Source organism: Sminthopsis crassicaudata, chromosome 1, assembly GCF_048593235.1.
Source record: "Sminthopsis crassicaudata isolate SCR6 chromosome 1, ASM4859323v1, whole genome shotgun sequence".
Taxonomy (NCBI): Eukaryota; Metazoa; Chordata; class Mammalia; order Dasyuromorphia; family Dasyuridae; genus Sminthopsis; species Sminthopsis crassicaudata.
This window is the reverse complement of record NC_133617.1, coordinates 661,688,984-661,791,755: the sequence shown is the minus strand read 5'-3', so window position 1 is coordinate 661,791,755 and position 102,772 is coordinate 661,688,984. Positions and strand designations below refer to the sequence as shown.

Below are 102,772 nucleotides of genomic sequence, written 5' to 3'. Positions count from 1 at the left end.
GCTTTATTCTTAGATGAAGGCTCACAAAGCAGCAGTTCTGGCACAGTGGTGGAAAGACCAGAAGTGAGCCTGAAAAAACAGAGAAAGGGAATATTTTAGAAAGCAGCCAAGTTCTTGAAGGGTGGAGCCTGCTGCATTAGCAGAGTCCTCTAGAGAATTCCTTGTCCCCAGAGAAAGTGGTAGAGTCCTTCAGTCCCAGAGACTGAAACTAAATAAATCCTTGCTTGGGAGATTTTTTGGTTCCAGGAGTGGAGGAATAATCTTTTTGTTTGTTTTTAAATCAATAAAAGAAACTAGGGTCTAGAAGCTGTCCTAAGCAGCTAGAATGTGCATGATCTTTTGTTTTTTAAAAGTGTTTAGATGACCACATGCTGATGGCATACCTCATCTGAATGAAATTCTGCATCATACATCATAATCATAGTAAAGTTATTTAAAAAAAAAAACAAACCTCTAGAAGATGCTTCTCACTGAAATCTAACAAGTTTGCTAAGTAGACTGAGACAAGATTATAAGTGAGAAATGAAAAACAACATTTTAGCATCTGTCAACTCAAGGAACTGGTTTGAATGCTCACACAAATTTTTAATTTTTTAAAAAAAGGCAATATAATGTATTCTTATATGGTCCTCAGAATCAAAAATAATGAACGGGAAATAAGAGGAAAAGAATGAGACCAAAAGCCAAGGCAGAATACGACCAGAAGTAATGAAGATACAGTATACACTAAATATCAAATATAGAATTTCATAAGGCCAGCCAGATAATGGTCTATATTTTTTAGTTACATTGTTAAAGTATTTTTAGAATTATCAAGTAAATCACCAAATAAAGCCCCTAAAATTGATATTATAAGGTACAACCTTATTAAGTTCTCCATTATAATCTGCATAATTTTTAAATTGCTTTCTTAAATTTATTTATTTTCCAAACTTAATATGAGGAAGATGTTAAAAACTGGTATAATAATTCTGTAGAATAGGCATTCAAATTTTGGGAGGGATGAAGAGGAAGATTTTTAGAACCCTTCACCAGAACCTTCCCTTTCACCCTGCTTGATGATATCTGGTTATGTGATGTGCTTTGTAGATGGGGTTGATCAAGGATAAAGCCAGTCAAAAAAAAAACTGGTGGTGAAAACTCCTAGGAAAAAAGTCTTACTTGAATTCTCTGGATTTGGATTTCTGGAAGAAATTTTCCCAGAATTCCTGATCCTAGTTTTCTTGCTTTTTTATTAATTGTTTTTGTTTCTGGTTATACATGTGCATTCATTTTTTAAATACCCATTTATGAATCATGTTGGGAGAGAAAAATCAGAACAAAAGGGAAAAACCATGAGAGGAAAAAAAAACAGAAGAAAAAGAAAAAAAAAGTGAATATAGCATGTATTGATTTACATTCAATCTCCAACTGATCCTGCTTCTAAAGAGAAGAGGTTTAACTAGCAAAGAGACCTTGGTGTTGGAGAAATAAAATGGAACTGAATCACAATGTGAGAGAGCAAATCCAGACATCATCCTCCAGTGAGTTATCCAGGTCCAGTGGGAATCTCAAGTGCAAAATTCCCTGAAACTTAGGAATTCTGAAGGACTATAGAGGTCCCTTTTCAGGAAGTCTCAATCATAAGGTGGTGGTATGAGTTTAAAAGGACTAGAAAAGTTCCTAGAGAAAAACTGGATGATTCATGGGCTGCAGAAAACCCTTTGTTTGTTTTATATTTATATTATGTCTGAAGATAGAATAAAGATTACTTTTTATCCAAGATACACTGTATGAGCTGAGGGCCTCTTCTAGCCATCTCTGTATAGACTTAGATACAGGCTATGAATTCTTGGGAGAAACCCTGGACTGGACAGAACAAGTCTAATTCTGAGGGTCCCAGACAAAGCTAGAAGCATGGGACCTGACAACCAGATGCCAAGCTCCAGGGACTCCCTTCTTTCCTCCAGAAGGACATTAGTTGGTTAACTAGTCCCCAAGTTGGCAATCACCAGGGGCTTGGTGCTGACATGCTCTGATGTGGAGACCTGCCTTCTCCTGAGGGCAGACTGCATCCCAGTACAAGGCACAGTAGGGCCATAGGCTGGACAGGGTTTGTAGGGGATTCCTGCCATACTTGTCCCTTCCAGGAAAGGGCTAACCCTCATCTTGCCTTAGCCTTCATAGCTCCTCTCTTCTACGATCTTCTCTTTCTTTTGTTCTTTCTAGAATCCTCAGTCTTTACATAGCACTACCCTTTGGTTAAGACTTCCCTGGAAAGGAGAGGTACCTTAGGGAGATGGCTGCTTAGCCCTATGCTAACTGCCACCCTAAGTTTTAAATTTTTTAAATTTTGAACTTTGAGATTCCCATTGGAATTCCCTTTCACATGAGATGGACTCCTGCTCTGAAGACATCTGTCTCTTGGTATCTTCTTCAAGGCTGGCTATTCTTTTTCTTATTTTCTCAGGACTAAAAAGAGGGATAGACATATTCCTTGATCTTCTCTCTACCATAGTTACTCAGCATCCACCTCACCTTTAAAATTCACCCTCTCCTTCCAGAGATCCTTGTCATTGTCACCTATGGATCTCCAGCTCCTTTTTCCTTCCTCTTCAATAAATTCAAGACCTGGCTTATGGGCAGCAAGAGGATGGAGAGCCAGGCCTGAAGTCAGGAAGGACCCGAGTTGAAATCTGGCTTCAGACGTGGTAAGTCACTTAACCCTCTTTGCCTCAGCTGGGAGGGAAATGGCAAAAGGTTATTTCAAAGAGCCAGACATGACTGAAACAATTGAACAACAAAAATCTGGCTCACAGTCTTCTCAATCCCCATGGCCTTTCACGGTTGAACTCTTAGGACTTTCAGTTCCATCTAAATTTTTTAGATCCCTGGCTCTGGTCTACCACAACAAAGCCCTCCCTCTCAATGGTTTCACTACCTCTGCTGCTTCAGGTGGTGAAACTCTTTCTTGCAGCTATTTCTTTTTCCACCTGGGGTTGTAATACTTATTTAAATTTTCTCTCATTTCTTCTTTTTTTATCCTGAACAAAGGCCAGATATCATGAGCATTTTCATATACACCACCGAACAAGAGGTTGTTCGTGAAATTGTAGATCTCTGGCTAGACTTTGCTTTTCTTTTAAAATATAGAACAAATTCAACATGTAACTTTGAAGGTGCCCTGCTTGTCTGACCTTCCTTCTTCCCATTTGGGAGGGCGGAAGGTATCAACAAGAAATCACAATGTCACAAGAGACTTATTTGGAAATCAGGTTTATTACAAGAGTTATGAACATGCATGTAGAATCCAAAGAAATTTACATTTTTATAATAGCAAGACAAGGAAAGAGGGGATGCTGGAAGGGGTGGTACATGGGAAAGGGAACACTCCCCATTGGGAGGAGCAAATGATGGCAAAAACCTCCTTCTCTTCCCTTGGGAACCACTAGACTATGAAGATAGGAGGGTCTGTTTATCTGCAAAGATCTCAGCTGCACAAGTATTATCCCAGCCTGGCACAGACTGGCTGGTGCCTTTCTGTCTCCCAAGGACACACAGGGAGGGAGTCCAACTTGGGGTGCAAATGGGACCCTTGGCTGCTAGGTGGGCTTGACAGAGGGAATCTAAATTACTACCCACAGTCTGGAAGCCAAGTTACTCCCTGAGACAAGCAGGAAGATATCCTGATAAGATTATTTCGTAAAGAAAGCTCCCAGTAGAGCTCTACCAGCTCTCCATTTCTTACTGGGCAGCACTCCCTCATTCCCCTGAGCTTGGTACCTTCCTAATGTTGGGGTGCAGAAGCTGAAACCCAAAATATGGGGGTTCTGGATCAGTATCTCAAAGTATTTCAAAGAATTTATAGGGCTAGAACATCTCCCAATCAAAAGGCTAAAAGTTTATTATTACATAATTAACTGGCAGGCTGCTTTCCAAAATTGAGTTAGTGAAGAAGTGGGGGACAAATGGTGCCTTACAAAGAGCACTGATCTTGGAAGTTAGAGTTGAGGCGGCCAGGTTAAGGATTTCACGACGGTTACTCCTTAGCACCCGGATGTCACTGATAGCTAATTTTATGGTTTAGAGGTAGAGCTGGGGAGTGGTTCGATTAGGCAATTCACTCCAGTCATTGGAGCATAAGACGAGATAAGCTAAAGACAGAGAGACTGTATTTTTAAGACAGTCAATTTAGAAGGTATTCCTAAAGCCTTTTCAATTTACATCATTCCTTACAATTACATCATTCCCTCCTCCAAACTGTATTCACATCACTTTTCTTGCTCTTTTATGTGTTATCTTAACCTACTGGAATATGAGCTTCTGGGAAGCAAGCACTGTCACACTTTTTGTATTTCCATTGCCTGGCACATAGAAAGCTCTTCATAAGTGCTTTTTTAGGGACTGACAAGTTAGCAGATATTTGTTTAGTATGTTGCATGTTCAAGAAATTATACTCAGTACTAGAAAAAGATATGAAAATAGATAAAATGTGGATACCATCCTAAAAAGGGTTATTATAGTCTAACCTGGGTATGCCACGGATAATTGTAATATAAGTACAGAGAGAAGTCCAGGCAAAGTGCTATGAAAAACCGAGCAGAAGAAATGTATCATTTTCTGTTAAAAGGAATGGTTGTTGGGAAAGGCTTTATGAAGGAAGAAACACTTGAGTTGGACCTTAAAGGAAAGGAAGAACTTTAGCAGGAAGAGATAGAGAAATAAAATAAGGAATTTATTGAATGGCTTGAAGAAAGGGCACAGAGGGCAGGATGATGGGCAAATGAAGAGTAGAGTATGTGGAGAATAGTGTGGAAAAAAACTGGAAAAGAAGTTGAAGCCTGATTGTAGAGGGTCTTTGGTAAGGGGATTAGGAGTCTATATTCTTTCTCCTTGATCTCTTTACACATTTCTTTTTTATGTTTGTGGAAACCAAGTTCTGCTCACATAACCTTGCATTGCTGGCCCCATCTCTTGGGTCAGTTATTCTTTCTTTTATGTCCCCCAGCACACTAAATCAGGGGAAATTGGGATCCTCTTTGTTCCTGCTGCTTTGTCCAGACTTTCTTCTTACAACTTTACCACCATCACTGAAAAACCTCCTCTAACCTTTAAAGAGCTTCTTCATCAGTCTATGTCAACAGGTTCAGGCCCTTGTTTTTACTCAGCTTCTCAGTAACCACAGGTATGGCCATGCCCTAAATCTCACCATCCCGGATAACTATGCTACTTTCTTGATTTTGAACTCATTAAGCCATTTAGATGTTGACTTCCTTAACAAGAGGGCTGATTTTCATTTCCTCTTGTATAACTCTAGTGCCTGCTGTATGTTGTTGCATATGTTTATTAATAATAAAAATGACGATGGCTAACAAATATATATAGCATCAGATATGTTCCACGCACTGTGTTAATCATTTTACAAATATGATCTCATTTGGTCTTTATAACAACATTGGGGAGTAGCCATTATTGTCTTCATTTTACAGACAGAGGCAAACAGATTAAATGACCTACTCAAAGTCACTCGGTTTGTAAATGTCTGAGGCCAGAGTTGATTTGGATAAAAACTTGTTAGTTTAAATTAAACCTTTCATCATATTCTTCTTTCCCTCCATTTCTCCTCTTATTACATTCCTCATAAATCTATTTTTTTAAGGGCTCAGACCTGTAATTTTATTACTTGTAAGGAATCCTTGAAGAGCAAATTCCCTTTGCCAATGCAGATGGGTATCTACTCTGCAATTTGTAGTGTTGAGAAATGCATGGAGCTATGTATGAGAATTAGTTAAATCACTAGTCCAGGGCCCACAAAGAACATATTTGTTAAAGATGGTGTTTGAACCGGGGCCTTTCTGACTTCAAGGGGGTGCTCTCTATTATGTCAGGCTGCCTCTCCTAAGCACATCCTGTAGCCTCACCACAATTATTAGTCCTTCCATCCCTCCCTATCCCCCTAAGTTATCATCACTGCTCAGGGCTCACTTCCCTTTCCTTGAAACCTTGATCCTATAGTTAACCAATTAAATTATTCACTGTTGTTTTTACCACTTGATCCTTAACCCTTCCTACCACTCAGTCTTTTGGGCTAATGAATGATCCTGGAAGAAAACAGACCACTATGTCCAAAGGATCTTTATAACTCACCATTATCTAAGCATACTGGGAGGATTTCTTCTTCCTTTAGTTACTCTATCATACTACTTCACAGGCTGTTTCAAATCTCTTCTACCTTCAAGCACTGTAATATCTCCTCTGCTCCCCCTCTCAGCTTTACAGAGAAAAGTTTATTTCCTGTGAGCTCCCCTGCCTATTTAAGTAGATCATTTTAAGCCCTGTCACACTTTTACCCATCCTTTATATTTGTCTCAGAAAAAGGAAGTCTCTTCTTACCAAAGTCAGTTCTTTAACTTCTGTTCTATATCCCTTTCTCCCTGTCTCTTTCAGGAGTTTGACGGGTTGATCATTACTTTTCTTGGTCTCATCTTTTTAAATCTTCCTGCATCTAATGGCACTTTCCCTTCTGCCTGCAAACATGCTCGGATTTCCCTAACTTAGTAAAACTCTCACTTGACCCTGACATCTCCCTTGTTATCTTCTGTTACCTCTCCTCCATTTCACCACCAAACTCCTACAAAGAATTTCTAATACTCCCTTCTTTTCTCCCATTTACTTCTCTTTCCCTTGCAATTCCTTTTCTAGGTCCAATACACAATTGAAAATGCTCTAAGATAATCAACAATCTGTTCATTGCAGAATCTGATGGAATCCTTGATTTCTGAAATTTTTTATACAGCTCGTTACCTCTTCCTCTTGGCCATTTCCCCCTTCATTCTGGGCACGATATTGCTCTTTACTGGTTTTCTTTCTCCATATCTCACCAATATTTATTCTCTTTTCCTGGAGCATCACCATCTTCTGTCACTTTATTGTTTCCGCAAGTCTTAATCCTGCACTCTTTTCTATTTATATGTTCCATAGGGGGAAGGATCATATTAGTGTCCATAACTCCCAAATTTATGCATTTCTCCACTGAACTCTAATCATATATCAGTCCCTGCTGGATTCCTACTCTCAACATAAACATTTCAAACTCAAATGTCCAAGATGAAACTCTATCTTCCCCTGTAAATGTGCCCCGCCTCTTAAGTTTGATATTTTTGGTGAGGACATCTGGTTCCTCTGTCAGAACCTCTCATTTTTACTCCTCCCTCTTCCTCACTCCCCAAACCTACTCTATTACCATTTTTCCCCTTTTAAAAATTTTTGTGAATTTTGAATTTTAAATACAAAAAGGAAAAAAAAGTCCCTGTACAAAGTACAACACAAAAAGAGGTTTCAGTATGAAACCATGAATCTACATTTCGCTGTAAACTTTAGAAAACCCCACCTATAAGAGTTCTGAAATGATCCAACCAGTCTGGAAGACAACGTGGAACTATGCCCAAAAGGCTATAAAACTATGCATTCCCTTTGATCCAGCAGTCTCACTACTGGATCTGTATCCCAAAGAGATAATAAAAAAGGGAAAAGGACCCATATGTACAAAAATGTTTATAGCAGCAAGAAATTGGAAATTGAGTAGATGCCCATCAGTTGGGGAATAACAAATTATGGTATATGAAGGTAATGGAATATTATTAAAAGAATTGATTCAGAAAAGCCTGGAAAAACCTACATGAGCTGATGCTGAGTGAAGTGAACAGAACCAGGAAAGCATTATACATAATAACAACAAGACTATGTGATGATCAACTCTAATGGATTTGGCTTTTCTCAACAATGTGGTGATTTAAGGCAATTCCAACAGATTTGAGATGGAAAATGCTAATCCAGAGAGAGCACTATGGAGCCTAAATGTGGATAGAAGCAAAATATTTTCAATTTTTTGTTTGGTTTTTTCTATCTCATATTTTTTCTCCCCTTTTTGGTGATTTTTCTTGCACAACATGACAAATATGAAATTATGTTTAAAAGGATTGCACATATTTAATCTATATCAAATTGCTTGCTGTCTTGGAGAGGGGGGAGGTAAGGGAGGAAGCAGAAAAATTTAGAACACAAAGTTTTACAAAAATAAATGCTGAAAGCTATCTGTACATGTATTTGGAAAAATAAAATATTATTAAATAAAAAATCCACCTATATAATAAATACTACACATTGTTTCTAAAGCTACTCTTGCTTTCCCATGTTTCCTTTTGTTCTCTGCTGTGTACTTTTATTTTTTTCCCCTCCTTTCCTCATCTTGAACTTGAGAAGACCATTAGTCACAGGGGTGTGTGTGTGTGTGTGTGTGTGTGTGTGTGTGTGTATGTGTGTAAAACTATACTATATACACTTCTGTTTATCAATTCTTTCTCTGGAGTTAGCATCTTCTTTCACACTCCCTTTGATTTGAGTTAAGTATTTATAAAACTCAAAATGACTTGGTTGTTCATAGTTATTCTTACAATAATATTGCTGTTATAGTATACAACATTCTCTTGAGTCTGCTCATTTCATGTTCTATTACCAGCCTGTGCATTCTACCTTTACATGTCAAGTTAGATTTTTTGTTCTTTTCTCTATAGTTTGTATTTATTATGCATGCTGATTTCCTTGTTTGTCTACTTTGCTTCTTTGAAATCACACCAATATTCATACATTCATATATCAATTTGTTTAGCCATTCCTTAATTGATGGAAATCTACTTTGTTTCCAGTTTTTTACTACCCCAGAAAGTGCTACTGTAAATATTTTTGGCATTAATTGAATCTTTCTTTCTGCCTTTGACTTTGGAGTGAATGCCTAGCAATGGGATGAAAAGGTATGAACATTTAATGTTTAGCAAAATTCCCATTTTTTTTCCCAGAAGAGTTGTACCAATTTTTTTTCCATTTATGAAGTTATGAAGTTTATGAAATTCTTTTTTTTTTTTTTCTAAAGGGGCAGTAGGTGGAGTCAGGAAAATGAATTCAAATTCAGCCTCAGACTTTTTAGCTGTATAACCCTAGGCAAGTTACTTAATCTCTCTCTTTCCTCAAGTATAAAATAGGAATAATAATAGCATCTATTTCCCAGAATTATAATAAAGATTTAATGAGATATTTGCAAGGTGATTAACATAGTGGCTAGCCATAGTAGGCACTTAATAGTTTATCATAAAATTAATAATTATTAACAAATATTTGCTTGCTTTTTTCTCACTTCTTTTCCTTTTTGATCTATTTTTCTTCTGCAGTATGATAAATGTGGAAAAGTATAGAAGAATTGTATATGTTTAACCTATATTGGATTACTTGTCTAGAGGAGGGGGTGAGGGAAGGGAGGGAAAATTTTTAGAAAACAAGGCTTTGCAAGGGTGAATGTTTAAAACTATCCTCGGATATATTTTGAAAATAAAAAGCTATTTTTAAAAAAGTCATCAACAAACATAAATACTTCAATAAACAAAAAAAATATGTTCAAAAACAAAAAAAAGCAAGATGGGATGTGAAATTGAATTTATGTAATGTACAATTATTACAAATATTAATTTAAGGCACTCAAAAGTGGCAATTTTGTTGCTTCCTTAATAAATTTTCTTCCTTTTAAAAAGCATGACACAACTCTTTCCGAGTTTTCCTTCTCCATGTCTCACCAACATCCTGTCTCTTTTGCTGCATCATCATCCATTTTCGTTGCCTTTATTGTTTTGATTTAATACAGTAGGAATAAAATTATCATGAATTTTTTTTTTCGTGCATTTTCTGTATTGGTGCCTTTGAGGGAAAAAATTCAAACTTTTTTTTTTTTTTTTTTGGTGGGGGTGCATTTCTATCCAACTACCCGATCACCCATTTCTCCCCTGTAAACATTAACTTCTTCCTTTCCCCAAACAAGGCAGTTCAAGCAAAATAAATCAACACGGTGGTTGGCCTGGAAGGAAAAAATAAATAAAAATGTCTTGTCGGGCACCCCTAGACCATCGCCCCCCTCTCCCTCGAAGCCGGAGGAGTTTTGTTCGATTCTCAGAGCCGAGATTAGTCACTGCTCCGGCGAGAGATTGAAAGCCTTCCCAAACTGGTTTTCCTTTCCGTTACTACGCTCCCTGAGTTCTCTCGGGGCAGGGCAGCTCGACATAAGGAGCTTCCAGCCTTCCCGAGGGAAACTCCGCGACATTCCCGGGCCAGAATTTGCCCCGGCCCGGAGCGGCCGCGCAGTTTCCGGGCCTCGGCTGGGGCAGAACTGATGCTGTCCACGTTTCCGTGCGCTCGGGCTGGACCAGTTTTCGGGGCGCTCCGAAATGTGTTCTGGGCAGATTTAGGGCGCACGGTTCCAATTCGGAGTAGAACGGACGGGTGGGGCTTTCCCCGGGTCCTGCCCCCGGCTCCGGAGGGTGAGAAGCGGAGTCGGCACTAACCCGGAGGGTGCGCGGAGGGCCGGGGGCGCCGACTCTCCAGGTCCGAGCGTGTGACTCCGAGACCCCCGGGTAGCCGCGGGGCGGGGCGGGAGGGGGAGGGGGTTCCGGGAACAGGACGGGGCGGGGCCGGGATCGGGGCAAGAAAGGAGGAGGGTCTGCGCGCCCGCCCCGCTTGCCCCCGCAATTCCCCGGGAGATGCAGTAGGCTGCGGCCGGCGCGGCTCGGGCTCCCGCTCCCTCCTGACCCTGCTCCCACGAAGGGGACGGAGCGCCCCGTAAGTTCGTCGGTCTGTTCATCCGTCCACCGGTGCGTCTCCTAGGGCTTACCATGGCGGCTGCATCCTCCTCTGGGCGCTTTTTCCTTGTCTTGCTGCTACTGCCTTCACCGCTGGGCGGTGAGTGCCCCGGGGAGAAGCCCCAGATGCCCCCGCTGGGGGGAGGGAGGGAAAACGGTCCGGGGGCGTCCAAGTCCATCCCCACCTCCCCCTAGCTGGTCAGAAGGACTGGGGGGCTCCAGACTTGTCGCCCACTGAGAAGTGGGGTAGCGGGGGGAGGGGAAGAACAAGTCCAAACTAAACCCAGTTCGCCTCCAACCCTGCCCTCACTCCTACCCACTCTCCCATCTGAGCATGTGAGGACCCCAAGCCTCTGCTGAGCCCCTATGAGCTTCAGGACTCCAATCCACCGTCTAGTTCCACCCTAATAGTCTAATCCCAGGATCGGGGAGAAAATTTCTAATCCTTCCCCACCCTGTGCCTTCCTGGGCCAGACCTTTGCTCCCCAGGGGGTCTCAGTTTGGCCCTCTGCCTGTCAATCCTTCGCCCCTAAACATTCAAGAGGAAGGAATGAGTGAAAATTAACTGAAGTGATAGAATATTGAGCTATCTGGACCTTAAGTTACTTTATCTGTAAAATGGGGATAATTCTGCCTTGGCTCCCCCAACCAAGCGGGTCAGGAAAGTCAAATGAGAGAATGGCTTTGAAAGGTTGATGTTATCCTATGGCAGTGGGAGTAAACCTGGGTTATAGGAAGCCCAAGGTAGAATGTGTATGGACAGGGGCAGTGGCTGGAGCACCAGGCCTAGAGAAAGAGAGAGACCCATCTTCTTAAATTCGAATCTGGCCTCTGATACTCAGCAGCTGGGTGATCCTGGGCAAGTCACTTAAACTTGTTTGCCTCAATTTACTCATCTGTAAAATGAGCTGGGAAAGTAAATGTGAAAATACTCTAGCCTCTTTCCAAGAAACGCCCAAGTGAGGCATAAAGAAATAAATGCTTGAAAAGCACATGCTGGGTAGGGCCCAGACCTGCTCACTGTCTTGTATCAGAGTGGATTTTATTAATATTGTAACTGGGGGAAGTCAGCCCAGAAAAAGGAAAAAAAAAAAAACTAACCCAAATTCATACAGGGATTTGCTAAGTCAAGGATTTAGAGAACTATTTTCTGTCTGCTGCTTTCATTCTTCTGAGTACTATTGTCTTCCAAGCTAAAGCAACAACACAGCCTGTTCTCCAGGTAACACATGGTGGAGTATTGCAGAATCCTTTCTCCAGGACTCTTGCCATATTTCCCTCTGGCTAAACCTTAGACAGGTAGGGACCCCGGGAGGGATTCTAGGGTTTGTTTTAGTTTAGTTAGGGAGGTTTACTGGTCTGCTAGGGAAGGGAGTCTGGGGTTGGGGACAATGTTTCTCTTTGTCTTTCCCTCATCAATTTATGTAGGATTCAAAAAGTTTCCTGGCCTGTTGGTGGAATAACTTAGACTTGGTGGCCTTCATTAGTCTAACCTAGTGAGGTAGAATGTATGAACTCACCGTTGTATCTAGTATGGCAAATAGGGGCTCAAACTAGTTTTTTTATTTATTTTTTTTTTTTTTTACTCTGAATGTGATCTCCCAGCTCACAGAAAGACCAGTTATCCATGCAGCTTCTTATCTTCTTGTTCTCATGGACCAGGAAGGAGGGGGAGGGGGTGGCAAACACGGAAATATTCTTAAGGAAGTAAACACATTTTTTTTCTGAAAATACGGGTAGAACAGGGATGAATTGTGTATATATGTGTGTGCTCCATACATAGTTCAGAAGGGAGAAATTAGTGAATATCTATATATGTGTGACTATGTTTCTAGTGCAGAGGGAAATTGCATGTGTATCATAGTATCATACATAACCTAGAGGGAAGCTTTGTACCTGTTACACAATATGAAGCAGTTGTGTAATTATGTGGTGAATAGTTTCCAGGGAAATTGGTGTGTGTGTGTGTGTGTGTGTGTGTGTGTGTGTGTGTGTGTGAGAGAGAGAGAGAGAGAGAGAGAGAGAGAGAGAGAGAGAGAGAGAGAGAGAGAGAGAGAGAGAGAGAGAGGAGAGGAGAGAGAGAGAGAGAGGGGGGGGGAGAGGGGAGGGGGAGGGGAGGGGGAAAGGGAGAGGGAGAGGAGAGAGAGAGAGAGAGAGAGAGAGAGAGAGAGAGAGAGAGAGAGAGAGAGAGAGAGAGAGAGAGGAAGAGGGAGAGAGAGGAGAGAGAGAGAGCGAGAGAGAGAGAGAGAGAGAGAGAGAAAGAGAGAGAGAGAGAAAGAGAGAGGAGAGAGAGAGAGAGAGAGAGAGAGAGAGAGAGAGAGAGAGAGAGAGAGAGAGAGAGAGAGAGAGAGGAAGAGGGAGAGAGAGGAGAGAGAGAGAGAGAGAGAGGAAGAGGAAGAGGGAGAGGAAGAGGGAGAGGGAGAGGGAGAGAGAGAGAGAGAGAGGAGAGAGAGAGAGAGAGAGAGAGAGAGAGAGAGAGAGAGAGAGAGAGAGAGAGAGAGAGAGGAGAGAGAGAGGAGAGGGAGAGGGAGAGGGAGAGGGAGAGGGAGAGAGAGGAGAGAGAGAGAGAGAGAGACAGAGAGAGAGAGAGAGAGAGACAGAGAGAGAGAGACAGAGAGAGAGAGAGAGAGGGGAGAGAGGGAGAGAGGGAGAGGAGAGAGAGAGAGAGAGAGAGAGAGAGAGAGAGAGAGAGAGAGAGAGAGAGAGAGAGAGAGAGAGAGAGAGAGAGAGAACTCTGAGAGAGAAATAGAGAGGAAAGAGAGAAAAAAGAGAGAGAAAGACAGATGTGAAACAGAGTGGAGAGAGGAAAGAGAGACAGAAATGGAAGAAGAATGGAGGAGGAAAGAAAGAGGGGAGTATATGAGGGATGAGATAGAAACAGTGAAGTGATAAGGGGGGAAAAAGACAGGAGGAAGAGAAAAAGTACAGAAGGGAATTGTGTATATGTATTCAATATACAGCAAAGAGAGTTATTGTGCATATGTGTGATATACAAAGAAGGAATTGCATGTATGAGATATAAAATATACTCAGGAGATTGGTTTTGAGCCTCATGGGAAAGTAAAAAAGAAGTTTCAGAGTGAGATTGATTCTCTGTTGAGCTCTGTAAACATACAGTCCAATTTCTATTAAGCTGAATGTAGGCATTTGCTATCTGATTTGAACCTAGGAGTACAGATGCTCTAGAACTGGAGCTGTGGAGGGACCCCTCCCACCTCACTCCAGACTGAGGCTGAATCCTGACCCCACTCTTAACCTAATCCCTGATCTTACTGGCCACTGACTCATCTCTTACTAAAAGTATAGCCCAAACTCGACGAGTCTGAACAAAACAGAGCCTTAACCTCAGCCTTGAAGTTGAACTCTGCTCATGGGCAGTTATTTCACTATTTCATATTGTTGATCATGAGGGGAAGGGAGTGAGAGAATGTCATTAACTCAGTGTAGTTGCTTTCTTTTTCTGGCTGCAGGATTCAGAGCTTGTGTGCCTTTCTGAAAAAAAAAAAAAAAATCAAAGACTTGCCTTAGTTCATGAAGGAAGAGTTGGGAGACAGGATGGGGACTGTTTAAGAACCTGGAGAACCAGTTAATGAGGCTTTTTGAAGTTAGTTCTGTTTTGATTTTGTGGTTGGAGTTTAATAAATGTTTGCTGAATTAAATGTTTAATGATTACCATTGTTCTAGTGATACTCTGATTTTGGAGGGGGCAGTTTTGAGGGGATGGTCTTTGTGTACTTTTGGAGGATAGTGTTTTGTGTTTGAGACTGGTTAAATAAACTTGAATCATATTAGGCAATTTCATAAGGACTGAAAGAAAGTTAAATGATTGCTTCATAAGAGAGGAGGAAAGTCAGGGCTTCCTGATTGGTTGAGAGTGAACCTGGGATAGAAGGATGGACCAATGAATTCAATTGGAAGTGCTCTATGATCTTAGATCAAGGGGATGGGCTAAGAAGATTCTGTTCTTAAGATTTCATTGTGTTTGGGGGGCTGGGAGGAAGCGGGGAGGTTTTTTTCTTAAGACATATTTTTGAAAGATTCCCCCATTACTGGTGGGGCTGATCCATTGATAAAGCAAAAGGCCTTGGAATTGGGGGGCTGGAAGAGAAGTACTTGCTGAATACTTAGTACCCCAGTTTCCTCTGGGCTGCAGAAGTTTCATCCCTGATATCTCAGAAAGGATATCCTTAGACAAGGGGAGATAGTCAACCCTCTTCTCCTTACCTCCCCCCAAGGATTCCCTATAGAAATCTTTATCATCATCATTATAGAGGAAAAGAGTGTATTCTCTTCTTCAGGCATCAAAGTATAAACTTTATTCTTTATTTCATCCTTTGCTGTTTTGTTTCACAGTAAACCTCTAAAAAAAAAAGTAGCTTCCGTTTCATGCAAATATCAGTTGTCCCCAACTCCCTTTGCCAATGTCTACCCTGATCAGTATTTGTTCCTTTAAAAAAATAATATCTTAGGGGAGCTAGGTGGTGCAGTGGATAGAGTACTAGCCCTGAAGTCAGGAGGACCCGAGTTCAAATGTGACTCAGACACTTAACACTCCTAGCTGTATGACCCTGGGCAAGTCACAATTGCCTCAGTAATAATAATAATATCTTATCCTTTTTAAAAAAGGATTTATGTTGCCAAACATTGTTATAAAAAATGTTTTAATTCCTTCCTAAAGTTATCAAACTCCGTTGTATTTACAATTTGATATATATATTTTTTTACTAATTTGCTTTAAACAGGGAAAAAATGTTAAGCCTCTTTACTAGAGCATATGCTTCAGGTAGTGAGCTCCCTATTTCTTTTTTTCCCAATTTTATTTTTATTTTTCAGTTTCAAATCCTCTTTCTCCCCCTTTTCTGTCCTTCTCCCTTCCCCACCCATTGTGGAGGCAAGAAAGTCGAAGTCCATTACAAATATTTATAGTTATGCAAAATAAATGTCCATATTAACCCTTGTTTAAAAAAAAAAAGGAAGAAGGGAAAAAACTTTTGTTTACATCTCTATTCTGAATCCATCACTTCTTTATCTGAAAGTGGATAGCGTGTTCCATTGTGAATCTTTTGGGGTTATAGTCAGTCTTCGTGTTTATCCATGTTGGAAATTTTTTTCTGAGTTAATTGTTCTTTATAATATTATTGTTATTGTTTAAATTGTTCTTTTGGTTCTGCTCACTTCACTAAGTCTTTCTAGGTTTTTCTGAAAACACCTTCTCCATCATTTCTCATAGCACAATAACATGTATACCATCATATCCATATACCATAACTTTAGCCATTTTCTAATTGGTGGCCACTACTTTAGTTTCCAAATCTTTGCTACCATATATACCAAATAGCTGCCCCAGATATTTTTGTATATTGAATCATTTTTCATTTTTGTCTGACTCATTGCAACCCCATTTGGAGTTTTCTTGGCAGAAATATTGGAGTGGTTTGCCATTTCCTTCTCTGTCTCATTTTGCAAATGAGGAACTGAGGTCAACATTGTTAAGTGACATGCCCAGGATCATATAGCTAGTATATCCGAGGTTGGATTTTGAATTCACAAAAGAAGTCTTCCCAACTCCAGGCTGAGTACTCAATCCGCTACAACACCTAGCTGCCTTATTTTCATACATGTGACATCATTCTGGAAGAAGCTAAATTATTCCATGTTAAAGATGCTTTTGAGGAAATTTCAGCATAAAGTGGGAGTTCTTGAGTCCTCTTTTTTTTTTAATTTTTAAAATTTTATTTTTTCCAAATACATATAAAGTTTTCAGCACTCATTTTTTGTAAAACTTTGTGTTCCAAATTTTTCTTCCTCCCTCTCTTCTCTTCCCCCTCCCCAAGACAGCAAGCAATCTGATATAGGTTAAATACATGCAATTCTTTTAAACATATTTTTATATTTGTCATGTTATGTAAGAAAAATCATACCAAAAGGATAAAAATGAGAAAGAAAAAAAACCCAAGCAAACAACAAAAAAGGTGAAAATTCTATGCTCTGGATGCAGATGGCATTTTCCATCCTTGAGTCCTTTTTGATGTCTTTGGTGTTACATTTTTAGCAGAATAGGGTTAATTATTTTTGTACTCATAGTTTTATTTTATGAACTTGAGCATCTTTAATGGTGAATGAAAATAACTCAATTTTTGTAGACTTTGAGGTTTGAAAAGTACTTTACATATGCTATCTCATTTAATAACAATTAATTTACAATGTGCTCATAGTAGCTCTGTGAACTAGGTTGGGCAGTTACTATTATCCTCCTTTCACGAATGAGGAAATAGGCTTGGAGAGATTAAACAACTTGCTTGTGGTCACTTAGCTAGTAAAAAATGGAGATTGTATTCCAATCTCCAGATTTTAGATTTAGCATTTACATTTATTAATCACTTACTTTATGTTAGGCTTTATGCTAAATATTGGAAGTACAAAGAAAGGCCCAAGATAGTACCTGCCTTCAAAGAACTTCAAAGAATCTAATGAGAAAAGGTAAAACACAAAAGGAAGCCCTAAAGGATATGGGGGAGGGACTATTTCATGGGGGTGGAGTGGGGCATGATAAAGTCCTGAGTTCAACCAGATGAGAAATGAAAAAATGAATGACTTGGGTGTCCTCCTTAAATTGAGGTTCTGGGAGAACCAAGGCTTCTACCTTCCAAAAAGAGGAAGAGTGGGGTTTCAGGTGCAGGGGGTACGGACTAGTTCTAGGACTGATATGATCTTGCAGAATAAAGAGCTTTGGGGTATATTGAGGTCTAGTGGAGCACAGCCGGATGGGAAATGAAACATTTACCTCATCATCATGATTAGCTTCCTCTTGGCATGTTCCAGCTTTATAGAAAGTTTTTCTTAAAATATAACACCAGTGGACTAACCAGAGCAGGACTATTTCTATCTTCATCTTGGAAACTCTGGGTTTTTAATGATACTTTCTTTTTCCTGTTATGTTACATTGTTGGCTCCTGTTATCCATTAGTAACACTTGACCCCAAAATCTTTTTCACATGATCTGTGGTCTCCTCTATCTAGTAATTGGGTTGTTTTTTTTTTTTAATCTCAAGTGTGAAACTTTGCATTTATTACTGTTACATTTCACCCCACATTCATTCCATCATGCTAAATAGGACATTTTTGGATGTTAGTTCTGCCATGTAAAATGTTTAGCAGTTCCTCCTAATTTCATTATGTCCAACACAGAAACTTATGCTTTCCACTGCAACTCCTCCAAATCCATTCCTCCTCTTCTAAACTTCCCTGTTTCTTTTGAAGTAATCACCATTCTTTTAGTCTCCCAGGTTAGTAACCTTTCCTTTGTTTGACATATCTATTCAGTTACCAAATCTTTACTTTTCTGTTTCTACAATTTTCATATCCTACCTTTGCGTTCTACTCACACAGAACTTTGTTCAGGCTTATCATTCATCACTTCTCTTGTAGATTGTTGCAACAGCTGCTTCCCTTACTCATCTCTCCCCGCTAATACCAAGTGATTGTCCTTAAAGACAGATCTGACCATATTATTCCCCTCCTCCAAAAACTCCAGTGACTCACTACTGCTTCTAAAATTACCATCTCCTCTAATTTTTAAAACATTTAAGTATTTCACAATCATTACTTATGTATAGTCTTTGGCTGAATCTTTTCCCCCCTTATACTCCACTCACTATTGGTCTCTATTCACTAGTCCTTAAGAGAAAAAAGTTTTTCACTCTTGTCTTTAATTTTTTTTTTATTTAGAACTTGAGAAACAAAACAAGCATTTCCATAACATAGTAGAATGGGGGGGAGTGACAAAGCTGCAAATCTATTATGTACAAATTGCTATTCTTTTTAAATATATAATACAGTTTTCATGTGACTTTTTTCCTCCTTTCACCCCACTCTAGAAATGGCTATAAGAAACAAGAGCATATTTGTGTGTGTATAAAACTATTCTATACATCTATTTATCATTTTTTTTCTCTGGATGCAGCTAGAATTATCCTTCGACAAAGCATAAGCCCTGAAGTCAGAAAAACCTGAGTTCAAATCCAGCCTCACAAAAAACTCAAATCAAACAGCATAGTCCTTCATAGGTCCTTTATAGTTATTCACTCAAAGTTGTTCTTAAAACAGTAGTGTTATTGTATACAATATTCTCCTGGTTCTGCTCATTTTGCTCTTCATTTTTTCCTGCAAAGCTATCATGTTTTCTAAAGATCATTGAGCTTGTTTTTTTGTAGCACAATAGTATTCCATCACAATCGCACATAATTACTTGTTCAGCCATTCCTAAATTGACAGACATCACATAATTTTCAAAGTTTTTTTTTTTTTTTTTGCCACCACAAAGAAAACTACTATCAATATTTTAGAACATATAGATTCTTTTCTTTTTTCTCTTATTATCTTAGGAAACAGATCTAGTAGAGATATTATTGAGTCAGAGTATAGACAGTTTATTAAGTCTTTGGGCATAATTCCAGATTGCTTTCCAAAACGAATGGATCAGATCACAATTTCGTCATTATTGAATTAGTGTCCCAATTTTTCCACATCCTCTCCAATATATTTGTTATTTTCTCCAATATATTTGTTATTTTCCTTTTTGATCATTTTAGCCCATATAAAATATCTCAAGGTTGTTTTAATTTGCATTTTTTAACCAATAACTATTTATAGAATTTTTTTCATAGGACTGTAAATTGTTTTTATTTCTTTATTGGAAAACTACCTGTTCATATCCTTTGACTATTTAGCAATTGGGAAATGACATTTTTATAGGTTTGATAAAGTTATTTATATGTTTTATATATGAGCTCTCTATCTGAGAATCTGTCCATAGACCTGCTCCTTCCTTTCAATTTTCTGCTTTCCTTCTCATCTGGGCTACTACATTCATTGTACCAAATCTTTTTATTGAATATAAGTGAAAGTAGTCCTTTTGCACCTAATCCTGCTGTCTCTTGTTTATTCATAAATTGTTCACCTATCCTTAAGTCTAACAGGTAATATATACAGTGTTCTTCAAATTTCCTTGTAACATTTCTCTTTATATCTAGGTCATGTATCCATTTTGATCTTATCTGGTGTTAAGATTTTGGTCTGTACTTAATTTCTACCTCTGTTTTCAGATTTTAACTATTGTCTTCTGAGTGATGATGCTAAGTAATGGAGTTTGGACTTGTGAGAAGTGGAACCTCTTCTTGAGTAGGGAAACAATATGATCAGAACTAGGGAAATTATTTTAGCAGTTTTGAATAATGTGGATTGGAGGAGGGAAGAATGGTGCTGATGGGGACTGATGTGGAATGTGTGGGTGGAGAACTTTCAAGGAGGGAGCCATTGGAATAGTTCCCAAGCCTGCACTTTGTGAAAGACCCCATCCAAGCCTGATAAAACTGAGAAAGAAACTAAGGGAAGTTGGACATTGCCTGACTCAGGGTCTGATCTCACCTCATTTGACCTGACTTGAGAATTTCTCTTATTTCTAGCCAAAGGTGAATCGTGTGGCTTCTTCAAATCCTGTCCACACTTCTGTTGTGGGAACTGCATCTTCAAGTATTGCTGCTCTGATGTGCGGAAGAAGTTTGATGACAGCGACATTTTGTGCTCTGACAGGTATAGAGTCTGGGGAGTAAGGGAGGGAGCCCCCTGCCTCAGCTCTACAGATAGGGGCTTTTCAGACAGGAACAAGGACCTGTCTGACTCCATACATTTTTGCTGTTCTTGTATTGATGATCCAGATTTACTTTAATTGTGAGGAGTTTTCCAAAGACATAAAACTCTTGAATGTTCAAAGTGCTAAAATCAAAAAGGGCTTTTTAGCAGATTAAGTTGTTCTACATCATAAGCTCCTAGGGATAAGACCACCTATTTTACAGATCACAAATACAGAATTTCAGAGTTGGGAGTTAGAGGTCATGCAATTCAAACTGTCACTTAGAATTTCTTCTACCCTACCTTCAAGGAACAATCACCCAGCTTCACTTGAAGACCTCCAAAAACAGTTAACTAACATGTCTAGAAAAAGAACTTTCTATTCTTGAATAATGTTGATTGTATAGAAATATTTCCTTATACAAAATTTTGAATTGTGTTGTGAATTTTGTCTTTTTACAACTTCTAACTGTTCCTCTGTCTTACCTATTGGGATTAGGCAGAAGTCTATTCCTATTTCTATGTGACCATCCTTCAAATGTCTTTGATATAATTTCCTTCATTCTTCTCTTTTCTAGGCTAATCCTAGATATAAGAGAAACCCAAGGACCTTCATCTCCTTGGTTTTACCTATTGGGATTAGGCAGAAGTCTATTCCTATTTCTATGTGACCATCCTTCAAATGTCTTTGATATAATTTCCTTCATTCTTCTCTTTTCTAGGCTAATCCTAGATATAAGAGAAACCCAAGGACCTTCATCTCCTTGGTTTTACCTATTGGGATTAGGCAGAAGTCTATTCCTATTTCTATGTGACCATCCTTCAAATGTCTTTGATATAATTTCCTTCATTCTTCTCTTTTCTAGGCTAATCCCAGATATAAGAGAAACCCAAGGACCTTCATCTCCTTGGTTTCCTACAGTTTACCAACATCCTTCCTAACATGTGTTATCCAAAACTGAGCACAGTGCTGCAATTTGAGCAGGGCAGAATGGCACCATTTTTCTATGGTCCTGGATACAGTGCCATTCTTAATCTAGCCTAACATGGTATTAGTCTTTCCTGGCTTCCGTATTACACTGTGGACTTTCATTCAATTCATAGTCCATGAAAATCCTCTTGTTTTTCACATGAACTGTCTCCCAGACAAACTGTTTTTTATTTAACCCAGATTTTACGTTTATTCCTATTACACTGCATCTTATTAGATTTAATAAATGGGAATTGTGATGTACAAGTACAATTCCAGCTTCTAGGAAGTCTGAGAATGTCATACCTCTTGAGCTCAGGAATCCTAAGCTGCAGTGGGCCATGCTGATATTGAATTCATTCTAGATTGGCATTAGTATGATGAACCTCTGTGAGAAAAGGGACACCAGATTGCTTAAGAGTGAATTGGCTCAGGTTGGAAATAGAGAAAATCAAAACTTTGTCTTCATTTACTTCTAAAATGTTAACAGCACAGAACGGATATCTGGTGTTCTACATAGAAGGTTACCTTTCAAAACAGACATAGAACTATAAGTGATGACTCTTTGGAGCTAGCTATTCACTCATTCATAATTTTATCTTATTAATGCTATTGTAAAGTCCACAAAGCCCTAACTTTTCTGCAAGAATAGCATTAGAGAATTTGTTAAATTATTTTAACAATTAAGGTAAATTATATAGAATTCCTTTGATTTGCCCATTTAGTTGCCATATCGAAGAAGAAAATAAATTATTTGACTTATTATACAATTATACCTGACTCTTCATGACCATATTTGAAGTTTTCTTGGCAAAAAATATAGGAATGGCTTGCCATTTCCTTCTCCAGCTCATTTTATAGATAAGGAAACTGAGGGAAACCGGTTTAAGTGACTTGCCCAAAGTCATTCAGCTGTTTAAGTATCTGAAGCAAGATTTAAATCCCAAAAGATGAGTCTTTTTGACTTCAGGCCTGTTGCTCTATCTACTGGGCCATCTAGTTGCCTTTGTTTGACATGATCTCTCAGCTTAATTAAGGCATGCTGCCTCTTTGGGATCAATACTTCCTTCTTTTGGACATTAGCTAACTATTATTTTTTCATCATAAATTCCAGTACTTTGCTAAGAATCAAAGTTAAGATCATCAGCTTAGATTCTGCTGATTCCATTCTCTTCTTTTTTTCTTTCTTGTTTTTCTTTTAAATTAGAGGATTTGCCATAGAGCAATGAAAGCAATTTTCCCTTCTTATTCTCTAATATTATATAATTCTCTATAATTATAATTCTGAAGCTCATTTACACTAGTTCACATTGAATGTTCTGGGCAATTAAGTGTCACTATTTTATTGCTTATTTTGTATATTAAATCCCTTTTGAGAAAGAAGTCTCATGAGTGTAACCAAATTTAACCATCTTCTTACTGAACCATGCTGTCTCCCAATGCGGAGCTAGCCCCTGACATAAGACAGAGGGTCATTAATTACAAAACTGTGATGCTCAAGTGAAGATAATATGTGTAAAATGTAAAGCACCATACAGATACACGCCAGCTATTGTTAGCATTGTTCTTTTTATTATCATATTATATATCAGATCTTTTTTGAGACATTTATCCCTTTCTCTGAGTCCCTAAAGAGCAGAAGTTCCCCACCTGATTAGAGTATTTGTAGCCATCCCCATAGGGAAAGAGAACCTTGCTAAGAGGGCATGGCAGATATTTGGTAAAGAACAATATTATTCTATTGAAATAGTTTGGAAACTTCTAATTGATTTCCAACAAAGCAATGATATTTTTGGTAGACAGAAATTAGTCATTTTATTTTTTTTATGTATGTATGTATGATAATCAAAATTTGTTTCACATTGCATAAAAGGGATGAGAAAATATGCTAAGAAAACCAAAGGGTAAGTTGGGAACCCCTGATGTAGAGCATGTTTCAATCACAGAATAATAAGAATTAGTCCTGTAGTGCACAGTACAGTTCTGTAGTACATATAAGACACTTTCTGCTCAGTGTTCTTTGAGGTAGGAAGATACATTTTATCTCCTTTACAAATTGAAAATTTACAGATTCATCCAAGGTTACACAGTTACTAAGTGGCAGAGTAGGGATAGAATCCAGGTCTTGTGACTCTTGATAGATTATCTTCTTATTTTGTGTGCTTCTCAGAAGTCAGGGAACTATTTACATTAATTGCTCACTGACTTTTGCACATGTGATATTTAAAAGGTTTGAAAAAGAATCTAAAACATAAAGTCACAAAAAGAAGAAAGGGTTGGGAGAGAGAAGATCAAAAGAAAATTCCCATTTTCAAAGCCATCTTAAGGCAGCAACCATATGTAGCCATTAGTTTAAAAAATTTAATTTGGCTCATGAATTGGTTCTAGTAGTAGAAATAGATGTGGAAAAATAGACTACTCTTTTCAGGAAACATTAAGAACAAAAATGTAAACCTCAAAAGATAACATTTGTAATGTTAATTAATTTCAGTGTCTTGATTAGCGAGAAAATAGATTATATTTTAAATGCTCATCAAGAAGATTTTGATAGAGGGAAGTTACTCTTAAGTATGCTATATGACTACTTTTGGGGGGGGGAATACAAGTGGTAATATCAAATACAATTTAATTCAAATAGAAAAATATCAAAATAGAAAGGATATTATCTAGGGGTAAAGGAATTGATAATGACTACCCATTCTTAATACATCTATGTTAAATAACTGGGTAGATCAGTTAATAAAAGCTAACATTGATATGAAAAGACTTCAATCCATTATCAGGATATGAGAAATCTATTTAAAAGATGAATAACAGGGGTAGCTAGGTGGCGCAGTGGATAGAGCACCAGCCTTGAATTCAGGAGGACCTGGGTTCAAATCTAGTCTCAGACACTTAACCCTTCCTAGCTGTGTGACCCTGGGCAAGTCACTTAACTCCAGCCTCAGAAAAAAATAAAATAAAATAAAAGATGAATAACAAATAAGCAAGGAAACATTTATTCAGTGCCTACTATATGTCAACCACTGTCTGTTCCTCTCCTGGCATATTCTACCAGAAGAAATGTATGCATAGCAGTATATAAAATTATGTACAAAGCAAGGGAAAATAGGAAACTTTTATAAAGATATTACAGGTCCTAAATTGGAGATAAGATAAATGGCTGGGATGGATGAAAACAGTGGACAACTCATAAAAATAGATCAGTGATCTCAAAAAAGTCCTTGGTAAATTCAAAAAGCATAAATTTTATATACTATTTTACAGAATGAATTTCAGTAAAATTAAAAATTAATGTCAGTAGCATAAGCAAAAAAATGTATCTACATAGAAACTAAATTATTATCTGTCATTAGTTGGACTAAAAATACTATTTTAAATCCTGAACATTTAGAGGTAATAACAATGATAGTAATGTATATAGAGAGAGCTTTGGGATATATTCAAAGCAACTTTATAACACTGGATTTTTGTGACAAAAGAGAAAAGAAAACAGCGACTTGTTTATGTCTCATGATATTCAGATTGCCTGTTAATAATCTAGAGACTGGGGAAAGAAAACAGAGAAATAAAAAAGTTTAAGAAAAAGAGGGGATATTAAAATAAAGATTGGAATAGAAATAAATTGAACAAAGTTCTAAAGAAAGAACAAAATTAGTATGGAAAACCGGTACTTAAACACATGATAAATTTGATAAACATAGTAAATATAAATTTTAAAAGAAAGGTATAACTTTCCAAAATTAAAGAGGAAAGAACAAATGCAAAGGTTAAAAGGTCATTAGTAAATAATGCTGATAACTTTACACAGAGAATTTAAGTGAGATGATTGAGTATTTGCAATTTTAAAAATGACAAAAACTGAAAATTGATTGTTTAGAGGCCACATCAAAGAGGAAGAAGTAAAGCAAGTTATAATTCCATAGTTTGATGGGTCCATGATCTTATTGATAAGCTTCTTTATTTACTGGTAAAGATGGAAAAGGTATGTCTCCCTTTTCATTTTATATCATTTCTGTCCACATCTTTCTTTAAATCCTCCGTAGAAGATATATCCAGCACACTAGAGGGTCTCCTCCAGAGCGTAGTAGTTGAATAGACCGTCTGCTATCTTTCTGACTTATAATAGCACTAATTAATCTATCATTTTAAAGTTTGCAAAGTGCTTAACAAATACCTTATTTGATTTTCATAACTATCTTTGGAATTAGATGCTTTTATTATCCTCATTTTAGAGGTAAGGAAACTAAGAAAGAATAAGTGCCCTGTCCAGGTTCATACATCTGTCAAAGGAAAAAACATTAATTCTATACTATGTGTTTTAGGGACAATCTGCCAGAAATAATTTTTATTAAAATTTTTTTATTTTAAGCATTTCTAACTTAAAGGGAAACATATCCCAACTGGCTTAGTTTCCATATGCCTTTGGACATGGCTCTACCCCAAGACAATACAAGGTAATAATTATAGAAATGTTGAACAAGAGAGAGAGATTATATTGCATTAAAATATAGTTTGGGCTTAACAACAATTTGGGCAGAACAACTAGATCTTGCTTATTTTTTTTCCTGGATTCTTCCCTCTCCAAGTAAGAAAGGTCCCCTTCCTGTGATTGTATCTGTGTATCTTTTGAAAGGAAAAGAGAATAATTCCTATTGTCCTTCTGGGGACTGGCAAGGCAAAAATCTTAATTAGATAGGTATTCTTTGTGATTTCCATCTTTAATTAATTTTCTAAAGAAAGTCATTTGTTCTTGATTTAGCTTCCTAAGGGGGCAAGTCTGGAAAAGGAAAAAAAAAATACACAGAAAGTCTGAAAAGTAGACAGTATTTCTTTTTATTTCTAGAGAAACTGCGAAAGGAGGATTTTATGCTTCCACAATAATTGATCCATTTAGTCATCCAAATTCTTAATGATCTCATGTTTGAAACAGCTGGTTTGATGTTTTGGAAAGAGAACTGACCTTCAAAACCAGGAAAATCTGATTTCCAATCTCATCTCTAATATACTGGTTGTGTAACCCTGGCAAATCAACTTCTCATTGCTTTAGGCAACTTTTTCTTTTCTTTTCCATAGTATTTTATTTATGTTTTTACAAATATATGTAAAGAAAATTTTCAGCATTAATTTTTGTAAGACTCTTGTGTTCCAAATTTCTCTCCCTCCCTTTCTTACTTCCCCCCTCCCTAAGACAGTGAGCAATCTCTTATGTTAAATATGTGCCATCCTTTTAAACATATTTCCATATTTGTCACATTGCAACTTTTTCTGCTGATCTGTACTGCTTGGGATATTTCCTTATTCCCAGATTTCATTTGAATTATACTGCCTTTTTAGTGTTATCTATACTTAGATTATTGTAATCATTGGGCATATTGTTCTGGTAATGTTTTCTTCTCTGGATCACTTTATATGTTGTCCCAACATAGAATGACAGATTTTATGTTTGTCATTTCTTGTGGCATAAAAGTATTTTTATTTATTTTTATCCATTTCTCAATCTATGGAAATTTGTTTTGTTTTCAGGTTTTTGACTTTGTATTGTTTGTTGTTTTCTTTTTTTTACCCTATCACAAAAAATATTGATATGACTATTTTGGTATATCTGAGATCTCTCTTTTTTTTTTTTCCCATTGGAATTTTCTCTCCTTAGGAAATATGATCAAAAGTGGGATCATTGAATCCAAAGATACTAGTGGTATTGCCTCTATTTTATAGATGAGGGTGATTTGGCCCCCCCAAGTCATAGGTAAGAGCCAGAATGGACTTTATGAAAAAAAAAAGGAATTGGATCAGTACAGGGGGCTCTTCCCCTCTTCTTATGGCAGAGACCCTTCAGATGGTCTGGGAAGCTATTTGTCTCTTCCTTTCAGAATGGAAGTTTTAAATAGCTAAAGCAAAAAATATAATTTTACAAAAGAAACCACTTCTATTGAAATACAGTTATCAAAATATTTTAGATAATACATTTCACAGATTTCACTGGAACTCCTAGACTGGATGATCTCTGAAGTTTCTTTAGCTGTAAATCTTATGATCATTTTTTGATTTTTTTTTTTTTTGTGATTCCCCAGTCATTTCAGTCAATCTTGGTGACCTCATTTGGGTTTTCTTGCAGAGGTACAGGAGTGTTTGCCATTTCCTTCTTTAGCTCATTTAATAGATGAGGAAACTGAGGTAAACAGAGTTAAGTGACTTGCCGGGATCATATATACAGTTAGTGACTGAAGTCAGATTAGAACTCAGGTCTCCTGATTCCAGAGCCAACCTGACACTCTCCACTGCACCACCTAGCCATCCTCAGTTTTGATTAGTACTATCTAATCACTATGGGTTTTTTGGGTTTTTTTTTAAAGTTCAGCTTAGTAAGTTGTGTCAATCCTTGGGACTGAAGCCTTTGATAATTCATGTGGCACAAGTTTTGGATTTTGTTTCTTATGTTTTCCTTCTTCATTGTATTCCTATTGTTTTTTTTTTTTTTCTTTTTAGATCACTAGAGTGGGAAGAAAAAGACGAGAAAATGAAGTTTGAATCTGACCTTGACCATAACCCCCCACCAGGGTAAATCCTTCCCTTTTGCTTTGTTTCATCTGCCATCTCTGGAAGGGGAGGGCTTATAGACAGGGGTAGAAACTGTAGATGGCTTCATTGGATAAGTGGAAGAAGGTAAGTGTTTGGGAAAATTAGTATGTTATAGACTGCATGGGAGTGGAGACGAGATGGGTGATACTTACAGGGTATGTAAATGGAAGAATATAGATGAGCACAGGGTGCTAACTGGCACTGGGGAGGGGACCTAGATTCTCTCAGGGATCAGGAAATGTGTAAATGAGCATAGAATATATGTGGTCAGTTGGAGGGATATTGATGAGCATGAAATCATCATTGGGCAGGGAGATGAATTGTCACAGGTGGTCTAGGGGCAGGTCATAGGCAAGTTCTGGGAATATTGGAACTGGGTGAACTGAGAGCTGTGACAGCTAGGGGACCTATGGGATAGGCAGTGTCCTCTTCCACCCTGTACCATCTGCCTGTTTTAAGTTTGCTCCCAATAATGAAGCCAAAAACTGTCCTTTCTAGACTCTTTATGACTCTGATTTCATGCCTAGTAGTTTTAGGAAATATGGGACATAATCAATATGAATGAATCAGTGTGAGGTACTATATGTGAAGTGTTGAGATGGTTATAGGCTTAGGAAGATGAGACCTGAGGGCCTACTAGCCCTGTGTAGAATATTCATATACAGGTTGCTGTTTACTAGAGGTCACCATGGTATTCATGTGCAAGAGTTTATGTTTCTTTAAGCATTATAGTGTATACTTCTATGGATGTAAATATCTTTGTATATATTTGTGAATGAGCTTCTATGTATTTGTGAGTCTCCGTGCACCTCTCTGTTCATGTACCTAGGAAGGAATTTTCTTCATGACTATACCTGTATTATTTGAAATATATGTCTATGTATATGTTTGCATAGGCATGTTTTTGTGTTGAAAGAGTATTTCCTGGAAGAATCATGTTAACTTATTATGTGCCAGGTAATATGTTGAATTTTAAAGTTAAAAGAAAGACATAAATTTGTGATGGATCTACTCAACAGTTTCATGATTTTCTCCATCTTCATTCAACAGCACATGAATAGATATAAAGGAAGCAGAAGTAATTCAGAGTTAAGACTTTGGCAAGGAGTGATTGTGGATTAAATTGTCAATGGATTCAAGAGTAGAAGTCTAGTATAAAGTTGAACTGATTCACCAAAGGGTCAGATGAGGGAAGGAAAATATTTTATTCAGCATAAGAATAATGACTCAGGAAAAAACTGAGAAGCAGTAGAGATAATAATGAAAGGTTAGATTGAGGAGTAAGATAGGGTCAGGAGTTGTAAAGTGTAGGGAAAGATAATGATCAGCTAAAAGAATTTCAGTTCATGATGTTCATGAAGTGGAATATTTGAGTATTGGCAAGGTCAAAGTATAATCTTCTCTGTTTGGAATTGAGGAGAGACTTATGACAGGTAGACCTCCCAGTAGGCTATTGTGGTAGGCCAAGTGGGAGATGATATGCACCAGAATTGGGGTGGCCATTGTGTGTGTGTGTGTGTACACATGCACATATAAGGGTCATCTGTAGAGAGAGAATAATTGACCCTATGAGAATAAATTATATTACTAAGGGGAAAAAAAAGAAAAGAAAGTAGAGGAGAGAGCCTTGAAACTATGAGGATAAATAATATCAGAGGAGAGAGGAGGAGGAGAAAAGAGGGCCAGGAACAGAACCTTAGACAGTGCCTAGATTTAATTAATCAGCTAGTATTTCTTAAGTGCCTGCTATGTGCCAGGAACTGGAGATACAAAGAAAAGGCAAAAATACAATGGTCCCTGCTCTCAATTAACTCACAATTTAATGGGGGAGATAAAATGTAAACAACTATGTATCCACAAAACATGTTCAGGATACACTGGGAGTAATATCAGAGGGAAGGTAGTAGCATTGAGAAAGGTTTCTTGGTTCTGAGGAGGGAGAGGGTGATAAAGCAGAGAAAGGAGGCTGAGAGATTTATCCAAAAGATCAGAGGAAAAACCGAATAGGTCAGTAGCACAAAAGCTAAAGGAGGAGAATGTGTTAAGCAATATAAAGTGTCAAATACTATAGAAAGGTCAAGAAAGATAAAGACTGATGTTGATGTAAAAGCCTTTGGATTTGAAATTTAAGAAATAATTGATGACTTGAGAGGTTTAGTGGAGCAGTGGGGAACTAAAACATGCTCATTTGCAGGAGTCAAGGAAGAGGGTCGGTGGTAGTGATGAAAAACAAGCTTTTAAAAACTAGCAACCGTACTTAAAGACAGAACAACCAAGTCAAGAATTCTCTTTGACCCTTTTTCTTTCTCACATTGACACTCCCTGACCCTTTAACTCTCATAGTCTGACTGGTACCATCTTTGATGATTTATAGGAACTTGCTTCAAGAGGGCTTCCATCCATTTTCTGACTTTGACTGTTTCATCGGTTCTTAATCTACATAATTGTATTCTGGTCCCATATATAATTCTCCACTTTGTTAACTAGTATATTTGGAGAATATACAGGTAGCCTCCTGAAATCTTTTTTACTTGCATTCACCTAGTCTTCCAGTCTAGTGAAATTAATCTGTCAAAAAATTATTATTATTATTCCTGGCATAACATTTTTTGTGAACCAATGCTGGCTACTTGTAATCACTGCTTTTTATTCTATAGCCTCATAAATTGTACATTTAATAATCCATTCAGTAGTTTGCTGGGGATTTATGTCAAGATCTATAGTTTCTAAAATTGACCTTTTGGAAAATAAGGATATTTTCCTAAAACATTCCTAGGATAGTTTTTAGCATACTAAAATATAATTTATCTAATGCTATCATGTAAATTTTTTTTTCTACCTCTCTTAGAGATGGCTACTATTAGATACAAATGGGAGGAGAGTGTGTGTGTGTGTGTGAGATATGTTCGTTATTCTATTTATCAGTTTTTGTTGTGGATACAGATAGCCCTTAATTTTTAATTAGTATATTTATAGTGGTCAGAAATTATTTACTCAGTCATTCTTAAAACAATATTGTTGTGGAGGGAGCACCAATCCTGAAGTCAGGAGGACCTGAGTTCAAATCTGGCCTTAGACACTTAACATTAACTAGCTATGTGACCCTGGGCAAGTCACTTAATCCCAGCAAAAAACAAAACAATATTGCTGTCACTTCACTCTTAAATATTTCATGCAAGGCCATTCCCCTATTGATGGGAGAATGGTAATTTCTAGTTTTGACTCCACAAGGAGAGCTGCTATAAGCATTCCATTCACGGTCAAAGTTATGATTATTATTTGTGAATTTCCCTCATTTTATTTTCACTCACTATTTTCTTTCTCAGCTTTTCTTTTTACTCTAGGTCTGTTACTTTATCTTCTCCCCCACTCTCCCATTCCCCATTTCACCCACTCCTCTTATGGAAATGCTTATTTTGTTCCATGAGTTGAAAATGAAATAAATTTGTAATACAAAATAATATAATCTAGGCTTGGAGACTTGATCTCATGTTTGAAGAGCTTTTGATTGTTCTTTATCTTAGGCTTTGGTTTCTCCTTTTCTCTGTCCCAGTTTAAAGGTCATTCTCTTTTTCTGGAGAAAAGTTACTTCACTACCCTGCAATATGTTCAGAGTATGCCATCTGTTTCATGTAATGGGTCTAGCTTTTCAATATTCTTTTACTTCCTCTGAACGTAATTGTTTTTTTTTCCCCAAGTGCCAAGAAAAATAAAAAGGCATGCAAAAAACCTATAACTATTTTTATTATCCAAAAATTATGCCTAAGTATTAGCTCATTTGGGGCTTTAGCTCTACTTTAGTCTATGCTAAACTTATGTATTTGTCCTATAATTTGATGTTCCTCCAATCTTTTGCATATGCTTTCATTTAAAAATTTTTAAAAATATTAGCCTTTTATTTTAAAAATACATGCAAAGATAATTTTCAACATTGCAAAATCTTGTGTTCCAAATTTTTCATCCATCCTTCCTTTCACTCCCTTTCTCTAGACAGCAAGTAATCCAATATAGATTAAACATATGCAATTCTAAATATTTCCACATTTATCATGATACAGAAAGAAAAAAAAAACAAGTAAACAACAACAAAAAGGTGAAAATATTATGTTGTGATCCCCATTCATTCCTCTACCCTTGTTTCTCGATTGCACATCCTTTTAAAATCACCTCTGTCTTTTTGTCTATCACCTCATATTTCTGTTTATTGGAATAATTTGTTTATAATATGAATTTCATTCTCAAGAATAAGCCATCCCTCTTTTTAGTATTAATTTTTTAAAAATTATTTATCATTAATCAAATTAATTTTGTTTTTAATTAATAATTGAAAACATTCCAATTCAAATAACAATGATAATTTCCATAAAACTGAATCTTTACTCGTTTTTATTTTTATTTAAAATATATTTTATTATATTAGTTTCCAATTATGTTTTTTAAATTTTTTAACATTCATTTTAAATAATTTTGAATTTCAGATTCTCCACTTTCCTCTTGTCCTTCCTTCCCACTTTTTATTTTTATTAATTTTTTTTCTCCCCACTTCTTAAGAAGACAAAAATTGCTGGGGAAACTGGAAAGGACTTTGAAAACTAGGCATAGTCCTACATTCACACTGTGTACTAAGATAGTTATGATGTATAAATGATTTAGACATAAAGGGTAATATAAGTAAATTTACGGGTCAGATTGTGGATAAAGAGAAAATTATGACCAAATGAGATAGGAAGATCACGAAAGGTAAAGTGGATAATTTTGATTACATAAAATACAAGGCTTTTGCACAAACAAAACAATGAAGCCAGAATTAGAAGGAAAGCAAGAAACTGAGGAAAGCAATTTGGAACAAGTTTCTTTGATATCATTCAATTGTAGAAGGTACTGAGCTAAATGTATATGTATAATTTGTTTTTGAGACTATCTCCTTTTCTAATTGGCAATTTTTTTTCATTAATTATTCTTGTTTTTCTTTCATAGTTTTAATTTTTTTCTTTTTAGTTTTTCCTCAATGTGTCTCATTTGATTTTTAATTTCTTTTTTAAGTTCTATAAATTCTCTCCGTGTAGGGAGCTATTTTGCATTTCTCTTTAGGAGTAGAAGAAGCTTTTTTTTTTTAACTTCAATATCCTCTTCTGAAGATGAACCATAGTCTAACCTTTTCCCATAATATGTTTCTATGGTGGGGTTCTTTCTCTTTTGTTGGTTCATTTTTTAAAATAAGAGTTATTAGTGGTAGTGTAAGCACCCCTAATCCTGGGATGAGGGGAGATAGTGCTTCTGGCTTCATCTCTGCTCTCCCCTCTGCTTCGGCATGCGTATGCTGGCTGGGCCTGATGTTCTTGATCAGCTGAGGTTCCCTCAGTCTTTTTGGACTCTGACCCAGACTCTGCAAACAGACAAGGAGGTGAAAGTTTCTGTGGCTCTTGCAGAGGCTTCAGCCACACTGGCCCCAGTTGCTATTTCTGCAGAGTTAGCCAGAAGTGTCTGTACTTCATATGGGTTCCTGATGAAGGACCAATTCCTGGTCCTTCAGATCTCCAGTCTTTCTTCAAATCTCCTCAGGTTGTAAGGGGAGGACTCCTATTCTACCTCAAGTCTTGATTTTTCAGCAGTCTTATGTTCACCCTAAAGCCCAAATATATTCTATTTGTCTTTACTTTCCTGGGAGGGGAGGAGACAGATAAAAGGCTCTTTCTGAAGAGGCAATTTTTAAGATAGTTTTAAAATTTTTTAAATTAAAAAAAAATTCCCTCAAGGAATGTTAATATAGCTCCAAAGGCAAAATCTGTATTGAATTTCTGATACTACAATCCACTACAGATTTATATTACTGTGTACTTCCTGCTTATAGGCGATCCTACTTTACCTCATTTATCAGCTTACTCTCCCATTTCCCACAAGCAGCTCTTCCAAAAGCTTTCCTTTACCCTGCTTTCTCAGCTGAGAACTTTGAGTTCGTGATAATCCCTTCTTTTTCATTCCTTTCTGCCATTCTTCCTACTTCCTTGTCTCATATGAAGTGATCTTATTCCTTACCAAGGAATTACTTGTTCCAGCAATCCCATTCCATCCTATTGATGAGGGTTGAGGTCCCTTTAAGATTCCTTTCTAATTGCCCTACCCATGGCTAACCTTGATTCACAAATCCTGGTCAAAGGCATCCTTTGAATATCTGGGCCCAGCCCCACCATCAGCTCAGCTTCCCCCAGCCCTCACCTGATCTGAGCTAACTGAAAAGCCCGCTAAGAACTTGGGGGATACTGCCCATCATCTTCTAGGTATAAAAAGGACCAAGCTTGAGCCCTCTTTGCAGGAGCCCTCCCAGCCAATGCATGTTGGCTTGTTCCTTCCAGCCATGTAGGGGTTCCTGCCCGCCCAGCGGCCACCTTTGGCCCTGGCGTCTTTCTAACTGAGGTTTACTTCCAAACTTCTACAATAAACCTTTTATTTATTAATCTAGGTTTTCGGGCCTGTAAATTCATTTTACAGGAGACACTGCGGCTTATGGGATTATCTTATTATCTATGCACCGAGAAATGGGGTTCCCCCTTTCCTTTCCCTCATTACTATCTCCTCCAGCAGATGACCCCGTTTGTCATCCCCACTTGTTATTTATTTTCAATCTCTCTGTTTAATTGCTCCTTCTCTACTGCCTACAAGTGTGCCCATGTTTCTCTCATCCTGAACAAACCCTCCCTTGATCTTCCATGCCTGTTAAATATCATCTTAGACCTTTCCTACCTTGTGTTAAGCTTCTAGAAAAAGTCATCTGCAGTAGGAACCTCCAAGTTCTCTCCTCTTACTCTCTTCTTAACCCTTTACAATCTGGCTTCCAACTTTTATTATTCCAGCAAAATTGCACTCCCCAAAGTGACCAGTGATCTCTTAGCTGCCAAATCCCAGGGTTTTTTCTCAGTCGTCACTCTCCTAGATTTCTTTGCAGCCTTTGACACTGTTGCTCATTCTCTAATCTTCTCTAATTCTTTCCTCTCTCTAGGTTTTTGAGACACTATTCTTTCCTGGTTCTACCCACCTATCTACCTACCTACTTACCTACTGGACTACTCCTTCTGTCTACTCTGCTGGATCATGTTCCAGATCTCTCTCTCTAACTACGTGTCCTTCTGGAGTCTGTCGGGACCTTCTCTTCCTTTCCCTCTATATTACTTCCCTTGATGGTTTCAGCAGCTCCGGAGGATTAGATATCCATCTCTGTGTTGATGGTTCCTACATCAGATAAGTACTATTTCTTCCTCCTCCTTCCTGCCCTTAGCCTGGGAGTAGCCAGAATCCGGTGATTTCACCTCTGTATATCTCTTGGGTACACGCCCTTCTTTCCTCTGAGGGTGTCTGCATTCTAGTGCAGGTGCTCATCACCTCTCACCTTGATTATTACAATGGCCTGCAAATGGGTCTCTGTATTCTGCTAAAGTGATTTTCTGAAAACAAAGGTCCACTCTTGCTGCTCAAGGGCTTCCCAGTTCCTCCATAGCCTCTTAACTTTTCTGTTTTCTTACACTTTACTTCCCAATGTGTCCTCTTTGAGCCAATGACACTAGTCTGATTGTTCTGCAAAACTAGACGTTCCATCTTTCTAGGATGGGTATTTTCTCTATTACCCATTCCTGAAATGCTCTCCTGCCATACTTTGACTACTAATTTCCCTGATTTCCTTTAATTCCCAACTAAAATCTCACTTGTACGGGAAGTCTTTTTCCTAACTTTTCAATACAGGATCCTTCCTTTCGTCAGTTATTACCAGTTTATTCTGTATATATGTATATATTTATGTTTTATGTTGTCTCTCCCATTAGATCGGGAGTGATTGATTGTCTTTTGCCTCTTACTGTCTACTGGACCTGGCTCAGCATCTGGCACATAGTAGGTACTTAATAACTGTTGATTCATTAATTGATCAGTTGAGAGATCTGTCAGATGAGGTAGTGCTGGTTGGACATTCCTGCTGAGGGCCACTGAGGCAATTTTTGGGTCAAATTGATAAGAATCGAAAGCCTTGCAGTCTTCGAGGGACCTGAATGAGATAAAAAACTTCCCAGGATTTGTCAGACGTGGCGATGGTGGCTACTCCACTTCTAGAGATTCAATGGACACACGTGCCACTGGTCAGAACAATCTAGAAGTCATTGCTAAAGTGTGAAGTTCGGGCAAGAAACTGACCGCCTTAGGGTCTCGGATGGTGTTTTCCCCGATTAAAATCAAGGCTTCAGTCAAAGGGGCAGATTTAGGAAGTGGGAAAGCTCGTTGGTTAAGTGGGTTTGGCTGGAAATACTAGCTTTAGTTATGTTTTTAATATGTAATTTTACATTTTTTGTATTGTTATATATAATGACATTAGATGTCGTTCTGAATATCCTGTTGTCAGTCTTTCCTCTCTCGGGGCTTGTTTTCTCACCTGTAAAGTCGGGCTGTGGACTCAGCAATATCTGAAATTCCAGCCAGCCCCAGATATTGCGGGTCTGCGGTCTACAACTGAGCGGACCTGGAAGGAGGAAATAGGGGCGTCGGAGCCAGGCCTGACGGGGACCTCTTCGTTATTTGAGGAGATGAGATGTGTCCGGGAAGAACTTTGTCTGGGCTTTGAGGTTTGGCTTGGGAGGTGGTGCCCCCGGGGCTGGGTTCTAGAGCTGGGTGCGGATCCGGGCCCACCCCGGGCAGGAGGTTTGCTGGCCAGATACTCCGGTACCTGGAAGGCCCAGCCAAGCCCTGGGGGGGACTTCAGGCCCGGGACTAGGATCCGGAATTTAGGTTTGGCCCGCTGGGGCTTGCTGGAGAGGCTGAGGGAGGTTCTGGGGGAGGGGAAAGCAGTGCCGGCGGTAGAAGAGGGAGGGGACTTGGGGGATGCCCCTTCCTCCCCAGTGGGGGATGGGAAGCGCATGTGCTGCCGCGAGGCCGCTTTTTGGGCATGCCCAGGTGTGTTCCGAGCGGAGGCTCTTTTCCTGTGACGTCAGAGGCCCGAATTGAGTCACTTTCGGGAATTGTGGGCGCACGTGTTTACTTTCGTTTTCCTGGGAGGGAGGAGACCGAGCCGGCTAATGAGAGGCTCCAGGTGGTGCTTCAGCATGTAGTGGGGGCAAACATGGGGTAAGTGGGGGAGCGCGGGGATCTGCTGGGCCCGGCCCCAGGTGTGTCCCGCGTGTCCGCGTTGGGTCTGTCTTCGGACCGCTCGCGGTGTGGAGGAACGCAGCCCACGGAGCCCTTCCCCGGGTTCCACGCCCGAGACCGCCCGGGAAAGTGTCCCCGCGCCCGGCTGCAGTGCTCCGCTAAAACTGGCCAGAGCCCCCAGGGTATAGTCTCCGAGCTTCGCTTAATGACCATCCCTCAGGACCGGGTTCCCTGACTCGGGGTGAACCGGGGCCGGATCCCCCTAAAGTGACAGCTTTCATCCAGCACCGGCCCGGCAGAGGGGATGCGGCTGGGCGCCTGGTACCGGCAAGGAAAGCCCGGGGGACCGCGGGCGGGGTGGGAGCGATGGAGAGCAGCGTCCAGGGGAAGGTCCCCCGCTCCCGCCGTCTCCAGCCTCTAGGGGCCCTTCTGAAGCTCCGCAGTCCGGGGGGTGTGGAAGGGGGAGAGGTCTGGAATAACACTGTGACTACCTCTCCGACCCCCTGGGAGCCTCTGAGTCAGTCCTGGAGCGCGGAGCGCGCTCTCTGCCCCTTTTATTCCAGGTGGGAGAGGGAAAACAGACGTTTGTTTACTGAAAAAAATGTAAATTTTAAAAGTAGACCACCTCTTCCTATAGGGAACCAGGACCTTTTGTGGGGTGGCTGGAGACATCTTTTACTCTAAGCTCATTAGAGTAATAACGAAGGCCTCCATCCAAGGGGTCTGCTCGGGGGCAGCCAGGAGTAGGCCAGATGGAAGCAGCTCTTTGAGTTTGGAAGGAAGGAAAGTACCTTTTCCTAAGGGAACGCTCAGCTTTCCCAGCTTCTAGCTTCAGTGGAAGCTCTGCGAAGGGAAGGGGGGGGGGAGATGGGAGGAGATGGGGTGGGATGGGGATGGGGAGGTGTGGGGGGTGTCGGAAGGTTTAGGACTTTAGGTCCCAGGATGGTAGTTAAAAAAAAAAAAAAAAAAGATTGGATTTGGTTGGAATGGGGTAGCCATGGAAAACTCCAAGTTTTGGGCGGATTATTCATCCATCTGGAACACCTAGTCTAAGACGTCATTTTTCAGTTAGGGACACTCGGGCCCAGGGATGTTAAGTGATTTATACTTTATTCAAGGTGGAATTTTGAATCCTGAGGGAAACTAATTTGAATCTGGTTCTTGAAAAGTGAGGTTTTTGTATTTAATCGGGGTCTGTTTTACTGAACTTTCTGAGGAATTTTGCAAATGAAAGGCATTCTCCTGCCCTAGAAGTGATTTGAACTAGGAGAGATAAGTTCTGGGGGTCCGGAAGGTGAAATAGGAAGGCTGCTTTCTCTTGCAGCTCATGGTTGTTGAGGCTGCTGGAGGGGAAAGGTTTTTATAAAAGCAGAGTGGTTTTTAAGCTTTTTAAAATCATTTGACCCCTTTGGCAGTCTTGTGAAAGTCTCTTGACCATTTCTCAGAATGTTCTAAATACACAAAATAAAATATACTTTACTTAAAAGGATACCAATTACATTCAAATAGTTATCAAAAATACTTGGTCTTCTGGTGAAGATCCCATTTTCTAGAAATTTGTTAAGTAGTGGGTAAGTGGGTGGGAGGTGAAAGGAGCCTAGGACTGGGAAAGAGGAGACTTGGGGGTTTCTGAAGGTGCTCTCCTACTAGCTTTTGTTGGGGAACAAGACCTAGCCAGGAGGCATCTGTTCAGTGAGATAGCACCCTACTTCCCTAGAATACACAGGTCAGTGATTGGATATTTCCTGACTAAACCCCTACCCTTAATGAAAGCTAGTAGGAGGAGAAAATAGAGAAAAATCATACTCCCTCAGTAACATTTCAGAGACCCGCCCTCCATGGGGTGGGTCGCTTTTGTGGTGAGTAAGTAGTCACTGTTGGGGCCTTGCTGAACTGAGAGGAAGTGAGAAGGAATGTGGCCACAGAGAAAGTGTGGAACTATCCGACTTGAAATTGGAGATCTTTACAGCATTTTGGACACTGACTGAATCACTGACAAGATTCCTCAGAGCCTTCGAGAAGGACCACCGTGTTGGAGCCATGGACAGGTATATCTCAGGAGCTGTGCTTAATGAAGACACTTGTGGAGGCTGGGCTTGTAGAGGTTGTGTTCTGTGGTAGCCATCCAGCTTGAGGTGATGAGAACCCTCTCAGTTTGATTTAAAGAAGTTTGGAGAAAAGACTCTTGGGAAAGAATAGAGGGAGAAGATCTTCATTGAACTTTCTCTTGGTCATTCTAAGTATAGAGAAAGTGTGAACTTCCTTACATGGTGAAATAGAGTTTAGGGCAAGTTGAGCCAGCAGTTTGGGCTGACTTCTCAGAAGCAGGGCTAGTGTAAGTCTCAGTTTTGTTCTTTTAGTGATTTAGACTGCTTCAAGCTCAGGCCCGCCTTTCTGAGCCTGAGGTTTGAGGTTTGCAGTAAGTAAAAAACTTCTTTTCTCAAATAACCAACTGGAACAGTATCTCGATGAGCGGAAATGAGCAAGTTTAGTCTTGGGAGCCCTGTGTTCCTATGGGCCTGTGGAGACAGATGCTAGAGGCCGCATGGGTGGGTCTCAAACAGAGATTTTTTCACTGTTAAGATGGAGGAGGAAAACTGTGTTTCATGACAGAGAGAAAGTGATTGAGCTCAGATGGGGCCACTAGCAGCTGAAATGCCTGACAGAGGTTTTAGCCCCCCCAAAAAAGAGATGAGAGAAGTGGCTTCTCTCACTGCCCCTCTTCAGTGGGGGAGGGGCTTCTCTTGCTTCTTTGCAAGGTTGGGGGCAGCCCTCCATTTGATATCAGAATATAAATATATTGGTTCATTTTGCTGGGCTTTTCTTCTTTTTTTCTTCTTTGCTCCTGGAGATTATAGGATCATAGAGGGGACCTTAAAGGCATTCTGGTCTAATCTCCTTATTTTAAAGATGAGAAAATTGAAAAAAGTGATTTGGTTATGACTTGGTTAAGACTATGCTGGTAGTAAATGAGAGAGGCAGGAACTCTTCCAAAAGCAATGATCTATCTTAGCAGCAAACGAATTAGAAACCAATTGCTCCCAAAAGGAATCGACAAAACCGAAATTCAACAAATTATCCCATCCAATACTAATATTCCCCATCTAAGACAAAGCCAGTTCTGAGTTTCTTTTTCTTTAACCCAAATTTTTATAATCGCAAAACCGAAAATTACAAGAGAAGATTGTGGCAGATTGCCTAAGCTCTGAAACTAATTCTCTCCCCCACCCTCGAGTTAAGACTGTTCACATGTTTTGTGAAACAGTGCATGGTTCCTGTGGCCTTCCTGCGTCTGGTACAAAGTGCAAAACTAGAGTATTCACGATGATTTAGGTTCTCACCTTAGTTTGGGGGAAGTAATGTAAAAACCAAAACTATCTATAAACCTTAGAGGTATTGTGTTCATAAGGAACTCAGGAAATCTGAGTTTAGTTATTAGGAGATGGAAAAATGAAAGATAAGAGCATCATAGATTTAGAGGAAGGGGCTTCTAGTTAAGGAAGGTTGAACCCACAAAGTTTAGAACCCAAGAGGAAGGTTCTCATCAAACCCACCCCCCCTTTTTAAAGCTGAGAAATTGTCAGGAAGTGACATTTCATTTAGGTAGTGTAGTCTCCCTCCAATTTACAGATGAGACAGCAATGCCCAAGGCTGTGCAGCTAGCTAGGATTTCTTTTTCTTTTCTTTTTTTCTCCCCTGAGGCTGGGGTTAAGTGACTTGCCCAGGGTCACACAGCTAGAAAGTGTTAAGTGTCTGAGACCAGATTTGAACTCTGGTCCTCCTGAATTCAGGGCTGGTGCTCTATCCACTGCGCCCCCTAGCTGCCCCCTCTAGCTAGGATTTCAATCTAGGTCTTCAAAACCCCAAATTCTAATGACAGCAAAACTCAAGGCAGTCAGGATTTTTGTTTTGTTTTGTTCCTGTTTATGAGATCTCCTAGGGAGAACTTCCCACAGTTAACAAAAGTCAGATGTCTTCGGGATTCTTGGTTAACACAAATCTGAGAAAGTACTGATTGGGATGGGGAGATAGGTAAAGTCAAAACTAAGCAAATAAAGATTCCTTAGAAATAATCTCTCTCTAATACAGAGTCAACTATATTCAGGCTCAATCCACCAATAAGCATTTATGTATTTATTGGAAGTTCACTTTTATTTTTATTTCTGAATTCTCTGCTCACTCTCCCTTCCCACCTATTGAGAAGGCAAGAAATAATAACACCCATACTCATGAAGTCATGCAAAATATTTCTGTATTAGCCATTCAACTAGTATTTATTAAGCACCTATTGTTAGTTACTGTATTAGGTCCTGGAGATGTGTAGACAAAGAATGTGATAGTATTTACTCTGAAGAAGTTTATTCTCCATAGGTTCCACCCTGGAAATAAGGAAGCACTTCCCAAATGTCAGGTACTCTGCTAAGTGCTTTACAAATATTCAGACCTAGGAGGTAGGTTCTGTTATTAGTTCCATTTTACAGTTGAGGAAACTGAGGCAGATAGGTTAAATGACTTGCCCAAGATCACAAAGTAATTTAGGCTGGATTTAAACTTAGGTCCCCCTGACTTCAGGACGAGCCCAGGTCTTGTAAAAGAAACTAATGAAATAGACCCTCACTTTGAAGATTAGGACTCTTATATAGTGCATTATAGGCTGTATCTGGAGGATCATTATATGGAATATGGGATCTGTCTAGTGAAGCAGGGTTTTTTGTGGAGTTGTAAACTATGTGCATGAATTTCCCATGACGAAGTGATTGAAGGCAATTCCAATAGATTTGTGATGGAAAGAGCCATCTTCATCCAGAGAAAACTGGAGACTAAATGTGGATCAAAGCATGTTTTCACTTTTTGTTGTTGGTTTTTTCTTGTTTTTTTCCTTTCTCATGTTTTTTTCCTCCTTTGATCAAATTTTTCTTACACAGTATGGTGAATATGGAAATATATTTAGAAGAATTGCATATGGTTAACCTATATTGGATTGCTTGCTGTCTAAGGTTTTATGAAGGTGAATCCTAAAAACTATCTTTCCATGTATTTTGGAAAAATAAGATAGTATTTTTTCTTTAAAGATGATTGGTAACCTTAAAGAGCAGTCTACTGTTTGCCCAAGTCCAAAAGCCAGTTACTGAGTTATGAAGTAGTAAACTAAGATTGCAAAGGGTTGAGAAATGAGTGAGAGTTGAGAAAAAGGAGGCAAACAGGTAGAGACAGCTTTTTATAACAGCTGGGCTGAAAGGGGGGAAAGAAATGATATAAACAGTATACATATGGAGAAAGCTATGTTTTAAAGGTGGTAGGCCTAAGTATTCACTTTTTGCAAACTAATAATAGAAAGGTGTTACATTTTTAGATTTTTAAACAGATGAGAAAATTATGTTTTCAGGTTTTCTAAGTATGAGAGTTTTTCTAGGAGATACAAAGGGTGTTTTTCACAATAAAAGCTAACTTTAAATGTCTTTTTAGGACAGTGGGTTCATGTTATCATTAACTAATATCTTGTGGTACAACATATACTTGGGGGAGGTTCATTATTAAGGATAGGGTATATAAATCCATTTTTCAAACAAGTTTTAGATACTTATAAATTTCTTTTTACTGACCGCGTGGAAGATGATTAGATCATTTTTGTGGCTAATAAGAGGTTGGTAAAATGTGTCAGATCTGCTGTGATCTTTTTTGTCAGTTTGTGCTGACATTATTAGTGTGATCTTTCATAGAATGACTAAGTGGAATGAATGAGCATCCCACATTCAACCCCTCTGCACTGTATGCATTTGTGCTCTTTCTGTTGGTAGGTGGGAGAGAGAGAAAGAAAAAGAGAGAGAGGAAAGGAAAGGGAGGGGAGGGAGAGATTCTTGTTTTTTAAAATGAAAATAAGCATAAACAAGTTTTAATGTTTTCATTCCACATCTAATAGATTGATGGAGCATTCTCCAAGGCCATTAGTATATCATTCTTTCTCTGTACTTTTCTTTCACCCTTGTTGATCTCATCAAGTCCTCTAGCTTTTGTAGTCACTTTTAGGCAGAAAACTCCCTAATATTTTTACTTACAGCTTCTTGGTAAGAAAGCTCTTAGCTCCTGTTCCTGTGATCCTAACTCTACCAGGAATCTCAAATCAAAAAACTTCAAAAATTTCTTCAAAGTGAACTCATCTTCCCCCTAACTTCTGTTTTCTGTTAATGTTGCTAAGGGCTTAGCAGCAACTTTGTTTTCTAATCTTGAAAGCATGTCTTATTTAACAAACCTCCCAGCTCCTCCCCCCCATCCAATCTGTTGCCAAGTTCTGTCAGTTCTATCTCCACATCTTTGGAAACATGTCCTTTGTCTTCTCACTTTGTCATCACCCCAGTTCAGGGCCTCTTAACTTCTCACCTGGACTATTATACCAGTCTTCTAATTGGTGTTTCTGACTTCATCCTTTCTCCTTTCCAAATGACTTGCCCTTCGTGTCACTTGTCCAGATCATTTTCCTAACCTACTCGGAAACTTTCAGAGGCTCCTTATTGTTAAATACAAACTTCTTAATTTTGGTTTTCAAAATTCTCCACATCCTACCTTTGCAGACTAGCCAAACTTCCCAGTTTTATTCTAGGGAAATAATATTATTATTAAACACCTGCTACCTGCCAGGCTATCCAGAAGCAGTTTAGGTAGCTTAGTGACTAGAGCATAGGGCCTGGAGTCAGGGAGACTCGAGTTCAAATATAGCCTTGGGCATGTGACCCAGAGCAGGTCACTGTGCTTTATTAACTCACTGGAGAAAGAAATGGCAAAACTACTCCAGTATCTTTGCCAAGAAAATCCCTTAGACAGTATTGGCTTATATAATAAGGTCCATGGGGTCACTATTGAACAACAATAACAAATAATTTCTCATTTAATCCTTGCAGACATATTGTGAAGTTGATTGGCTAAGGTGTCAGAAAATGATAAATGTTGGAGGGGATATGGGAAATCTGAGACACTGATGTTCTCTTGATGGAGTTGTGAAATAAATGATCCAGCCATTCTGGAGAGGAATTTGGAACTATGTCCAAAGGGATCCAGCAGTGTCTTTGCTGGGCCTATATTCTAAAGAGATCATAAAAAAAGGGAAAAGGAAAATACTTGTAGCAGCCTTTTTTTTTTTTTTTTTTTGTAGAGGCAAGGAACTAGAAAGTGAATGAATGCCCATCTATGCGGAATGGCTGAATAAGTTGTGGGATGTAAATGTTAAGGAATATTATTGTTCTGTAAGAAATGACTAGCAGGATGATTTTAGAGGCGCCTGGGGAGACTTACATGAACTGATGCTGAGTGAAGTGAGCAGAACCGGGAGAACATTGTTACACAGTAAGAGTAACATTGTGTGATAACTGATTGTAATAGAGTTAGCCCTTCTCAGCAGTATGATCCTGGACAATTCGAAAAGACACATGATGGAAAATGCTGATCACATTAAAGAGAGTCTGAATGCAGATTGAAGCATATTATCTTTGCTTTTTTGTTGTTTCTTTCTCGGGGTTTTGCCCCTTTTGTTCCGATTCTTTATTTTATTTTATTTTTAAACAATGGGACTAATGTGGAAATATGTTTGACATGATTGCACATGTATAATCCATGTCAGATTATTTGCTGTCTTGAAGAGAGAAGGGAGAAAAATTTAGAATTCAAAATCTTATAAAAAGAGTTTTAAAAAATAAAAATCCTTCATAAGATAGATGCTATTCTGATGCTTGTTTTGCATTTGAAGAAACTGAGGCAGACTGAAAATTGACCAGTGTTATACAACTAGTTTCAGGCTGGATTTGAACTCAGGTCTTCTTTTTGTCTTCAGTGCAGCTAAGTGGTACATAGTCAGAGACAATTCCTATCTGTGTGACTCTGGACAAGTTACTTCCCCTAGTTTGCTTCAGTTTCCTCATCTGGAAAATGAACTTATGTGGAATAGAGAGATAAAGGTGAAGAACTTACAGGAATGTGTGAATTCTTTTTTCCGTATTTTATTTTCATTATTTCTGTGTTTCCCCTATGACCTGTGCAGGCCCATATGTACTTGAATTTGGCCAGCTATATCTGAAGCCTGAAGGCCTGATTTTCTGTTTCCTATAAATCAGCTGATTTTGGGGAAACAGAAACCTTCCATTCCAATAAACAACCCTTCTGCTTTCTCTTTTGAGTGATCTCTGAGTAGTCATTTTGGGTAAGGGTCTTTCTTCTACATCCACACAAGCTGGAGAAGAAAATGGCAAGTCACTCTAGTATCTGCCAAGAAAAAGCCAAGTATGGTCTTGAATTGGATTCAACTGAAAACAACTTAACAACTTTCTGACTCTAGATCCATTGGTCTAATCAGTGAGCCACTTAATAGCTTTTCCCACCCTTTTTTTAAAGCTCATGTCTACCATGGGTGCTATTCTCTCTTCTTACTGTTGAATTTCTTCTGTTTCTTCAGGCCCAGTTCCAGTGCCATCCCAAAGGTCTAGTACCCAAAGGTATCAAACTGAAATAAAAATGGGCCACTAAACTAAGGCCTAAGATTAAAATGTAATTGGGCAGTATTTAGCAAAAGAAAAAATACAATAGAACATAAATAATGTTAATTTTGGTTTCTTTAGGCCTGGAGCAGCCTAAAAGGATTCCATTGTCTTTGCCATTTCCTTCTCCAGCTCATTTTCCAGAGTTCTTGTCTTTCCTCCAGTAGATTCTAAGTTCTTTGAGACCTGGCTAAAATGCTTTCTTCAGCCTTCTTATCTGGAGTAAGTCTGCCTCCAACTTTATTTTCATTAATGAGACTCCCAAGGGCTAAATGTTTTTCCTAGACTGCACTTTTAAAGCTTTTTCTCTCTCCCCCCCCCCCACTAAATATAACTCTCATCCCTCCCCCAGTGGGAGGATCAAACTTAGTCCTGCTTTCAGTCCCTGTAGAAGAAGCAGAGCAATCAAGTTGTGTACATATTTGTGGCAAGTATTAGATTAATGGCACATGCTATAAGGGCTGTTGGAAAGCAGAGAAAAATCTAGGTTTCTGTGCACAGAGATAGTGGGATGAAGGGAATGAAGTGGCTTAGCAGGTTACTGCAGTGTGGGTAAACTGTTACCACCTAATAAGTCCTCTGGTCCCCCATATTGTAAATTTCCTCTGTCCTGGGTACCATCGGGTCAAGATAAGATGGAGAGGACACATTTGCTTTTTTTTTTTTTTTTTTTTTTTTTCCCCTTTTGAGGCTGGGGTTAAGTGACTTGCCCAGGGTCACACAGCTAGAAAGTGTTAAGTGTCTGAGACCAGATTTGAACTCAGGTCCTCCTGAATTCAAGGCTGGTGCTCTATCCACTGCGCCACCTAGCTGCCCCGAGATGACACATTTGAAGGAAGAGTGATGCAAAAGGGAATTAAAGTTCTAAGAGATCAAATCCATAAGCTAGTCTTCCTTTTGATTTTTCCCTTCAGTTTCGGGACATTCGTGGGCATTGGAGCAACCATCTTTGTGCTCATTGTGGTCACCATCATCTTCTGTTTAACGTGTTCCTGCTGCTGTTTGTACAAGATGTGCCGAAGGCCCAGACGTGAGTTTAGTCCCTTTTCTTCCACCTTCTAAGCCAGAGATTCATTCTTTCTGAATTCATTCCTTCCCTGACCCTCAATATGTCCCTTTCCCAGTCTTCATCATTAGCCCTTGTCCAAAATTTATCTGTCATCTATTCTCCCCATTTGTCTTTGTTCCCTATACTTTCCACCAGACCTTTATCTTTTTTATCCGGATCATTCCCCTTACCTCCAAATCCATTCATTTCTCCCATATGTTAATTTCTCTCCTACCTCTTTCTACTATTTAACTGTTTCTACCTGTCTATCTGTTCCTCAGTGTCTCTCCACTACTAACTCCATTTCTTCATTCCTTCCTCATAACAAAAAGTTTTTCTATACCTTTTGCTTTTATATTCTATTTGTTTGTGGAAATTTGTTTCTCCAGTCACCAGAACTGAAATTTTTCTTTTTTAAGGTGATAATGACCCGTCTCCCCTCTCTCCCCCTCCAAAAAAACACCAGTTAAGTAATAACAGGGTCCTTATACAGGGACCCATCTGTCAAGAAGAAGCAGACTTAGTTTTATTATCAGTTCTCCTGGATCTGTTGCTTTCTCTGTTTTCCTTTTCTTATTTTTATTCAACATTCCTCTTTCCAGTTACCTTTTGGCCTAATATTAGTTAAAAGATTCATTAGTGGAGGTATATGTATGTGAGGTAGAGGAAGAGGGAGATATAGCCTATATATGGATCTGGTTATGGCCATGTGGGGTTCAACACTCTGTGACTGCATTTGGAGGTTTTTTGGGAGTTTTTTGCCCCAAAGATATTGGAGTGCTTTGCCTTTTCCTTCTCATTTTACAGATGAGAAAACTGCAGCAGAGTTAAGTGTATGTCCACATCTGAATTTGGGTCGGGTCTTCCTGATTCCAGACCCAGTGCTCCAGCCACATCTAGCTGCCCACCCAGACTTCTCGTAACCCTGAATAACAGATTAGTACACTGTGTACACCTCTTCTGCCCCCTGCCCTGTGTTTATCTGTTTTTATCTCATCTCTGTATTCCCTTCTGCGCCTAATGTCTCTGGGTTGTGCCGTGTCCATCTCTTTGCCCTACTCTTGTGCCCACTTCTGCATCCTGAGCTTTGGCTCTGATACACTGTGTGCTCATCAGCGTCTCCTTGCCTATCCACATTCTGGTCCCCATACCCTGTTGAGGGCCCCACTGTGTCCTGTTCTGTCTCCCACTCTTTGTGGTGCTGTACCACATGTGATTTAATTTATGACAAATATTATCCTTTTGAGCATCTGATGATAGAACAGAACTACGGACTTGGAAGGCATTTTCCCAGGCCTTCAGACTGACTTTCAGGAATCACTAGGAATCCCTCAGTTTTTCCACTAATAGCATCGGAAAGAGAGGAGCAATTCTATATGTTCCGAGAGCACACTATGTGACTAGAGGCCCAGGTTTGCTTGTGTGTGGCTGTTCGTCTCTGCATATACTATGAGTATCTCTGCATTCTAGGGACAGCAGTTTTATGTGCATCTTTGTGACTGTGTCCAGAGTATGTGTAGTCTGAGTCTAAAAAATGGATTCTTTCAGGACCACCTTAGGTCTTAAGAAACTTAGGCTTTGCTGGTCTAAAAGGGAAGGAGCCTTTACTCTGTGTTCTGTTTGCAGCTGTGGTGACGACCACTTCCACGACTGTGGTCCACTCTGCATACCCTCAGCAGCAGAGCGTGCCACCTGGTTACCCTGGGGCCATGTACCAGGGCTACCAACCTATGCCTGTCCAGCCAGGGATGCCAGTTGCACCTTATCCAACCCAGTACCCGCCACCCTACCCTGCCCAGCCGACTGGACCTCCTGCCTACCACGAGGCTCAGCCTGGTGAGTACAGCCAGGATAAGGGTGCAGCTTACCCCTCCCCGTCCCTCCTCCCACTCTCCCCACCCCAGGGCCCAGACCCTCCCAGCCACAGTGATTTTTCCAAATGGCATTTTTTGACCTCTGAGATCCTATTTATAAATATTATTCTCCACTACCCTACTCTGTCTCCCCACCCTGCCCTCCCCTTTTTTCTAAAATAGTAGTAGTTCCTCTGAAGCAGTACTTTGACACAATTCCCAAGACCCTGGTCAGCGTCACTGTCCCACTGACTAGCACTTGTACTAGTTAGCCCTTTACTAATTGTCCATGGGTAGTGGGAAATAACCACTATTTAAGAGACCTATATGATTTAAATTAAAACAAATTCAGATTGGCTCTGATGGAGGGTTCTGGACTGGGGGATGTGATTGTGACTCATCTGGGTGGTGTCTGTTTGTTCCCCAGCAGGTGCTGGAGCGCCGTACCCTATCAGTCAGCCTCCATACAACCCTGCATACGTGGAGCCTCCAAAGACTGGCTATTGAGCTGCTCCTGTGCTCTGTCCCTGAAGTCCCCCTTCTCTCTTTTCTTCCTCTTCCTGTGTGTCGGTGTGTTTGAGTGTGTGGGAATGTTTGTGTCTATGTTGTATTCTTTTCTCCCAAGTAAATGCAAGCTGTATGTTGTACTTGTAACATTCTGTTTCCCCACAATATATGGGCTGGGACGAGACACAGTAAAATGACATTTCCTAAAGATTTCTTCAGGTCATTCTGGAAAATGGTGATTTTTGCGAAGTCACAGGAAACAAAAGAAGAGACTTGTGAAATGAGCATTAGAACAGTATTTGAAAGGCATTCGTGAGACACATGTTAAAAGGAGTAGATGGAGATAGTCGTGTCAGCACATGGCTTTTCACCATGTCTTGAGCTGCTGACTTTGACTTGAAGACCAGAAGAGGTGCTCCATCCTTCCTGGTGCTGGTTCCTGAAGGCCTCGTGTCCTCCACAGTGTCCTGCTGGTCAGAGGGAGGAGAACAGCAACATTGGACTGATCTGAAAAAGTTTCTCTGGGCCTGTGATCATGCTAGCTTAAGGGTATTTCTTTAAAATTCTCATCAGCTCTATACTGGCCAAAAGACATTTTCAGATGCTACAACATAATTCGCCCTCTCTCCTGGGGACCTCAGCTCCTTCCGTCTCAGGGTCCCTGCTGGGGCCTCAGGCCTCCCTCTCCAGCCAGTTACCATGTGGAAAGTGATGTGTTCTGGGATAGGGGGGAGAATCCTCTTGGATCAGAGGCTTGCAGTGTTGTGTTGACGTAAGCATTAAGCAGTTTTGGCCAACATTTGATCTAAATCTTACCCCTTCCTCTGTCAGAGAGGGGAGAAAATGTGGGTGCTAGGTTTGTCTCAGTTTTGTTCCTTGTCAGGAAAGACATCCAGACTCAGGTTTGTCAACCTTTGCTCTCTCTTCTTTTTTTAACTTTATCCCAGCATTAGTAGCTGTTGCGACCTGTATTTGTTATCCTGAGGCAAGAGATTTTGTTGACATTTGAGAGTCAAGTAGCTTAAGCTCAGGCTTGCCCTTGGTGGGTGGAGGGTGGAGTGGATGGGGCAGAAATAGAGCAGGGGAGGATGCTCCAAAGGCGAGGGGCCAGCTAAATTCCCTGCCCCTGCTCTCTATTCTGTAAATTGAGGGAAATGGATTGAGATGATTTTAGGAGTACCTTTTAGCTTGAAACCCCAAGACCTAATTTGAGTATCCTCCTCTTCAGTTAATCCTATCCTTCCTTTCCCAAAAGTCAAAAGGAAAGGGCCTATAGCACTGCATGGAGGGCTGATTATGGGTTAACTGACTCCCATCTGGAAGGAGGGGGTTGGTCTTTGGTCTCAGGGCACAAGGACTTTTCTGGTATCATGCTTTGACCATTCCCTGTTCTCTCATTTGTAACCTATTACCTCTGTGTGTTGTGTGAAGGGGCCTGTTCCTGTTTGGGCTGAGCGCTCCTATTTATAATAAACCAATGGATTTGAAAGTGACTGTTCTTCAACAATCCCAAAAGTGGTGGGGGGTGGGGTATTAGGGTTTAAAGGAGCTTCTTGGTCTCAGTTGTTGGGGTTGGTATGAAGTTGGTCAACTGAGATCTTGGGGCCTTTCAGGGGCGATTCTGGACTTGCTGTCTGTTGCCCTGTGGCTTAAGTCACTGGCCCGCTTTAGATCTGGTGGGCCTTGTATGTCTGCCAGAAATCAGATCTCTGAAAGCCAGACTCGCTCTGCCTTCAGACCAGGAGCTAAAGTGGGGAGGCTTCCCTCTGCTTTGTCTCCGGTGGCTTGAGCCCTGTGTACGAGCTTTGTCTTGGCCTGAGATAGGAAACCAGATCCTTCTCCTTCACCTCAGATTTACTAAAGTGACCCTCCAAGCCTGCCGGCTCTGGAAGGGTGTCTAGTCGGTCAGCCCCCCAAAAAGGCTTTTGAATGTGGGGCTATAACAAAGACAGGCAGGAGGAACTGCTGGATCAGATTCCTATGGTGGAAGTCTAGGTCAAGGGTTCCAATTTTTATTTAAAACTTTGTTTTATAACACATCCATGAGAATCTCCCTTGGAAGACCTGCCCTTCCAGCCAGAGGGGATGTGGATGACATGGTTAAGATGACCAGGGCACCCAGTACAGAGCCACGGCCATGGTCAAGACAACCAGGGGACCCAGCATGGCCAGCAGGTGGGAGGTATTCAGAGAAGAGGTGCCGGGGGCGTTCCGGGGGTGGGAGGGAGCTTCAGGTCTGCCTCTTCTCTTCTTGCCACCTGGGCTGGCCTCCCCTGATGTGGCCACGGTGGGGGCTGCCCGGAGCTTTGGGCATTCGGTCTTTTTCTCTGTGTCACAGGCAGCCTCCTGGTCAGTCACAGCTCCCACTTCATACATGGGTTTGACACTGCTGAAGGGTCTAGCGTGAGTGTCGACCCAGTGCAGCAGAGGCTGGGCCCGGGCCTGGCAGATGCTGACCAGGGCCAGGACGTCGCCCTCGGCGGTGTGGGTGTCTGGCGGGGCCTGGCCGTACAGACGGGTGTAGACGTTTCCCAGGCTGTAGCTTTTCCTTTGGCTGGACTCTCGGGGTGGGCCTGAGCGGTCCAGGGCTCTCAGGGCCACGATGCTGTCCACACAGAAGACGCCGCTTAGGGCATCTGTGCCTAGTCCGGCCCCGACCAGCTCGGCTTGCAACAGGGGAAAGTCAAAGCGGTCTCCGTTGTGGGCCACCAGACAGACAGGGGGTGGCTGCCTCTGAAGGAAGGCCTGCAGGAGGCCCACAAGACCGGAGTCGAAGCGAGGCCTTCGGTGGGCCGTCAGCATGGCTGTGCTCAGGCCCGTGAGGCTGCTGGCTGCGGCGCTGCAGGCTTTTCCTGGTGCGACACACACGCAGAGCTTGTCAGTCACCCGGGGTGGCAGGGGCACCTGGGAAGGGGCCCCTGTTGAAGGGGCAGCTCTAGGCCCCTCCAGGGCCTTTCTGTGGATGGCCACCAGGCACAACTCTGTGACCTTTGGCTGAGAGGGTGGCAGGCCTGTGGCTTCAAGGTCCAGGATGACGAGGGTCTCCATGGGCCTCGAGGAGGCTGCTTCCAAACCCATGGAACCTGAGGAAATAGCGAGTGAAGGAAAACGGGGCTGGGGAGGAGCAGAGAAGGAGAGAGGCCTGAAACTCGGGAACTGGGTTCTCCGGACAGGGGGAGGCAAGTGCGGAGATTTCCTGGATCTGGGAAGAGGGGCCGGGAGCTGCACGCTTTGGAGCACACAGACCCGGATTTGGGGAGCACGGTGAATGGGAAGGAAAACGATGGATCTGAAGCTCCTGGACCTGGGGCTGGGTCTGGGGTTACTCTTGTAAGAGGAAAGACGCCACGGGGCTGAAATTCATGGATCTAGCTTGTGGGCGGGAAGCTTTGGGGAAGGGGGACGTGGGATCTGAAGCTCACGGACTTGGGTGGAGGAGAGACGACGTAGTGAGAGGGCCGAGCGACTCCTTAGAAGACTGCCGCTGGGGGGCCAGTAAGAAGTGTATACAGGCCGGGGCAGTGAGTCACAGGAGCCAGGGAGACGGCGGGGCCCCGCGGCCAACGCGGGCGTGGGGAGCTGACTCAGCCCGAGGCCCGGAATGTCCGGGCGTGGCTTCGGCTCCCCGCCGGGCTGGGGACCAGATGGGGGGGACCGGGATCTGGAGCCGGCTGAGCCCAGCACCGGTGCCGCGGGGAGCGGGGGACTGGGGGACCGGGATCTGGAGCCGGCTGAGCCCAGCACCGGTGCCGCGGGGAGCGGGGGACTGGGGGACCGGGATCTGGAGCCGGCTGAGCCCAGCACCGGTGCCGCGGGGAGCGGGGGACTGGGGGACCGGGATCTGGAGCCGGCTGAGCCCAGCACCGGTGCCGCGGGGAGCGGGGGACTGGGGGACCGGGATCTAGAGCCGGCTGAGCCCAGCACCGGTGCCGCGGGGAGCGGGGGACCGGGGGACCGGGATCTAGAGCCGGCTGAGCCCAGCACCGGTGCCGCGGGGAGCGGGGGACTGGGGGACCGGGATCTGGAGCCGGCTGAGCCCAGCACCTCGGGAGGGGCGGGGGACCGGGGGACCGGGATCTAGAGCCGGCTGAGCCCAGCACCGGTGCCGCGGGGAGCGGGGGACCGGGGGACCGGGATCTAGAGCCGGCTGAGCCCAGCACCGGTGCCGCGGGGAGCGGGGGACTGGGGGACCGGGATCTGGAGCCGGCTGAGCCCAGCACCGAGGGAAGCGGGGGACCGGGAGACCTCGATCTAGAGCCGGCTCAGCCCAGCACAGCGGGGGCTTTAGGGCCGGAGGGGCCTTCTGGGGACACCTGGAGGTAGGGAGACACCTCCCCGAGGGCAGGTCTGTGCAGGGGGCCTCAGAGTGTCTGCACTAGCTCCGGCGCCGCCCGAGCTCCTCCTCCCCACGTCGGCGTGAGGAAGCTTTCAGTCCCGGAGCCGCGCTGGGGTCCCCTCCTTGGGATGCGCCTGCGGGGTCCGTACTCACCGACGGGATCGGAAGAGAGGATCGGGCGCTGCGGGTAGTGATGGGACTTCGGGGAAGTTCTTTTTTTCCCAGGCCTGGCTAGGGAGAAACGAAAGCACCCCCTCCCGCTGGGGGGGCCGAGCTTGGGCCCCCGCCCCCTGGGCGGAGCTGGACACGCCCCCTATATCCACTCCATTCAAGGTGACAACCTGTGTCTTAGAGGGCACCAGGAAAGTCTTCCTCCGACTTAGAAAGGCCGAGGGGCTCGGCAGAATGGGACGATCCTCCTGGGCCCTTTAATGTACCAGTACACCGCACTGCTAGGAAAAGACTGGGGCCGAATTCACAGTACCTGCCCCGGGCCCCCAACAACTGGCCTCGCTAGCGCTGGCTCCCTTTGGAGATTCCAAGACATCCAGGTGGGACCCAGTTAGAAATTGTGACTATTTCCCAAAGCCCACCACAGCTCTAATGAGCAGTGCATTTAGACGAGGGGATGATTGTGGGGAACACGGGGTTGGGAGGGGGAGGAGGGATGAGGATGACACAGATCATCAGCTACTCCTGGTCCCCTTTTCTGTCCAGGGAGAGATCGTGTTCCCTGGGAAGGAGCAGCTGTTTTATTTTTAAGGCCAAGGGCAGCCTCCACTTTTCTCCTAGAGGTGCTCTTCAGTGGGAGCCCAGTGTCTTTAAAGGATAGGGGCTCGTTGTGTTTAATTCGGATGTCAGATGTGATTTTGCAGTACTATGTTATCACATGGATGTGATGAACAGGTCAGGAGGCAGAAGATCTAATTTCAGGGCCCTGTTCTGCTGCTCCTCATGGGAGTATTACCTTGTGGAAGTGACAACCTCAACTACCTGATCTCTAAATAGAGGCTGGATCGGATTGCCTCTAAAAAGCTCTTTGCAGTTCTAAAATCTATGAATCTTGTTTCAGAGGTTCTGGCAACTGCAGAATTAGAAAGGATCCTAGAGCTAAGAGTGATAAAAATAATGAAAAGAATATTCTTTGAAGTATCAATGACATTAATCTTTAATCTGTTGATATAATTTTTAAAACTTCTCTATAAAATTCACGTCTAAGGTTGAAAAGCTGGTGGTCGAAGTACCACCTTGTGCTTTAGCTAGGGTCCACCTCAGAGTCTTCCAAGTCTGGTTCTGTTCGGCACAGGTCTTCCAGAGCTGTCTCTAAACCAGAAACAAAAGGATTAAGTGGTGACTGGCTGGATAAAAGTGACTGGGCAGGAACAAGTGACATCAGTTGCTTCACTCCTTGAGGCAGTGTCTGAGAGACTGCCCTTCCCACTGAGCCTTCCATTCCCCCCTTCTCTCCTCCCCAATATTCCTGGCTTGTGGTCGCAACTGGGCCCAGGCTCTGCTGAGTCAAAACAAGCTGTAAAGGCAGGCAACAGATGTGAATCCCAGATAGCTGGCTCAGGAAACTAGATATAGATGAAAATTCCACAGGCCTACGGCGCAGGAGGAGTTGGGGCTGCTAAGGCAACATCTTACAAAAGACAAATTGGGAGCTGCAAGATAGTAGGAGATTGTATCTGGGTTTACTATTGGTGACTCAGAAAGGCAAAGCAGGAGGTGGTTGTCCTGGAGGTCTCCTAGCTAGTGATATTTGGCCTGTCCACAGAGTCATTCTCTCACCTTCACAGTTTGTCTTGTCAGGGAGGCCTTGCAGAAGGGCTTGGATACCAGGAATCACCTGGTCATACTGGTGGAGAACATCCATGCAGTGCACATGGAATAGGGTGTCTCTCTGGGACAGACTGTGCAATAACAACAAAGTGTCCCGGAGGCACCGGACCATCTGCTTCCTCTGGCCCATCTGTACATGACCTTCCAACCTCCGAATGGTCAGCCACTGTCTGTGTAACATCACTATGAGTGCTTTGACGACCTGGAGAACAGAGTGAAAAACAGGAGTACAAGGACTGGGAGGAAGGTCAGGAGGCTTTTATTTAGGGGTTGATTTTGAAGAGAATGTTTTCTCTAACTGATTTAATTTTAAATATTTTTTCAATGAACGAATCAATCAATAAGTGTTTATTAGGCATATACCATGTGCCATATACCTCTGATAGGTAAACAGAGAAAAAAGAAATAGTTCACAATTCTATTGGAGAAGACATTATGTATATACAGAAATGCATGTGTACCATGTATATTGTTAAATACAAAGCTATATATAAATAAACATATACAAATATAAGGTAATCTTTTGATTCTTGAGGGGGATATAAGAAAGATTTCATGCAAAATAAGGAATTATAAAAAGCAGAAGGGAGGGATAACACCCTGGGAATGGGGATAGCCACTATTAAGGCTCAGAAATGGGAGATGTAGTATTTACAAAGAACAGCCAAAAGAGCAGTTTGGCTGAATTGAAGAGTGCAAGAGGAAGACTAAGTGTATGATAATGTATCATTAAGATTATACTGGATCTTTGGAGCAATAAGGAGCCAGTGGAGTTTGCTGAGTGGGGAAGTGACAGTATGGGGCTTCTGTTTATGAATAGGGCTCAACCAAGCTACTTGGTCCATGCTACACTGAACTGACAGATTTCTATTTGCTGGAAGTTAACTAAGATTCAGAATTGAATCTTAGGAAAAAGAAAAAAGAAAAGAAAAAAAATGAAAAGGCAAAAATTAAAAAAACTGAAAAGTCCCTTTCTCCATATCAGTGGTTCTCAAGCTTAAGAATTGTTGATTATCCTTCCCTTTTTTTTTTTTTTTTTTTTTTAATGTGGGATATAGTAATCAATATTTACCATATTAGAATTGAAAGTACCACAGTATTAGGGAAATATTTTTGACCTCAGAGACCCTGGACCACACTTGGAGAACCATAGCTCCGGAGTATATGTATGGGGTATGACCAATGTATCACTGATTGGAAGAGGTCAAGATGTGGATAGCACTATTCAGGAGATAACCGTAACTTTATTTATTTATTAAATATTTTGTTAACTTTATTTTTTTATTATAACTTTTTGTTGACAGAACATATGCTTGGGTAATTTTTTTTTTTTTTTTTTACAACATTATCGATTGTACTTCTGTTCCGACTTTTCCCTTCCCTCCCTTCACCTCCTCCCCTAGATGGCAAACAGTCTTATACATGTTAAATATGGATAACTGTAACTTTAAAAGAGCTGGGCAGGGATGTTGTAAATTGTAGCTAAATATAAGTTATTTAAAAGGAGAAGAAACCATTTTCTTTTTTCATTTTTTTAAATAAAGCTTATTTTTAAAACACATGCATAAATAATTCTCAACATTCACCCCTACAAAATCCTGCTTTCCAAATTTTTTTTTTCTCCCTTCCTTCCCTCAGAAGGCAAGCAATCCAATATATGTAAAACATGTGCAATTAGAAGAAGCCATTTCCCAGCACACAGAAGAAAGTTCGAATGGCCTTCTCCCTTCATAACAAGCACTTGCCACTGGTTTGGTAGAAGACTTAGTGTGCATGATTCTCCCTTCTGAGGAAGGCCATTACTGTCAAGAGGTCTGGAGGGAGGGATAAGGACTTAGGAAGGGCAATGCCTGGAAACATGAAAAATGTGTGCGGTTTGATTGCTATGAGGCAGAACTGACATGGCTCAGTCATGCCTGCTCATCCTACCTCATTCCCTAGCCACTTACCTCCAGGCTGCACTGGCAGTCAGATCCTGTAATGGAGATAGGAGAGTCAGGACTCTGCATGATCTTGGCCAGGAACCACACAGTCTAGGACAAGAGAGCACAAGGACGCAAGGTCCTACCACAAACTCTGCAGGCAGGAGCAGGACCCTTCTAGAGTAACCAGTCTTCTTGGACTGCCCTCCACTTTGATTCAGCTAACTCAGCAACTGCTTACCTGGACAAAGGGAGGGACTCCCTGAGTACTAGTAGGTACTCAGAAATATTGCCAATCCAAGCAGAATGGTAACATGCCTTTAGAAATACCCACTAACGCAAAGACCATCACTAGCTCCCAAAGCAAAGTCTGCTCTGCATTTGGGAATATATAAATAGACTCAGATTGCCACTTAATTGCTTCATGCAAGCATCCTGTCTCCCAAACAAACTGTGACCTCTCTGAAAGGGATCATACCTTCCTTATTCTCTCATCTCCCCAACAATGCTTAGAAATAGGACTGGGCACTTGTAGCTGAATAAATGGAAGCTTCTTTCTTCCCCTAGGACTGAAATAAAAGACTGTCTACCTTAGGAACTCTTCAGCAAGTTGTTGAGTGGTTTTTGAAAAACCAACAAGTCTTGATGTTTACCTCTTGTTCCAGCTGAAACCACTGTGTCTCCACAACTGCTTTATCTGGCCTTGAAGTGATGTACATGTATAGCAAGAGGAGAAGACAGGTTTCTGGGGGGGGAAAAAAAAAGTTTTCATTTTTTTCACTAAATAATCATCCTTTGTTCCCCCCTACCAGGCTCAGAGAAGTTATGACAGGGTTTCAGATAGTTCTGCAGACGAAATTTGTCATCCTGTGCACCTATTCTTCCCTCCAAGCAGCACTCATCCTGAGGATAACAAACTCCCTAATCCTGTCCAGCCTCATCACTGAGGCTGTCAGGGTCTTCTTATGGCAGAATAGAGTGGTTCTAATACACAAGAGAGAAAGGAAGAAAAGAGGGAAAGAATAAATGTTCACATAATACCTACTATGTTCTAGGCACTGTACTAAACAGTTTTTACAAATATCTCCTTTAATCCTCACAATACTCCTACAAGGCAAGTGCTATATATTGCTCCCATTTTAGACTTGAGGAAACTAATACAGAGGTCAAACAGAATCTTGCCCAGAGCCACGCAGACAGTAAATGTCTCAGGTTAGATTTGAACTTGGGTTTCCTGCCTCCAGATCCAGGGTTCTGTATATCATATTACCAGCTTTATGAGTCCACAGGACTCTGCTTTTGTCATGACAGCCCCTACATTTCTAGAAATGCCTTTTTACCTGATTGGGAGCAGAGCTGAGGAGCTAACTTCTCATGGTCAACAAGAAGAGACAGAAGATGAACAGTCAGGAGGACAGCTGACAGATGGGCTGTTGAGGAAAGGCACTGGAGCAAGCCATGGCTGCTCAGCACACATTGGAACCTGGAAAACACAGATAATAAGGGATGCTTCATCAATCAAAACCTCTGAGACCAGATTATACCACAGGCTGCTCATGACTAGGTTGTCTCTCTCATCAGAGAAGTAAATAACAAATGAATTTTAAGAAGGTAGACAGCTCAGGGTCTTTTTCCCAGCAGACTTCCAGCATCCAAAGAGGTAACTGAAGAGTAAATGCCCTCTGTGCTCTCTATTCCCCTAAGTAAGTAAAGTAAAATGAAGGACAAGCCAGACTAGTTGTAAAGATGAACACAGACTTACAAAAATGCAGCCTGAGCCATCCTGGACCCGTCTGAGGTTTTCCTCCCCACTTGTAGATCTTAGCCTAAGCTATGTCCTGGCCCACTTCCAGACCACAGGCATGTGGAAGGTGCAAACCTAACAAAAGATCAAGGCCCTGATGGAACCATATATAAGAAGGAAGAGGCTATTCTTCCTTGTAACAAGAATAACATGACCTGTACCTTGGTTCATGACAGAGTCCCAACTTGGGGATCATTGATATGGTACAGGTCATAGTGATTTAAACAAGACAAAGGGAAAACTTTAGATGGCCCATTTTTAGATTTACAAGGCCCTGGTACCAAAGTATCGATGGAGGGAGGGTTCCTTGGTTTTGTATTACTAGGGGAACATGAAGATGTAGCTCTGGCTTCAATGAGCCCAAATGGGCTGGTGGAATTTGGCTGCTTGAATGAGGATGGAAAACATCTCTGAGGCTGAAGGCTATAAGGTGACAAAAGAACTCCAGCTTTACTTCAAGAATAAATCTCTGCCTCTGTATGGGAGGTTAAGTAGTAGTGACCTTTCTGGTATCCATGTGGTAGAAGAATATGCACTGTATGTTTTAGTATAGAGAATGTGGTATAACTCATTAACCAGTAACAATGTGACAATCTACAAAAGTTTTAGTTTCACAATTAGGACATTTTAGGCTGAAACAAATAACAAGATAAACCTCTTCTAGTTCTGACTGACCTGAAATCTACTAAATACTTGTACTATTTTAGATCTTTTTCTTATACGCTTTGGAAAGTGATTTTTAGGGACCATCAATGAGACTTAAATGGGCTGTTAATCACTCAACTGTATCTCAAAGAATAAATCAGAATAATTAACTTTTACATAACAGATCACTTTGTGTTGCTTGAAGTCTGCCTTGGACTCATATGGTCCCAAAGTGACAAAGTTAAAAGGAAACCAAGAATCACTAATTCAAACCCTTCATTTAAAGAGAAGGCAACACAAACCTAGAGATCCTGATATTTGCCAAAGATTATAGTAATTTAACCCATGGCAAATCCAGATGGGGAAAATAATATGTTGTTTTTGTTGGATTCAACTGTATCAGAATGTTACACATAAATAGAACTTCATAATAACACACAGAACAAGGATCAGCAATTTGATACAGACTTCTGGTAAACTAATTTATATGATCTAGCTTAGGGATCAGCAAGTGGAAGTATGCTTTGATGGATGCAGGGTATCAAACACTGTTACTCTCTGCCAAGACATTGGAAATAGACATCTGGGTCTCAAACTGGATTTTTTCCTGTAGAACTCTCTGGCACATAGTCCCCATCTTACCTGTCATATAAGGGCAGAATTAAACAAAAGACATTCCTTTTCCCTTCTCCAAACCTAGTCCAACTCTTTCGTAGACAAGAACATTCCCTACAAGGAAGTGTAATAGAACACTAGTTTGGAACTCAGAAGAACCAAGTTGGAGTCCAGATACTACCACTTAATACCTGTGTGACCAAGGGCACAACAAAAGCCACTTTTCTTCTTTAAGGCTCAATTTTCTCATATGCAAAAGGGATAACAATAATTACACTATCTACCTTATAGGGCTTTTTCAAGGTCCAAATGAAATGCATTAAGTGGTCTGTGACCATAAATTTCTTCCAAAATTATACTTCATAACTAAGTATGAATTGAATTAAGAACACAGGAGGAAACTACTAATGATAGCACATACTATTTGCAGAAAGTTCAGGGGGAAGGCTGAAGAGAAACTTGATTCCTATCTGCTTTTTTACCTGGGCAATAAATCAAATGCACAGTTTTCAGCTAATTTCACCAAAACTTTAAGGCACTGGTTCAGGACTCTAACTTGTAGGTGACCTGCTGGAGCAGAGGAGAAAGACAACAAATGAAGGAGTATTTTCAACAATGGATGTTGGTCCTGGCTATTCGCAGTCTCCTCTGGATCCACTGCCAGTTGTTCTTCCACTACAGGCTTTTTTGATGTCTTCTCATGACTCATTTTGTACACAGAGTTCTTGCTCCCTCCTAAGCCAGGATCCTCTCCATCAGTGGCATCTCTTCTCCCTCCTCCTGATAGTAATGTTTGAACAACAGCTCCACTGTAACACACCAGGTGCTGAAGAATGCTGAGGGCCACCACAGTGAACCCTTCGAGAGCTGACAAGGAATCCTCTGTATTGGATTCTCTGCTGCTGCTCACTCGGGAGGAGCAAGTTGATGAGTCCCCAGAACTGTTCCTTTTCATTGTGGCCACAGCCTGCAGAGTCTGATGGTAGAGGTCAATGTAATACCTAACAAGGGGGAGAAGGTGCACAGCTCCTGGGAGCTGGCAGAGCTGAGTGACATGGGAGGACCTCTTGTTCCCCTCACTGAGGTCTTTATCAGATGAACCTTCATCCCTGGCAATTAGGTTTAGTCCCGTGATAGCCAGGCTCTGTGCTTCTCTCAGGGATGAGGCAGAGAATGAGCCTTCTCTAGAACATGTGGTCTGGATGCTTGACATTCCTGATGAAGCACTAAGAGAAAAGCACAAAAGAGGGCAGTCCATTGTGAGACTGACAATTAACGCTCTGTACAAAGTCGGCACTTGATAAGTGTTTGTTCTATGATAGCGTGTGACACTGCATTGCATCATGATCCCAACCTGGGAGGTAGTCTATGCTGCAAGCAGGCCAAACCATAGCCAAGAGGCCCACATATTCACCTAGAAAGCACATGGGTCAGTAGAAACAGGAGCAGCGGAAGTGCCACAGCTCTAGCTGCTCAGAAATAACTAGTCCTTTCCTGAGAATCGCTTCGAAGTTGTACACTTACCTGTCCGATCTGGGAGGCTGGAAGAAAGCAGCAGGGGCTTCAGGATGACTGCTCAGAAGATGACATAGACCTAGAGACACCCCTGGAATCAAAGGCTGCTTCAGAAGCAAGTTTATCAAAACAGAACCTGCAGAAGACAAAGTAGGCTGAATCAATCTTGATATGAAGCTTTTTCTAGGAGATCCAAAGGATGTCACATCACAACTATGTGAACCAAGCCTATACTGAAAATCCCTGTGTATTTTTCTCTTGTGAGCTGCCCACTTCCTCTCCATCAACTGTTTCCTTCCTTCATTAAATAGAAACTGTCTCTTAGCACATCACATCCTAGAATTTTCTGTGAGGATGCCTGTAGTATCCTAAGAAAGATATGCCTTTAAGAAAAGCAGTCTTAGATATGGTATCCAGGATCTGGGATTACTAAACTTTAGTACCTTGAGTGTTTGGTTGATGAATACAACTGGAAGTAAGATTTCTTTGTGTCTCCTCCTGTTTTACAGATTCATTTCCCAAACTGTGGATTTTACTATCTGAAACAAGAAAAACAAATTGTAAGCTGTGTACAAAAGACACAGCAGCCTAGAAAGTCGTGGCTCAATGTACACAAGATGACTGCCACCTTGGAGAAAGGCAGTAAGCAACTTAATTAGTTCCATGTCCATTAACCCTAGATATCCCACTTTAGACAAACCTAAAGCCAAAATGAAACAAGAATTAAGCATTCTAGAAAAGCTTTAATATCTTAAGATCCAGAATAAAAAACAAATAAATAAAATTCACTGCATTTAATGAAAAAAATAAAAATCTTTCTTTTCTTAACTGAACTATAGATTAAGACTAAATTGCAGTTAACTTTTTTGTGAGTTAGGTGCCATAAGTATAAGGAGATGACAGGGAGCTTTTCAGATAAAGATGCTACAGAGAAGAAAAATGAAGATTCTATTTTATAGTTAAGTTAAAAGAAAGTTAAGAACAACATTTTAAAATATACTTAAATTTCGTTTAATTGACAATTCTTTATCTCCTGGTCAGAAAGGATTGATAGAAAAATAATTTAGACAGTAGTCTCAAAAATGAAACCCTACCATTGCCAGCTTGTTTCTGCAGAAAAAAAGGGCAGCATCCCTTTAAACTTTGAGAGAACCAAAGGTGGCAAGGGTGGCTTTTGTGAACCAGAGCAAAGCTGCTGCATATTGCTCCTCTCCCTTACAAGCCATGCCAATGAGTCACCAAGTCTTATTGGTGCTACCTCTTCACAGTCTCTCCCACCTGCTCCCACCTCTCCACTCCCACTGCTACTACCCAAAATGGCCTCTCATTACTACCCATCTGGAATACTGCACTGTTGGAACACATGGAAACTGTTGGAATACACGGGAGCCACCTGACAGTGGCTGCTGGAGATCCAACCCAGAATGGATCTCCTCTTGTGAGAGGATGATACAGAGAGACTCAGAGGCAGTTGCTGTTTTCTGACCTCTCTGACTGAGAGGCCATTGAGTTGTCTACCTCTTAAATACTCTATTACAATTATATCAATTCATCATACTGAGTATAAGCAAATTATTATCTCACTAGGGAACCATTATCTCATCAATTCCACTGAGTTAATATCTTGTCATAAGATTACATCAATCATACTGAGTCTTAAGTATACCTTTTCAGCGTTTCTGCCCTCTACACTTCACCAGCCTATTAACAGATCTTTCCACCTCTATTCTTCCTCCTCTAAATCCATCCTTTTTATAACTGTCAAATTAATCTTCATTATGTATAGACTGTTAATAAGCCTTTACACAAAACCCTTCTATGATTTCCTAATGCTTAATCGAAAAAGTTCTAACACCCTAACCTGGCATTCAAAGCCTTCCACAATGAGATACCTTTCTAGTTTTATCTCACGATACTTTCTTCCAGGTATGCTACTATTTTCAATGGATCCTTTTCCTTTACGGCCTATGATCTCACATCTCCATGTCTTTGCTTATCGTATTCCCTATTCCTGGAATGCTTCCTTCCCTTTCTCTACTCCCAGTCTTTCTCTTTTGAAATCTTAACCTTCAAGGTAGTTCATATGTCACACACACTAGAAGCCTCCTACAGATTCTCACTTCAAATCTGAATTTTTTTTTCTCCAACCTCAAACAGCATCACATATCCTATCCTTTTTATATCTACTCCAGCACTACTTATTTTACATTTATTGCACAGTACTGTGTGTGTGTTGTAACTTCTTATGAGGAATGCAGACTACATGAGGTCACTGATCATATTTTAATAATCTTTGTATCTTTCTGTCCAGAAGCTGGAATCTAGTACGTACTTAACAAATGATTATTGAATAGAAGAATGAATGAAAACCATTTATGTTTCCAGAATGTTTGGTGGGTGCTTACCCTCTCTGTGGGACAGAGCCAAGACATAGGGATGTGTGGATGGTTGACAGGGATGGGGAGGGGATGTGTTGGCATTGAACGACTCCTTTGTAGGAAAAGATGATTTTCCCATTTGTGGAGAGCAAGCTTCTTGCTTTGTAACTCTGGAAGGACTTTTCCTAGGACTAGAAAAAGTTAAATCAAATTTGTTAATAATGATTCTACTGAAATCAGCTCAAAATATTAAGTAACAAAATCTTTAAAAAAATCATGCTAGAAAACTTCATGACAAGATGTTTTTCTTCTTGCTAAATTCAGCATAAGGTCTTGACTATTATATTTTTCCTGCTCTTCAGCCTAAATTTTACAATTGAAAAGTGCAAGATATTTCCTTTTCACTAATAATGAAAACAGAGTGGGTCTTTTTAGTTAACTAAGAATATGAGCCACATTTATTCCTTAGTTTTATCAAATCGCATTTTTTTTTTCCTGTAAAGAAGCTTTTACCTTAATATTTAAGAGATGAGACACAAGACTCAAGAAAAAAGGAGGTAAAGATAATGCTTGGAGGATTAATACAATGTTTGCTACCCTAAAGCATAAGGAGAAATTTAGGAAGTTTTTCTGCAAATCTCAATTTTTTTAAGACTAAGAATAGTTTGGTTTTGTTGTTCCCAAGGCACAGAAACCTGGGCATCAGCTCTTGGGTCAGAAAATGAAGGATTATGATAACTCTTTTGGAATCATGAAGATATAGTGCAGAAGAAAGGCTATGAATTTGCTGCAGGGACAAAGCCCTGAGCTTTTCAGCTTGAAAAACCCAAATGCTCTTCAGATGCAAACTGAGAAAGTTGCTCACACCATGCTCATTTGAGCAAACATATGTCCTTCAGATTCCCTTAAGTCTAATGCCAGAAAAATACTGGACAGAATGGCATATGACGGAATTCCATTTTTTCAGGATAAGTTTCTAAATTTTTTTTTTTTTTAATGTATATAGGGAGTAACTTAGAAAGTGGCACAATGGATACTTACAACAAAAGGAATGATGGGAGTGCCAGGATAATAGATGAGAATAGATATTCTAAGTAACTAGGTCTGAATCACCTTTGGCTTAGATTTGAATTTCTATTCTTTAAAATATGTTTACAAAGTGAAAAAAAAATTGGTGAACAAATCATTGTAATTTAAGCAAATTTAATGTTGGAACATTATGCTTACTCAAAGTCTGGCAAAACCCGAACACCTTGGAGATGCTGGACCCTTCCAATGTGGAGTCAAGACTCCTAACCAGGTGGTTATAACCCAGACTATGGAAGCCTTCTGGTATATGTAACAAAGGGAATCTTTCCCAGAAGAGAATTGTCAATGAACTTTACTGAGGACTCTACTACTGACTTTTACTAAATAAGACCAAGATGTCTTCTCTCTCTCTCTGTACAATACACTGTACCTGACATGGGACATGGATAGGGTGGTGGTAGCTTTACTGGCTTTTCCACTGTTTTGCAGCTTGGTCCTCAATTCATTCATCTCAGCATCTTTAAACTGAAGTTCTGACTGCAGTGACTGGAGCTAAAAGGCAAGAGACAGTCCATCCATTCAACAAATATTCTTTAAGCACCTATTAAGTACAATATGTGGTAACAGGAACACAAAAGATATAAATGAAAATATGTTGTGGATACATGTGTTCATGTGTCCAGTCTCCTTTAATACTTAACTCAAGATTTAACAGTTTGAACTAGAAAAGGGAAACCAATAGAAAATGATGATAGATATTTTGCTGTAAGGCAACTAGATACATAAAACAATCTCAAGTTCTAGCCTTGTTCCTGAATCTGGGCAAGGATTAATGTATTATAAACCATTTCATGTATTAAAAAGTGACTTTCAAAGTCCTCTTGATATATATAACTCAAATATCTAAAATCTTTGTGTGCTGCATAGAGCTACGAGTCCATTTCATAGGTGGATTAAATGAAATGAGGTAGCTCAACTGCTAGTAGTTTGAAACTGCTGATAAAACTAAGTCTGTACCACCTAAGTTCTACGCAAAAAGGATTATTAAAATGTAGGGAATTGTTTCATTCAAAAGTCCTGTATATGTCTTTATTGGTGTGAAGGCCCTTTAGGACACTATAAAACTGGAACTTTATATGCCCAATGTGATTTTTTTTTTTTTTTTTTTTTTTTGCTGAGGCAGTTGGGGTTTAGTGACTTGCCCAGGGTCACACAACCAGGAAGTGTTAAGTGTCTGAGACCAGATTTGAACTCAGGTCCTCCTGACTTCAAGGCTGGTGCTCTATCCACTGTGCCACCTAGCTGCCCCATGCCCAATGTGATTTTAACAGCAAATAAGAAAAAGCTATAAAAGTGCAATAGAGATTTTAAACTAAATTCAGGAAGGCACTATCATGGAATGGAAATAACATTTAATCTGAAACCAGGAGATTTGGATTCTGACATTTATTATCTATGTGATCATGATCATATGGTCAAGATTCTTAGCTTTCCTGAACCTCATGTAAAATGGAAGTGATGACAGAGAGATGATAGACTCAAAATTCAGAATAAGACATACATTTGTCCAGTGGGGAAATTTGCTTTATTTGACTATATATTTGTTACAGAAGTTTATTTTGTTATCATTTAGTAGGATGGAGAGAGAAAGGAAGGGAAAAGGAAAGCAAAAAAACCAAACCAAACCAAACCAAACCAAACAAAAAAAAACTTGTTAATTTATCTAACAGAAAAAAAAAAAAAAAGAAAATTGCTTTTAAATTTTTGTGGATCAATGTAATGTCCAGGTTTTTGTGGCCAGTGTTTTTTCTGTAATGATGCTCTGGGCCTAGTACATCTTATTTGTTAAATTTCTCAAGGATATTTTGGTGTTTGTAGTTGTAATAAGATTTGTTGTGTTAGTGATAGTGAGTCTCTGGTATATTATTTTAAGCCACTTGGTCATATTATTTGAGGTATATTATTAGGTATTTATTAAATTTTCAAAACAAGAGGTTTCTACTACTTCTTTGTAATACCTGAATTAACAATAAATCTGGGCTTCTTTTTATAACTTCTCTAAGCAATGAGCAGATCCTGAACTGCTATCTGTTTCTATAAACAAAGATGTAGGAATCTGCCATTTGTTTAATATTTTTGGGTCAAAGTACTATTGAGTTCATGTGAATGATGCCTATGGATTCTACCTGTCTAAGTGATTTCATAGGCTGCATCTGAGGTTAAACTAGTCTCTATTTCATTCTACAAATACAATGGTAAATATACATCTGTCATCAATTCAATTCAATAAACATTTACCAAATGTCCCACTACGTGTTTGATACTGCGTTAAGCCTTGGGGATACAAATGAGAAAAATGAGACAGTTCACGTCCTCAAGAAGCTTACAATTTGACTGGCAAGACATTATTCTTTTGCTCTTAACCCTAATGCCTTTTCTCCTACAAGAAATGTAGGAATTATAGGAGGACTCTAAATAAAAGAACTGTTTTGACAATATAAAGCTGACATCAGAAATAGAGGCAATAGATAATAAATTACCTTTTTGGAGAATTCTTTTTCTTTGTCATTAAGGGCCTGAATTTTTTCCTGTTCAAGAAGAAAATGTGACCGTTTCTTTTCTTCTAGATTGGACTCTGTGTGATGCAATGAGTCTCGTAAGATTTTAATTTCTCCATTTTTAATAAGGATTTCCTCTTGCATTGCTTGCATCTGTAAAGCCCAAATTAATCTGTGAGAAAATATCATCAGAGGAAAAGAGGCATGTATATTTAAAAGCTAAATGTAATTATGATCTCAGGTTAAGGTGAGAGAGAAAGTACAATGAAATATATACACATTAGCAGAAACTAAGGAAGCAGCTCAATGGCTCAGAGGATAGAGTTTGGGGCTTAGAATCAGGAAGATCTGAGTTCAAATTTAGCCTTAGTTATTCACTGGCTCTGTGAACCTGGGCAAGTACTTTAACTTCTGCTTGCCTTCATCCACTGAAAAAGAAAATGGCAAATCATTCCAGTATCTGTGCCAAGGAAATCTCATATAGGAACATGAAGGGATAGACATGACTGAACAACGGAACGACAGCACAAACTAAATGCTGATGTAATGCTTGGGGTGCCATAGACAGAGTGTTGAAATGAAAAGTCTGTAAGTCACTCAGAGAGCTCAGCTTCTCTAAGTCAGAATAAAGAGACAAAAGGTTGGAGTTGTGGATAAAATGATAGAAAAGTATCTTTCTGAACTGGCTTTACAGCCGGGCCTGTGTCTAGTTTTCCTTTGTTTTGAAAAACAATCTGGGATGCTGGAAAGAGTATCTAAATGACTCAGGACCTACTATGCTTTCAGGAAAGTCACTTTATCTTTTAGAGCTTCAGTTCTTGTCATTTGTAAATGGGAATAATAATTCTTCCAATACCTATTCTGTTTGGTCTTTGTAAAGAAAGCATTTTGTAAAGCTTAAGGCCATATGCAAATGTGAGCTACCACTATCACTTGAGGCATCCTAACAAGAGAATGGGAAATAAATCCACAGACGTTTCTGTGTTTACTGTGTTCCAGGCACCATGTTAAAGAAAATGTAACACCCCCAAAACAGTTTTTCAAGGAATTTGTATTCTATTGAGGAGGCACTGTGTACATATATGGGCATATGTACAAAATACACACAGTGTAGATTCAAGGTACGTCTAGAAGGGAGGCACTAGCAGCAGAGAATATCAGAAAAACTTTCCTGTAGAAGACGACACTTGAAAGTGAGTCTTAAAGAAAGCCAAGTATCTGGAATGGAATGGTATGGAATTGATTAGCGAGCACATTCTAGTCTGGGAGACAGTAAAGGAAGGGGGGGGGGGGGGAGAGTGAGCAGACCCGTGTGGCTGGACTAGAGAATTACACTAAAACGAGAAGGGGTCAGGCTGAGAAGTTTCACATGTTAAATGGAGAGCTGCACATATTTGATCCTAGAGGCAAAAGAAGTCACTCGATTTTATTGAATAGGGTTGAGGGAAGCGAGAGGAATGAGTGGTCGAATCTGTACTAAGTGGCAAAAAATACTCGGATCACTTACCTTTTCCTTGAGTTTTTCATGTTGTGCTTTAAGTTTCTCAAATTCAGAAATATCTTTAGCTACAATCTTTTCTCTGTTTTTCTCTGAAGGATTTTTACTCCTGGACATCCCATCTTGTTCAGAATAATGAGGAATTTCTGCCGGTTAAGAATTTACCTGTATTATATCTGAATCAAGATATGCTGAAAAGAACCACATCCCTCTGCCCGACCTGTCAGGAGCCCCAGTTTAAGGAAACATTCCCTCTGTAAATGAGCCTGGATGCCTGGGCGGTAGTTTCCTGCAGAGATGGAGCTGGAGCTCCCCTCTGCTCTCGGAAGGAGTCAGGCCCTAGAAGCTCGGGCTCCCTGTTGTGGTGCTGTACCACACACTGGGCTCGGAGAGCCCGTCTGGAGGCCAGGCGTGTTTAGAGCTAAGCCTGAAACACAAGCCCCAGAAATTTCCAACCCGCGAACTGCCTGCGCCAGGAGAAGGTGAGTACCCCTAGAGACATGCGGGAGTTCAGTCAGACCTGCCGCCCTGTTTCCCAGACTGAGTGAAGTGTTTCCACATCAGAAAAGGGGCGAACCCCCTCCGTGTGTTCCTCAGTCCTGAGGAGCGCACCTGTCCCAGGAGGACGGACTGCGGTCGGAGGGACCCGCGTCCGGTCCACTCGGATACACTTACTAGCAGGGTTACCTGGCGTCCCTTAAAGCCTCTGGCCTTAGGCTTCTTCCCCTGAAAAAAACGGGAGTAACCCCTGTGGTTCCTGCCTAACGGGGCTGCCTGAGGGCCGAACCACCTAGTGCCAGGCTGCAGGCACGTACCGGGGGCGTGTTTGGGGGCGCCGCCGTTTCTGGAGGGCTCCGAGGATCGGCCCGCGCTCGGGCCCGCGCTCCTGGGGGCCGCACTGGCGTTCAAGGCCTTACAGTCTAGAGCCTGCGTCAGAGCTTGGGACGCGATGATGTCAATTTCCTCCAAGTCATCGGCCGTGAACTCTTCGTGGTCGCCAAAGGCGTCCTCCGCGTCCGGGGGCTCGGTGCTGTCCAGGCTCTTGGACCGCTTGGTAGGCGGGGACACCCCCGGGGCCTCGTCGCGCCGCTCTCGGCCCTGGGGCGGCCGCAGGTCCTGCAGCTGCGCGGTGCTCCTTTTCTTGCTCCCCAAGAAGCGGGTCCCGGAGTTCCCTGCCATTGGGGCTCCTCTGGTGAAATGGCCCGATACCCCGAAGATTCCTGTGTGGGAAGATGCGGCGCTGCCTGCATGGAGGAGCGGGACAGAAGGGATGGTTGGGGAGGATGGCGGGAGGGAGAGCTGATCTAAGGCAGGGTCACATTCTTTCTCATTCCCCACCTACGCCCTCCCCAACCTGCTCCCTCTCCCCCATCTCGGGCATCTTTCCTTCCCCTCCTCCAGTCCTCCCTTCTCCTGCCACCCCTCCTCCATCGCTTTTCTCATCACGTCCCCTGTCACCCCTTCTCACACCTGTCCTCCCTCCCGGCCACTTCTTCCCTACCTCTCTCCCCATCCCGGGACACGAGACCCGCTCTCGGACTCAATCTGGCCTCCGGCCACTCACCTCAGTTCCGTCGCCGCCGCTGCTATCTGCCAATCATTGCACTTGATCCGCCTCCCAATCACAACGACCAATCAGGCCCCAGGCTCCGACAAGAGGTTGAGCTCCCGGCAAGCCTGGGGATCTGTAAACGGGCGCCTCCGATTTACGAAACCACGTCGCCGGCGGCCTTGTCTTGAGCGCGCGCTGATGACGTAAGAAAGTTTAGATGCGGGGTGCAGCTTGAGGGGTGGGCCTGGGGTACCTGGGAGATGGATGTTTGGGACCTATGGCGGCAAAAACTGTGGCGGGAAGGATTGTGGGAAATCGGAGGAGGAGGGGAGAGAATAGACGTCCGTAGGAAGACGCTTAGGGGCCAGCAGAGCCCTCTGGGGTCGCGACCCCACGCAAGTAGGCCTGCGCCCCGAGCGGACCTCCAAGAGCCGGCCGGTGGCCTCGGCCCTCGGACTCCTGCGGTACCCCCGCATGCCCTGATTTATCCGTCAATGCTTCATTCATCCATTACTTTAAGGGAGTTACCTTGGGTACGAATATAGACAAGGGAAAGCAGCGCGGACCTTCCGGAAAGACCTCGTCTTTCCAGAAGCGGAGTGGGGTGGGCAGGGTCTGTTCTGGCTGCCGCCTGTGTGGGCTGAACGACCCGATCTGGTAATCAGCCTTGCAGTCTCCCCGCGGCAACCCTAACCCAAAGTGCGGGGGAGGAAGTGGTCGTTTGGGAGCCTTCCTCTGCGGACCCTCCTCCTTCCGCCCCACCCCCGCCAAGTTCAATGCCGAGTGTCAGTCCGGCTCGGCTCCTCGCCTACTCGGAACTCGCTGATAATACAAAAGCGTGCCAGGGCTTTTAAAAAATTTCAACAGTATTTCATTTTCCTGCCTTATCTCCTCCCTCACCAGTCTTCTGATATAGGTTATATATGGTGCAATCGTGCAAAACTTTCCCATTTAGTCATATCGTGAAAGAAGACAAAGGCTGTGGACGCCCTTTCTCTAAGAGATCTTCCTACTTCACTTCCCAATTCTTCCCCAAGATGACTGTCACTCATGTGCTCTTTATCTGGTGTGCGTGATTCCTTGTATGTTCTCCGCCTCAGAATGAAAGCTTGGGATGCCGAGTAATTTCCACTTAGCTGGAAGCCTGGCACGGATTAAGCACTAGTAAATGCTTGACTTGCTGTATGCATTGAAAATTTTTATTGAGAAGTGGAACATCAATTTAAACCAGACTGCCAACCAAAAAATTCCAAGATCCTTTGCTATAAACTCTTAACGGTTCCCTATTGCACTTAGGATCAAATATAAAATTCTATTCTGTTTTTAAAGACCTTCAAGATCTGATCCATCGGACCTTTCGGGTCTTTTTATTCTCCAATGACACTGATCTTGTAGTGCCTTGAATTCAACACTCCCATCTAGTAACTCCAGGCATTTTCACCTGCCCTCTCCGCGTAACTGGAACTCTCCCTCTTCATCTATGAGCTAAAGTTCCCTCTTATGCAAAATGCCTTTCCTCTCCCAGATTTATCTTGTCTGTGCCTGGTTTGCACTTTGTGATTTGTTTGTACATTGTCTAATCAGACTATGAACTCCTGACTGCTTCTTGCCTTCATTTGTATTCCTGGTACATAGCACAGTTACAGACTATTCAGAGTAAGTTCCTCCATATATAAATGCTTGCTGACTGAATAAAAGTCAAGATTTCTGGAATTGAGTTCAATTTAAACTCATGTAAAATGACCTCAAGACAAAATACACAAATACTTCCCAGAGTACCTTAATTATCTCTCTTTGGGATCTGGAGGCTTTCAGATATTCAGGGCTAGTTCAGATAGGCTCTAGAATTTAGCCATTTTTCATCTCCATACCTGTAGTATCTTGCATATAGCAGACAAGTTTTAGTTTTACTCCTTCTTAGCGTGGTCCAACAATTTAGTTTCAATCTTCCCTTTCACAATAGTCTTTTTTCCCCTCCTCAGCTCCATTATAGTTTAACATATCTCTCAAACAAAATCTATTTCATGCTGGGGGCCATATGTAGCTCTCTAGGTCTGAATGTGGGTCAGCATTTCTGATTGCCTAGCTACTACCTCCAGGTTTATATGGTGTGACTTTCTCTTCATCTTTGTCTTTTCCATATTTCACATCAAATCTCTTATGTGAGTAGTTTAATTGACTGGAAAGAATTTAACACCGAAGGGGAAAAAAAAAAGTACATTCAACCATCTGGCTTAATTTTGTATACACTGCTGTTTAAACCAGAGATATGTGAAGCAGAGTAAGGCAGAGGACAAATTCTAGACTAGGACAGCTCATCCTAGTTGAATTAGAAAAAGCTGACATGGAAAAAAGAGCATGAGCCATCACTATAATTTTTAAGAAAAAGTTTATTACAATGTACAATAGATTCACTTAATCTTGGCTGAAAGGTGGCAACAGATGTTGAAGTAGGAAATGCAGATGTCACAAAACAAGAAAGAAACCAGGAATCACCATCTTATCTACACAGGAACTTCTACTTTTTGCCAGATTTCTTAATCCCACCACTGGCTGTAAGAAAAGAAAATATTATTCTAGAGAGGGAAAAATGTTGGGGACTCATCTCTGGCCGCTAAGCCCAAAAGAATTATCTACTCCCTTCTCACTGCCCTTATTGCAGATCCTTGTAATACCTTTCCTCTGGTTTATTGTTACAACCTAAAGGGTGTCCCAATACTCAAATTCTTCCTTTTCTCCTCCATAGGCTCCACTGTTGCCAAATCTCTCTGAAATGCAGGTGAGCATGTTATTTCTAACTACAAGAATTCAGCAGTTCCTTATTTTTGGGGGGATAAAATACAAACTTGACTGTGAATTTGATGTTCTTCATAAAGTGGTTCCAGTCTTTCTTTCCAGTGATTATCCCTTAGGACTTATCACCACTGACAAATTAGCTGATATTTCCTCTTTAGAACATTCTACTTTCCGTCTCCTTACTTTTGCTAGTCTGTTCTCCACGCTGATATGATCTCATTCCTCAACTCTACATTTTGGAACCTCCAGCTCCTTCAAGAATCAGTTAAAGTGCCATCTCTTTAAAGAGATGTTTTTCTTTGTTCTTATTGAAGTCCCCCTTCTCTAGTTTATCTGTTTTAATTTTGCATCATTTACTTTTCTGTAAGCATACTGTTTCATGCTGGTAGAAGATAAGCTTTAAGGATCGGACTATCTCATTTTGGTATACAGTCAGCAATTTAAAATGTTCTTTTACTGCAATAAAGTTGAATATAAGTTTAAAATTTTAACATCACAATGCTAATATAATTTTGAAATGCTTTAAAATAATATCTTACATATTGGTATATTTAGGAAAAGGGAGAAAACAGAAGGCCTTAAAAATTATTTAAAATTGTGGAAAATAGGTCTTATGAGGCAAGTTACTGGGATTCTTTGGCCCAGAGAATTCCTTTTGAAATGTGATCACTTCTAATTTATCTTCCTTGGGACATCTAGGTGGTGGCCTTAGACACTTAACACATCCTAGCAGTGTGATCTTGGGCAATTGACCCCAATTACCTCAAACAAACAAAAAAATCAAATAAAATTTATCTCCCTTGACAAAAGAAATCTAATAGCTCACATTTATGAAGCATTTTACAATTTATAAGATACCTTCCTCACAGAAATCTTATGCAAAATGTATTATCCCCACACAAAAGAGGAAATAGGTTTACAGAAGTTAAATAACTTATTGAGACCCATACAACTAGTTAGCAAATAACATATAATATTTGAACCCAGATTGCTCAACTCCACATCTAATGTCTAGATGTGTAAGACCCAATCATTCCTGAAAGAAATTTATAATTTGGTTAGGAAGACACACAAAGTTTACAGAAGATGACCACATTTGGCAATGGCAAATAAATAGTTGAACAGAAAGTAAGAATTGGTAGGAAGAGAGAGAAGCCTATTGATTGGTATGCTCAAATAAAGCTTAATAGAAGAAGGAACAACATAAGCAAAGATGTGGAAAGTCCCATGAGGAAACTTAAATAGGGGAGCAGTGGAAAATGAACCTGGGAAAGTATACAGATTGTATGTTAAAGGACTTGAAGGCTAGGCTACAGAGTCTGGACCCCCCCCCAAAAAGTGATGCATTGCAAAGAGCAACAGATAAGCAATTAGCCTCATCCTATTCACCTTATTTCTAAACTTCCCATGACCTGTTCTGCTCTCTAGTTCTAATGTGCTCCCTCCCCTAGAACCTCAGTTCTAGTGCTAAGTTTCCTTGTGTCCTATATATTTCATGTCTTTATGCTCTTTCCATCTTTGAATACTCAACCTGGTTGTCTCAAGTAGAGACTGCATTTCTAAACATCTGATCACATTACCCAGGACTGGGTTACCCCTTTTATAATCTTCCACCTCAACAATGAACTGGGAGAAACATATTCCTTGTCTCTCAATGACACTTCCAGATTCTCTGCTGCCTCCGCCCCCCCCCCCCAATTTGGCAACTTCCCTTTCTTTTAGGTTTACTTCACTCTCCTTATCATAAATGCAGATTTATTAATCCTCTAGACTATTCTCTATCTCTTCTCAATAAGTTTGGAATCTGTAGGCTTCCTCTCCATGCTAAAACTTGCCCTCAGATTTGAGAGCTTCAATAATATATTTAGATGTTCCCTCAAGCATCCCAATGTCCCAATCTACCAATCTTTTCAACCATGGCCAGTCCCATTTATTCAACTGCAACTTCACTTTCAGCCACAGAAATGGCCATTCATTTGACCTCCTTGTAACTGTATTATTCTACCTCTATGGTTTACACAATGAAATTCTTTATGACCACCTTTAACTCTCCAATCTTTCTCTTCAGCCTAACATTTCCAGTTACTCCAATTTCCTCTGCTTTCCCAATCTGTCTCTTTCAACTTTATTTTTTTCCTTTTGCTCTTGACTTTAAGGTTAAGGAGCCCACCTATATAGTCCTCTGTCCTTGATTCTCTTTCTCTTTTGTCCTATTATTGCTCATGTCTAGCCAAAATTTTAACTCTGGGCTTTGGTGAATATTCACCTTGTCTAGCCAGGACCTAGAACCACCACCCATTTTCATCTCAAAGCATTTTGGGATTATCCTATTTCCCTCCTTTCTACTGGATCTCACCCCTTCCCCATGCTAAGTCTGAAAATAATAATCAACTCAACGTAACCACTCCTGAAAACGAGTGTCAATTACTTGCCCTTAAATATATAACCACTACCCTTCCAAACACTCCTTTCTGGCCATTACTCCTTTTCTATCTTTGCTTCTTAAAATGTGGGTCTCAACCCCCTATGGGATCTTTTAACTGAATGTGGGTGTCATGAAATTATGATTATCAATAAATGAATTTGTAGACTCATTTTATATACCTATATATTTGGGGTAATGTACAAATTTCTCAGGTGAAAAGAGGTCACAGTTGGAAAAAGTTTAAGAAGCGCTGAATTATATATGTTTTCTTCTTTCTCAGAATGTAAGCTACTTGAAAGCAAGAATTATTTGGTTTGCTTGTATTTATATCCCAAGCACTTAACACAATGCTTGGCTCAGAGTACTTAAACCATTCATTCATTCATCTATTCTCAACTAGATGGTTGCTGTTACATGGCTATCTTTCTATTCTTCTAACAGTCTATCAGAATCCCTATTGTTTTCTGACTTCAAGTGTAACACTACTCCTTCCCTCTTGGCAGCTCTCTCCTTCCTTTATAATATAAAGGCATTTTTAATGAATAATTTTTCATCTCTATCTTATACCATATATCTCTTCATCATTCCTCATTCTTATTTGCTCCTTCCCTTTGACAAGGCCCATTCTCTTATTCTCATTCTTTTTTATTTTACTTCTTTGACGGCTCAATCTCTTGTTTTCATCTTCTTTCTACTTACTATCTTCTCTGTGTCTGACATAGGTCTTTGCCATCTTTAACCTTCCTTTGACCCTGCTATCCCCTCAAGCTATGTGCTGACATTACTCATCCCTTTCAAAGCCAAAATCTCCACTCCCCCTCACACAGCTTAATTTGTTTCCTTCCTTTCTTCATTTTTCCATCCTTCCCCCCTTTAACCCATTTCAAACCCTTGTAATCTAATTTCTACCCTATTATTCAAATGAAATTGCTTTTTCCATGGTTGCCAATAATCATCAATTGCTAAACCTAATAGGCTTTTCACTCCTTAGGCTTCTTTGTTACTTTCGACACTCCTGACTGCCCTCTCTCCTCAGTTTCTGTGATAGAGCTTCTCTTCATCATTCATGTCTTGGGCTTCTTTAAGTTATTTTTTAATGATTTTACCAGTTCCCATGGATTCAGTGATCATTTCTTTGCAGATAACTCCCAAATCTACATATCTAGCTGTTTTTCCAGTACGCTATTCTGTGATTTAAAAGATGAATAACTTCCAGCTGGGTAATTTCACCTAAAATCTCAAAAGCTATCCTAAAATCAACAAGTTCCCCAAAGAGGACTATCATTCTCCCTAAACCCATCTCTTCCCTTAATTCCCTAATTCTACAGATATCCTATTATTCAGCCACATTTGCAATCTCAAGGTGGTCTTCAACTTTTTACTCTTTCAAACCTTCATCTAGGTAATCAGATGCCACAACTTGTCTATTCCACCTCCACAATATTTTCTTGCATCCAGGCCCAACCCTGCTTCGCTCCTGATATCAAGGACATCTTTAGTTCAGGCCCTCATCATCTTTTCTATGAACTATGGCAGTAATGTCTTAAGTTGTGTCCCTACCAATTCTCCTCTTTAATCTAACTTCCACATATATAGCAAAATTTTCCTAAAACATAATTCTCATTTAAGTGTTCAAGAATCTTCAATGGCTTCTCATTGCTTTTAGGATAAAATACAAATTCATCTTTGTGGCACATAATGTCCCTCATAGTCTGGCTCCAGCTTATCTTTCTGGGTTTATTACTCCTCCTCATAAACACTATACTTCAGCCAAACTGGCCCAATTGCTGTTCTCCAAACATAACATTTCATCTTTGAACAGCTGTCCTCCTAAAATATATATATATATATATATATATATAAAATCTCTCCTCATTTCTGCCTTTTAAAATCCCTAACTTTCTTCCAATCTCATCTGAGTTCCCACTTACACGAGGCCTTTCCCCACCAATTTTCCAGTATTTTTGAAATTTCTTTGTACATTTGGTATCTCTCCAGTAGAATGAAAGCTCTTGGGGAAAGGGACTTTTTTGTCTTTTTATTCCCAGTACTCTACAGAATTTCTTATACTGAGTACAGTGACTTTCACATAGGTTTTTAAATAAATGCTTCAACTGAATTTATTTAGTTTCAAGACTGGTTCCACCACTTACTTGCTGTGTCCCCAAGCAAAAATTTCACTTTTCTGAACTTTGTTTTTCCTAATTTGTAAATCGTGCACACATTCTACTTACAATAATTACCAGATTGTTGTTTGTTATGACAATTAAAATGAGATAAATGTTTTAAAACATTGTAACAATACTAGTTAACATCATTCTGTGATTATTATGTTAAGATTTAGTTAAAGATTAAAGAAAAATTTGGAGGTGCTGTAGTTGTATTTTTTGCACTGGGAATAACAATTTCTGAAACTGCTTTTTATCTTTGCTAATGATTACTTTCTACAGATATTCAAAGGACTAAGCTTTTTAACAAAACTTACCAAGTGGTCCCTTCCCAGCAGCTTTTGCTTTTAATTCTTCCAGTTTTTTCTGTTCTTCTTTTTGTTTTTGTTTGAAAGCTATATCTTCCTAAAGAAAATGTGGAACACACTATTGAGGCCCCAGCAGAGCTCAGCTGGGAGAATGTAACTACTGGCACTTGTCCCTGAAAATGCTGATAGTTGGAGATGAACAGATTTGGGTCATACACTGCCTGAGCCCTAGGGAAGGCCTGGCTGTGGGGGAAGGGGAAGTCTGCCCTCGGCTCTTTCCCGGCTAAGGTCTCCTCTTTCAAAAATTCCTAAGCCAGTAAAGTTTATTCTCTTCCCCTAAACAGTATCATCTTCCACGTCGTTTGAGGTAAGAGAGTTGCCACAATTCCCTTGCTTATTACCTCCCACTGGGGTCCGAGCAGGATCAAGTATGTCACCAACAGACTCCACCAGCCCGTTCCCTCCTACCCAGCCCCTTTTACCTCAGCCCAGAAACCTCACCTCATCCATTTCCTTGGTTTGCTTCTTGGGCTGCTTCAGAGGCTTCTTCTTACCACCTGCCAGGGGAAACAAGAAGCCCTGTGAGGAGGGTGAATCCTGTCATGTGGTCGCCGAGGAGCACGGCCTTCTTTCCAGCTTTTAGCCCCAGGCCTGGGGGAAGCCGGAGCCCTCGAGCTTTTCTTCCAGGGAGTCCGCTGGGCCCTAGGCCGGGGGAGGGGTATCGGGACTCAGCCTCCTCGGTTGCTCCTCTATATCTCGGCCTTGAGAAGAAATTTCCGACCCGGGGCTCCTCCCCCTTTAGTCCCGCCGACTCGGTGCCCCTTCCCCGGAGTGGACAGGCCATGCACCCCCCAGCGACCACCTCCATCTTTCGGATCTTTAGGCCACTCACCCTCGCGACCGGACATCGTGCCTGCTACTCAGCTTCCCCGAGCACCTCTCGCTGCCGGAAACGGAACCCTAAGGCACGCCTCTTCCGCTTCCATCAGTCAGACTGATTGGTTCCTAGCTTAGAAAAGAAGTTGCGGCTGTCGCGTCGAGGTCAGAGGTCGCAGCCGGCTGGAGATCTGGTTTCTCCGAGTCGGCGGTTGCCGGTTCGGTTCCCGCGCGCCAGGTGAGAAGGCGGGGGCCTGTGCCCACTCGCTTTCCCAGGGGCCCTCGGCGAGGGGAATCGAGCTTGGAGGGTCCTAGGCTGTTTAGGGGCGTCAGGCGGGACCCGCTGCAGCGGAGGGCCTTGGTTGGCCCTGCTCGGACGCCCGGTCTGCGGGGGTCCAGAAGTGCCTCTGCCTAGTATGGTGGAGGAAGTCACCTAAGGGCGCAGAAGCTAGGGAGGGGCTGGAGGAGGGTCTCCTCTGGACTCTAGAGGAGGAGAGAGGGGCGGCACAAGAAGAGCAGAATGTGGGAAGAGGGAGGCGGAGTGAGCTTTTCCCCAGACTTGGGAGATGAGGTCCGGCGCCCATTTCTCCTCCTGTCTGAGCCTGCAGACCCATTTCCGAGCCTGCTCCTCTGCCTGGCGAGCCTGTGTTTCCCTTTGGTGGAGCTGCCTTCCCAGAAAGAGGAACTTGCTCGTGGGACCCCAGATTTGGACCCGAATGACCCTCGGGGGCTTTGTGGCCACCTCTCACTTTTTAGAGGAGGAAACATGGCTAAGGAGGCCTACGTTACTTAGAAGTGGCCCCTCGGCAGTGACAGCATTTATTTCCCTTGAGCGCACCTGCCTTGGTGCCTCGGGCGGCCCCTTCTCTGGGCTGCCCAGCAGTGTCTCACGTGCTTGATACAGTGTGAGTACCTGCGCGTTAGACCTCTCACATTGGTGAACTTCCCTGTCCCCAAACCCGACCCGCTCCCCTGGCTGCTGAGGGCGCCACCATCCACGCCCGCCCTCGAGCAGGGCCTCCTCACTTTCAGCCACCACAGGCCGGGGCCTGCCCGGGCCTGCCCGTCTGCCTTCCTAACGTCTCCTGTGGGGATATAGTGGAGGATGGGACAGGGACGGGGAGGGTCTTGTCTTTGTTGTACCTCTGGGTTTAGCACACTACAGGGCACGGGCAGGCATTTTAGAAAAGCTCGTTGGCAGATAACGGTACAAATAATAGAAAACGACGATTGCTGTTGGCTTTGTGGCCCCGGGTGGGGTGGTCTCTGTAGAGAGAACTGGATGCTTTGCTGTGTCCTTTTTACAAGTGAGGAAACTGAGGCACAGGGTTAGGTGCCTGGCCCGGTTCTCGGGTCTGGGGAGTACTCCGGCATCTCGGAACCTGGGGAGAGGAGGCCTGACCTCAGGCCCGAGACCTCATCCCCCTCACCGCCGCAGCTTCCCCAAAGTGGCGGTGCCCAAACCGTGCTGGGGGGGGGGGGGGGGGCGCGAGACCACAAGGTAGGTGAGGTGGTGGTGCTGCCGCACAGAGCTGTACTGACTTATAATAGAAAACCGATCTGAAGAGGAGTCTGAACCACAGACACAGGCATCCATTCCAGGCACTCAGGACGGCGTGTTTAAGGAAGGCCCAGTAGTAGTTCCTTTAACCGGAGCAGAGAACCGAAGAGTGGGAAGGCAGTGTGAGGCCAGATCTTAGTGGGCCGCGCTTGGCCAAGGAGTTCGTTTTATCTTACGGCCAGGGAGTCACAGAAAGGTGTGCGCAGTCATCTGTGCACTGGGAAGATTGCGCTGGCAGGATGGGATAGAGAGCGGAGACGTATTTTTTAAAGTTTCTGAATAGTATTTAATTTTTTCCAAGTACACTCAAAGATAGTTTTCAACATTCCTTCTGGTAAGATTTAAAGTTCCACTTTTTTCTTCTTCCCTCCCTTAGCTTCCTCCCTCCCCAAGACAGCAAGTAGTCTGATATAGGTTATACACGTACCTTCATTTTTAACATGTTTCCATATGAATGTTATAAAAGAAAAATCAGTAAAAGGGAAGAACCATGAGAAAGAAGAAGCAACACCCCCCCCCCCCAAGGTAAAAATGGCCTATCTCAGTCTGCATTCAGTCTGCCGTCCTGTCTGTGGCTGCAGACGGCACTTTTCTTCCCGAGTCTCCTGGACTTGACTCGGGTCACTGTGTGGTTGAGAAGCGCTAAGTCTCTCCTGATTGATCATCAGTCTTGCCATGACTGTGTTCAGTGAGCTCCTAGTTGTGCTTACTGCACCGAGTTCTGTAAGTCCAGGCTTTTCTGACATTAGCCTGCGAATTATTTCTGATGGAACAATAATACTCCATGTACTGTACAATATACTATAATTTACTCAGCCTTTCCCCACTTAATAGACATCCACTCAGCTTCCAGTTTCTTGCCCCCACAAAAAGAGCTGCTTCAAACATTTTTGCATAGATGGGTTCTTCTCCCTTTTCTATGATCCCTTTGAGATTCCAATAGAGACACTGCTGAATCAAAGGGCATGCACAGCTTGAGAGCCTTTTGAGCACAGTTCCAGATTGCTCTCCAGAATGGCTGGAGCAGTTAACAGTTCTACCAACAATGCATCAGTGACTCAGTTTCCCCACATCCCTTCCAACATTTATCTTTTCCTGTCATCTTAACCATGTGATAGGTATAAGGTGGTATTTCCGAGTTGTTTTAATTTGCATTTCTCTAATCAGTAGTGATTTGGAGCATTTTTTCATGACAATAGATGTCTGGAATTTCTTCATTTGAAAATTGTTTATATTTTTTGATTACTTATCATTTGGGAAATAACTTATTTTCTTATAAATTTGACTCAGTTGTCTATATATTTTAGAAATGAGGCCTTTCCCAGAAACACTGGTTATAAAAATCCCCCCACCCCCACTCCCAGCTTTCTCATCTTAGTTACACTGCTTTTGTTTGTACAGAATGTACAAAAACCTTTAATTTTAGTATAACCAAAATTATCTATTTTACATTTCATAAGGTCTCCTATTTGGTCATGAATTCTTCCCTTCCCCAAAGATCTTACAGGTAAACTATCCCTTGTTTTCTTAATTTGCTTATAGTGTAAATCATGAACCCATTTTTGACCTTATTTTGGTATATAGGATATGAGATATTGGTCTATACAGATCTGAACTAGATGGTGACATTGTGAATGGAGATAAAAGGTTACTGTGCAGATTGGTAAATTAATGAATTTTTTTCTGAGCTTGCTTTGAGGATATTCCATATTATTGGATACCTAGTTTAAGTATTAGGCAGTATAAAATTAGTACCCCATCCATTAGTAGGCCTTGTTGTGTTCTAGAATATTTTTTTCCACAGACTTGTTCCTCAAAAATATTTTGACTAGGATAACTTTAAAGTAGGTAGAAATGGGGGGTGGGTAGGAAATCAGAATAGTTAGCTTTGCAAATAAGTGAATACTATATAGGCATTTCGTATTTACCGCCCACTTTTGAAAAGAGAAAAGATCAATGTGGACATTTTCTGTGTCTGTGAATTATGTGTATAAATGTTTATCATTACTACTAATCCTCTTTTATGAGTACTGGATTCTTTCCTGCCTTTTTTGACCCATTATTTTTGCTTGCCACCAGGTGTCACTATAATAGTCTGTCTTATCAGATTTTCTATTTGGACAGTAATTTGACCAACAGCAATTCCATCTTTTGGCAGGTTTTTAAGAGACATGAAAAGGCAGGACCATATAGGTAAGGGTAGAAGAAGGAGCTTTACTTGTTGGATAATGGGGAAGATTCTGTGTTTGAATAGCCTTCGGCTTCTCTCCATTTCCTTAGGACAAACATCCAAAAGACTGAAAAAAAGGAAAGATTAAGGAAAATCAATCTGTTGAGCCTGACTGAGCAGTGACTAAGAGAAATAGTGGGGGAAGGGGGAGATTAGTGTAGAGGACTGAAATGTGAGATCCAGGAACCAAATAGCCAGGGAGTCCTGTGATTAAATGAAATTAAGAGGAAAACATTGGACAAAGAAAGAGGAAAAGAAATAACTTTGTGTGAAGACTTGATTTTCTTATAAAATTGTCTTTCTCAAGGGAAAGGCAGAAGCCACATTTCCTTGAAACTATGAAGTTTCTTATTATGTACATGAACAGTACAGTCAAAGAGAGTTCCCTGATTTTTTGAGGGAAGGTTGGATTCTGGCAAGGAGATGAGGCTTTTTTCAGAAATGAGATCAAATCCTAGGTGTTTCCTGAAATCCTGTCTCAGGTTTACCCAGGGGATTTTTATGCTTCACTCTGTCTGCTGAACTATTGTCCCCATGTTTCCCTCCAGTTTTCATGGTTTTTTTTTTTTTTTTTTTTTAAATAGGAATTACAGTCTGAGCAGGCCTGGGCATCCTTTTCCTTAGGCATAAGATTCATCCAGTTCATTAACAGACACATACCTGTTCTTGGAAAGTAGCCAAAGCTTTTGTTGGAAGGTATAGATTGTAGAAGTGAGGATAGTGTATACTATTGCTGTTTGTGTTCATTTAAAGACAGTACATTTTTTTTTTTAAATTAGGTGTATCATCCCTCTTTAGAAATGATAAGTTGTATACTATATTATCTATACTGACCAAAGTGATCATTATGTTGATTAATTTTTCTAAAGTTTTTTTTTTTCCCCCTTTAAAACCTTTGTTACAAGAGAAATTTTGCTGAATAGGTAAGAGAGGAAGAGGGATATATTCGGGACTTCATGTGTTTTTTAAAAAGATATTTAATAAAAATTCTAAATTAACAGGCAACTTGGCCTACTGCCTACTGAATTGGCCATGGAATAATAAAGAAAGACTGGATTCAATTCCTGCCTCCAATTCATGGGCATATTTGTGACCATGGGCAAATCTTTTATCTGCTTAGTATCCCAAGCAGCCTCTGTAAGACAAAGAGTTACTGTGATTGGCAGGTCTAGATAGGTGGAGGGTTTCCATGTTGGTGAAATAATGAGTCTGGACCAAAACAAAACAAAACAAAAACTCAAACTTAGAAATGTAAGAAATGTTTCCATTACTTGTACGATTGCCTATCAATTGGGGGAATGACTGAATGTAAATGTATATGTAATTGTATATGAATGTAATGGAATATTATTGTTCTATAAGAAATGATGAGCAGACTGATTACAAAAAAGGCTAGAAAAACTTAACATGAATTGATGCTAAGTGAAGTAAGCAAAACCAAGAGAACATTGTATACAATAACAACAAAATTATGTGTTGATCAACTGTGATGGACTTGGCTCTTTACAACAGTGAAGTGATTCAAGGCAGTTCCAATAGTCTTGAGATGGAAAATGCCAGTTGCTTCCAGAGAGAGAACTATGAAAACTGAATGTGGATCGAAGAGTAGTATGTTCACCTGTTTTTTTGGTGGTGTTGTCATTGCTTGCTTTTTTCCTGTGGGCTTTTCCCCTTTTTATCTGATTTTTCTTATGTAGTATTCCATAAATATGGAAATATGTATAGAGGAAATGCACATGTTTTAACCTATATTGAATTGCTTACTGTCTTGAGGAAGAAGGAAAGAGGGAGAAAAATTGGAACAAAAGGTTTTGCAAAGGTAAATGTTGAAAATTATCTTTGCATTTATTTGGAAAAATAAAATACTGTTTAGAAAAATAAATCTTTCCATTGAATCAACTGAGGGAGAATAATCTATAGCCCATCATACTTAAGTTAATGATAATTTGTTCAGACATTGTTCTTGCTCATGTGTTAGAAATGCTTGAGTGTGGTTTTGTGCTTTTTTGGGGTTCTGAGTAGATATCTTTTGTGTCCCTTTTCCAGCATTCCTCACTGCCTTGCTTGAATTCTCAGTCCTAATGATGGGACATACTACCATTTTTGCAATGCAGTACATCATGAGTTCACCTCAGAAATTGGGTCTGAGAAGCCAAAGAATGAAACTCCTTATCATGAGGACCTTCTACAGCCCAGGGTCCTTCCAGCCTAAGAGAAAAACTTCAGCAAAAACTGCCATCAGACTGTATCACAGACTCACTGAAATGGGTCGAGCCATGGGGCAGAATTTCCAACAGAGAATATCTTCTGTGGCCAAAACTTGGTGGGACAATTATGAGGAGTTCGTTGGGCTAAATGAAGTTCGAGAGGCCCAGGGGAATGTGACTGAGGTAAATTCTACTATGTTATATGGATGAGAATCTAGAGCTCTTATTACTATTATAGTAGATTGTATAGTAAATCCTGCTATGATGTATTATTAATGACTAATGCCATCCCCAGCAATATTCTTTAAACCACATCCAGCCTTGTCTTTCCTAGTTATCAAGATTCAACTCTTTACTGCCACTGGATTGGAAATAACTGAATGTGGTATAGCATTTCACTCAACCAAACCATTGCCATTTTTCCCTTTTAAGTCCCTGGTCCTACTGTTTTATACAGTTAGGTCCAGTAGCAGACTCCTTTTTTGGATGTTGAATTGTTGGTACATGTTTTTATTTATAATGATTTTATAACACTATGATTAAAGAGCTTTTGTGAAGAAAAACATTGATAAATATTATAGCCTCTAAAGGGTATCCAGAAATTTTAGTGCCAATTAAACATTTAAGAGCTTAAAACTGCACTAACAAAAGTCATCCATTGTAGCTTTGTTCTTTCCACCGTGGCACTGTGGAAATTATTTATTTTCACAATTGTTTATTTACAAAATAAATAGTTTATTTACAAAACACTAGACTTTATGGTACTTTCTACACTGGCAGAGAATTGGGTAAATACTTTTGTATTTTCTACTTTTCCTTGTATGTCATGAATATATACATTTTTTCCTCTATAAAATAAACATAATAATACCTACCTTCTAGAGTTGTACAGATCAAATAAGATGATGTTGTAAAGCATTTAGCACAGTGCCTGACATATAGTAAGCACTTGATTGCTCATTCACTTATAGCAGTATAGAAAAAAGTTATGTGTGAATTTTGTTCTTTTTTATATTTCTGTCTTCTACTAGAATAAAATAATAGGAGGAAAATAAAATTAAGGCAACCAGAGTGCCATTATGTACCCCCTATGTATAACTATGTTCTTCCCCACTCCCAGTATTTTAGAAAAGTAGTTCAACTTGAAAATGGATTTAGACTTCACTTTTGCTTTCTTTTCAGGCAGAGAAAGAGTTCATGGTGGCTCGAGGAATTGTCCGAAAGGCTAGAGATGACCTGGAAGTTCACCAGGCTAGACTAAAAGAGATTCGGGACCGTTTGGATCGAGTTTCCCGGGAAGATACCCAGTACTTGGAACTTGCAACTTTGGAACACAGATTATTACAGGTAGGATGAATCTGGAGGCAGCTGTGTAGCTGGAGCTCCTGATCTGAGGAGCTTCCTTGACAACAGGAAAGGAATCACTGTTGTGCTCTATTAGTATCCTATTGTCATTAGTTAATATAGTAACATCAATGAAAAGCTTTGAACACTTCCTTATTAATTAGTTAAATTCAAATATTTTTGTTTTCTACTGGCTCATTTCCAATTTTAGTCTCATTTATCAAAAAAACAACCAACCAACTCTTGTCTTGATCTCGTTAACCCTTCAAGCTATAGTCTTCTCTTTCTTTGCTAAACTCATGAAAGGAACCTATACTTGTAGTTTGTACTTTCTCACCACCTATTTCTGTAGTTGACTTTCATTCCTATCACTTCATTGAAACAGCTCTCTTCAAGGTTACCAGTAGCTTCTTAATTGTGATCTCTAAGCTGCTTTTCAGTCTTCATCCTCCTTGACCTTTCTGTAGCATTTGACACTAGCAGCCAACCTTTACTTCCATGACATTTTTTCCTGATTCTCCTCTTAACCATCTGATTTCTTTGTTTTGATGTTTCCTGGTTCATTGTTTTCTTATGTGTGTTCTCTAAGACTTAATCCTGGACTTTTTATATTTTTCTTTTCTTTAGCAATATCATCTGTTCCTTTGATTTCAGTTACCATCTGTATTCCAATCTTAGTCTTATGTTTCTAGCTGCCTAGTAATAGAGTACATTTCAGATTCAAGATGATTACTGAACTCATCATTTTCCCTTAAAACTTGTTCCTGTCTTTCTGCTTTCTCATTTTTCCTTTTGGTTTTACCAGCATTCCTTTAGTTTCTTCTATTTCAAATCTCAAAGTTATCTTTGACTCTTCCCTTTGTCTTACTTTCCATAACCAATCAGTTGCTAAGTCCTGTCTTTTTTTTTTTTTTTTTTTTTTTTTAACTTAGATAGTATTGTTTATATATGTCCTGTTTTCTTTACCCATATTGCCACTATCCTATTTCTGATCTTCATTTGTGATAGTATGGACATTTGTAATAGCCTAAGTGTTCTGTTTCAAGGCTTAGTCCTCACAAATCACAAATCACACACCTACTGAACTAATATTCCTAATGTATTGATTGACTTGATCACCTTCTAAGGGTTGTACCTTAACCCTTATGAAATAAGCTTTGTGAGAGCAGGAACTGTTATTTTTTCATTTTATTCTCAATACCTGCTATAGTAGCTTGACCATAGTTAACACTCCACAGGTTTTTGACAAGGTAATTTGCATCTTGTTATCTTAGTCCTTAGGGCATATATCCTCTCTATCCTCTCCCATTTATGTCCTTGATAGAAAGATGACAAAGTTCTATATTCATAACCCTACTTTTTTGGGATTGCATCAATATAAACTTTATAGCTTTAATTCTATTTCTTGTTTCTGCAGGAAGAGAAGAGGCTTCGAACAGTCTACATTAATGCTGAAGAATCAGAACGAGAGAAGTTTTCCTTCTTTTCTGCAGCAGTGAGAGAGAGTCATGAGAAAGAGCGAACAAGAGCTGAAAAGACAAAGAATTGGTCAATCATCGGTTCTGTTCTAGGGGCTGTGATTGGTGTTGCTGGCTCCACTTATGTGAATCGAGTACGGTTGCAGGAACTGAAGTCGTTGCTTCTAGAATCTCAGACTGGACCAGTGAGTCTGCAGGAAGCTATAAGAGAACAAGCTTCCAGTCACATTATGCAGAACAAGGATCTTGGTGATCTTATTGAGGAGCTTAGGAGCTTGGTGCACACTGGAATCAGGGTATCTTCTGGAGCTGAAAAAGATGCCACATCTACTAGAGAAAGTCTCATGTCTCATAAAGATACAAACTTACTTTCAGCCTCTTTGAAAGAACAGCTCAGCCATTCTCAGCAGGTTCGTTCATGTCTGGAGAGTTTACAAGAGCAGCTTTCTGACCTGGACAAAAAATTCAGTCAAATGGTTACAGAGATTCAGCTTGTAAAGGCTACAGCCCGTTCTCAGCTAATAGAGCAAGCAGACCAAGCTTTGTTAGACCCTTCACTGGATACCAGGCAGTCTCTGGTTGCCCAGGGCATGATTCTGGAACTGTCAGATATGGAGCAGAGGTTGGAGGCCCAAGTCAACAGGAACTCTATCTACAGCACTGTGCTAACATGTACCATGTTTGCTGCTATGCTGCCAGTGTTGTACATTCTTTTCAGAGCCAACTAGCTTTTCTGGAGGGAAGAGGAGTTGTTGCCTATAGAAATAAGCTGGCAGGCACATTACTGCTTTGTCCATTTAAATCACTTGGAGGTTACTAATGATGAAACCTTCCAGAATTGCTGAGACTGGCTCCTGAAAGGGGAAAGAAATACACAAACAGGGTTCTCTTTTTCACACACAGATTTACCTTTTTAAAATTCCAGCTCACATTTTACATTCATTTATTAACTTTGCACTTACATGACATGTTCCACAGAGGAAAAGAATTACATTTGAGATTATGTTATTAAAAATAACTTTAAAAACTTCAAATTATGATAGTAGCTGAAATTTACATGACATTTTTTACAGTTTGCAAAGCACTTTGCATACATTATCAATTGATCCTCACAACAATTCGATGTAGTAATCAGAGTCTCTAAGCTAATTTGGTGGAAAAGATTGAAACAGCAGTTCAGCAGTATGGATTTAGAACCATGAAGTTCTATTAATTTAAAAATTTACCTTTATGGTCTCTCTATTCTCTTTAAGTTCTCCTTAATGTTCTTTCTCTACTATTGTTTGACATTTTTAGTATCATGTTACTTTGTGTTGAGATTATTTTTGATGCTTCATCTGTCTACATTTCTAAGTTCAGTTTTTTTTTTTTCCTACCTTATTTGTATTTCTCAGACCATCTTGTGTCTTAAGTGTTTATGAAGTGTCTAGTCATTAGAACTTGGGAGTCATTAGAAAGTCATTATGTTTTAGTTATTCTGTTCAATCTATCAGGAAGCTTGCCCTTCCCCCCCCATCTCCTTTTCACCTTCCCTCCAGACATGAGGAAGAATTAATGCCTGATACTTGAAGCAGAGGGAATTGGAGGTGGGGAGTGAAACTGTATGATGGGAAAATAGGAAGCCACTAAATTTAGATGATAATAGATTATATTGGATTGGATTGGCAGCCCAGAGATAGGATCCTGTGAAACAAACATCTTTGCCTGTAGGGAAATAGGATTTGGGTATTACCAAAGGCTGCACATACCTTTCCTCTCTACTGCCTGGAGATGCTCTCTGAAAGTATCTCATTTTGCCTAAGGCAAGATGGGAGGAGAGCTGGCAAAGTATATCCCATTGATTGTGTGAACTGAAAAACTGTAAGCTGGGTGGGGTAAATTCCAGAAGTGAAAGTCACCATGCTAGTCAGACTGGGATTGGAAGGAGGGGGAGCAGGCAGGTTGAATGGTGGCAGATTAGTTCTGAGGGAACCCCACCCTGACATGCCTGCTCCAGTACAGGAGGGCTGCCTGCTATTCCTTCAAAGCCTTCCTGCCTTGTCAAGCCTTAGACAGTGGGCTTGTTCTATATCAGCATTTCCTTTGTGTTGTTAAGTAAGAACTCATAGTTGAATAAAGTTGGCTAATATGGCTATTTCTCATAATTATTATTATTTTTATTTGGAAAAGTCCACTATATTGGAGTAAAACTGAGAGATGGCACATCAAAGTCTCATTATTATATATACATTTTAATTGTATATTGAGCTGGGTCTGGAACCTAGGAAGATTCCTCCCAGTGTGGTATCTTAGCTTTTGGAAGGGTTCTTTCCCTACTGTGGAGCCTAGCACTAATCATACCCTTGAATAACCTTAAGGGATGTGCAGCCTTTTTAAAGACCTAAAAGCACATTCAACATATATTTAATATAGCATGTTAGGCACTGGAGATGTGACTAAGGAAGACTTACTGCCCTTACCAAAGGAAGGAAATTTCGATGTCTTGTACATAGCCTTACATATTTGAGCGTGAATCCCTTCTTCAATAGTGATGTCAATTGTTTGACCTTCACAACACTTCTCTGTGCTGCCTGAATGATTTTAAAGTGTAATTGGGAAATATTTAACAAAATGAAAATATAATAAAACATATTTTAAAATAAGTCAATATGTGCTCATAGGAATCTTTATGTGCCCAATGAATGGTCCCCCATTTCTGAGTTTGTTGTCATTGGTCTATAATAATCCTGACAAATGGTCAAGTCATTCTTTTACTTGAAGACATTCAGTAGAATTCAGTAGAATACCTGCTTAGGTAATTTCATTTTTGGATAACTCTTAATTGTCAATTTTCCTCAAATCTTGGCCCCAAAATATACTTTTTTTTGCTCCTAATTTTGTCTTGTGGGGCAAAGCCAAGGAAGTCTTGTTCTTTTTACACGTGATATCCCTTTAGACACCCAAAGATGACTATTTTCAGATAAACATTTCAGGTTGTTTTGGATCATCCTTGAATAGAAAGCCATTTAGCTCTTTCACCGTCTTAGTCTCACTCTAGCTTGAAAATGTCCTTCCTAAAATGTGACATCTTGAACTAATTATTGTCCCCATGTGTTCTGACCAGACTGTTCTGAAACTTTTTAGTCTGGACAGTATGTTTTTGTTACTATGTTCTTAGATTTGTATTAACTTTTGGGGGAGCTATGTCTCACTGTTGTTACACTGATCTTATAATTCACTAATCTCACAGATATTTTTCATATAAACTTGTTTCCATTTCTTTCCCATTCTATACTTTTTTTTTTTTTTTTTTTTTGCTGAGGCAATTGGGGTGACTTGCCCAAGGTCACACAAGAAGTATTAAGTGTCAGAGACCAAATTTGAACTTGGCCCTTTTGACTTCAGGGGAAGTGCTCGATCCACTACGACACCTAGCTGCCCCTCCCCCAATCTATACTTGTATAGTTGATTTTTTTAGCTGAAGTACATGACTTCACATTTCATTAAATTTCCCTTATTAGATCTGGGCCCACCATTCTGGCTGCCAAGAGGGATTCAGTTGATCATTTGGATCCTGATCCAATTAACTAAAATGTTATTCTAGATCATAAGCAAATTTGATAAGCATACCTTTATCATCTAAGGCACTTATAAAAGTGCTGGATGGAATTAGGGCAAGGGAATGGCTTAAGTCTAGAAGGAGATAAGAACATAAATGATTATAGTGGAATTATGTTAATTGCATGAGAGAAGTACAACTTGGCATTCAGGAGAGGGAGGCATCATAACAGTATAAGGGAAGGCTTCATGGAGGAGCTGGCATTTGAATTGGGCTCTAAACCATGATTTAAGATTTCGATCAGATGGACATGGAAAGGACATTCTGAGAACAAGGAACTAAATTAAGCTTCAAAGGTGGGAAAGTTTAGAATGGGTTTGAGGAATTTGATTTGTTTAGTAAATACTTAAGGGGCAAGTTATGTGAAGTTAAATAGGCAAGGAGCAGATAATCACCTTGAATGCCAAGCTAAGGCATTCAGACAATGGGAAACCATTAAAAGAGTAGGTGAGAGTGGACCAAGTGACAGAGCTGTATATTAGACTGATCCATCTTCACAGATAAGTGAGTTGCAAGAACAAAAGAGTAGATGAGAAATACAGGAGATAACTCAGAGGGATGGGGATGGTATCTTTGTGGATTGGTTTTCCTAGATTCTCCATCACCCCAACCAGCTGCCCTGAAATCTGTTACTGTTATGCTTTTACTAATTATAGCTACAGAACTTTATTACCACTAAATACTGGGTTGGACCCACCCTAGGGCTAGAGACTCAGATATAAGACCTCTTTCCATCAGGAATTTATGAGCAAGGCTACTGACACTTCTTGCCATTAATACTTTTGAGTATGAGTAGAACCCTGTCTCTCTCCCCTAGTGCTAGGAAAAGAATTTGTTCTGCTCTCCATCATCACAATAATCTTAAGGGGTAGAAGCCCCAGCTGCCAAATGGAAAACCACTCACCCATGTTCTTAATCCCATGCTGCTCAGCCCTATCCTTCCTATACCACTGTGCCCTATGGAACTCTCATTCCAAAGTTAACAGACTTCCCTTCATCATGTGTCTTTTTCTACTGTACTCCATTTGTATTTTGAACTCATGAAAACCTATTTCCCCTTGAAGGCATCCTCTCTAGTAGTGGATGTACCTTCTCTTGTGCTCTCTGACCTGATGGACCAGGAAGAGGAGCATAGCCACTTCCAGTCGTCGCGTCCTCTCTCAGCTGACATCATTTAGTCTCTCTCTTTGAGGTTTTCATCATCCAGAAATAGCATCTTACCCAGAACCTGGATATGTACCACCTGTCAGTCATTCTCCCTACTCAGTCTTCTTCACTCTAGTCTCTGGCCTTATACTTAGAGATATCAATAAATATGTTGATGATCCCTCAAACATACTGAGCTCGTAAATTGTCAATCTCTAGTCCTATAACTGATAGCGTTACTTGACCTCTGCTACATACAGATATGATTATACCCTTAATCTCACCATTATCTAAATGTTCCAGAAATGTGTCCCTTTCCCCCATCCTTTGAAAGCTTTCATTTAATCTGTCTTCTCAAGATATATCTCTCCTTGTTTCAAAAGAGAACTCCTAGAAAAACCTATTTATATTCATTCTATTTCTTGTCCTCTCACCTCTCATTCCCTTATATTCTGGCTTCTGACTTGATCATTCAACTGAAACTTCTCTCCAAGAGGAGAGAAGGTGGCAAGAATATCAGATGTTGCCTCATGTAATACATGTAATAGTCTGTCTCAGTCTTCATTCTTCTTGACCTTTACGTCATCTTCTACTCCTTCCTCTCTGGGTTTTTGTGGCCCTGCTTTTTCCTGATTCTCTTTTTACTTTGTCTGATTTTGTACTCATTTGATGACCTACTTTCTTGGTGACCTCATCAGCTCCCCTATATGGGTTCAACATCTCTATTTGGATTTAACTTCAAGTCCACATCACCAATAGTCTATTGGACATCTTTAACCTATTAGGATACCTATTAGGCAGCTCAAATTTAACATATCCAAAGCAAACTCATCTTTTTATAAAATGCTTAGCACATTTCTTCAACAATGAGAAGAACCAAATCAGTTCCAATTGATCAGTAATGAATAGAACCAGCTACACCCAGAGAAAGAACACTGGGAAATGTGTGGACCATAGCATAGCATTTCCACTCCTTCTGTTATTATCTGCTTGCATTTTTGTTTTTCTTCTCAGGTTATTTTTACCTTCTTTCTAAATCCTTTTTTTCTTGTGCAGCAAGATAACTGTATAAATATGTGTACATATATTGTAGTTAACATATACTTAATATATTTAACATGTATGGGACTACCTGCCACCTAGGGGAGGGGGTAGAGGGAAGGAGGGGAAAAGTTGGAACAGTAGGTTTTGCAAGGGTCAATGTTGAAAAATTACCTGTGCATATGTTTTGTATATAAAAAGCTATAATAATAAAAAAAATGCTTAGCACAGTGCTTGGCTATAATAAGCATTTCATAAATGTTAGTTTATTGTTACTATCTTTTCCTCAAAACCTTTCTCTTCCTAACTTCCCTATATGTTTTTGAGGGCACCATAATTCTTCTGGTTACCCTCTGACTCTTCATTTTCCTTCATTTCTCATAACTAATCAATTGCCTAATCTTGATTCTATTTCCAAAGAATTTCTTGTATCCATCCATTTTCTAGCCACGTTAGTTCAAGCTCCCGTCATTTCTTGCCTGGACTTTTGCAATAACTTCTTAATTGCTTTGTCTCTTCCCTTTCTGATTCATCTTCCACACACCTACCAAATTGATAGTCCTAAAGCACAGGTCTGACCATATTGCTCTTACCTTTAGGGTAAAAGACAATCTCCTTCATTGAGCACTTAAAGTTGTTCATAATCTGGCTCTAGCCAATTTTTGCAGGTTAGTCATATATTACTCCACCTCATGAACTTACACTCCAGCCTAGAACACTTCCTTCTCTCTCTGTTGGATAGTCCATCTCCCCTGCTTGCTCTGACCTCAGCTTCAATTAAATGCTATCTCCGATATAGAGTCTTTCCTCACCTGCCCAAGCTGCTGGTGTCTTTTCACAAGGAAATGATAGATATTTTGTATTTTCTTGTGTGTTGTCATGTTACTTTTCCTTTAAATTTCTTGAGGGTAGGGACATTGTTTAGTTTTGAACATCTACATTGTGTAGCATAATGCCTGAAACATATAAGGTGGTAAGAATGTAACATGTTTTGTATGCCCATGTTTTCTTTATTATTGTGGTATATGTGACTTGATTTCTCTACTAGACTATATAAGGTCTTTAAGGAAAAGAATCCCATCTTATGTTTCTTAATAAATCTTATTTATCTTAATATTTTTCTTATGCCAGCATTGTAATTGTGCATTGCAAATAGCAAGCATTGAATAGTTGTTCAGTGAAATGGAAAGGGAAGAAACCAGAGGCAGAAAGACTGGAAGGCTCATATGAGAGGTGGTGAGGGCCTAGGGAAGGGGTATGAATGGAAAAAAAAAGGGAATAACATGAGAAATAATACAGAAGTAGAATTGGCAGGATTTGGTGCCCAGGTAACTGGGACAACAGTGGGGGAAATTTGGAAGTCAGGAGGAAAAGCAAGTTTTGGAGGAAACATATTGAGTTTGGTTTTGGACAATTATTTAGTGTCTGTACTGTGTACATTGTAAGTACTTGAGACTATGTAAAAAAAACTAGCATTTGTAGAAAAGGTACATTTAAAATGTGCTTTATAAACATCACATTTAATTTTCACAACCTTGTGATGTAGGTATAGATTATCTTCATTTTGCAGATAACCAAAATGAGGCACAGAGAGGTTAATTGACTTATTTAGGGCCATACAGCTAGCAAACATCAGACAAAGGCAGAGTATGATTCTATATCTTCCAGACTTTAAATATAAAACTCTATCTAAGTGGTCAACATAAATAGAAACAGATTTAAAAATTGCAAATTAACATTGTTTTATTGTATTTTAATTTATTTTGTTTAGCATTTTCCAATTACATTTTAATCTAGTTGCAATTTTGGTGCTGCATGCCAAGGCTGCAAGTTTGATGCCTCTGATGTACATCATGCTGCCTCATATATGACATCATCCCTGAATGTTAGAATCTACAATCCAGATAAGAAGCTAGGTACACAAATAATTATAATATCAGATATTATGTAAGTGGCACGAATGAATTTCAAAAAGCGTTTATTAAGTGCTTATTACGTGCAAAGTAAAATATTAAGTGCTGAGAATATAAATAATAGCTGAGAATAATAATAATAGCTAACATTTACATAGTAGTTATTATATACCAGGTACTGTGCTAAGCACTTTATAATTATTATCCCATATGAATTTCATAATAACCCGGGGAAGGGGGTAAGTGCTATTATTATTCTCATTTTACAAATGAGGAAACTGAGGTAAACAGGTTAAGTAACTTGTTCAGAGTCACACAGATCCTAAGTGTCTGAGACTATATTTGAACTTAGTTCTTCCTAATTCCAGGCCTGACACTATCCATTTCATCATAAAAAAATTGAGACAAGTCCTGTTCTATAAGTATTTGTACTTTAATTAGGGGAAACAACAAATACAAGTTCATTCACAAGGCAAATGGCAGAACCAGGGATCCTTGATTACAAGGGATGACAATATCAGGAAACTTCAGAACATTAAGATAGGGCAGATAATAAGGCCTGGTGGTTTTTCCAATGACCAGAAGGAATAGAGTTGTTGAAACCTATTTCACCCAAGCCATATGAGCTTGTTCTTTTGAAGTACTGGAAGCCACAAGTGGTGTAGTTATTTAAATAAGAGAGATATTGCTTCTGAGTTGGGGATCAGTGAAGGCTTCATAAAATGGAGATGATACTTCAAGAATAGGTAGGCTTCTAATAGCTGGAAATAGTAGGTGAGTGTCCAAAATAGGAGGAAAAACAAAAATAGAGGCAAAGAGAAAAATTAAGGTATGTTTTGGGGGGATGGTGACTAGATCAATATGGCTGAATCAGCTAAGATCAGAGAGGTACACTGGGCAACCAAATGGTGGAGGACCTTGAACTATCTTGTAGTCAATGGAGAAATAGGAGGGGTTTTTTTTTTTTTTTTTTTTTTTTTTTTTTTGCATGGAAGTGAGTCCCCCAGATGTGTTTGGAAGATTACTCTGGTGCTAGGTATATATTGGAGGAAATATAGGAGATAGAACTAGGTGTATATTGTAGTGATCCAGGGAGATAAGGAAAAATGACAGAATTATTAATTGATTAGATGTTAGGTGCCAGTCAAAGCAGGAGACTTCATCACTGGGTTATGTCACTTTTCTAGGTAAAAACAAATGAAAATAGTCCCCAAAGTCCCTGAATTGCTTATTCCTAATCTGGGAGCCCCATATATTGATCCCCTATTGTGCAGAGTCCCATCCAAATGAATGAGCTCATTTGGATCCTTCCCAAGCTCTAGGCTTTGAAATTCTCCTGAACAGACTTTAAGATGCCCGTGCATGGCAGCAGAAGGGAGGTGTTGTTCAGTCTTGCTCTTTCAAGCTTTCTAGAAGAAAAATCTAGTTCAGAAGCAAAGATACATTCAGTGCTTTGGCCCTGGCAAATGAAACAGCTCATTCTCTAGCCTGTACTTTGCTACTGTATGAGTCCTGAAATTCAAGAATTTCACTGAGAGAGACTCTTAGGCAAAGAGGAGGAAATAGGGAGAAGGAAGGAAAGTTTGGAGGTGCTGGTGAAAAAGGATAGATCAATTGGGTGGTAGACAGATAAAAGGTGGTTCTTACATTCTTAGAAATATTTGTTAAATTTGAGGTTATTAGAGAAGCTTGGGGGAAAAAGAACAAGGACTAGGAAGATTCTAATGCTTGCAACTTTTTAAATATTCAAAATTTTAAAAAACACAACAAAACAAATCCCATAATGCTTTAAACTTTTTAAATATTCAAAATTTTTAAAAACACAACAAAACAAATGACTAGGAAGATTCTAAATAAAAAAGTGATTCAACTTAAGAGCCTGAGATAAATTGTGGGAGATTAAAGGAATAGAGGTGTATACACAGAGGCAAAGGATAAACATCCTTTGGATAGAAGATTGTTGATAGTTATGCTCATTAGATTTGCAGGTGACACAAAAATAGGAATAACTAACCCAATGAATGAGAATGTCAGGACTAGCCCGACAGGCTTGGGTTGAAACTAATGAGATGAAATTCAATAGGAATGAATGTAAAGTCTTATTCATGTACAAAGCATCATCTTCACAAATAAAATATGAGGGAGCGTAGGTAGGCAGCAGTCATTTTGCCAAGGATCCGAAAGTTCACCATGAGTAAGTGGGATTAATGTAGCAGGTTAAAAAAGAGACAATGCAATCTTGGGCTAGTTTAGGAGGGGCAGAACGCTCAGAGCAGGCAATAATAAATTATAATAAATCACAACCTTATGATGGAGGTAGAGATATTATCCCCATTTTGCAGATCAGCAAACTGAGGCACCGAGAGGTTAATTGACTTGTCTAGGGCCATACAGCAAGTAAGCATCAGACAAAGGTAGCATTTGATCCTGTATCTTATAGACTTCAAATATATTAAATATGTATTTGATATATTTGTCAGATCTCATTTGAAGTGTTGAAGGACATTAACAAACTGGAGCATGTTCACATGGGATGAGGTCATAGCTCAAGAGGATCAGTTGAAAGAATCCATCAGATTTACCTTGGAGAAATGAAGATTCTGGGGAAATGATAGCTGTGGTTAAATATTTGAAAGATTGTCAGGACTAAAAGAAAGGATGAAACGTGTTCTATTTGGCCAAACCAGGAACAATTTAGGCTTGATTTAAAGAAAAATTTGCTAAAAATTAGAGTTTTTCAAAAATGGAATGGCTACTGTCCAAAGATGATGGAGTTCCCTTTTTTGAAGGCCTTCACATAGAGACTGGATGGTACTATTTTTGTATATAAATTGGAAGAAAATAATATCTATTTTTATGTGCCAGGCACTATGTTAAGTGCTTTACAAATATCTTGTTTGATCCTTGATAACAACCTTTTCAACTAGGTGTAACTATTATTATTCCCATTTTACAGTTGAGAAAATAGAGGCACAAATTAAGTGACTTGCTCAAGATCAAATAATGTTTGAGGATGGATTTGAATTTAGGTCTTTCTAATTTTAGGCCCAGTGCTCTATGCCCTGCACTATACAGCTGCCTCCAGGGGGATGGCCACTGAAGTCCTTTCTAATTCTCAAACTGGGTGATTCTGTTAAAACAAGTGATTGGAAATTTAATTTTATAAGCACATAATTTGCTTGCATGATATATTAAGTGAGAAACATTATGATAAACAGAAAGATCTGATTTTCATATCCTACTTCTATTACCATACTGTGGTTGTGACTGAGCAGGTCATCTCATCTTTTGTTGCAAATTGCTACAAAGAAGTTTATCTACATCAATGGAAGTTCTTCACTAAGAGCTTCTGATATAAATGAAATTATCTATTTTTAAATGCTAGACCCATAACAAAAATGAAAGTTCCTGCCCTCAAGCACCTTATATTTTATTAGGGAGAAATGACAGGTACTCAGATGTAAACAAAAATTGAACACAAAGTAATTTCTGGTGGGGTGTAGGTGAGGATTTTTGACAGTGATAGAGAAGGGAAGGATAGAAATGAACTTAGAAGAAAGCTAGCAACTCTACAAGACGGAAGTAAATTTGACAGAATATTCTTGTCACCCAATAAACATTTATTAAGCACCTACCACTTGTCTGCTACTGTGCTTTTCAGAACTAGGGATGCAAAAAGAGGCAAAAAAGTTCCTGCCCTCAAGGAGCTCACAATCTACCGGGGGAGATAACAAGCAAATACATACAAACCTTTTATAAATAGGAAATAATTAAGAGAGGGAAAGGTACTAGAATTAAGAAATGTTGGGGAAGGCTTCCAGGAATGGGAAATTTTTTTTCCCTGAGGCAATTGGGGTTAAATGACTTGTCCAGAGTCACACAGCTAGGAAGTGTTAAGTTTCTGAGGTCAAATTTGAACTCAGGTCCTCTTGACTTCAGGGCTGGTACTCTATTCCCTGCACCACCTAGCTGCCCCTGGGAAGTCTTTTTAAATGCACAGAAGTTGCATAGAATATCTTCTATGACCAACACAGGATCATAGATTTAGACTTGGAGAGAGTTGGCTGAATTGCAAATATCCTGAGAGGGAGAAAAGTCAATTTAGTATAGGAAGATATGGCAAAAGCTTGTACCCTTGAGGCAATAGGAACCCACTAAAGCTTCTTGAAGAGAGGAGTGATAAAATGTCTGAGCTGGTGGAAAGTGAATGGGAAGTGTTGGTTAAACAGCTTCCCAAAGTTTCTTTAGTTTGGAGGTGGTGAAAGGAATTTATATTTTTGTGTTTGTTCATGGGTTCCTGTGACCTCTTCATAGTCTATACATTTTCTGTGATGTGTGAAATAAAGGTTCCATATCTAATATCCTTATTATACACCAAGTATTTGTACAAGAGTTTAGGACTTTGCTACCTACTTTTAGTGAAACCTAGACATGAGCCATACTATGATTATCATGTAAGATTTTCCAGATAAAAGCAATGAGCTAAAGAGGGAAAATGACCCTTCCTGGTGTCAGGTCCCATCCACACGACATCAGAGTCCTGGGGCCCTGGGTCATGGATGATAAGCACAGATTGGTTACATTAATTGGGGGAAATGAAGATAGTTTTATTTTGCGAGTATGGAACAGGATTTCTTTTTAACTTAATAGAGGATATCCAGTACCATGCAAGGATGTGAATGTATTGTAATGAGAATGATACATTACCCTCTTCACACGCTACTTTCCAGCCAAAGTGGCTGAGGTTCCATCTCTTGCTTTTTGAGTTTTTTGCATATTCCTGGAATGCACTCCTTTCTCACTTCCATCTCTTGAGACCCTTCAGGCGAGATACGAGAACCCTCCATGCCTTGAATAATGTCTGGCATATGGAAGGCATTTAACTAATATTTAATGACTGATTATTGGTTTGGTTAGCTATGTGAAGAATTGAAGAGTTTGAAGGAGGGAAAGCAATTAGGAAGGAAACTGTGATAAAGGCTTGAGCGAGGGTGTAGAGAGAAGGGAATGAAATCTAGGAATATGGAGGAAGAAACAAGATTTGGTAACATGTGTATGAGGCAGGGAGAGGGAAAGAGAAGAGCTGAGATAGTTGTGAATCTGAATGACAGAATCTTGAGATTCAAAAACAATTTATATTCCAGCAGTTAGCACAGTTCTTGGCATATAGTAGGAGCTCAATAAATGTTTACAACTGACTGACAACTGGGAGCTTTGGAGCAGTCAAAGTGGTTGATAATTTTGTAAGTCTCTGAAGGGGAATGGAATGGACCCTGCAGAGAGGGGATGGCAAGAGGCAGACACTGGTTAGATTGTGGGGCAAAGACTAAGATCCATATCTTTCATCTCTAGATGAGATTCATTCCAGAGTATCACAGTGCAGTGAAACATGGAGGCTGGTTATTAGAATGGTGGATGCCCACCATGCTTTCCCCCTTTCCCAGGCTGAGGAACGTCAGTGTTTTTTGGTTTCCTGAAACTAGACTTTAATCTTTTGCCTACCTCTAGCAGATAGGCTCAGAGAAATGCACTGGGCCAGTGCAAACTACAGGCAGAGGAGGAAGGACTGTGATGAAGTCAGAGCCCAGACCCCCAGCTGCCCGACACCTGAGGTCTTGCCCAGCTTTGCCTGAGAGGCGGGGCTTAAGAGAAAAGGCACCATTGAGTAGTTTGGAGAGCTCCGGGGAGCATGGGCGGTGCCAGCTCAGCGGGGAGAGTTGGGAAGGGTGGGGCAGGCCAGCTTGGAAGGTAAATCCATGTTCTTGCCTGGGAAGGGGCCCAAACAGGGGCATAGTGTGTTCTTGGGGCCCGCCTCTCAAGCTCCTTTGCCTGGACAACATGTAAACCACGTTTGGCAGCTAAATCCTCACTGCCCTCCCAACATTAATGAATGCTTTTGCTCTTTCTGCTCCCCCCCCCTTACTCCTCCCAACTCAACTATCCCATTCATTCCCTCTCAGTCATTCCCCATAAGGCTGTATGAGTTAGAAAGATCTTGGATTTAAAATCCAAATCAGAGGACCTGATTTCAAATGCTTGTTCTTTTACTTATCATCCCCTGGTGTACTCTGGGAAATTAACCCCTCTAAGGGCTTAGTTTCCTGTCCTAAGAACTAGATGATTTAAATCTCTTCTAGCTTTAACTCTATTATCTTGTGATCTCCCCCATTGCCTCCCTAAAATACTTCTCATTGAGTCATCTTTTCTGTTTCTCTCCATCCCATTCCCCCCATGAAGAATTCACAGAGTTTTGACAAGAATCTTTTAGTGAGGATGGTAAGAAGATGGGAATCACAGGATTATAGATTTACAGCTAGACGACACCAAAATGGAGAAAGGGGCTCTTTAACTTGTTTCTTCACTGACATTTCCTACCCCCTTAAAGTGAGTCTGACACAAGAGTTCATTCTTCTCTTCCTTCTCATTCACATGACATTGTCATTTACTCCCATGGTTACAATGACTGACACTACCATCAGATCTTACATCTCTAGCCCTAATTCTTCTGAGCCCCAGACCTATATCTCCAACTACCTTTGGAGAATATGATGCCTGCAATTTGGAAGTTCCACTTACTGCCTTCAACCTTTAAGCCTCTTCCTGACTGCTATTTCTGTGGATGGTACTACCTGGTTCACCCCATGTTTCACATTTGAAAATGTAGTTATCTTGGACTCTTCTTATATCCAAATGTTTATCCACTTCGGTAACATCTCTCCTATTGCCAATGATTCTACCACAGTACAAACTCTCATTATCCTCCCCCCACCCCCAAAGCTGTTCCTATAGCCTAAAAAAAAGGTCTTTCTCCCTCCAATCCAACATTCATATTTCTGCCAGATTAATTTTTTTTCCGGAGGCAATTGGGGTTAAGTGACTTGCCCAAGGTCACACAGCTAGGAAATATTAAGTGTTTTAGGTCAAATTTGAACTCAGGTTCTCCTGACTTCAGGGCTGATACTCTATCCACTGTGCCACCTACCTGCCCCCAGATTAATTTTTTTTTAATAAATAAATCTTGCTCAGAAATTCTTGATCACTTCTTATTACTCTTGCTTTGACTCAGGGTTTTCATATCTGATACTAGGATCTCA

The 102,772-nt window shown here is 40.6% G+C and overlaps 4 protein-coding genes and 1 long non-coding RNA gene across 15 annotated transcripts; 2 read left to right on the top strand and 3 right to left on the bottom strand.

Moving 5' to 3' along the window:
- Positions 1 to 10,076: 10,076 nt before the first annotated feature.
- On the top strand, positions 10,077 to 50,382 carry SHISA5 (shisa family member 5). 4 transcript variants are annotated; one of them, XM_074283042.1, is made up of 6 exons: positions 10,077 to 10,340; positions 20,123 to 20,249; positions 27,748 to 27,819; positions 46,400 to 46,515; positions 48,160 to 48,369; positions 48,817 to 50,382. In XM_074283042.1, exons 1-6 carry the CDS (start codon positions 10,193 to 10,195, stop codon positions 48,891 to 48,893), a joined length of 750 nt encoding a protein of 249 aa, XP_074139143.1. In that variant the 5' UTR covers positions 10,077 to 10,192; the 3' UTR covers positions 48,894 to 50,382. The 4 variants fall into 4 exon arrangements, with proteins under 4 accessions (XP_074139143.1, XP_074139142.1, XP_074139145.1 ...); XM_074283041.1 differs by having other exon boundaries at positions 48,814 to 50,382; XM_074283044.1 differs by lacking the exon at positions 10,077 to 10,340 and adding an exon at positions 10,441 to 10,758.
- A 510-nt stretch (positions 50,383 to 50,892) lies between these two features.
- On the bottom strand, positions 50,893 to 53,481 carry TREX1 (three prime repair exonuclease 1). The gene is made up of 2 exons (XM_074283040.1): positions 53,383 to 53,481; positions 50,893 to 51,976 (listed from the first exon to the last, which is right to left on the bottom strand). The coding sequence occupies exon 2, from the start codon at positions 51,969 to 51,971 to the stop codon at positions 50,994 to 50,996; it is 978 nt and encodes a 325-aa protein (XP_074139141.1). The 5' UTR covers positions 51,972 to 51,976; positions 53,383 to 53,481; the 3' UTR covers positions 50,893 to 50,993.
- Positions 53,482 to 54,372: 891 nt separating this feature from the next.
- On the bottom strand, positions 54,373 to 70,729 carry ATRIP (ATR interacting protein). Of its 8 annotated transcripts, none has more exons than XM_074283030.1 (14): positions 70,600 to 70,729; positions 69,851 to 70,279; positions 69,045 to 69,181; positions 67,520 to 67,690; positions 65,410 to 65,531; positions 63,978 to 64,141; positions 62,016 to 62,111; positions 61,582 to 61,708; positions 60,540 to 61,283; positions 58,334 to 58,476; positions 57,647 to 57,738; positions 57,021 to 57,104; positions 55,021 to 55,273; positions 54,373 to 54,552 (listed from the first exon to the last, which is right to left on the bottom strand). In XM_074283030.1, exons 2-14 carry the CDS (start codon positions 70,212 to 70,214, stop codon positions 54,485 to 54,487), a joined length of 2,565 nt encoding a protein of 854 aa, XP_074139131.1. In that variant the 5' UTR covers positions 70,215 to 70,279; positions 70,600 to 70,729; the 3' UTR covers positions 54,373 to 54,484. The 8 variants fall into 8 exon arrangements, with proteins under 8 accessions (XP_074139131.1, XP_074139130.1, XP_074139135.1 ...); XM_074283029.1 differs by having other exon boundaries at positions 70,537 to 70,632; XM_074283034.1 differs by lacking the exon at positions 60,540 to 61,283.
- Positions 70,730 to 72,959: 2,230 nt separating this feature from the next.
- On the bottom strand, positions 72,960 to 79,300 carry LOC141551418 (uncharacterized). Its single transcript, XR_012484869.1, has 4 exons — positions 79,177 to 79,300; positions 78,786 to 78,841; positions 78,294 to 78,381; positions 72,960 to 73,140 (listed from the first exon to the last, which is right to left on the bottom strand). It is a non-coding gene; the product is annotated as an uncharacterized LOC141551418 (long non-coding RNA).
- Positions 79,276 to 90,622, top strand: CCDC51 (coiled-coil domain containing 51). The gene is made up of 4 exons (XM_074283039.1): positions 79,276 to 79,398; positions 84,998 to 85,341; positions 86,341 to 86,505; positions 87,920 to 90,622. The coding sequence occupies exons 2-4, from the start codon at positions 85,033 to 85,035 to the stop codon at positions 88,706 to 88,708; spliced, it is 1,263 nt and encodes a 420-aa protein (XP_074139140.1). The 5' UTR covers positions 79,276 to 79,398; positions 84,998 to 85,032; the 3' UTR covers positions 88,709 to 90,622.
- Positions 90,623 to 102,772: the final 12,150 nt, after the last annotated feature.

Excerpts from the sequence above, each read along its gene's own strand:
- SHISA5 (XM_074283041.1), top strand. The coding sequence starts at position 10,193 with ATGCTGTCCACGTTTCCGTGCGCTCGGGCTGGACCAGTTTTCGGGGCG. Across the intron at positions 20,250-27,747 it reads GACATTTTGTGCTCTGACAG|ATCACTAGAGTGGGAAGAAA; the intron begins GTATAGAGTCTG and ends TTTTCTTTTTAG. Across the intron at positions 27,820-46,399 it reads GACCATAACCCCCCACCAGG|TTTCGGGACATTCGTGGGCA; the intron begins GTAAATCCTTCC and ends TTTTCCCTTCAG.
- TREX1 (XM_074283040.1), bottom strand. The coding sequence starts at position 51,971 with ATGGGTTTGGAAGCAGCCTCCTCGAGGCCCATGGAGACCCTCGTCATC.
- ATRIP (XM_074283028.1), bottom strand. The coding sequence starts at position 70,214 with ATGGCAGGGAACTCCGGGACCCGCTTCTTGGGGAGCAAGAAAAGGAGC. Across the intron at positions 65,532-67,519 it reads AAAAAGAATTCTCCAAAAAG|CTCCAGTCACTGCAGTCAGA; the intron begins GTAATTTATTAT and ends CTTGCCTTTTAG. Across the intron at positions 58,477-60,539 it reads GCATTTGATTTATTGCCCAG|GTTCCAATGTGTGCTGAGCA; the intron begins GTAAAAAAGCAG and ends TGTGTTTTCCAG.
- CCDC51 (XM_074283039.1), top strand. The coding sequence starts at position 85,033 with ATGATGGGACATACTACCATTTTTGCAATGCAGTACATCATGAGTTCA. Across the intron at positions 85,342-86,340 it reads CCCAGGGGAATGTGACTGAG|GCAGAGAAAGAGTTCATGGT; the intron begins GTAAATTCTACT and ends CTTTCTTTTCAG. Across the intron at positions 86,506-87,919 it reads TGGAACACAGATTATTACAG|GAAGAGAAGAGGCTTCGAAC; the intron begins GTAGGATGAATC and ends TTGTTTCTGCAG.